At 52.6% G+C, this 114,386-nt stretch overlaps 6 protein-coding genes and 1 non-coding gene across 13 annotated transcripts; 6 read left to right on the top strand and 1 right to left on the bottom strand.

Annotated features, from left to right (window-relative positions):
• The first annotated feature begins 8,682 nt into the window (after window positions 1–8,682).
• On the top strand, window positions 8,683–17,658 carry LOC133773380 (alpha-1,3-mannosyl-glycoprotein 4-beta-N-acetylglucosaminyltransferase C-like). The gene is made up of 3 exons (XM_062210748.1): window positions 8,683–8,787; window positions 10,686–10,842; window positions 16,526–17,658. The coding sequence occupies exons 1-3, from the start codon at window positions 8,683–8,685 to the stop codon at window positions 17,656–17,658; spliced, it is 1,395 nt and encodes a 464-aa protein (XP_062066732.1).
• Window positions 17,659–20,623: 2,965 nt separating this feature from the next.
• LOC133773379 (alpha-1,6-mannosyl-glycoprotein 4-beta-N-acetylglucosaminyltransferase-like) lies at window positions 20,624–24,411 on the top strand. Its single transcript, XM_062210747.1, has 3 exons — window positions 20,624–20,731; window positions 21,563–21,764; window positions 22,407–24,411. Exons 1-3 carry the CDS (start codon window positions 20,624–20,626, stop codon window positions 23,543–23,545), a joined length of 1,449 nt encoding a protein of 482 aa, XP_062066731.1. The 3' UTR covers window positions 23,546–24,411.
• A 16,314-nt stretch (window positions 24,412–40,725) lies between these two features.
• On the top strand, window positions 40,726–46,240 carry LOC133773999 (NADH-cytochrome b5 reductase 1). Its single transcript, XM_062211621.1, has 9 exons — window positions 40,726–40,816; window positions 41,121–41,270; window positions 41,394–41,466; window positions 41,872–41,978; window positions 42,197–42,326; window positions 43,042–43,125; window positions 44,627–44,712; window positions 45,075–45,174; window positions 45,475–46,240. The coding sequence occupies exons 1-9, from the start codon at window positions 40,802–40,804 to the stop codon at window positions 45,645–45,647; spliced, it is 918 nt and encodes a 305-aa protein (XP_062067605.1). The 5' UTR covers window positions 40,726–40,801; the 3' UTR covers window positions 45,648–46,240.
• Window positions 46,241–50,362: 4,122 nt separating this feature from the next.
• Window positions 50,363–66,884, top strand: ADIPOR1 (adiponectin receptor 1). 2 transcript variants are annotated; one of them, XM_062211619.1, is made up of 8 exons: window positions 50,363–50,472; window positions 58,464–58,697; window positions 60,800–60,916; window positions 61,990–62,161; window positions 62,341–62,527; window positions 64,079–64,266; window positions 65,502–65,695; window positions 66,017–66,884. In XM_062211619.1, exons 2-8 carry the CDS (start codon window positions 58,557–58,559, stop codon window positions 66,143–66,145), a joined length of 1,128 nt encoding a protein of 375 aa, XP_062067603.1. In that variant the 5' UTR covers window positions 50,363–50,472; window positions 58,464–58,556; the 3' UTR covers window positions 66,146–66,884. The 2 variants fall into 2 exon arrangements, with proteins under 2 accessions (XP_062067603.1, XP_062067604.1); XM_062211620.1 differs by lacking the exon at window positions 50,363–50,472 and adding an exon at window positions 52,205–52,223.
• A 4,553-nt stretch (window positions 66,885–71,437) lies between these two features.
• Window positions 71,438–103,701, top strand: KLHL12 (kelch like family member 12). Of its 6 annotated transcripts, none has more exons than XM_062211616.1 (12): window positions 71,438–71,534; window positions 73,377–73,615; window positions 79,290–79,443; window positions 80,467–80,684; window positions 88,285–88,434; window positions 91,814–91,928; window positions 98,024–98,130; window positions 99,225–99,420; window positions 99,851–100,009; window positions 100,318–100,416; window positions 101,886–102,005; window positions 102,262–102,384. In XM_062211616.1, exons 2-12 carry the CDS (start codon window positions 73,421–73,423, stop codon window positions 102,282–102,284), a joined length of 1,536 nt encoding a protein of 511 aa, XP_062067600.1. In that variant the 5' UTR covers window positions 71,438–71,534; window positions 73,377–73,420; the 3' UTR covers window positions 102,285–102,384. The 6 variants fall into 6 exon arrangements, with proteins under 6 accessions (XP_062067600.1, XP_062067601.1, XP_062067596.1 ...); XM_062211612.1 differs by having other exon boundaries at window positions 71,439–71,534; window positions 101,886–102,072; window positions 102,262–103,701; XM_062211615.1 differs by lacking the exon at window positions 71,438–71,534 and adding an exon at window positions 71,714–71,790 and having other exon boundaries at window positions 101,886–102,072; window positions 102,262–103,701.
• Window positions 95,583–95,689, bottom strand: LOC133774017 (U6 spliceosomal RNA). The gene has a single exon (XR_009867998.1). It is a non-coding gene; the product is annotated as a U6 spliceosomal RNA (small nuclear RNA).
• A 2,681-nt stretch (window positions 103,702–106,382) lies between the features above and the next one.
• RABIF (RAB interacting factor) lies at window positions 106,383–111,010 on the top strand. Its single transcript, XM_062211611.1, has 2 exons — window positions 106,383–106,556; window positions 109,100–111,010. The coding sequence occupies exons 1-2, from the start codon at window positions 106,431–106,433 to the stop codon at window positions 109,343–109,345; spliced, it is 372 nt and encodes a 123-aa protein (XP_062067595.1). The 5' UTR covers window positions 106,383–106,430; the 3' UTR covers window positions 109,346–111,010.
• The last annotated feature ends 3,376 nt before the right edge of the window (window positions 111,011–114,386 follow it).

Here is a 114,386-nt window from a genome sequence, read left to right as displayed (position 1 = left end):
ATGGGCAGGGCTGGGCCAAGCTGAAGCCAGGAGCCAAGAACTTCCCCCAGGTCTCCCAGGTCCCCACGTGTTGTTCAGACCCTACATATATGGGGTCCCAGAAATGTTATGTGAATATTTGGGCAAAATGTTCATCTTACTTCTGGGAAAGCAGTGGTGACTTCCAGGAATTAGAGATCCAACTCTTTTCTCTCTTTGTGTGGTCACTTCCATAGGTACTCAGGGCCATTTGGAATGTCGCGGTGCCAGGTGGAGAGACTTGTAATGTGCTAACGCATCATAATGAGGACTTTTTTTAAAAGATTTATTTATTTACTTAAGAGGTGGAGTTACAGACAAGAGAGAGAGGGAGGGAGAGAGAGAGAGAGAGAGAGAGAGAAAGGTCTTCCATCCTCTGGTTCACTCCTCAAATTGCTGCAACAGCTAGAGCTGGGCCGATCTGAAGCCAGGAGCCGGGAGTACTTGGGCCATCTTCTGCTGCTTTCCCAGGCCATAGCAGAGAGCTGGATCAGAGGAGGAGCAGCTGGGACATGAACCAGCGCTGATATGGGATGCCGGTGCTGCAAGCGGATGCCCAACCAATTACACCACAGCGCTGGCCGCTAGAGCTGGGGTTTGTCACGTCCTTGGAGGGCGGGCCCATCCGGAAACAGTGAGGAAGCTCCTAGCCCTTCCCACCTGCCTCGCCTCCGCATCTCTTATTCTGTATCCTTTGTGAGATCCTTGATAATAAATGGTAAACAGGGGCAGGTGTTGGGGTGCAGCAGGGTAAGCCCCTGCCTGGGGCACTGCCACCCTCTGTCAGAGCAGAGGTTGGAGTCCTGGCCACTCCGCCTCCCATCCAGCGAGCTCACCTACCACTGCTCTGTCTCACGTGTGAAACTGTTTTCCTACAGAGAGACAAGGACCTCTGTTCTGGCTGTCTCCTGTAACAGACCTAAGAGCCCAATGGGGCAGGGCTGGGATGACTCCCCGGAGGTGTCACAAGGGGCAGAGATGTCCCCAGAGGAGGGCTGGGACCCACCTCCCAGGTTACTGGACTTGGGCAAGATTTGTAATGTGTTGACGCTGGGCTGCTTCCAAGCCTTGCGTCTACATTTCTTCCCTCACTCAACCCCACACACTTCCCGCTTTCTTCTGTCCGCCTATGCTAGTGCCTCCCTTCAGCCTAACAGCTTTAGGCCAACCATTTAGAAACCCAGGTGACACCACCTGGGGCTCCCGACTGGCATCAGAGGCGGGGGCAGCCTGTGGGGAATCTCTGCTGTGGACCATGTGCAGTGTGTCCCGTCTGGAGCACGTCACCTGCAGAAAGAGCGCACAATTTTGGTGACAGAAACAGCATCTGTAAGTGGTTAATCCCGGCTTTACTAGGGAGAGATTGGGTGACAAGCCCAGCGTCTCTCAGCGATCCTGGGAAATGTTCCAAAGGCGGCGGATTCTAGTCAGAACGCCCGGATCACACAGCAAGCTCGCGGGACTTCGCTGGAAAAGGCGGGCTTGGGTGAGGTGGTGGGAGGGGGTGTCCGCCGGCTGGGGAGCGAATACTGCTAAAACAGCAAGACAGACAGATGGCAGCCTGCGTGCCAAAGGGGGCCAAAGAAAATGGGATGTTTTAAAGAAAACAGGGGGCAGACCCTGCCCTGTAGTACAGTAGATTAAACCTCCGCCTATGGTGCAGGCATCCCATATGGGCACAGGTTCAAGTCCCAGCTGCTCCTCTTCCTATCCAGCTCTCTGCTGTGGCCAGGGAAAGCAGTAGAAGATGGCCCAAGTGCTTGGGCCTCTGCACCCTCCTGGGAGACCCGGAAGAAGCTCCTGGCTCCTGGCTTCGGATCAGTACAACTCTGGCCATTTCTGCCGTTTGGGGAGTGAACCAGCAGATGGAAGACCTCTCTCTCTCTCTCTCTCTCTCTCTAACTCTGCCTCTCAAATAAATAAATAAATATCTTTAAAGAACAAAGAAATAAATTTCTGTGCAATGGAACGCAGACACAAGTCCAGAAAGCGGGACCCAGCCTCTGGTCTGTCTCCCTTGGCCCAGGTGTCCCTGCCTGTCCTTTATCAAAAGGAGCTCACTGACGCGGGGGGAGGGAGTGACACGGCTAGTCCAACAGGGTCAGAGTCACGGGGCTGAAGGAGTCACTTGCTTCTCCAATACATAGGAACCCTTGTGGCCAGTGTGGTCCTGAGGGGTTTGCTTAGTGGGATTCCACATCCCAGAATCCTCCCACCCAGACTTTCCCAGCACAGGGAGGAGCAGAGGAGAAACAGGGAACTCATTCTCACACCCATAAAAACTGTCTCACCGGCGCTGTGGTGTAGTGGGCTAAGCCTCCTCCTGTGGCACTGGCATCCCATATGAGCGCTGGTTCAAGTCCCGGCTGCTCCTCTTCCGATCCAGCTCTGTGCTATGACCTGGGAAAGCAGTAGAAGATGGCCTAAGTCCTTGGGCCCCTGCACCCGCGTGGGAGACCCGGAAGAAGCTCCTGGCTTCGGATCGGCTCAGCAGTGGCCATTGTGACCATCTGGGGAGTGAACCAGCAAATGGAATACCTTTCTGTCTGTCTCTCCCTCTGTCTGTAACTCTACTTCTCAAATAAATAAATAAAATATTTTAAAAATAAAAACAAAATCTAACCGCAGACTGGACTCTCAGTCCTTTGCTGAGACACCGCCTGCTCTGTCAGGGCAGGAATTGCTGTCCCTTCACTTTTTCCAGTAAGTTATGTTAAAACCACCTTCTCATTGCTCATTCGCCGGCCACATTCTTAGTTGTCAACAGAGCGAGTTCTGGGGTTACAGTACCATTGGCTACAAATTCCTTTGGAGACAGGGAGGGTCTGAAAAAGAAGCCAGTTTTATTTCTTTGAAAGGCAGAAATACGGGGGGGGGGGGGGAATCTTCCATCTGCTGCTTTACTCCAAATGGCCACAACAGCCAGGTCTAGGCCTGGCTGATACCAGGATCCAGGAGCTCCATGCAGATCTCCCACATGGGTGCAGGGGCCCAAGCCCTTGGCCATCTTCGCTGCCTTCCCAGGTGCATTGGCAGGGAGCTAGATGGGAAGTGGAGCAGCCGGACAGCCGGTGCTCTGATGCTCTGATGCTCTGACACAGGATGCCGGCATCACAGGTGGCAGTTTAACACCTGCACCACAACGCCAGACCCTGAAAATGGGCTATTGTGTAGATAAGGAGAAAAGGGTTGCTCATGGTTGTTCCAGGGGATGAAGACAAAATAGACCCTTTGTCCACAGCACTAGGTCCAATTGACCTGACAGATAAACTATTCACTCTGTCCTGGCCCTCCTCAGATAAACCCCAATAAGTGTTTCTCTCTCTCTCTCTCTCTCTCTCTCTCTCTCTCTCTCTCTCTCAAGATTAACTGAAAGAGTTGCAGAGAGAGAGAGAGATCCTCCACCTGCTGGTTCACTCCCCGGATGGCCACAAGAGCCACGACTGGGCCAGGCTGAAGCCAGGAGTCAGGAGCTTCATCTGGGCCATCTTATGCTGCTTTCCCAGGTGCATTAGCAGGGAGCAGCTGGGACTTGAACGGGTGCCCATATAGAAGGCCAGCATCGCAGGCAGTGTCTTTTACCCACTACACCACAACGTCGGCCCGGGTGTTCTCTTGAATGCCTTGGCCTCGTGGGCTTCTTGTGGACAATTTGTTCTCAGTGTGCTATAATGAGGATGGTAATGCCCAGAAGTCACATCAAAACCGATGGGGTGGGTGCTGTCATTGTCATCTCACTTTACAAACGTTCCACTTCCACATCTCTTATTTGTCCATCAGACTGGAAACTGAAATCAAAATCATGTTGGAGCTTGTGCTGCTAAGAAATCTGAAAAATGTGCATTTGGTTGACTGGTCTCTGCCGGATGCAGAGCATATTAGCAAGAGGTTGAAGGGGCCGGCGCCGTCATAGCAGGTTAAGCCTCCAGCTACGATGCCAGCATCCCGTGTGGGTGCCAGTTCGCATCCTGGCTGCTCTTCTTCCAATCCAGCTCCCTGCTAATGTGCCTGGAAAGCAGCAGAGGGTGGCCCAGGTTCTTGGGCACCCACGCGGGAGACCTGGAATAAGCTTGAGCTCTGGCTTCAGGCTGGCCCAGCCCCAACCATTGCGGCCATTTGGGGATAGAAGATTTTCTCTCTCTCTCTCTCTCCTTCTCCCTCTCTCTCCTCATCTCTCTGTAACTCTGCCTTTTGGATGAATAAAATAATAAATAAATCTTTTTAAAAAAAAAGGAAGAAAGAGATTGAAATAGATGGGGAGCCAGCAAACCCATGATGTTTGCCAAGTAACGTGAAAGCTGGGATTTAGCGCTTCCTTCCTTTCTTCAAGTAACCCCCACCCTTGGGATAGTGTGAAGGTTCTCCCCCCACCACCTGGCCCAGCCCTCAGCCCCAGTGAGGCCAACGATTGTCAGGAGGATGCACCCTGGAGGCGGGCAGCAACTCTCCCGGATTTGGGGAGGCACCTGTTGGGAAAGCTTGGCGTCTGTCTTCTCCAGCCTGGTCCAGGAGGGAAGATCTCCACGTACACAGTGGCACCTATGATTGCATCCCACCTCTAGGCCCCTCTGGGAGTTGTTTTCACTTGGAAAACACCTCTGTTGTGAACGCCTACGCTACCTACCACAATCGCCTAAGGGAGACACGGTTCTCCAATGTAATGCTCCAGACCAGGATACCCCACTTATTCTCCATGGCTCAGTAACGTGATGGAGGGTAAAGGGCGGAGACTGACTCTGCCGGCTGGAGTGTGAGCTCTGTCATGCACACCCCAGGACCTCCATCTGTGATCCAGGAAGCACAGGGCTTCCTCCTGAGCTCACTCCCTTACCCAGCGCCACACCGAGTGTTCCCACGGGACTTTACAGCCAGAACGCGTCTCTCCCATCCTTTTTCTCTGCACCTACTTCCCATCCTTCAAGTAGTCCAAAGGCTTTCTATAGCACTGCGTCCAGAGGAGCACATACAGACTGAAATAAATAGGGAAAATTAAATTCTGTGACATATACTGCCTGCAGACACATCTACAGACAGTCCCTGACTTAACAATGGTTCAGTCCCAATTTGTCAAATTACAGTGGCTTTGCTGTGGCAGGGAGTCAGGGAGGGCCGAGGGGCCAAGGGCTACCAACACCCAAGACATGTGTGCTGCCAGACCCCGTCACCCTCGGGTGGCTCAGCAGCACACCCGCTCCTCACCGTGCAGCTCCGCCTCACTTACCCCAGGCCCCAACACGGCGACACCTTCCTGGGCTCACACCTGCACTGCAGCCCCACCTTTCATCCTAGGAAAAGTGGACCCAGCCCGGGTGGCAGCAATGCTCTCTCTCGAGGTCGCCTGCACTCACACCTGAGTGTGTGCTATCATTTTGCCTTTTAATAAATTCTGCTCTCCTGTTCACTTCCTTATTTTTTTTAAAGTCCTTTTTTCTTCTTTTTTTATTTGACAGAGTTAGACAGCGAGAGAGAAAGAGACAGAGAGAAAGGTCTTCCTTCTATTGGTTCACTCCCCAAATGGACGCCATGACAGGTAGAGTTAAACAGTGAGAGAGAGAGACAGAGAGAAAGGTCTTCCTTCCGTTGGTTCACCCCCCAAATGGCCGCTAGGGCTGGAGCTGCGCCGATCCAAAGCCAGGAGCCAGGTGCTTCTCCTGGTCTCCCATGCGGGTGCAGGGACCCAAGGACCTGGGCCATCCTCCACTGCACTCCCGGGCCACAGCAGAGAGCTGGCCTGGAAGAGGAGCAAGCGGGACTAGAACCCGGCACCCATATGGGATGCTGGCGCCACAGGCGGAGGATTAGCCAAGTGAGCCACAGTGCCGGCCCCCCACTTCCTTATTTTTTAAGATTTACTTATTTGACAGGCGGAGTTACAGAAAGAGAGAGGGAGAGATACTGAGAAAGAGAGAGAGAGGGGCTGACGCTGTGGCTCAGCAGGTTAACGCCCTGGCCTGAAGCGCCGGCATCCTATATGTGTGCCGGTTCTATCTTGGTTGCTCCTCTTCCGATCCAGCTCTCTGCTGTGGCCAGGGAAAGCAGTAGAAGATGGCCCAAGTCCTGGGGTCCCTGCACCCACATGGGAGACGCAGAAGAAGCTTCTGGCTCCTGGCTTCGGATCGGCACAGCTCCGGCCGTTGCAGCCATCTTGGGGAGTGAACCAGCAGATGGAAGACCTCTCTCTCTGTCTACCTCTCTCTGTAACTCTGCCTATCAAATAAATAAAATAAATCTTAAAAAAAGAGAGAGAGAGAGATCTTTCATTTCCTGGTTTACTCCCCAAATGGCCATAACGGCCATGGCTGGGCCAGGCAGAAGCCAAGGAGCCAGGATCAGAAACAGAGTAGCCTGGACTCCAACTGGCACTTGATACGGGATGCCGGCATCACAAGCAGTGACGTAACCTGCTGTGCCACAGCACCGGCCCTGGAAGACCTTCTTCAGAGTGGACACTGCAGTACTGGGCTTATAATAGTATTTTTCAAAAGATGTATTTATTTATTTATTTGAAACTCAGAGTTACAGAGAAGGAGGGAGAGACAAAGGAAAAATCTGCTGGTTTACTCCTCAAATGGCTACAACAACCAGGGCTGGGCCAGGTCGAATCCAGGAGCTTCATCCAAGTCTCCCACATGGGTGGCAGGGGCCCAAGCACATTCCCTGGCCATCAGTAGGGAGCTGGATCAGAAGTGGAGTGGCCGGGACTCAAGCTGGCAACCACATGGGATGCTGGAGCTGCAGGCGGCGGCCAGCCCCTTACAGTGGTATTACATTGCCAGCATTTTTTCCTTAGATAGTGACTGAGTGTGTTATTCAGAGCAGTGAGAGAGAGGCAGGAGGAGAGTGAGCGTGGGAAAGGCAGACTTAGAACATCAATTATTAAGGAAAATAAGAATGACGACAAGATAGAGAGGCGTGGTGGCGATCTGTAGGGGAAAGAACAGCATGTGTGGGATAACATGGAACCTGGAAGCCGCCCGCGGACACTGCACCTGCCCATGGACATTGCACCTGCCCACAGACGCTGCACCTGCCCATGAACGCTGGCCTGTTTCCTGGACCCTGGGGAATCCCCACACCTGTGAGTCCTGTTGCTCACATGACACAGGGCAGGAGCTCCTGAGTGACTTGGCCTCTGTCAGCAAGAGGTCGGGTGCCATTTTCTGTTCGGTTTGGCATCAGACACTAAGTGGTCCTTCTCGTTTTGCATCACAATGTTCACCAGGTGTTAGCAAGAAGTGATTTCTGGCCGCTGGGATTTTGAGTCATCTTTACTGTTTGTTCTTGTACGGTTAACATTGAACATGCATCATGCTTCTCTGGGGAAAAGCACCAAGGAAGCTATTTTTATTTGGTGAATAATGTGGCCTGGTTACGGTCTCCCTTCCTGGGCCTGGGCCAGAACCCCGGGCAGCTGACAGCGCAGCTTCCTGGCCCTGCACTCAGCAGGGCACTGGTGCCTGGTGCGGGGCTGGAGGGGTAAGCAGCGCCCATTCAGGGAGCACAATGGTCACCGGGGCTGTCCTGTGACAGCAGGGGCCACCTGGTCCTGCCTCCGGGGAGGCACAGTCTGCTGCCACCCCAGCTCCAGACAGTGCATTTTCTTCTTTATAACTTTGCAGGAAACTGAACACTCAAGTGGTGTGGAGCTCAGTTCCCGTGCACGCAGGAAGGCTGTCTCGGGTAGAACCACAGCTCAGCCATGGTGAGGACTTCTACCTGTCGCAGTTGGAGCTTTATTTACTTTTTAAAAAAAAAGATTTGCTTATTTGAAAGGCAGAATGACAGAGAGAGAGAGAGAGAGAGAGAGCGAGAGCGAGAGAGAGAGAGAGAGAGAGAGAGAGTGCTTCCATCTGCTGGTTTACACCCCAAATGGCCACATGACCTGGGCTGAGCCAGGCTGGAGCCAGGAACCAGGAACTCCATCCAGGTCTCCCACGTGGGTGGCAGGGGCCCGAGCACTTGGCCCATCTTCCCCTGCCTTCCCAGGAGCATTAGCAGGGAGGTGTATTGGAACCAGAGCAGCTGGGACTTGAACTGAAACTTGGATATGGGATGCTGGCATGCCAGGTGGTATCTGTGGTTGGAACTTAAAAAAAAAAAAATAGACTGACTTCCTGCCCCTCAGAAGCCCTGGGGACTGGAGGGCTCCTGTGTTCAAGGGAGCTTGCCTCTCGCACTCCGGACTTGTTCACCAGCAGCCTGAGATCCTTACTCTGTATCTCCAGTGAGTATCCACGTCCAGGTCTTCATCATGGCAGCCAGGACTGATGAGGCCACAGCCAACCACGGCTCCAGACTTCAGGCCCCAGGGGCGAGAGTGCCCCTTACAGAACTTAACGTTGCCCCCAAAGCCTTGACCAAGAAACTAGAGGTGCAGGGCGGGGCCAGACTCTAGAATCAGGAAGAAGACCCGTGGGGAAGCCATGGCCATCACACTTGAACCTGGAGCAACAGCTGGCTTGAGCTCAGGTTCTCGTGGACACAAGGGCCCACTGGCTTATCTTCCTGCAGGGGTGGCCTTTTTGGGTGACTTGAATTGGGGTCTTTTTCTGTACTATCATTGGATGGAAACTTTTCTCAATAGTGTATGGATTGCAGGTGTCTGAGTGCCCACCCAAGGGTTAGAGAGTGAGAACCCGCTCTCCACGCCCCCAGCCCGGCACCATGAAAGCTCTCCTGTGGAGACTCACTCTGGCCACAGCACTGGTGTTCCCGGTCGTGTACTTCATTAAAGAAAACCCCTTGGATGCTACCAGTTTCCTGTCTTGGGTGAGTAATATGGGTGGGGCAAATCTGAAATTCCTGGACCAAAAGTAAAAAGACATTATGTAAGCATACTCTCATGTGGAACTGTCACAAGTACTGTAGACATTCCCAGAGGAAAGTGTGAGGGATGCGTGTACCATTTTCTCCCTGATGAAGACAGTAAGGGAAGCTGACACTCGGGATGGCAGGGAACCAGGGTTGGAAAGAATTAACACTTATTTAATGCTTAAGCAGAATCGTCCCTTTTCTTTTCTTTTCCTTTTTTTTTTTTTTTTTTTTTTTTTTTTTTTTTTTTTTTGACAGGCAGAGTGGATAGTGAGAGAGAGAGAGACAGAGAGAAAGGTCTTCCTTTTTGCCGTTGGTTCACCCTCCAATGGCCGCTGCGGCCGGCGCATTGCGCTGTTCCGAAGCTTGGAGCCAGGTGCTTCTCCTGGTCTCCCATGTGGGTGCAGGGCCCAAGCACCTGGGCCATCCTCCACTGCTTTCCCGGGCCACAGCAGAGAGCTGGCCTGGAAGAGGGGCAACCGGGACAGAATCCAGTGCCCCAACCGGGACTAGAACCTGGTGTGCCGGCGCCGCTAGGCGGAGGATTAGCCTGTTGAGCCACGGCGCCGGCCTCGTCCCTTTTCTTTATTCCATTTCTTTTTCTTTTTCTTTTTTAAAAAGATTTATTTATTTGAAAGGCAGAGAGTTACAGAGAGGCAGAGGAAGGGAGGGAGGGAGAGAGAGAGAGAGAGGTCTTCTATCTGCTGGTTCACTCCCTAATTGGCCGCAATGGCCAGAGCTGGGCAGATCCAAAGCCAGGAGCCAGGAGCTTCTTCTGGGTCTCCCATGTGGGTGCAGGGGCCCAAGGACTTAGGCCATCTTCTACTGCTATCCCAGGCCCAAGCACGAGGGCCATCTTCCACTGCTTTCCCAGGCCATCGCAGAGAGCTGGAACAGAAGTGGAGCTGCTGGGACTCAAGCCGGCACCCTTATGGGATGTGGGCACTTCAGGCGGCAGCTTTACCCGCTACACTGCAGCTCCGGCCCCCTCTTTCTATTTCTTTCTGAGGCAGAGAGGCACAGGCAGGCAGACAGAGTTCCCATCCACTGGTCATTCCCCCAGCACCTGCAGTAGCCGGGGACAGGCCCGCCTGAAGCTGGGAGCCAGGAAGTCAGGCCAGGCCTCCCACACGGGTGGCAGGGCCACAGCGACTTGAGCCTCCCGGGCTGTGCGACTGCATGGCACTGTCATCAGGAACAGAGTGGGCACTCACACGCAGGGACCCCATTAAGGGGAGCAGGCGCTCCAGGCAAGGTCTTGGCTGCTGCACCAAACACCCACGCCGACTTCTCCCTTGTCTTACAGCAGCTGCTGAGGTAGCCATTTTTCTTCATTTTCGAATCTTTATATCTTTGAAAATTTCCCTTGGCTCTCAAACTTAAACATTTTCTTCCATTTTACGCGTGGGTCCTGCCCCTCGGAGTAGCTGACTCAGTTCCCCAGCCGAGCGGAATCCTGGGCATTAGGGAAGACGTCAGAGGAGAGGGCTGGTGCCCAGTGGGAAGCGTTGCCTGGCCCTGCGTCTCACACCTAACACAGGCCATGCCCTTGGTGGGGTTGGGTGACCCACGTCACATCAGACTGGAGTCGTGGGGATAGTGAGGGGTGACCATGGCGTGCTTTCATTCCCTGCATAGGACCCGGGGAAAGCCAGAGAAACCCCAACCCCTGTCCCCAGACCCGTAGCCTGCACCAGAGCCCCTCGGGAGAACTCGCTCAGTAGACAAGGAAGGAACTTGAACTAAACCTGAGCCCCACCCTGTGTCCTGGAGACTACTGCATTACCCTCCGGGGGGCCCTCAGCCACTACTCCCGGAGAGAGGGACCCTGGAGCTGACGCAGGCCTCTGCTTCAGGAGGAGAAGGAGGTGGTCGCTTGGCAGAGGGTCCGCATGCAGGTCAATCCCGGCAGAAAATCGCACCTGGAAGCCTTCAAAGCTATGCAGAGGAGCTCGGAACCCACCAGACACGTGAAGTCCCGTGTCTTGCTGGGAGCCCTTCCCGTGGAAAAGAGTGAGTGCTCACGAGGGAAGGGAGCGGATGCTGGGGAGACGCAGGGAGGAGGATCAGACCTGAGGAACTGACGCTCCCGCCCTCCTACCGTGAAACCAGGAAGTCAGCAGGGGAGCCCAGGACCCGGTCTGGGAGGGGAAGGAAGGTGGGGGGTGGGCAGTGTGGAGTCTTGAGGGGTGGTCTCTTTGGGTTCCCCAGGCTGTAGACAACATCTAGGGCTTTGGGACTCAAGGTGTGGTCCACCGACAATGGATGGTGGTGGCAGCAGCTAGGAGCTTCTAGAAATGCAGGATCCCAGGCTACCCCAGACCTACAGCATCAGAACCTCCGTTTTAAAAAATATATATTTATTTATTTACTTGAAAGTCAGAGGTAAGGGGTGGGTGGAGATCTTCCGTCTGCTGGTTCACTCCCCAGGTGGCTACAATAGTGGGGCTGTGCTAGGCTAAAGCCAGGAACCAGGAGCTTCAATCTGGTCTCTCACGAGGGTGCAGGGACCCTAACACTTGGGCCATCCTCCTCTGCTTTCTCAGGTGCATTAGCAGGGAGTTGAATCAGAAGTGGAGCAGCCAGGACTCGAACTGGTGCCCATAAGGGAGATAGCTGCTTTACCCGCTATTCCACAGCAGGAACTGGTTTGGAAACTGAATAGCTCGGACTTGAACCAGCACTCTGAGGGACATGGGCATCCCAAGCAGCAGCTTAACCCACTGTGCCACAGCACCCATGCAATGAGTTTATTTTCTTGAAACCATTTTGTTCCGTGAACTTTTTAAATGTTCCTGTGACCATTCCATGTGATTTGAGCTACTAACTTATTGTATATGTTGTTAAACTAAATCTTTCCTCCTACTACTTATTTTTGTATTCTTTCAAATTTTTTTAAGGATTTATTTATTTTTTTGAAAGGCAGAGTTACACAGAACCACAGACAAGGACAGAGGGAGAGAGAGAGAGAGGTCTTCCATCTGCTGGTTCACTCCCCAACTGGCCGCAATGGCTGGAGCTGTGCCGATCCGAAGCCAGGGCTTAGGAGCTTCTTCTGGGTCTTCCAAATGGGTGCAGGGGCCCAAGGACTTGAGCCATCTTCTACTGCTTTCCCCGGCCATAGCAGAGAGCTGGATGGGAAGTGGAGTAGCCGGGACTCTTACCAGTGGCTATATGGGGTGCTGGCATTGCAGGCAGTGGCTTTACCCGCTAAGCCACAGCGCCAGCCTCTTTCAAATTTTAATTGTCAATTCTTTATCTTTTCTTTTCCAGATGAATGTTTTTTAAAAGATTTATTTTATTTATTTGAAAGGCAGAGTGGCAGAGAGACAGAGAGAGATCTTCCATCCACTGGTGTCCTCTCCAAAGGCCACAATGGACAGGGCAGGTCTAGGCCAAAGCCAGGAGCCCAGAACTCCATCTGAGTCTCCCATGTGGGCAGCAGGCTCCCCAAAACTTGGACCATCTTCCACTGCCTTTCCATGCACATTAGCAGGAAGCCAGTTTGGAAGCAGAGTACCCTGGACTCAAACCGATGCTCCATCATGGTATACAAGAGTGGCAAACAGTGGTTCAATCTACTGGTGCCACAACACTTGCCCCCCGAGGTGACTTATAATTTTTAATGATTTATTTATTTGAAAAGCAGTGTGACAGAGAGGGAGATATCTTTCATCCACTGGTCCCCTTCTCAAATGCCCATAACCACTGGGGCTGGACAACACCAAAAGCAGGAGCCAGGAACTCCAGCTGGGCCTCCCACATGGGTGGCAGGAAGCCAAGCACTTGGACCATGATGCACTGCTCGCAGGTGCGTTAGCAGGAAGCTGTATAGAAGCGTGGAGTAGCTGGGATTCAGAGGCACTCTGACATGGGACACGGGGTCCCAAACAGCAGCTTAACCTCCTTTGCCACAACGCCTGCCCCTGGTGCTGTCTCCCAGTGAACGCAGTGGAAACTAGACTTTCTCTCCTAATGCCCACTTGAACACTGTGTCACAGGCTGTGGTCTGTGGTGATCTTTTCCCCATTCGCTTCCGAGTAGCTGGTAGTTTCCATTCGGATTTCCTCTTTAATCCAAGAGGTGTTTGGAGCCACGATTTTCCATATCCAGAGGGATGCCTTTGGTTAGGCATTAGTTACCTTGCTCCATCATCAAAGGGTAGAGTCTAGAAGATGGCCATCTCAGGACAATTAAAATCGAAGTCTTCACGGTCTAAGGTATGACCCGCATGTTCTATGGATATTTGAAAGGAATGTGCATTCTCTGATGAGCGTTAAACACACACACACACACACAGAGTTAAGAACGAGTTTCTTCGTGTGTTGTTCAAGACTGTTCATGCTTACCTAAACTGATTTCTGAAACAGGTTAAATGTCTCAGTGTGGTCATGAACCTTACGTACTTCTGCTCTCATTCCTAAAGTTCCATTTCATCTATGGCTTTGAAATAGGTGAATTCTATCTGACAACACTTATGCTTTTTTAAAAGTCCTGTGTGTCCTCTGTGTGTGTTTTCACGGGACTTACAGAGCCAGATGTCACTTACCGTGCTGAAGGGTGCTCCTTTTCCCAGCTGGCCTCGGACTAATTCAGACACACCCAGGGGTAGAGGAGGGGTTGACTGAACCCCCCTGCCTCCTGCTTCGTTCACCTCCAGTTGGACTGGAGAAATGCAGTTTGGGCCCCACAACACAACCTGCTTCCCTGTACATCACTCCACACCTGTTCCCATGACCCCAGCTCCCAAGTCCAAGGAAAAGAATTTGCAGCAAAAGAAACAGGGCTGTCGGAAAGGCTTACGCGTTCAGATGAAGAGGAGGAAAATGTTTGCCTCTCACTCCAGTGAGTGCAAAAGCCAGAGGTGCTGGGAATGAGGCTGGTTGTGCCTGTCACCCAGCCCTGAAAGAAAATGCGCTCCAGGGGGCGTCAGATTTGCCCCTCCCTCAGCAGTCAGGGCGAGGGATTCAGGAATGAGATTCAAGATTTCCGCAAGAGCGGAGGGACAGTCCTGTCTTAGGAAAAGCATATTCAGAGCAGCAGAGCATGGCCCAAGTGCTTGGGCCCCTGCCACCCACGGAGGAGACCCAGATGAAGCTCCTGGCTCCAGCCTGGCTCAGCCTCAGCTGTTGTGGCCATCTGGGGAGTGAACCAGTGGATGCAAGATCTGTGTGTGTGTGTGTCTGTAACTCTGACTTTCAAATAAAAGTAAACAGGTATTTTTAAAAAAGAACAAAAAGAAGAGTGCTTTCAGGTCCCTGCCTTCCCAGGATCTGCACCAGCAGGAGTCTGCAGTCGGAGCTGGAGCTGGGTGTCAAGCCTGGGCACCCAACGTGGGACACGGGCGTTCTCACTGGCCTCCTAACTGCAGGGCCAGATGCTCGCCCTGAGGTTTCGTTCTTATTTATGTACAACATGTCTTAAATGTAGCCACTTGCTTCTTGGAGTAAGATCCTGAGCTCCTGTCCCTTTAAAAAATATTCACTTATTATGTATTTATGTATGTATGTATGTATGTATGTGAATGGAAGAGTGAGAGGGAGAGAATCTTCCATCTGCTGGTTTACTCCTCTGGATTGAGTCACCTGTTCCTGCCTTCAGTGGTGTGACCATCTACCCCCACCCCCACCAGCAGATGGAAGGGTCCCCTCAAATAAATAAATATTTTAGAAAGAATAAAATTTCAGTGGTTGGAAACATGTAAAATCCATGAGTTCACATGGATGAGAAAAAACTGATAAATTCTGTCACCATTTGAGAACATTAGGGCACCGATCCATTATTCTGAAAGCCGATACAGGGAGGCAACCAAGCATTCCTCTGCTGTGCTGTGGGAACCAGGGAGTTCTCTCTTCATAGGAGCATTCTGGATAATAAATGAAGACACGTTGGCTTCGAATGACACCTTCTTGGGGCAGGCCTTATGGTGCAGCAGGCTACGGAGGAGTGCCAGTTCCAGCTCTGCTCGGCTTCTGATCCACCTTCCTGCTAAAAAGCCTAAGAAGGCAGCAGGTGATGGCCCTAGTACTAGGGCCCCTGCCACCCACATGCGAGACCTGGATGGAGTTCCTGGCTCCTGGCTTCATCCTGGCCCAGAAATGGCTAATGTGGCAAACTGGGGAGTGAACCACCGGATGGAAGATCTCTCTCCCTCTCTTTCTTGCTGCCTTTCGAATAACTATTTTTAGAAAAGGAGAGAACACTACCCTATTGCAACCTCTAAAATATTAATGCACATAAGCGCTGAGCACCAAAGGCTGCTAACACCTTAGACACAGGGACACCCTGCCATCATGTGCCTTCAGATGGAAGGTCACGTCGTCACCTACTCACGGTTTCTAAAAAGCCTAACCTGAACCCGATCCATCCCCATGTGCCTATTTTCCACAGACTTTCTGGTTGGTAGGGGCCCCTTCTCGGGCGGAGGCGGGACCTCCTCTCCGGCATGAGCACTGGTAGAACACGGGTGAGGTTCTCAGACGTCTCCTCCACCAGCATCTGTCTCATAGCACTTGTGATGCTTCTCACAGACTTATCTCTGAGGATCCTCACCCGGGGCCTCTGCGAATGCGGGCGGTGGGGTGGTCAGCCTGCTCCTAGCCTCTGGGGGAGGAGCCCCCGCGGAGCTGGTTGTCGCGGTAAGGCGTCAGTCACCCTGTCTCTCCCCTGGAGCCCCGCACACCTGGACGTCTCCCCATTTATCTTCCTTGCACGCCCTCTTCATTTCCGAGCTCTACACAGGGATGTAGCAGAACTTTCTCCCAGAGGAATGCCACGGTCACTGGGTCATCTCCATTCCCCCGCTGTGCCAAGCATGGTTGGCTTCAGCTCAAACATTCTTTCCAGCCCCGGGAACTCACACCATGAGCTTCCCTGGCTGGACTTCCACCTTTTTACAACAACAAATCCTTGAGTCGGGCATTGTGGCAAAGCTGGTAAAGCCTCCACCTGTGGTGCCGGCATCCAGTATGGGCACCCGTTAACGTCCCAGCTGCTCCACTTCTGATCCAGATCCCTGCTAATGGCCTGGGGAAAGCAGCGGAAGGTAGCCCAAGTATTTAGGCCCCTGCCACCCACGTGGGAGACTTAGAAGAAGCTCCTGGCTGCTGGCTTCAACCTGGCCCAGCACTGGCCATTGTCGCTGTCTGGGGAGTGAACCAGAGAATGGAAGACTCTTTCTATCTCTCATAGCATCTTTTCTTCTCTGTCTATAACTCTGATTTTCAAAATAAATAAATAAATCTTTAAAAACAAATGCTTAGGCCTCAGCCTGAGGATGGATGCTGCCACCCTCAGCCCCGTGGTGCTCCCGGCCCAGTGGCTCTGGAAATTGTTCTAGAAGGAATCATGTCATCATGTCCCAGACAGGCATCCCAGGGTCCGACTCCTCCTCTTTGTCTTTGGTGGCTCTGAGCTTGGAATGGCCCGGAGAGTTCTGTAGGAAGCTGCGCCCGTGCATTGGTTTTCTCGTGTGTCTTTGGTGTAGGGAGTCCCTGCTCAGACATCTCCATGGACCCTGTCCCAGGGACTCATAATACAGCCCCGTGGCCAGTGTTGGGGAGACAACCGTAATGTAACCCTATAGAGGCGTGGAGTTGGCCCACAGAAAGACCCTACAGTGTCACAAGCTCACCCACAGCAGTGGTCGCCTCGTTTCTCTGAGCTGACAAAGCCTCTCCCTTCTCCCCACCCCTAGAGCTGCTGACCATAGGGATCTCCTCCGGGCGCCGGCCCCGCGGGAGCGCCCTCGTCCACACCCTGCAGCGGCTCTTCCTGGCTTCCTCCCCGGCCGAGCAGAGGTGCTTCACGGTGGTGGTGCAGCTAGCGGACCCAGACCCCAAGTGGCAGGACCAAACGCTCTCCAGCCTCTCGGCCCTCTTCCAGCCGCACGTGCAGGCCGGGCGGCTCCTGGTGATCACGACTCCTCCCCAGAGCTATCGGCCTTTGAAAAACCGGAAGAAAACCTTCAGCCACAGCCCCGCGCGCGGGGCCTTCCGCCCAGAGCAGAACCTGGATTACGCCTTCCTCATGAACTTCGCTGTCAACTGCTCTGACTACTTCCTGGTGATGGACGACGACGTGCAGTGTGCACCGGGCTTCATCACGCACATCGCGGCCACCCTGGCCACCTGGGAGTGGACGTCCTGGGTGACGCTGGAGTTCTCGCAGCTGGGCCTCACTGGAAAGCTCTTCCGCACCCGCGACCTCCCCGGCTTTGTTTGCTTCCTTCTCCTCTTCCACCAAACCATGCCCTGTCGCTACCTTCTCTCCCACTTCCAAGACGTCCTGCAGCAAAAACCGATCCAGTTCTTGCCCTCCCTCTTCCGGCGCGTGGGCAATGCCTCCTCTGCGCAGGGTAGGCTCACCAGCCTCAGGGAGACCGAGCCGGAGGAAAGTGACGCTGGCTCGCCCAGCAACCCTGCAGCCACCATCTATACCAACCTCAATGTAACCAATGGCTCCACGCTCATGAACGCCTACAGCCTGGACAGGACCGTCTTCTCTACCAGGGAGGCTAAGGCTGGCAGCCATCTGACCGTGATTCTGGACACACCTGCCAGAGTCTCCCGAGTTCAAGTGCTGACCGGCTCCGAGCTGGACGAAGAGAACCGGGTGAAGGAGGGGCAGGTGGAACTGGGCTACGACACCACGAACCTGATTGATGACTGTGACGACTACGTGCTCCTGGGGCTCCTTGTCAATGGCATCTTGAACAAGCAGGTGCTGTCGGAAAAGTCTGGAAAGAAGGTGAAGTGTGTGAGATTGCTGGTGACAGCCACTCTGCCCTCGGGATTCACACTCAGACACATCAACCTCTGGATCCGGTGAATCCGACACATGGAGCAGACACTGGACGTTGTGCGAGTGGTCAGGCTAGAACTCTACAGAGGTAACAAAGCATTAAAGTCTTGACATTGGTTCAGCGAAGCTGGTTCTTTTCAGTATTCCTTGAATTTTATTGATTTCATTTTATTTGAAAATCAGAGAGACAGAGAGTTCTTCCATGTGCTTGTTCATTCCCTAAATGCCAGGACTGGACCAGGCTGAAGCCAGGAGCCCAGCATTCAGTCCACATCTCCCACAGGAGGGACAGGGACTCAAGTGCTTAAGGCGTCACCTGCTGACTCCCAGGGTATGCACTAGGGGAGAGAGAGAGAGAGAGAGAGAGAGAGACCTTATTTATTATAGAAGTGGCACTGCTGATAAGGGAACAGACATTTCTTCAGAGAAGGCATGAAAATGGCCAGCAGAGGTATAGACAAGTGCTCCACATCATTAATCATCACGAAATGCAAATGAAAACCATTCTGAGATACCACCTCTCACACCTACGCACAGGTGTTCCCAGACAGCCAAGATCTAAACGTTGGCAGGGCTGTGGAGAGAAGGGAATGCTTGCACACAGTTGCTGGGAACGTAGATTGTGCAGCCATTACGGGAAATAGTGTGGAAGTTTCTAACGTTAAACACAGAACCCCCATTTGACCCAGCAATCTTTCCCCAAAGGAAATGACGTCAGCACCTCATAAATACATCCATTGCAGCGTTACCCCTGACAGCCAAGACACGGAAGCAACCCAGGCATCCACTGACAGATGAATGGATAAAGACACTCCAGCACACATGTACACATGAGACTTAGAGTGGAACGGTACCCAGCCCGCAGAAAGCCTGACCCTGCCATCCCTACAACACGGATGAACCCAGAGCACACCACGGCAAGTGAGATAGGCCATCCACGGAAAGACAACTGTCGCATGATCTCACTTACGTGTGGACTCCAATAAAATAAAATAGTTTATTCTAATCCAAATGAGATGAGGGTGACAACGTGGTGCAGCAGGTGAAGCCAGCACATGAGACGCCCACAGCCCACGTCAGGGTTCCTGGGTTCCAGTCCCATCTCTGCTTCTGACCCAGGATTCTGCCGATGCACACCCTGGGAGGCAGCAGATGACGGCTCAAGTACGTGGGTCCCTGCCACCCACCGTGGAGTCTGGACAGAGTGCCCGGCTCCCGGCGTTGGCCTGCCCCAGCCCTAGTTGTGATGAGCATTTGGGGAATAAACCAGGGAATAGTAGATCTCTGTCTCTCTGTTGCTTTGTCTTTCAATAAGTAATATTTTTGATTGACCTGGTTTAGGCACATGGGTCGAAAATCATCCCCAAGAACTAGGGGTACACAGAAACTTGACTTATAATAGAGATGACACTGAAAATGAATGGGGAAAGAATGTTTTTTAATGCACAGTACAAGGTTAAGCAAGCATCCACATGGGAAAAATACTGCAGAAACTCTAACACAGACTCCACATAAAAACCCACCCTATGGGGGCCAGCACTGTGGCTCACTTGGTTAATCCTCCCGCTGTGGTGCCGGCATCTCATATGGGCGCTGGGTTCTAGTTCCGGTTGCTCCTCTTCCAGTCCAGCTCTCTGCTGTGGCCTGGGAGGGCAGTGGAGGATGGCCCAAGTGCTTGGGCCCCTGCACCCGCATGGGAGACCAGGAAGAAGCACCTGGCTCCTGGCTTTGGATCGGCGCAGCTCCAGTGGTAGCGGCCATTTGGGGGGTGAACCAACGGAAGGAAGACCTTTCTCTCTGTCTCTCTCTCTCACTGTCTAACTCTACCTGTCAAAAAAAAAAAAAAAAAATCCTATGTAAGTGCACGGGGGGGCCGTCATTGTGACCTCAGAGTAGGGGAAAGAGAAAGAGAGCGTGAGCTCACTGAGCACCAGCGGGAAAGTGCACAGGCCCGCTGGGCGTCACTCCTGGGCCCAAGAGAGAACCGGAGATTGCAGGTGGGACTGGGAGACCCGCCAGGAGCACAGCGTGACAGCAGCGGGGAGGGAGGCGTGGCAGGGCACCGCCGCCTGGGGGAAGGGGTAGCTCAAACCTACTCTGGATTCGACTCAAACTGACCGTGCATTTTCAAAGTTCACGTGACAAGACTGGCAAGCTGCTCTTCATGCAGTATCCCCACCTCACTCAGAAACAGGTGTTTTCCTCAAGTCACCCCGTCCACTCGGTGACAATGGCTGGCAGGGTCTCCCGGGACAGGTGACTGATCTCAGCAACCTCAGAGGGGTCGCCCTGGGACCCCCTCTTCAACCCTGAATCCTTTTCTCCTCGATTTCAGAGAATTCCCTGCACTCTTTAGAGACCCCCAAGCTGGTTTCTGTTAGACAAAAAAAAAAAAAAAAACCTTCCACGTGATTAGAAATTGCTGGCCACTTTCAGCCTTCTGTCCTGCTGACCAGCCGAGGGTAGGGGAGAGCAACCAACAAGCACGTCCCTTGTCCCTCCGACTTGATTCAGAACCTCTGCCTGACAACCCTGGGACGGATCAGGCACAGAAGGAAGTGGGGAACAAATAGGCAAGACCCAACTAATTGGTCAGTGAAGCCCAAGAGGGGACTGTGGCTTCACTCTGAGGCTGGGGAAGAAGGTACTTCACACCGAGCCCTGTATTCCCTCTTCCCTCTTCTCTGGCTGGGTCTCCACCCGCAGAGGATCTGATAGCACCAGGGAGGAGGTGGCAAAGGCAGAACCTGCATAGAACCCAACCCTTGACCGTTGCCTTCCTTAGACGGCTACCCGCAGCAGGAAGAGTGGACCTGGGCAGGGAAAGGTTAAAGCCACCACCAGGCAGTGGTGTCCAGCAGGAGGGTGGGGAGAGGAGGTGGAGGACCCCTACGGGGGAGGGAGATGTGAGCTCTGGGCAGGAGCCAGTCGGGATCCGACTCCTACCCACTTGTTGCCGTAGAGCGGCTCCCGGGCTCCCGGGCCCAGCACCATGCGCTCCTGCCTGCGGAGATATATCTTCATCGCTGCCTTCTTCATTGTCCTGGGGTTCTTCCTTCAAGAGGATGAAGAAGAGAACACAGAGGGCCGTGTGTCCGTGGTGAGTACCGCAGATGGAGGCCGGCCCCTTGCCAACCCTCAAGGAGGGAGTGGTTCCCAATTGTCTTAAACATTCCAGTCTCATCGCGAAAGTTCTAGAAAGAGAGCATGTGAGGAATTGTGAGCGTCCGAGAAGAGATCAGCTTTAAACCAGCCTGGGATTTAGGCAGAACGTGATGAGGTGCAGGGCAGAGGAGAGGTCATTGTAAGTGTGGTCAGGACGGGACGGGGCACAGGCGGCTCTCGAGGACCCCGCAGCCTGGAAGGGCCAGCAGGTGTTGGGGAGCAGCTGGGCGTGGGCCACCTCCCTCCCCAGGGTCCTCATGTTCTAGTTTCTCACATCAAGTGGAGTCTCCCCCCTCGGTTACAACATCCACAAGTGGCAGGAGCAAACTCCAGCCCATGGGCTGAGACTGGGACTCCACGTTTGCCCTGGGGCACAGCTCGGGGAGCAGGCTGTGAGCAGAGTGCTGGCCCACATGCAAGGACTGCAGAGCCCAGGCACCGTGGGAGAGTTCCTGAAGGGTGCGGCTGGGAGGGGCTTCAGCAGGTCCTGCAGAACCTACACAGCCCACAGCTGGTGACACTGACCTTGGCCAGCCTGGTGAGGGGAGGCAAATTAGAGGAGGGCGTGGCAGGAGCAGGCTCGGGCTGACTCAGCCAATGTCCAGGGCATTCCACGTGACCCTGGGGGCTCCACCTCCCGGCTCGAGGCCCCTACGTCTGCGGGAAAGCCCTTGTCGGGAGCGACATTAACTGCGCCCTGACACACAGCCACCCTGGGCATCCCCAGCCTGTCCTACAAGGGGGACCTGTCCCCAGCTGACTCCAGGAGATCTGGACATCAGCCTCAGCCCTGACCCCCGTCTGTCCTCAAAAGCACAAGAAGACTGTGGTTCGGCAGATGGTTCGGGAGCAATTCAACTCTGAAGTCAAGAACCATCTGGAAGCCTTCAAGGAGATGCAGAAAACCCCCCCTGGGCTCCAGCAGGCCAGCTACAAGCTCCTGGCTGGAGCTCCTCCCCCAGAAAAGAGTGAGTAGGCAGGGGAGGGGCAGTCGGGCTGGGAGGAGGCCAGACAGGAATTTCACCAGAAATGGGAAGGTGGGGGAGGGGAGATGAGGAAGGCAGGGCTGGGAGCCAGGGCCGCGCCATGGGCCCTAGTACTGGTCAGGGTCCTGAGTGCGTTTCCCTCCTGCCTGCCCACCCCTCGAGGGACCAACAGGAGAATGGCCCCCAGGCCACAGTGACCCTGCAGAGCCACATCATAGTGAAGCTCGCTCGTGGCAGACCCCGGAGGGAGGGGGAGAAGGATGGGAGAGGAGCCGGTGGGAGCCTGGGAGAAGGCAGTGGGTAGAGGGGAGATGCAGACCTCAGGTTGCAGAGCATGGGTGGCCACGCCCTGGGGTTTCCCTGCACAGCCTGCATCCTCATAGCTGAGGTGACTCGAGGTCAAGGCCAGGCTGGGATGATTGCCACACCAGCAAATGGACCTTTGGCACATGGCAGCCTTCCCCACACAGCTGCCTTTCAAAGGATGGATCAGATCCTAGAGCTCTGACCAGGACGGACCGGCTGAGGGCAAACCGGCGGGTGTGGCGGTGCGGGCGGGACCTGGGAGGGAGGCCTGGGGCCCCGTCCCGTCCTGTGGTGCTGAAGGTCCCGTGTCTCCCCCAGAACTGCTGACCGTGGGCATTTCCTCGATACAGCATCCTCACAGGAGCCACCTCCTGGACACCTTGCACTCCCTCTTCCAAGCTACCTCCGACCCTGAGCTGGCTCATATCATAGTGCTGGTCCACCTGTCAGACCCTGACCCCGAGCGGCTCCACAGAGCAGCTGCCAATATTTCCGGCCCCTTTGCACCGCACCTAGAGTCCCGGAGGCTGCTTGTGGTCAGCGGTCTTCTCGGCGACTCCCCTCTCCCGCGACCCCTGACGCCCAGTCAGTCCTCGCCCTGTGAGGCTCTGCGCTCCCGGCAGAGAGAAGGTCAGGCCCTGCTCATGAACTTCGCCAGCGAGCTCTCGGAGTACTTCCTGCTGCTGGAAGACAACACGCGGTGCGCCCCCAGGTTTGTTTCTGCCATCTACTGGACGCTGGCGGCCTGGAGGGAGCTGCGCTGGGTGGTCCTGGAGTTCTCCAGCCTGGGCTCCGGGCAGGTTCTGCACAGCCGTGACCTCTCCCGCTTCACCTCTTTCTGCCTCCTCTTCCCCGAGGACGCTCCTACTCACTTGCTGCTCTCTAAATTCCGTCTTCTCTTGGCTCAAACCGTTCCTATTCGTTTCGGCGTCTCCCTCTTCCACCACATGGGCAACAGGTCCCAGCTGGAGGACGCCTGCTTTCCTGTGGAGGAGGACAGGGTGTTTGGGGAGGCGGACAACCCCGCCGCGGTGGTTCGCACCGACATGCTGTCCCTGCTGCACATCGGCCCCCAGTACGCCTACGTTCTCAACGAGGAGTACTACTCCACCCTGGACCCCGTGGAAGGCAACCACCTGACTGTCATCCTGGACAGCCCGCAGAGAGTCATCCGGGTCGCGGTGCTGACAGGCACTTTGGAGCAAGGGCTGTACCGGCTCCACCAGGGGCAAGTTCTGCTGGGCTCTGAGCCCTTAGGGGATTCCTGGGGCTGTGCTCGCTACACCCTGCTGGGGCCGCTGGTGGGAGGGAATCTGGACCAGAGGGTGTTTTACGAAGAAGGTGCGGTGGAGCAGCTGAGTTGTATACAACTGCTGGTGTTAGAATCTCAAGAGTCTTGGCTTCTGATTAAGCAGATCAAAGTCTGGACGGAGTCTGAGGAAGAGGAGGAGAGTTAGGGGGTACAACGGGGACGCGGAAAGAATCAGGCTTGGGAATGGGATCTGCATGGTTGGAAAGAAATAAATCTAGAACTTAATCAAAGGATGCTCATTCCAAGTAGGGTGACTATGAAATTTATTGTCCATACTGGGAGCCTCTGGAGAGGGAAAGGACGTGCTGTGAAAAATGACACAGAGCAAGAGATGGGAAACCAGGGCTGTCCCGGGTACCAAGCGGTGGTGGCACCCCGATTCTGAGTTCTCTAGGCTACTCTGGGTAGATGACACTGTCTGATGGGAGACGGACACAAGACAGAAGACTTTTGTCTTCCAAGGGAGAGAGAGAGAGAGAGAGAGAAGAAGGAGGAAGAGGGGTGGGGGATCGTGGACCGACTTGGTTCTTGGCCATACAGGTGCTTCCCAGGATCTCTCCTTGAGTCTAGAGTTGGCAGTAGTCTTAACAGCACCGCGACCACTGACTTGGCCATACCGGTGGATCCAGATGTCTTCACACTGAGACCCTGTTGAACCTGTTTGCTGGGCTGGGATTTGGGAATGGGTGTTTCAAGTATGCACGACCCTGCTAGAGTGAGGGCAGAAGCTGGTGTAGGCTCACGTGTTTCAGTTTGAGGAGAGAACACTTCGCTTTCATCCGAGCATTGATTTGTCCCCCGTCTCCCTCAACATTTCAGAATAGCTAAACCAGCAGGCGCACCCTCTTGAGGAAAGACATGGTACATTTCTTATTGCAGAAATCTTTCTATTTTCATTGCAAAATAAGTAGTTAGACTCATATCCTCCTCCGTGTATCTGTTCAGCACATACCTGGGTGCGTACTGCATGCTGGGTGCTGTTCAAGACAGCATGAATAAGACGAACCAAAGATAACATCAGGGCTGGCGCTGTGGCACAGCAGGTTAACGCCCCAGCATGCAGCACCCACATCCCATATGGGCGCCGGTTCAAAACCTGGCTGCTCCACTTCCGATCCAGCTCCCCACTATGGCCTGGGAAAGCAGTAGAAGATGGTCCAAGTCCTTGGGCCCCTGCACCCGCGTGGGAGACCCAGAAGAAGCTTCTGGTTCCTGGCTTCAGATCGGCACAGCTCTGGCCATTGTGGCCAATTGGGGAGTGAACCAGCGGATGGAAGACCTCTCTCTCTCTCTCTCTCTCTCTCTCTCTCTCTCTCTCTCTGCCTCTCCTCTCTCTGTGTAACTCTGACTTTCAAATAAATAAATAAATCTTTAAAACAAAAAGATAACATCAGCAAGGGACTTGACAGCAAAAAGAAATAATTAAAATGAAATGTGGCAGAGATGTCAATCTTCAAGTTGATGAACCCTAATAAACACACAAATGCCGTTTTTTTGCAGTTTCTTATTTTTGAGAAGTTTCCTTTCACTAGAATACTTATTCATCCATTAGAAACACATGGAAGACCATATGCACATCTCGCGAAGAACAAAATTCCCTTGTCTCTTGCCATTAAGGTTGCCCAGCAGTCGAAAACAAAATCTCTGAGTGGGATTTCCATGAAAAAATCTGAGAGCAGCTGAGTCAGCTGACAGGAATCTTTAGTGCATCGCCTGAGAATCCTCTCTACCTTGCTACTTCCCTCTTGCTTTAAATCAAATACTTTTTATGTTTATGCAACCTCTGGAGTTGTCTCCAATGAGAGGTCTGGTTCCAATAACCTACTCTTCTATTTTTAAAAAAAAAAGTTTACCTGTGACCTAAAAAGATCTCCAAGATTCACCATTTAAATGAAAAAAAAAAATCATTATTCATTCTACACCTATATTCAGGGTAATAATGAGAAGAAACTTTAGGCAATCCTGTGCCCAGTAGGTTTTTCTGACTACGAACCCCGTGAAACCCTCTTGATGGAAACAGCTACACATACATCAGGGATGAAATCAAGGCACGCGAGTCGACCTCCAAAAGATCATGGAAACGTATATCATGAGATGCATTGCTTTCAAAACATTTTGCACCAAAATAAACATCTTTTCATTCCATTTTTCCACAAACTTTTGGAGGTAACCTTGGACTGAAGTTGTTTTTAGGAGCCAGCTCTGTGGCACAGCAGGTTAAGCCACGGGCTGCAGCTCCAGCATCCCATACAGGCACCAGTTCATGTCCTGGTTGCTCCACTTCCAATCCAGCTCCCTGCTAATGCACCTAGGAAAGCATGAGAAGATGGCCCAAGTCCTTAGGACCCTGCACCCTCGTGGGAAACCCAGAAGAACTTCCTGGCTCCTGGCTTTGGCCTGACCCAGTCCTGGCTGTTGTGGCCATTTGGAGTGTGAAACAGCAGATGGAAGATCTTTCTATTTTTCTTTCTTTCTCTCTCTTTCTCTCTCTGTAACTCTGCTTTCAAATAAATATTTTTTAAAAAGTTTTTAAGTTTATTAGTGAAATGAAAGGAGAAACTCACAGAAACCAAAAACTTTAAACAAAATAGGAACTCAAATGGGTAAATGAAGACTTCAGCTAGTTTTTGCCCTAATGAAGCGAGTCTAATACAGGACACCAAGCTCCTTTTTTAACAGCTGTGCAAGAAGCATGGGACAAGAGAAAAGGTCAGAGGTTATTCCACAGTGTCAAGTGTAATGGGAGACCGCCAGGTAAAGCTACTCCCACAAGAGACTACCTAGCAGCCGATTCACTCTCCAAACACCTGCAGTGGCTGGGGCTGAGGCTGGGCACCAAGAACCCAATCCATGTCCCCCACGTGGGTGGCAGGAACCCGTCAGCACTGTTTTCCAGGGTCTGTGTTCACAGGAGCTGGGGTCAGAAGCCAGAACCAGGTGGTGTAGCCAGACATACCTGACACACCTGCCCCCCAAGATTACATTTTAAATGGGTCCTAACCCAAGCTCATAGTGCCACCCACCGTGATGCCTGAAAAGAGCAAATAAAAATATTTTGGTATAATCTAGGACTCAGAGAATCCCTACAAAATTCCAGGAAACATGGGCTCAGAGGAAAAATAAATATCACAAATGCACAAGGTAATTAAACCCCATACTGAGACCCACAAGCAAATTAATTCAATCAAATCAGAGCAGAAAGACGTCAAATACCCAAACCAACAGATACATCACAAAAAGTAATTTCATGGGGCCAGCACTGTGGCATAGCAGGTAAAGCTGCCACCTGCAGTGCCGGCATCCCATATAGGCGCCAGATAAAGTCCCGGCTGCCCAACTTCCAATCCAGCTCTCTGCTATGGCCTGGGAAAGCAGTAGAAGATGGCCCAAGTGCTTGGGTCCCTGCACCCATGTGGGAGACCCAGAAGAAGCTCCTAGCTCCTGGCTTTGGATCCTGGCACAGCTCTGGCTGTTTCAGCCAACTGGGGAGTGAGCCAGCAGATGGAAGATAACTCTCTCTCTGCCTCTCCTTCTCTCTTTGTGTAACTCTGACTTTCAAGTAAAATAAATGAATCTTTAAAAAAAAAAAAAGGATTTTCACATTATTAAGGCAAATGTCAGCATTGGAAATATGAGTAAACAATAAGCTACTTGGGGCCAGCTATGTGGTGTTGCCAGTAAAAATACTGCCTGCGACCCCAGCATCACATACGAGCACCAGTTCATGTCCCAGCTGCTCCACTTCCGATCCAGCTCCCTGTTAATGGCCCGGGAAAAGAAGCAGAAGAAGGCCCAAGTGGTTGGGCCCCTGACACTTATGTGGGAGACCCAGATGTGATACTGCTGGCTCCTGGCTTCAGCCTGGTCCAGCCCTGGCAGTTGTGGCCATGTGAGGTGTGAACCAGTGGATGGAAAATCTCTTTGCTTCTCTCATCTCTGTAACTCTGATTTTCAAATAAATTAACAAATATTAAAAAACAACAATAAGTGACTAACAAGAAAATTTTGAAAATGTACAGTTAAGTAAAATTGCTTTCATTTATATGGAAATAATTTCTCATCTGTGGAACATGGAATGAAAAGAGCCATTGCGTGGGACACCCATATCGCATTTGGAGTGCTTGCTCCAGTCCCGGCTACTCCGCACTCCCAGTGTAGCTTCCTAATGTGCTAGGGAGGTAGCAGATGACGGCTCAAGTACCTGGGTTCCTGCCACTCACAGGGAAACCTGGATAGAGTCCCTGGCTCCTGGCCCAGCCCCAGCTTGTGTGTGTGTGCGTGTGTGTGTGTGTGTGGTTCCATGATGTCTTTTTTTTCCTTTTTTTATTTATACAAAGAGAACAAATTTCATGTATTTCCTATACACAGTTTTAAAAGCATAATGATACTTCCCACCACTCTCTCCCTCAATCCCATCCTCCCTCCTACTTTTCTTATTTTTCTTTTAATTTTTACAATGACAGGCTTATAATTTATTTTTAAATGATTTATTTATTTGTTTGAAAAGCAGGGTTACAGAGAGGAGATGCGGGGGGAGGGAGAGCTTCCATCCACTGGTTCACTCCCCAGATGGCTGCAGTGCCCGGAGCTGGGCCGATCGGAAGCTAGGAGCCTTCGAAGGCCTCTGCTCTGGTCTATGATACTCCTGTTATCTAGAACCACCCACGTCCTCAAGGGACACCCTGTGTGCCGCACCTGCTATACTTCTTGGGCTTCTTTATTGGAATGGCAGAGTCTGGGTCTCCGGGTCTCCCACGTGGGCACAGGGGCCCAAGCATTTGGGCCATCTTCTATTGCCTTCCCAGGCCATAGCAGAGAGCTGGATCAGAAGTGGAGCAGCCAGGACTTGAACCAGTGCCCATATGGGATGCCGGCACTGCAAGCTGCGGCTTTTACCTGCTACGCCACAGTGCCGGCCCTGCTTATAATTTACTTTATATTCACAAGCTTAACCCTCCAGTAAATAAAGAACTCAACAAATAGTAACTAGAAAAACCACTGTTCCTCAAGAATATGAACAAGGGCTATAAACAATAGTCAAATCTCAAAATGTCAATCTCACTCACATACATTACATTTTTTTCTACTCTGTAATTAGTTATCACAGATCAGGGAAAACATGCTGCTTGTCTTTTGGGGACTGATTTTTGCACTAATGGTCTCCAGTCGCATCCATGTCGCTACAAAAGGCAGCCCAGCTTGTGCAGGCATTGGAAGAGTGAGTCAGCAGATGGAAGTGGCTCTCTCTGTCTCTGCTTTTCATATAAATCAGTAAATTAATTTAAACGTTTTCTTTAAAACCTGGAGCAGGCATCTAAGGACCGTTATCATTATTTAAAGAATTGCCTCCTGCTTCTCTCGCAAGAAGACCGTCCAGCCAGCCCTCGGAGCCGCCAGCTCCCTCGCTTCCCGCCGTCCTGCATCCCAAGCCCTGTCTGAAGCCCCATCAGTCCTTTATTCTCTGACAAATTGCAGTGGTCAAAGGGGCATGAAGAACGTGCACTTCGTTCAGGCCGTCATCCTTAGCAAAGACTAACCAAGGGGTGCGCGAATTACAGTGAGGAGTAGTGGGCAGGAAAACAAAGATGAAAGAAGCCATTAAAATAAGAAAAGAAGCAGCAACTGATCTCAGTAATTTCCAGGGTTCTTGCTGTGCCCATGAGAAGATGAAATCTCTCCAGATATGGGCTCCTCACCCCCAGACTATGCCACCCCAAGAAATACAGCAGGTACAGAACACACAGTGTCCCTTGAGGACGTGGGGACGTGGGTGTTCTAAATAGCAAGTGTGTCAGAGACCAAAGCAGGGGCCCGCGTGGCCCAGAGGATTGCGCTACAGCTTGCAATGCCCACAACAGAGAACCAGGTACGGTCCTAGCTGCTCCACTTCCGACCCAGTTCTCTCTATTTATTTATTTATTTATTAAAGATTTATTTATTTACTTTGAAAGTCAGTTACACAGAGAGAGAAGGAGAGGAAGAGGGAGGGAGAGGTCTTCCATCCATTGGTTCACTCTCCAATTGGCCGCAGTGGCCGGAGCTGCGCCAATCCGGAACCAGGATCCAGGAGTTTCTTCCAGGTCTCCCATGTGGGTGCAGGGGCCCAAGGGCTTGTGCCATCTTCTACTGCTCTCCCAGGCCATAGCAGAGAGCTGGATGGGATGTGGAACAACCAGGACTAGAACCGGCACCCATATGGGATGCTGGCACCGCAGGCGGTGGCTTTACCCACTATGCCACAGCGCTGATCCAGTTCTCTAACAATGTACCTGGGAAGATGGCCCATGTGCTTGGGCTCCTGCAACCCACACAGGAGACCCAGATGGAGTTTTTGGATCCTGGCTTCAGCCTGGCCCAGCCCCAGCCATTGCATCCATTTGGGGAATGAACCAACAGGTGAACAATCTCTCTCTCTCTCTCTCTCTCTCTCTCTCTCTCTCTCTCTCTCTCTCCTCCACCCCCATCCTCTTGCTCTTGCTTTGTCTTTCAAATACATCTTTAAAAAAAAAAAAAGGCCAGAACAAAGGTAATTATAAAGTGAGACAACAGATAAATGTTTGGTTTTGCTTCCCCAGGTCTACTCTATGCTCACCCCACGCACGCCTTCTTCGGAGTCTCCCTCCATTCCATCGTCCCCGATTTCCTTCTCATCAATAGTGGTTTCCTAGCAGGAATGATTGTTCCTCCAGGAGACGGTCAGCGAAGTCTGGAGAGCTTTTCGGCTGTCGGAACTGGGCAAGGCTCCTAACCTCTGGTGCAAAGAGGCTGGGGATGCTCTAAACAAACAATGGACAGAGCAGCCCCCCGGAGGTAATGTGCCCCACTCAAATGTCAGCGGGGTCAAGGTGGAGAAGGCCCCGCCCTGAGGAACTGGCAGTGTGTTAGGGACAGACGGGACTACTTTTAAACAACTGCACTAAACACAGAACATTCCAAAATCGTGTAAAAAAATTCTACACTGTGGCGTAGTGGGCTAAGCCTACACTTGTGGCATTGACATGCCATGTGGGCGCAGGTTCATGTCCCAGCTGCTCCACTTCTGATCCAGCTCTCTTCTATTACCTGGGAAAGCAGTAGTGCTTGTGTCCCTGCACCTGCTTGGGAAACAGAGAAGCTCCTGGCTTTGGATCAGCTCAGCTCCAGCCTTTGCGGCCATCTGGGGAGTGAACCAGAAGATGGAAGACCTTTCTCTCTGTCTCTTCCTTTCTCTGTAACTCTACCTCTCAAATAAATAAATAAAATCTTTAAAAATAAATCTCCATCCTTGAAAGGATTATATCTATACTTTGTAAATTTATGAAGTTCTCTCTTAAACCCTCTCCAATCAAGATTTCACCCTTAGTATTCAAACAAAATAGCTCTTATTGAGATTTCTAATGATGCAGAGGCAGGAGGAAAACCAAGTGAGTGTGATGTGAAGACAGTGTGATGTGAAGACAGTGTGTCAAGGAGGATGAAATAATACGCGAGGTCAAAGACCACTGGTAGGCCACGTCCACTGCCAGTCCTAGGACTTAGCAAGGTGGAGCTCAAGCACACCAGCCTCAGAGGGGTTCCCCAAACTTAACTACTTCCAGGTCTATCAGTTGTTTCTTCTGGTATTGCATCTATATTTCTAAATGATTTGCTTACATTATCATTTTTAATTCAACAAGCAGGGAGAGAGAGAGAGAGAGGGCCCCCATCCACTGGCTCTCTCCCCAAATGCCCACAATGGGCAGGACTAGGCCAGGCTGTAGCTGGGAGCTAAGAATTCAGTCCAGGGTTGCAGGGACCCAACGACTTGAGCCATAACGTTGCCTCTCAGAGTCTCCATTGGCAGAAAGCTGGAATTGGGAGCAGGAGCCAGGAATCTAAACTTCGTACTCCAACATGGTACCCAGGGGTTTTAACCACTAGGCCAACTACACTACCACTTTTTAAATTATTTGTTTATTCCTTATTTGAAAGGCAGAGCCAAAGAGAGAGAGAGAGGCAGAGAGAATTTTTCATCCTCTGGTTCATTTCCCAAATGGCTCCAGCAGCCAGGTCTGGGGCAGGCTAAAGCCAGGAGGTTGAACTCCATCTGAGTCTCCCACGTGGGTGATAGGGCCAAGACACTTGGGCCATCAGCTGCTGCCTTCCCAGGCACATTAGCAGAAGCTGAATCAGAAGCAGAGCAGCCAGGACTCAAATCCACACGTTGATACGAGATGCCACGTCACAAGCAGCAGCTTAACAAGCTGTGCCTCAGCACCAGCCCCTACACCACCATTCTTAAATGCATTTGCTTTGCACACGATTCCTTGTTAAGTTAGATACAGGTCCAAGCCCTTTTTTGCTGCCCCACAAACATTCAGTTATTATTCTTCCATTCCTTCATGATGGTCTCATCGGTGGCTGCATTACGATGCTTTTTTTTTTTTTTAATCAATCACTGTTGAAAGGTCGTTTTGGGGGCCGGCACTGTGGTGTGGCAGGTAAAGCCACAGCCTGCAGTGCCAGCATCCCATATGGGTTCCAGTTTGAGTTCCAGCTGCTATACTTCCTATCCAGCTCTCTGCTGTGGCCTGGGAAAGCAGTAGAAGATGGTCCAAGTCCTTGGGCCCCTGCACCCATGTGGGAGACCTGGAAGAAGCTCCTGGCTCCTGGCTTTGGATCAGCACAGCTCCGGCCATTGCAGACAACTGGAGAGTGAACCAGCGGATGGAAGACCTCTCTCTCTCTCTCTCTCTCTCTCTCTGTGTGTGTGTGTGTGTGTCTCTTTCTCTCTCTGTGTAACTCGTTCAAATAAATAAATCTTTTAAAGAAAAAAAGGTAGTTTTTTGGGTGCACTTTTCCAGGGCATTCCCATGGCTTGGACTCTTGCTGTGGATTTGTTCTGAGAGGAGGAGTGCAGTGGGGGCTAGAGGCACAGAGTCACCACACAGACCCCGGGAATCCGGTGAAAGAAGGCAAGACACAAGCAGCCCGCAGACTCGTTTATTTCAGTTGGTACAGCAGCTTATATAGTCAAAGCAGCCAATCCGGTCAAGGGGTGGTCTATGCCCTAACCAATCACAGCCTGTTGCCAGGCAGGCTCCATTGCCAGCGGCCATCGTGGCATGGCCTTATTCCACTGCATTGGACATCATTTTCCAGGATGTGTGGACAGCAACCAGCCTTCGATGCCAGAGCAGTGTCTTCCCCTGGGGAGGGAGCAGATTTACCTATCAAGACAGGGACTCCCTGTGGAGTGATTCAGAGGCTATTTTAGGTTAAGGAGATCTCCCTTCTCTCCCAGACAGGATTAGCTTTATACTGTCTCCGTGTGACGCAAAGACTGGGCAGGTTTGGTAGTGGTCCCCTTCATAACTCAGGGGGTTTGCTAGGCTTAGCGTGTGTCAGCTGTGACAGGGACCCACCATCAGCCTGCTCCACACTGCCCTGTCCCCACCAAACTGCCCGCTGCCTGCTTGGGCCCACTGCTTCCTTGCCAGCCGGATTTCCGGAAGTGGGGTGAGTCCACCCGGGAGCCACACGGTGTTTAGGGCTTGCCTGACCTCTTGCTTTGACAGTGAAACCTGTGTTTCTGTTTTCCTCCATGTGTAGTTTCTTCCTAGAAAATAAAAGTGCTGGCTGGTGCCGTGGCTCAATAGGCTAATCCTCTGCCTGCGGCGCCGGCATCCCAGGTTCTAGTCCCGGTCGGGGCGCTGGATTCTATCCCGGTTGCCCCTCTTCCAAGCCAGCTCTCTGCTGTGGCCCGGGAGTGCAGTGGAGGATGGCCCAAGTGCTTGGGCCCTGCACCGCATGGGAGACCAGGAGAAGCACCTGGCTCCTGGCTTCGGATCAGTGCGGCACGCAGGCCGCAGCAGCCATTGGAGGGTGAACCAACGGCAAAGGAAGACCTTTCTCTCTGTCTCTCTCTCTCACTGTCCACTCTGCCTGTCAAAGAGAAAAAAAAAAAGAAAGAAAGAAAGAAAAGAAAAGTGCCTGTTTTGTGATTTCCAGTGTTGTGGGTGCTTGGGATGCATCAGGAAACACAAGATCGCTGCTGTCAGGGAGCTCCCGCACTAAAGGGGCAGGAGAGGCAGGGACGTGGCCATCGGTGTGATGCGGAGGCACTGCAGGGTGCTGTGTCATCGGTGTGATGCAGAGGACTGCAGGGTGCTGAGTCATCGGTGTGATGCAGAGGACTGCAGGGTGCTGAGTCATCGGTGTGATGCGGAGGACTGCAGGGTGCTGAGTCATCGGTGTGATGCGGAGGACTGCAGGGTGCTGAGTCATCGGTGTGATGCAGAGGACTGCAGGGTGCTGAGTCATCGGTGTGATGCGGAGGACTGCAGGGTGCTGAGTCATCGGTGTGATGCAGAGGCACTGCAGGGTGCTGAGTCATCGGTGTGATGCGGAGGACTGCAGGGTGCTGAGTCATCGGTGTGATGCGGAGGCACTGCAGGGTGCTGTGTCATCGGTGTGATGCGGAGGACTGCAGGGTGCTGAGTCATCGGTGTGATGCGGAGGCACTGCAGGGTGCTGAGTCATCGGTGTGATGCGGAGGACTGCAGGGTGCTGAGTCATCGGTGTGATGCGGAGGCACTGCAGGGTGCTGAGTCATCGGTGTGATGCGGAGGCACTGCAGGGTGCTGTGTCATCGGTGTGATGCGGAGGACTGCAGGGTGCTGAGTCATCGGTGTGATGCGGAGGCACTGCAGGGTGCTGAGTCATCGGTGTGATGCGGAGGACTGCAGGGTGCTGAGTCATCGGTGTGATGCGGAGGCACTGCAGGGTGCTGTGTCATCGGTGTGATGCGGAGGACTGCAGGGTGCTGAGTCATCGGTGTGATGCGGAGGCACTGCAGGGTGCTGAGTCATCGGTGTGATGCGGAGGCACTGCAGGGTGCTGTGTCATCGGTGTGATGCGGAGGACTGCAGGGTGCTGAGTCATCGGTGTGATGCGGAGGCACTGCAGGGTGCTGAGTCATCGGTGTGATGCGGAGGACTGCAGGGTGCTGAGTCATCGGTGTGATGCGGAGGCACTGCAGGGTGCTGAGTCATCGGTGTGATGCGGAGGCACTGCAGGGTGCTGTGTCATCGGTGTGATGCGGAGGACTGCAGGGTGCTGAGTCATCGGTGTGATGCGGAGGCACTGCAGGGTGCTGAGTCATCGGTGTGATGCGGAGGCACTGCAGGGTGCTGAGTCATCGGTGTGATGCGGAGGACTGCAGGGTGCTGAGTCATCGGTGTGATGCGGAGGCACTGCAGGGTGCTGAGTCATCGGTGTGATGCGGAGGACTGCAGGGTGCTGAGTCATCGGTGTGATGCGGAGGACTGCAGGGTGCTGAGTCATCGGTGTGATGCGGAGGCACTGCAGGGTGCTGTGTCATCGGTGTGATGCGGAGGACTGCAGGGTGCTGAGTCATCGGTGTGATGCGGAGGCACTGCAGGGTGCTGTGTCATCGGTGTGATGCGGAGGACTGCAGGGTGCTGAGTCATCGGTGTGATGCGGAGGCACTGCAGGGTGCTGAGTCATCGGTGTGATGCGGAGGCACTGCAGGGTGCTGTGTCATCGGTGTGATGCGGAGGACTGCAGGGTGCTGAGTCATCGGTGTGATGCGGAGGCACTGCAGGGTGCTGAGTCATCGGTGTGATGCGGAGGACTGCAGGGTGCTGAGTCATCGGTGTGATGCGGAGGCACTGCAGGGTGCTGTGTCATCGGTGTGATGCAGAGGACTGCAGGGTGCTGAGTCATCGGTGTGATGCGGAGGCACTGCAGGGTGCTGAGTCATGGGGGACGAGACGTGGCTTGAAGCTGTAAAAGTACTCAGCCTGTAAAAACAGCCTCATAGACCACAGGTCTTCAAAAAAGGTCATGGAAAACACATATTATGAAAAGACTATGCATGGGTTTTAGAATTGTTTTGCACCAAAGGAAGCTCTTTGGGGCCAGCATTGTAACACAGTGGCCTAAACCTCCACCTGCAAGTGCTGGCATCCCATACGGGCGCCAGTTCAAGTCCTGGCTGCTCCTCTTCCCATCCAGCTCTCTGCTATGGCCTGGGAAAGCAGCAGAGGATGGTCCAAGTCCTCGGGCCCCTGCACCCACATGGGAGACCCAGAGGAAGCTCCTGGCTCCTGGCTTCAGATGGGCCCAGCTCCATTTGGAGTGTGAACCAGCAGATGGAAGACCTTTCTCCCCATTATGCCACAGCGCCTGCCCAGTAAGGAAGACCTTTCTTTATGCCTCTCCCTCTATCTGCTTGTAACTCTAGCTCTCAGATAAATAAGTAAATCTTTAAAAGAAAAAAAAAAGAAACTCTAATTCCATTTCCACTCACATTTTGAAGCTGCCTCGCCCTGTCATTAACCATAGGCCACCTAGTGCCCAACGGATCTGCTGAAGGTGCTTGTCCTTTTGCACCATGGTTTTTTGTGCTTTGGCCAACGCCTCCCCAGCCTGCCCTGGTAACCACCACTCTCCTCCGAGCCCTAGGGAATCTACATTTCTAATTGCACACTTGGAGATCATGATGCATTTCCTTTTCTGGGCCTGGCTTATTTCACTCAGTGGACTGTCCTGCAGGTCCATCCGGGTCCTCACTGGTGACAGGATTCCCTTCTTCTCCCCAGGCTGAGCAGTATCCACTGTGTAGAGACCACATTTTCTTCATCCATTCGTCCACTGACAGACACTTAGGTGGATTCCGTATCTTCACTATTTTTTTTTTAAACAGGCAGAGTGGATAGTGAGAAAGAGAGAGACAGAGAGAAAGGTCTTCCTTTTTGCCATTGGTTCACCCCCCAATGGCCGCTGCAGCCGGCGCATCTCGCTGATCCCAAGCCAGGAGCCAGGTGCTTCCCCTGGTCTCCCATGCGGGTGCAGGACCCAAGCACTTGGGCCATCCTCCACTGCACTCCCGGGCCACAGCAGAGAGCTGGCCTGGAAGAGGGGCAACCGGGATAGAATCCGGCGCCCCAACCGGGACTAGAACCCAGTGTGCTGGCGCCGCAAGGGGGAGGATTAGCCTGTTAAGCCACGGCACCAGCCCCGTATCTTCACTATTTTTAAATATATTTTTATTTATTTAATTTTTAATTATTTTTTTCAAAAGACCTATTTTTTAATTTATTTGAAAGGCAGAGTTACAGTGAGAGAAGGAGAGAGAGAGAGGTCTTCCATCCACTGGTTCACTCCTCAAGTGGCCACAACGACTGGGGCTGGCAGAGTCCAAAGCCAGGAGCCAGGAGCTTCTTCCAGGTCTCCCATGTGGTGCAGGGGCCCAAGGACTTGGGTCATCTTCCACTGCCTTCCCAGGCCATTAGCAGGGAGCTGGAGCAGAAGTAGAGCAGCCAGGACTTGAACATGCACCATATGAGATGCCTGCACTACAGGCCAAGGCGTTACCTGCTAAGGCACAGCGCCAGCCCCATCTCACACCTTCTATGGGTAGGAGTTCAGGCACAGATTAGCTGTGTCCTCTGTTCAGGGTCTCCCCAGGCTGAAATCAAGATGACAGTGGGGGCTGCAATCTACGAGGCTGTTGGCAAGTTCAGTCCCCCCGGGACTGTAGGATTGAAGTCCCAGTTTTGTTGTTGGTTATCATCCAGGCTCCCCAGGGCCACCCTCAGGAACTAGGCATAACCCCTCTCACAGCATGACAATCTGGTTCCTCAAATGCAGCCGGAGAATCTCGGCTGTCCACTAAAACAAAGCTTTACATCACATGACCTAGCCCATGAGCATCCCATCCCAGTGGAAAGCCCAGCCCACAGGAAGTTATACAGGACATGCACGATACGGGGCAGGAATCTGGGGGCTGCTGTGGAATTCTGCCGACAAGCTGAGACTAATAGAGCAGACCAGCCTCGGCAAAGGGTGGATGAAAGGCTGGGAGACAGCCATTTCAGGCAGAAGGAACGGCGTTCTCAAAGGCCACAAAGGGCCAGGTGGCAAGACTGTCCAAGACACTGGGAGATGGTGGCTGAAGGGCAGCCCGCAGATGGAACCTACTCCATGTGAGGAAGACAATAGGTGGGGACCCCTTCCTGGGGGCGGGGTCTGGAGCCTACACCTGATGTTATTCTCAGAACAGTTGGGAGTCAAAACACAGTCTCTGCCGGCACCGTGGCTCCACAGGCTAATCCTCCGCCTTGCGGCGCCGGCACACGGGGTTCTAGTCCCGGTCGGGGCACCAGATACTGTCCCAGTTGCCCCTCTTCCAGGCCAGCTCTCTGCTGTGGCCCAGGAGTGCAGTGGAGGATGGCCCAAGTGCTTGGGCCCTGCACCTGCATGGGAGACCAGGATAAGTACCTGGCTCCTGGCTTCCCATCAGCGTGGTGCGCCGGCTGCGGGGCCATTGGAAGGTGAACCAACAGCAAAGGAAGACCTTTCTCTCTGTCTCTCTCACTGTCCACTCTGCCTGTCAAAAAAAATAAAAAATAAAAAATAAAAAAAAATAAGGCCATCTTTATATTATTACATAGACTTAAGAAAACGTTGAGTCCATGTTGCTTTCCTGGGATAGATCCCACTTGATTGTGATTTATTATTCATTTTTCTGGATTTGATTTGCTAATATCTATGTGTATGATAGATACTGGTCTGCAGTCTTCTACGTTTTGTACCATTGTCATATGATTTTTATTGAAGTGTTGTTTGAATCAAGATCAAGTTAAGGTCCATGCATGGAAATTTCTTGATATGTTGTTTAGATTCTTTTCCTCTTTCTTCCCCACCCCTGGTTTGTTTGTTTGTTTGTTTTTCCTTAAGAATTTGTTTATGGGAGAAACAGAAGCCTGTGCTCCTAACCATTGTAATTTGCTGTCTGAGCTGGTACTGGGCTCAAAGGGCACCGCTGTCTGCAGTACGAGCCTGCAGAGTTGGGGGAAGCCAAGTAATTTATGGGAAGCTGGGGTGTTGTTATCCTGGGGCTCCAGTGCTCCTGCTGGGGTGGGTCACCTGGGAGGAGGAGGGGCCCCTTCTCACTTGGAGCTCTCCCTGAGCGTCCGCTGTGGGAGCTGAGCTGAGGGGCCAGAGAGAGGGTCCCACACAGCAGGGCTAATGAAGCAGTGCAAGGCAGGTAGGAGAAGGTAGATTATAAAGTTATGGGAGTTGAAAACAGCAACTCAGGGAGATGAGCCGGAAAGCCATCACAGGACACACTTGCTGAGCACCTGTCCCTGGAGGTACCACACAAGCAGAGCTCTGCAAGACACAGATCCCCCTTCATGGATTATGTAGTGTGCGGGTCCCATGTCTAAGATAGAGACCCTCAAAGGAATACCTGCACCACCATGTTTATAGCAGCACTGTTCACAATAACCAAACTTGGGAACCAACCAAACTGTGCATCATCAGATGAATGGATAAAGAGATGTGGATAAAGATATATATATATATATATATATATATATATATATACCACATCTCTTTATATATATAATTATACATACATAATGTGTGTATATATAATATACATTATTCAGGTATAAAAAGGGTGAAATTCTACCATTTGTAGCAAAATGGATGCAACTGGAAGACATGTTAAGTGAAATAAGCCAGACCCAGATAGACAAATATCACATGTTCTCCTTTATATGTGGGAGCTAAATTTTTTTAAAAAAGAAACCAAACCCCTCCCAAAACAAAAAAGAAAGAAATGCCTGCATATATCAGTACTGCAGCAAATGTTGTTTTGTAAATCTTTGTTTTGCACCCTTGTCAAACCAGTGGTTAAGGATGGTATGTTACTGTAGTATTAATGCTCCGTGGTTACTTTAAAATTTACCCTGTATGGTGGGGAAAAAAAAAAAGAACAGAAACTGTGGGTTTTTTGTTTTTTTAATTTTTTTTTTTCCGACAGGCAGAGTGGACAGTGAGAGAGAGAGAGAGAGAAAGGTCTTCCTTTTCCGTTGGTTCACCCTCCAATGGCTGCTGCGGCCGGCGCACCGCGCTGTTCCGAAGGCAGGAGCCAGGTGCTTCTCCTGGTCTCCAATGCGGGACTAGAACCTGGTGTGCCGGCGCCGCATATTGAGCTGCGGCACCGGCCTAAGATGGCCTTATTAAGGTAGAATAAAACATTTGACAATGTTTGGCATCCACTCAGGATAAAAGCTCTTAGAAAACTTGGAATAGAAAGGATCTTTCTCGACCTGACAAAGGACGGACACCGGGGGCCGGGGGGAACCCAGAGCTAACGTTGTACTTAACGGGAAAAGACTGAATGGTGGAGCCTGAGCCACGGTATAGCGTTCCGATCCCGGCTGCTCCACTTCCGATCAGGCTCCCAGCTAATGAGCCTGGGAAAGCAGTAGAAGATGGCCCAAGTGCTTGGGCTCCTGCACCCGCGTGGGAGACCTGGAGGAGGCTCCTGGCTCCTGGCTTCAGAGGGCCCAGCTTTGGCCGTTGCAGCCACTTGGGGAATGAACCAGTGGATGGAGGATCTCTGTCTCTCCTTCTCTCTGCAGTTCTTTTAAATAAATAAATAAGCCAGCGCTGCAGCTCACTAGGCTAATCCTCTGCCTGCGGCACCGGCACACGGGGTTCTAGTCCCGGTCGGGGCACCGGATTCTGTCCCGGTTGCCCCTCTTCCAGGCCAGCTCTCTGCTGTGGCCCGGGAGTGCAGTGGAGGATGGCCCAAGTGCTTGGGCCCTGCACCCGCATGGGAGACCAGGATAAGTACCTGGCTCCTGGCTTCGGATCAGCATGGTGCGCAGGCCGCGGGGCCATTGGAGGGTGAACCAACGGAAAAGGAAGACCTTTCTCTCTGTCTCTCTCTCTCTCACTGTCCACTCTGCCTGTCAAAATAAATAAATAAATATTTTTAGAAGTTAAAGGTTCATAAGAATGTGCATCGCCTGCTGGAAAAAAAATTACAAAATTATAAAAAAATTTAAAAATTACAAATTCGGGCAAGCTAAGGTCTCCCAGGCCTGAAAGTGCCTGTGGCGACAGGAGCCCAAGCCGGAACGCGAAGCCTGTCTGGGACCCGGCACGCTCGCTCCCGGTGCAGGGCTGCGAAAGGACGGGGCCGCGCGGCTGCGCGCTCCCGCCGGCGAAGGGCTGCTGGAGAGTCACCCTGCGCCCGCCGGCTCCACCTGCCGCAGCTCCGACCTCACACCACGCACTCTGCGTCCGGCTTGCGCGAACCAGAGACTGCCAATCACCCACCGCTCGGGCAGAACCGCGTCGAGGTGGCAGGGACCCCCGGGCTTCCACGGAGGGGCTGCAGCCGCGCTCTTAAAAGACTGGAGCAGCGGGGAGAAGGGGCGGGGCGCAGGCCGGCCTCCGGCGAGCCCCGCCTCCGATAGGCCCCGCCTCCGGCAGCCCCACCCACAGGCGGGCCCCGCCTCCCGCGGCTCCGCCCGCGGGCCCCGACCCCGCCCCGCCCTGCGGCGCATTGTGGGATCCGTGAGCCTGCGGGTGGCGGTGGACCAGGCGCTCGGTCATGGGAATCCCGCAGGTGAGCCCCTCCGTCCATCCCCTGTCCCCGGGGACCCCGCCGCGTCTGGTTCTGGGCACTGGGCTCCGGACCTGCGGCCGCCACCGCCGAGCCCGGCCCCCGGTGCTCTGGGGCCGCCATGCATGCTGGGGTCCTGGTACCGCATCTCCGGGCGCCGGACCCCGCCAGGTGACTCCTCTCGGAGCTGGCAGGCTTCTGCGCTGGGCCCGGGACGCCACCCCGGAGCGTCTGGTTATGCGCCCGCACCACCCCCGCCCTGGGCCCTGGCCCTGCGCGGCGGTCACGCTCTCCCGTCTCCCCGCAGAGCCCGGTGCTGCTTGCCTCCCTGGGGGTGGGGCTGCTCACTCTGCTCGGCCTGGCCGTGGGTGCCTTCGTGGTTCGGAGGTCCCGGCGGCCGCAGATCACTCTCCTGGACCCCAACGAGAAGTACCTGCTCCGGCTGCTGGACAAGACGGTAGGTGGTCAGGGCAGGGGGGTGCTCCAGGGCAGAGGAGGGTACGGCCTCCGCAGTGGTTGGCGGCCCGAGGGGCTTGATGAGGTGGACCCTGGGTGAAACCCTTGTGTACCCGCCCTGCAGACGGTGAGCCACAACACCAAGAGGTTCCGCTTTGCCCTGCCCACCGCCCACCACGTCCTGGGGCTGCCTGTGGGTAAGGAAAGCATGGCGCGGGCTCCCTGTGAGGGTGATTGCACTGCGGGGGTCACCTGCTGCACCTGCTCCATCGTTCTCCTCCACACACCGTCCCCTCCTGCTTGGCTCTGGATTCTCCAGGCTGTGAGGTGCCCCTGGACCCCTGCAGGGCGTGGCGTCTGGGCCTCCAGCACCTGCTACATTCAACAGCCTCCCTCTTTCCACCCTCACCCCCTACCCTCCCCCAGCAAACACTTATTTCCCCACGGCCCAGACCCCTGACTCCCCTGCTGCTGCCCAGGTCCTGCAGTGATGTTAAGGCAGCAAGACCCCTGTTCTCTCAAATCTCTCTGAGCCTTTCAAAAGGTAATGGGTGCAGCACATCCCAGCTGCCCTTATACGTACCTCTGCACATGGTCCCCAGGCAAACACGTCTACCTCTCTGCCCGAATCGATGGCAGTCTGGTCATCAGACCGTACACGCCTGTCACCAGTGATGAAGACCAAGGCTACGTGGATCTTGTCATCAAGGTAAGTGCCTGGGGCTCCTTACCCCACTCTCTCTTCCTGGTATTTGTAGAATCTTCCAGTATTTGTTTCATAGCAGAAGAGGGAGTACTTTTTGCGGATATGGGGAAAGACTGTGTGCACACCCACGTGAGTGTGTGCACCTTCGTGCCTTGCCCTGGCCCGGGGAGGGTCAGAAACCAGTGACGGTCCAAATCAGGTATTTTCCTTCATCTTACCAGGTCTATTTGAAGGGGGTGCACCCCAAATTTCCTGAAGGAGGGAAGATGTCTCAGTACCTGAACAGCCTGAAGATTGGGGACGTGGTGGAGTTTCGGGGGCCGAGCGGGTTGCTCACCTACACCGGGAAGGGTAATAGCCTGTCTTCTCCTTGTAGGTTGCTCACCTACACCAGGAAGGGTAATAGCCAGTGGCCTGGCTGCCCCTTCTCCAGAGCCCACAGTGCTCCTGGTGTGTGTGTGTGTGTATGTGTGTGTACATACAGTGTAAGGGCCAGGTGTGTGTATGTGTGTGTGTACATATGTACAGTGTAAGGGCCAGGCTCTCCCTTCCTTCTGAACACAGCTAATCCTACAGGAAGGCAAACTTCTCAGCCCCATTTGCCACAGGACGCTGTTCCCTGTCCACTGGAGTTCGCCAGCCAGGAGAGCTATGGAGATGAGTCATACAAACATGCTCTTTCCACCCCTCCCCCTCAAAGATCTGTCCCCCAGGCTGCGCTAGGAGGAGAGCCAGGGCCAGCTTTCAGTCTTCCCCCAGGACAGCTGGGTACATTAGCAGCCCCTCGGGAAAGGCGCTCCTGGCCCCCTGCCCGTCGCCCTCACCAGGAGCAGCCCATGCTCGCCTGTGGCCTGCACTCCCTGGTGGACAGACAGTCCTGGCCCCATTGTCCCTCAAGTGTATTATTGTCAGAGCTGGCTCAACTCAAACCTCCACCCAAGTTCCAGGATCAGATTTCAAGGTAGCTGCTAATCTGGCCTGGGGCATATGTTCAATTCTATTGTTGTTTCCTTGGTTCCCTGTTTTGACTTTGTCCCTCTACTTCTCTCTTCTCTCGACTTCCTAGGGAATTTTAACATTCAGCCCAACAAGAAATCACCACCAGAACCCCGAGTGGCCAAGAAACTGGGGATGATCGCTGGAGGCACAGGTGCCTGTCGCTTGGGGGCCGCTCTCTCCTGCCTTTCTTGATTGTGCCCAGGCAGAGTCCCAGTTGACCCTCTGAAGATTTGGTAATCGTAGCCAACCTCCTAACCAGGGGAATCCCAGCAATGCCTAGACTTCTGAAAAAACAAGGCGTAAGCAGATAGAAACCTAGAACGTTTCAACCGGTAGAATAACAGGTGGGCTCTCTTCACACTTAGTAGAGCTACCAATTTTTAGGTGAGTGTTAAGAGAAGCAACTGACGATGGCTAGTCAGGAAGAAAGCAAGTCGCCCTTGGACACTTCCAGGGAGTGGGGAGTCTGATTAAATTCTGTGCATTTTAGGCCGGCACCGTGGCTTAACAGGCTAATCCTCCCCCTTGCGGCAACGGCACACCGGGTTCTAGTCCCGGTTGGGGCGCCGGACTCTATCCCGGTTGCCCCTCTTCCAGGCCAACTCTCTGCTATGGCCCGGGAAGGCAGTGGAGGATGGCCCAAGTGCTTGGGCTCTGCACCCGCAAGGGAGACCAGGAGAAGCACCTGGCTCCTGGCTTGGGATCAGCGAGATGCGCCGGCTGCAGCAGGCATTGGAGGGTGAACCAACAGCAAAAAGGAAGACCTTTCTCTCTCTCTCTCACTATCCCCTCTGCCTGTCAAAAAAAAAAAAAAAAATTCTGTGCATTTTAGCCACTTGTAGACCCTTACATAAGGATCTGTGAAGTAGGTATTAGCCTTTCCCATTTTTTTTTTAAATATTTTATTTATTCATCTGAAAGGCAGAGGCAGAGAGAGAGAGAGAGAGAGGTCTTCCATCTGCTGATTCACTCCCCAAGTGGCCACAACAGCCAGAGCTGGTCTGATCCGAAGCCAGGAGCCAGGAGCTTCTTCCAGGTCTCCCATGTGTGTGCAGGGATCCTAGGACTTGGGCCATCTTCAACTGCTTTCCCAAGCTATAGCAGAGAGCTGGATGGAAAGTGGAGCAGCTGAGACGAGAACCAGTGCCCGTATGGGATGCCAGCATCACAGGTGGCAGCTTTACCCTCTATACCACAGCACTGCCCCCTAGCCTTTTCAATTTACAGATGAGAAACTGGAGGTTCGGAGAGGTTAAATGGTTTCCATTGGGTTGTTTCATTAGATGCAGGATTGGTATGTGGCTCTGCCTGACTCCAAAGTACATGTGTTTAACCTCTGCCAAGTCCAGTGTTCCAGAACCCTCATCCCTGAATCAACAGATCCTTGTAATCACCGATGACATTTGAGTCCTAGCCCCTAAGGGACTTTCAGAGGAAGACTCTTAGATTGGTTTTTTAGCAGCGTCTCCACAATGTGAACTTCATGTGAATATTGAAGGTGTCTAGAAATACGAGGGCTGGAGAACCTGCAGGAGGGGGTTGGAGGGTTTACCAGAGGGAGATGGAGTAAGTGAGTGGGATTAAGGTGGAAGCAGCCGGGCCAGGGCCGAGGGTGCGGCCACCGCATCTCACCACGGGGCATCTGTGTGCAGGAATCACCCCGATGCTGCAGCTGATCCGGGCCATCCTGAAGGACCCTGCAGATCCAACCCAGTGCTTTCTACTTTTTGCCAACCAGGTTGGTTTGCACTTCTCAGTCCAGGGACTTCAAGGTTGCTGTGGGGACCAGACGGACAGATGGGTGGAACTGGCCAGATTCCTCCCCTGGCCTGGACGAAAGAAAACAGTGAAGGTGTCCAGGGCCGATTAGACTCTAGGGCCCTGGATAAACATCCTATCTGTATTGCTTCATGATGCGTCCATGGAGGCTGCTCCCTGTCCTTGCCCTCAGCGGAACGCCCTTAAGTCCACGTCTCGCTTGGTCCCGCAACATTAGCATCCCTGCAGCCGCCTTTTCTGTCTTCACTGAGGAGTTGTCGCTGCAGAGGACTTTCTGCTGTGGGCCAAGAAGCCTCCTAAGGCCTCGCCTTTGCATTGCAGACGGAAAAGGACATCATCTTGCGGGAGGACCTGGAGGAACTGCAGGCCCGACACCCCAATCGCTTCAAGCTCTGGCTCACTCTGGATCAGCCCCCGGAAGGTACCCGCTCCCCCACTCCTTGCCATCTCAAAATGCCCGCATCATCCCAACTGAGGCCTTGCCCCTCGCTGAGTCCCTAGGCCAGTGAAGCCGCCCCGCCCTGACACTGCCACACTGCCAAGTCTCAGTGCCCAGGCGCAGTGGCCTCCTGGTTGCTTTCTCCCTATTCCTGTCCACTGGGTCAGTGGCAGGGGTGGCTGTTGCTAACCTTCCCAGTGGTCTTTCAGGGCCCTCCCCGATGGCCCAAGCCTGCCAGTGTGGGTTGCCAGCTCCAGTCCTTTCCTCTCCCCTGCGCTTCAGGTTGGGCCTACGGCAAGGGCTTCGTGACTGCCGACATGATCCGGGAACACCTGCCCGCCCCGGGGACCGACGTGCTGCTGCTGCTGTGTGGGCCGCCGCCAATGGTGCAGCTGGCCTGCCATCCCAACTTGGACAAACTGGGCTACTCGCAGAAGATGCGGTTCACCTACTGAGCACCCTCAGCTTGCCTGCGAGTGTCCCCACTCGGTGCTTGAGCACTGCAAGCCCTAGATGCCTTTTCTGAGACCATCAGCCTGTGTGTGTCACTCGGGAGCTGAAATCCAGATGGTGCCTGCAGGAACAGCATTCCTGCAGCCAGGGGGATGGGCCAGGGCTGAGTCCTTCCCTCCCTGTGATAAAAAAGCCAGGTGAGGCCCATGGAGTCAGAAAGAAGGGAGCCTGAACGTTTCTTCCAGGATGGCCTCGTTCCTGGATGGCATCGCTCTCTCGCCTGCTCTGTGCCTGTGATGTGCGTGTGATGTGTTTTACTTCACAGCCAGTACTCTTAGCCTCAAGGGCAAAGTCTGTAAATGAGCTTAGGAGTGCAAGTTCAGTGGCCTGCGGACATTGTCTTAGGGAGATGGCAGGGCAGGAGGCAATGGTTTCTCCAAGCCGCTAGACCTTAGGCAGAGGAGCCGTGGAATGCGTGTGTGTGTGTGTGTGTGTCCATCTCGGCCCCTGCCCGGGCAAAAGGGAAATGGCTGCTTGTGGCAGGAACTTCTGGCTATGCAAATAAATGGGGCTAAGGCCCCGGCGTGATACCCAAGGTGTAATTGTGTTGGGAGTCCTTTTCCAAATGCTCCAGGGCCTGGGAAGAAGGGTTCCCAGCATGGAATTCTCCCGAGCTTCCAGAGAGCAGCTGTGCCCTCTGCTGAAACATGAGCTACCCCACACTCGCGACCTGCGAGCAGCTACTCCACCTCTCCCTGGAAGACCCTGAGTGGGGAAGGAGTGCACGCACAGGGGACACCTCTGAGCCCAGCGCTCCTCTCGGCGCTCGCTTGCTTCAGCCACGCCCCTCCTCCTCCTCTTCCTCCTCCGGACTTGTCTTTACCACATTCATTCCTCAGGGCAGCTGGCAGACAAATCCAAATGCTGCCCTTCTGTCTGGCACAGGATCCTCTGCTTTAAAAAGTAACTTGACATCACTGGCCCCGGCCAGGCCTGGTGACGCCTGGACAAGGCAGCCTCCCCAGCCCCTCTGGCCTCAAAGTGTGACCCAAGCCACTTCCTCCAGGTCAGCAGCTTCAGATTCTTCTTGCTGGTCTACCAAGGCAAAACAATGCCCCAGGCTCAGGCAGAGGCCACGTGGTTTTTCTGCCTGGCGCTGTATGTTGCTGTCTCCCAGACCCCTGAGAGAAAGCTGCGGGACCTCAGAACTCAGCCCTCCACAGAGCAGTGTTCAGGGATCCGTTTGGCAGGATTCCAGCAAACATGTCCTGATTAGTGAGTGTGGCTTTGCTTTCTTAAGACAATCCCAGGGGGCGGCGCTGTGGCACAGCGGGTTAAAGCTCTAGGCTGCAGTTCCGGTATCCCATATGGGTGCTGGTTCTAGTCCTGGCTGCTCCACTTCCGATCCAGCTCTCTGCTATGGCCTGGGATAGCAGTAGAAAATGGCCCAAGTGCTGGGGCCTTTGCACCTGCGTGGGAGACCCGGAAGAAGCTCCTGGCTCCTGGCTTCAGATCGGCTCAGCTCTGGCCATTATGGTCATTTGGGGAGTGAACCAGCAGATGGAAGACCTCTCTCTTTACTCTACCTATCTCTGGAACTCTATCTTTCAAATAAATAAAATAAATCTTTAAAAAAAAAAAAAGTCCCATGGGGCCAGCGCTGTGGTTCAGCAGGTTAAAGCCCTGGGCTGAAGCGCCAGCATCCCATATAGGCACTGGTTCTAGTCCCAGCTGCTCCACTTCCAATCCAGCTCTCTGCTATGGCCTGGGATAGCAGTAGAAGATGGCCTAAGTCCTTGGGCCCCTGCACCCATGTGGGAGACCCGGAAGAAGCTCCTGGCTCCTGGCTTCAGATCAGCGCAGTTCCAGCCATTGCAGCCAATTGGGGAGTGAACCAATGGATGGAAGACCCCGCTCTCTCTCTCGCTCTCTCTCTGTCTCTTTCTCTCTCTGTGCTTCTCCTCTCTCTGTGTAACTCTGACTTTCAAATAAATAAATAAATCTTTAAAAAGAAAAAAGTCCCAGACACATCACCTCCAGAAAGGCAAATCTTTATTATTATTATTTACTTATTTGAAAGGGAGAGAGAGATCTCTTTCATCCACTGATATATACTCTGCAACTTGCCAAGGGTCCAGACCAAAGCCAGGAAGGAGCCCAGAACTCCATCTGGGTCTCCCATGTGGGTGCAGGGGCCCAAGGACTTGAGCCATCTTCTGCTGCTTTCCCAGGCACTCAGCAGTTCAGAAGCAGAGCAGCCAGGATTAGAATCAGTGTTCTGATGTGGGATGCTGGCATCACAGGTGGGGGCTTAGCACAGTGCACCACAATGCCGGCCCCCAGAAAGGCCGATCTTAGGATTGTTGAGTTCAGTTGGGGAAGCAGCTGAGCAGAGAATTTCCACCATGGAAGCGCACCATTCCTTGACTTGCAAGGGTTTCTGCCTTATCCACTTTAAAATCAGCATTTAAGGACTTGTGTGCCTAGCGCTGCGCTAGGCCTTGAGGGTACAACAGTGACCAAGACTAGTCTTAGACCCCCAGAGAGCTCATTCTTAGACAAGTGAGACACCAGGCCCAGGAGGGGAGGAGTTGAGAATAATTCAGAGAAGGAAGAGGAGAAACAGACTCAGCGTATTTTGGTTAACAGCCACGTACTAGGCACTATGCTAAGAATTCGGCATTGTTTGATTGTTACGATAGTCTTGTGAGTCAAAGATTAAGCATTTACCAAAGGCCATCCAGCTGGCCAGTGCCTGGCAGAGCCTGGATCTGAATACGGGATCGGCTGAGGCAACGCCACATTTACAGCCAGGCGCCGTGAAGTGCTTGGATTTTCGGCAGACCATGAGGGAGGGCAGCCCAACCAAAGGAGCCACATTTGCAAAAGCCTGGAGGAGTGAAGGAAGTTTCTGGAGAGCCAGCAGTACTTTTTTTTTTTAAGACTTATTTATTTGAAAGTCAGAGTTACACAGACAGAGAGGCAGAGGCAGAGAGAGAGAGAGAGAGAGAGAGAGGTCTTCCATATGTTGGTTCACTCCCCAGACAGCCACAACGGCTGGAGCTGCGCCGATCTGAAGCCAGGAGCCAGGAGTTTCTTCCTAGTCTCCCATGCAGGTGCAGGGACCCAGGCACTTGAGCCATCTTCTACTGCTATCCCAGGCCATAGCAGAGAGCTGGATCAGAAGTGGAGCAGCTGGGACTCGAACTGGCGCCCATATGGGATGTCAGCACTGCAGGCAGCAGCTTTAGGCACAGTGCCGGCCCCAGAGCCAGTAGTTCTTGAGGCCCAACAAGCACAAGGGAAATGGGGAAAGATGAGGCCTGGGATGGGTGAGAGGCAGTTTGTGAACTCCTGCAGAAGTGGAGCAGCTCTGAGGTTCCTGCAGCGGGAAACACAGTCACAACTAATGCTTACAAAATGCTGATGTTAAAACCTGCATGTAGGGGCCGATGCTGTGGCATAGCCGGTAAAGCCGCTGTCCGTGGAGCCAGCATCCCATATGGGTGCCGGTTCAAGACCCAGCTGCTCCACTTCCGATCCAGCTCTCTGCTATGGCCTGGGAAGGCAGTAGAAGATGGCCCAAGTCCTTGGGCCCCTGCACCCACGTGGGAGACCCGAAAGAAGCTCCTGGCTCCTGGCTTCAGATTGGTGGAGCACTGACTCTTGTGGCCATCTGGGGAGTGAACTAGCCGATGAAGACCTTTCTTCCTCTCTCTCTTTCTCTCTGTAACTCTGCCTTTTAAATAAATAAATATTTTTTTTTTTAAAGACGAAGCACCTGCATGCATTATCTCACTCAATCCTGAGCCAGCACTAGTCTCCCATTTGGAGGGGTTCCCTGATGTGCATCAGATCACAGGCTGACCAGGGGCAGAGCCTGGGTCTGCGTGGCTCCGCAGCCCGAGGAAGATCGTGGGTTCCTGGGTCCGCAAAGGCCTTGCGTGCGCCACCCCAAAGAACTGAAGAAGCGCCCGGTCCCCCGAAGGCCGCACCGCCCTGTCTCCCAGGTGAGCACTCCAGGTGCACGTGGAGCCGGGCCCTGGAACCTAGCTCTGGCCCGAAAGCCAGGCCAGGAGGCGGGGAACACGGGGTTGAAGAGGAGGGACCGAGCGTTGGGGGAGGGGGACTCGGCATTCCTTCCCGGGGCTCGGTCTAATTCTCTGCAATCCCTTCTCCATCACGCGCTCCAGCGCGGCTTTGGAGGGGTTTGGCACCGGAGCTGCCAGGCAGAGTGTGAGCGAAGCAGAAGCGGGGAAGGAGGACTTGCGGCGTGCCCGGGTGCGGGGGCTGGGCCGAGGGCCCGCGGGGCCTCCGGGGCGGGGCCGGGGCGGGCCGGGCAAGAGAGGCGGGGCCAGGGGGCGGACCAGGAGGATGGGGCGGGGCCCAGGGGGCGGGCCGGGAGGATGGGGCGGGGCCCAAGGGGGCGGGCCGGGAGGATGGGCGGGACCCGGGGGCGGGGGGCGGGATGGTGGGCGGAGCCTGGTCCGGGCCTAGTGTCCGAGGCGGGGCCCAATGGGCGGGCCGGGAAGGTGGGGCGGGGCCCAGGGGCGGGGCGGGGGTAGGGGCGGGCCGGGCCTCCGGGGCGGGACCGAAGGGAGCAGCGCTGTGATTGGGAGTCCGGGCGGGACGTCTGGGATTGGAGGCGGCGAGGAGGGGCCCGCGAGGAGGTGACGCGGCTGCGGAGGTGACGCGGTGCGGTCGCGCGCCCCTTCCGGCGCGGGGAGGGCGCTGAGGATCCGGGGCTGCTCGGCCGCAGGCGGCCTCCAGCGCCGCGGGATGTAGCGCCCGGGACCGCGGCCCCCAGCAGAGCCTGCCCGCCCTGCCGTAAGTGTCCCCGGGGCCGGCCGGCGGGGCGGGAACTCGGCCTGAGCGCGGGCGCCCGAGCCCGGCCAGCCCCGCGGAGGGGGCAGCCGCGGAGCACCCCGCCCCACGTCCCGAGGGTCCCAGGCGGCGGCCCCCGGAGCCGGGCGCGCCTCCGGCTTCCCGGCGGTCGGCTTGTAAACATTGCGGCCCCCGGGCCGCGCTGGGCGAGTGGGCTCTGGGTCTCCCTCCGGCCGAGCCTCGCTCCCGGCCGTCCCGGGGTGTGCGCGGGGCCGACCCCGACGGCGCCCGGGCCTGGGTCCGGCCCGACCGCCGAAGCCGAGCCTCGGCCAGGCCGCGCGCGTGGGCGGCGGGGTGCGGGCCTGGGTCGCAGAATCGCCTCTCTGCGCGGTCGCCGGACCGTGGAGGTTCCTCGGCCCGGGCTTGGCAGGTCCGAGCAGGTGGTGCCCTCGCCCTGCCGGGGTCGGAGGGCAGGCAGGTGGGCAGACTCCGAGTTTACGGCAGCCCTAAAAGCCGAAATGTGAACCACTGTGGGGGAAAACGGAATTCCGCGCCCTGAGGTTGGTGGGCTCGGAGGATGCTGTGTTAGTGTGGGGACTCGGGGCTGCACGGCTTGGGTTTTTTTAAGGTGGTGACTAAGGAGGCGCGCTCCCCCCGGCTGACGCTTCGGGGCAGGATGAGAAGCTGGCCAGCGGGATTTCGGCTCTCACGATCTGGGGCGTCGGCGGGGCGGGGGGTGCAGGTCCCCCTCGTCTTGGCCTCGAGTCCCGGCTAGGAAGCCGCGGGGCTTCAGCGCCTGCTCCAGTCGAGTGAGGCCCGTGCTGGCCAGGACTTCTCAGCCAGGCACAGTGGGGTCTGTTTACTGCTTTTTGCTGTGATGGCGCAAGCGCCGATGCTGAGGTGTTGTGGCATCCGCACCCTGCCAGGAATCTAGACGGGGCGGCGCTGGGCGTGCTGCAGCGTCAGGGTCGCCGGCTCGCAGCCACCGCTGTCCCAGGGGGAAGTTTACTGTGCCCAAGTGTGGGTGGCCCCTGGGGAATCTGCCTGGAATGCTGCTCTTAGGTCCTTTTTAGGATAGATCTCAGCAGCTGTACCTACTTGCTAAGCGCGGTTCGCAGGGGTCAGGAAATTAACGTGATTTCGAAGGAAACCGATTGGCCAGCAGGTGGGGGAGAGTGGGAAGGCTAAGAGGGGGCCGCTTAGGCTCCCGCTGCCGGCGCCGACGGACGGAGTTCGCCACCTTAAGTAGGTTTTCAGGCGACCTTTAGTTTCTTCCCTCTGGCCTCATTTTACCTTTCCAAGGCTCTTTATGAAAAAGTGGCTTATTCACCGCCCTGGGGCTGTGTCCTTTCACGCTCCGCATTTGTTCTGTCCTGTACCCTTCGGGAACACCCTGCTCCTGTCTACCAATCAAGGTCTTTTCTCCCACAAAATCCTTCTTCTTTTCTTGGTCACTTCAACTGAAAGTCAAATTGAGCTTTTCTGAATTCCTCCAGCACTTAGCCTTGCAGTGATACTAAAAAGTTCTTTCCCCCTCTTAAAATCGAGGCCAGTAGCAGTGTCACACCTCTTTTGGCCTTGTCTCTGTAGCCACAGCACCATGCATATTGTAAGCAATCAGTGGGTGTCTTCGGATTCACAAATAGAATTTGCCCTTCTTTCTAGGCCAGTAAATCTGTTCTCTGTTTCCCTGGGAGATTTCCCTCGACTCCAGACGGAAACCCTGACACTCCTGCTGCGTTACCCTGGCCCAGGTACTTGTGGACCAGCTTGGTTAATTATGGTGCCCCGCCCCCCAGTGCTGCTGTTCTGCACAGAAGCCCCTGAGAGTGCCCTCCAGCCAAACCAGTTCCAAGTGATTGCCTCTTAGGCCCCCACTGGTCTGCTTGTTCCACTGGGGCTGCTGGGGTACACAGCCCCAAGTGGGTGCCATACTGGGCACTCGTGCATCTGTAGTATATCTGAAAGATGGGTATTGAAAGCAGACTGGCATGAAGACCCCTCATTTGTTCGGGTCTGTTTTTTGCATCATGACATTAGGGAAGTTGGCCTGTCTGTTAGGGACAAAAGACCTCTGGTGTTGGGAGAGCTGTAACTGGGGAAGAGCTGCAGAGGCAGGGAGGCCCTGCATCAGCGACCCCAGGCGTCAGCGGAGGGCTCTAACACGGAGCGATCTCAGTGCGGGCTTTGCCGTGAGCCCCGTTTCCCCCGCAGTGAAGCTGCTCTGTGTTGTGAGGACGGCCACGTTCTCTGTACTGCGAGACAAGTTCAGATTTAGAGCAGTGACATCCAAGCGGGGCCTGCGTGGATAGAACCTGCCGCAGCACCGCTGAGCGTCTAGGGAGCTCAGATGAAAAACTGGAAGCAGCTTGGTGTGCCGTTGTCTGCAGCGAAGGCGTGTGCTAGTACCTGGACAACGGGAGAAGGAGTGTCTCCAACAAGCTGTAAGGGAATCTCTCCAGCCAACCGCTAGAGATGCAGAGTCAGTCTCTCCCCCAAGTTTAACCCAGGATTATCTTATTCATAGGAGCACAGCCACCTCCCCGGCTCCTCGGCTTTACTCTCTAAGGTCCTAGATTTAGGCAGTTGGAAAGCCCACTGGCCGGGAGTTATTAGCTTGAGTTGAGGAAATCCCATCAAAAATGCGCTCCGATGGAGTTCAGCTCAATTATGATTTGCTATGTTGGGTGTGGCAAGTTTGAGGGGAAAAATATTTCCTCTAAAATCTGTGAGCAACAGAAAGCTGGCAGAAAGCTGAAGTGTATTTTGGCTCTGGGTCTGAATCTCCCAGAATCCATCTGTATCGTAGGGGAATCTCCTGGGATCCATCTACACCATAGGGGGGAATCTCCTGGAACCCACCTGTACCATGCGGGGAATCTCCCGGAATCTGTCTACACCATGGGGGGAATCTCCCGGAATCCACCTGTACTATGTGGGGAATCTCCCGGAATCTGTCTACACAGTAGGGGGGAATGTCCTGGAATCCGTCTACACCATAGGGGGGAATGTCCTGGAATCTGTCTACACCGTGGGGAGAATCTCCTGGAATCCACCTGTACCATGGGGAGAATCTTCTGGGATCCACCTGTACCATGCGGGGAATCTCCCGGAATCTGCCTGTACTGTGGGGGGAATCTCCCGGGATCCCTCTGTACCGTAGGGGGAATCTCCCGGAATCTGCCTGTACCGTAGGGGGAATCTCCCAGGATCCCTCTGTACCGTAGGGAGAATCTCCCGGGATCCCTCTGTACCGTAGGGGGAATCTCCCGGGATCCCTCTGTACCGTGGGGGGAATCTCCCGGAATCTGCCTGTACCGTGGGGGGAATCTCCCGGGATCCGTCTGTACCGTGGGGGGAATCTCCCGGGATCCCTCTGTACCGTGGGAGGGAATCTCCCAGGATCCCTCTGTACCGTGGGGGGAATCTCCCGGAATCTGCCTGTACCGTGGGGGGAATCTCCCGGGATCCGTCTGTACCGTGGGGGGAATCTCCCAGGATCCCTCTGTACCATGGGGAGAATCTCCCAGAATCCGCCTGTAGCGTGGGGGGGAATCTCCCGGGATCCATCTGTACCGTGGGGGGAATCTCCCAGGATCCGTCTGTACTGTGGGGGGAATCTCCCAGGATCCGTCTACACCGTGAGGAGAATCTCCCAGGATCCGCTTGTACCGTAGGGGGAATCTCCCGGGATCTGTCTATACCGTGGGGGGAATCTCCCAGGATCCGCCTGTACCGTAGGGGGAATCTCCCGGGATCTGTCTATACCGTGGGGGGAATCTCCCAGGATCCGCCTGTACCGTAGGGGGAATCTCCCGGGATCTGTCTATACCGTGGGGGGAATCTCCCAGGATCCATCTACACCGTGGGGGGAATCTCCCGGGATGCGTCTGTACCGTAGGGGTTGTGCTGACTGTAACAACTAAGACAGTGGTCGTGAGCCTGGCTGGAAGGTTCCCAGGGCCCGGTCGTGCCTGCTGCTCCTCCTGCCACCTCCCCCCCCCTCCTGTCTCTGTGTTGCTGCAGTTTACAAGCCCACACCGGACAGTGGACGTTCCTCGTGATGGCATGCTCTCCAGGACGTGCTTCAAGGTGTGAGGATGTATTCTGTGTGCTGAGGTGTAGCTGATGGCTGCTCTGTGATGTCACTGGCCTGTCCATCAGGTTTGGTGGCTCTGGATTTGGAAGATGTGGAGGGGGTGGAAGCTCCTGAGAGCCAAGCTGGCTCAGGAGCTAGGAGAACGTCTGTGATGGCCAGGAGCCTTGAGGGCGTAGACGCTTTCTAGACCAAATGAAGGAAAGAGTAAGAATAGCAAATTGGATTCTGCATTTGATTTTTGCACCCTAATTGCCCAACTTGGAGTTAAGTGAACATAATGTGTGATTGGTGATCATTAGTTGAAGGTGCCCCTCTCCCCTCTGCCTGTCCGGAGCAGTGAGATTGGATTACTTACGTTGTATGTGTAACAGGTCGCCCTTATGCCATCTGGTCTTAGCTCTTTGGAGACAGTGACATCATTTGTCCAACTTTGTATTCTGTACAATACCTTAAGATTCTTTAGGGGGGCTGGCACTGTGGCATAGCAGGTAAAGCCACTATCTACCGTGCCAACATCCCATATGGGCGCTGGTTCAAGACCCAGCTGCTCCACTGCCAATCCAGCTCTCTGCTATGGCCTGGGAAAGCAGTAGAAGATGGCCCAAGTGCTTGGGCCTCTGCACCCACGTAGGAGACCTGGAAGAAGCTCCTGGCTTCAGACTGGCCCAGCTGCAGCTATTGTGGCCATTTGGGGAGTGAACCAGTGGATGGAAGACCTCTAACTCTGCCTTTGCCTCTCTGTGACTCTGTCTTTCAAATAAATAAATAAATCTTAAAAAACAATTCTTTAGGGTGCTAGTGCTAAACACATCTGTTAAATGTGCAGTGAATGTGTTGGCTTGCTCTGGGGGAGGGGATACAAGAGCCCCACAGTACAAGGAAAAGTGCAAGAACTCAGCTGGTGGCAAGAAGCTAAGTCATGCTCATTGTGTGCAGTCTACCCTGTTCAGTCAATTTTTGTTTTCTTTTTTAAGATTTATTTCTTTGAAAGGCAGAGTTAGAGATCTTCTATCTACTGGTTTACTCCCCAAATGGCCATAACAGCCAGGGCTGGGCCAACCAAGAGCCAGGAGCTTCCTCCAGGTCTCCCATGTGGGTGCAGCGGTTCAAGCACTTGGTCCATTCCCCTGCTGCTTTCCCAGGCGTATTAGCAGGGAGCTGGATCAGAAGTAGAGCAGCTGGGACTCAAACTGGTGCCCATAAAAGATGCCAGAGCTGCGGGCAGAGGCTTCTTTGGCTGCGCCACGGCGCTGGCCCCCTCTTTCAATCATCTTTTTTTTTTTATTTTTATTTGACAGGTAGAGTTATAGACAGTGAGAGAGAGAGAGAGAGAAAGGTCTTCCTTCCGTTGGTTCACTCCCCAAATGGCCACTACGGCCGGCGCTGCACTGATCTGAAGCCAGGAGCCAGGTGCTTCCTCCTGGTCTCCCATGCAGATGCAGGGGCCCAAGCACTTGGGCCATCCTCCACTGCCCTCCTGGGCCACAGCAGAGAGCTGGACTGGAAGAGGAGCAGCCAGGACTAGAACCCGGCCCATATGGGATGCGGGCGCCGCAGGCAGAGGATTAACCAAGTGAGCCACAGCGGTGGCCCCTTCAATCATCTGGAAATACGAGGTCTGACCCAAATCAGAGCTCTGTATCTTGACCTGTGTGGTATTGCATCCAGAATGCGAGGCTGTTTGTTTAGTTGTGTTTCTGCCTTGGGTCTGCTCCGTGCTTCTCAGACTTCTCCAAGATGCCCAAATCCAGTTACATTTTTTGCTCGTGGTATAGATTATTTCTTCGGGAAGCTGTTTGTTCAGCAGCCTGTCGTTTTAAGGAAGTGTGTTTCGAGGTCAGCCTATTGAGAAACGGTTCCTAATGTTTCTTCTGGGGGGGGCTGCGGATCTCCCGAGGTTCTCAGGGGCCTCCGGTTTCCTGTTCTCCTTGAGCTCAGCTGTTGACTGTGCGCTGGCATCTGCCTTGTCAGAGGCTTGCACATTTAGGGGAAGAGGAACTGAGCGCGTTGTCACCGCGTAAACTCTGCCTGCTGTGCAGTGAGCTGTTGTCTGTCTCTCTCGGGCTAGGTTTGCCTGTTGCTTTCAGCTCCGGTTCTGGGTTGAGCATGCAGCATGAGGCATGACTGTTCTGAAACTTGACGGCAAATTAAAGTATTAGTCAGTGTTCCCCAGCCGGAACCAACAGGGTGGATGGGTGGAAGAGAAGGGATTTGTTCGAGCAGCTGGCTCACATGCGGACGAGGACTAAGTCCCATGACAGGCCATCTGCAAGCCGGAGGACAAGGAAAGCCGAAAGAGCGGCCTCGTGCACACCCGGGATGCCAACAGCGTAGCTCAGTCACACGTGGGGCTGCTGGTGCAAGGCCCAGAGCCCAGAGGCTGGAGAATCTAGAGTTTTAGATGTCCAAGGGTGGACGCACGTCTGGCTGCGAGAGAGAGGGGGAGGGGAGAGGAAGAAATGAATTCTGTCTTTCCTCTGCCTCTCTGTTCTGTCCGGGCCCTCAGCCCATTAGACGGTGCTGCCCACAGTGAGTGAGGACACAGCTTCCTTACGCGATGCACTGATTCAAATGCCAGTCTCTTCTAGAAACAACCTCACAGGTACACCCAGAAATAATGCCTTATTAGCTATGTCGGTGTCCTGCAATTTGTTCAAGTTAACACAAAAAATTAGCCATCCCACCTGATTGCATATATCCAGTGTAGTCCCTTAGAAGAAACTGTGATTACTCTTGGATAGAAACTAGTACAGGATGCCAAAGATGTTTGCATTCCTGGCAAACAGCCATCCACAAGAGAGTGTCTTGTACGGGAGCAAAGTCGCGTCTCCTGTGACCAACTCAGTCCACGTGCAGGTGTGACTTGGCCCTCTTTGCAGTGGCCTGTGGTTATTAGGGCTTGGGTAACCACCGCAGGAAAATTCTAACATCTGGCTACAGCTTCCCTGTGAGTAATAAAGCCCCTTGTCCGGAGTGGGGGAGGGGAGCAGAACAGTAATTTGCAGCACAAGTAAACATCTTTGGGACCAGCTCCCTCCTGCTGGTGTTATTGGCATCTCCCTGAGGTCTGATGAGAGATTGCGACCCAAAGTCCAGCCCAGGAGAACCAAGTGTTTCTATGCCTTTTCCTAGAAAACCAAATCCTGGGTTTCTTCAGTTTTCCTAAAGGGTCTGTGTGCCTTTTTCTAGTTTCTGAAAACCTAAACTGAGTGGGGCTTAGCTTATGTCTGTGGTGGTTGGGACAGGCTCTTGTGCAGCCGGTTATTAGGTGTGAGTGTATGTGTGTGTTGTCTGTGTGGCAGAGGGCAAGCCTGGGGCTGCCTTCTTGCTTTCTACTTCCTGCTGCCAGGTAATGTTGCTTGCTTCAAGGGGAGATTGTGATGAAATCTTATTATCCAAGGAGAACCCAGCCTGTAATCCCATAATGCCTGTAGAATTAGCAGATCCTACAGAGAAATTTCCTGCTGGTCATCCCTCGCACAGGCAAGTGACTTTTGTATGCAAAACACATTTGTCAGAGCATCTGTAGCTAAAGCACAACTGAGCCAGTAGGCGTTTAACTCATTTCTGAGCCTGGGTGATCGGGTAGCAGCTGCAGCCCAGTGTTGGGGTGATTGTCCCAGACTGTCCTCCTGCAGGGACTCCACACCTAGAGAAGGAGTGGGGGTGGGGCAGCTTGTGTCTCAGTGACTGTTTGCAGCCATGTCGGCAGGATCAGCAGGTTCTTAATACAGAATGCTATTAAAGACAGGACAGGAATAGAATTCATCTAAGCAATTCGTTGGCCTTCAGAATTGAAGACATGGTATGTGTGGATTAGCTGTGTCTTAGTATTAAATGATGGAGGTGAAACTATAAGAGGAGTAAATCAACAACCTTCACATTTTGATTTCAGCGTCAACCATCACAGGGAGATCTCTGCCTCCTGGGGCTGAGAGCCCCCGAGCTCCCGCAAGCGGAAGCTGCAGGGTACCGCGGTGCCAGCCTGATGTCTTCCCACAAAGGATCCGCGGCGGCACAGGGCAACGGGGCACCTGCCAGTAACAGGGACACAGACTCGGTGGAGCTGACCGAACTGGGACCCCTCTTAGAAGAGAAGGGCAAGCGAGCAGTCACCAACCCAACCAAAGTAAGTCGCTCCTGGAGCCGGTCCCCAGCCAGGTGCGCTCCCTGGCCCTCTGTCGGCCTCTGTGCCTTAGGATCCACGCCCTTCAGGAACATCTCTGTCCAAGGTCTCGTTGGTATCTTTTTGCCTGTTTTTTCCACTCTGAGTTTTTGGGAGTTCACTCCTCTTTGTAATCCCAGCATTTAGCACAAGGCCTGAAAGTCAGTAAGGGGAGGGAGGGAAGGAGCAGTCGGTTAGGAGCGGGCTTGACGGCCTATAGCAGCACGACTTCTGCAGCTTTGACAAGACAGTGTCTCACATGAAAAGTTCTGGAAGTAGCTGGCACGTGGCTGATAGGCAGGTGGCACTCCTGTCAAACCCTGTCTTGCTCCTCAGTCATTCTCCGCGTTGCCCGTCACACGCACTACCCCCTGGGGATGAGGACACTTCCTTCCCTTTGGAAGACACTCCAGGACGCTCGGGCCGGAAGGGAATGACACCGTTGCATTCAGCCACAATGGAGGCTCCAAAGTGGAGTCTTTTCCTTGGGCCTGAGTAGCATTGCCACCCTGAAGAACACAAGGACTTACCTAGGAAGAGAGAGACGATGGATGTTGGGATAGGCAAGCAGAATCTGCATCGCAGGATCTAAGAGGGACTGTGTGTTTTAACAAGAGGGCGCGGGAGCAGCCCAGAGAAAGGACAGGACTGCCACAGTGTCCATCTCTGTGTCTGGAGCCCTGGGACGGAGAGAACGGTCTCTCTCCTGCGTGGGTAAGGGCTCTTGCTGCTGCTGCCGTCTGGGGAACCAGTTCTGAGCACCGACCCTCCTGGGAGTCTCCGTGGATACAAAGTTGCGGTCAAATAGCATCCCCAGAGTCCGCTCACAGAACTATGAACAGAATTATGAAGGCAGTCTGAGACTCTGTGCCTACTTGACAAGCTGAAAATTTAGTGATCTGAAAGCACTGTTTTGGAAATTGGGGGAAGTTGAGATTTACCAGCCTTAAGAAAAGGATGGGCTGTTGTCTTTTTTTTTTTAAGACTTATTTATTTGAAAGGTGGCGTTACTAGAGAGCTAGCTTCCATCCATTAGTTCACTCGCCAGATGGCTGCAACGGCCAGGGCTGGGCCAGACTGAAGCCAGGAGTTTCACCTGGGTCTCCCATGTGGATACAGGGCTCCAAACACTTGGGCCATCTTCCACTGCTTTCCCAGGCACATTAGTAGGAAACTGGATCAGAAGTGGGGCGGCCAGGACTTGTACTGGTGCCCATATGGGATGCCAGCACTGCAGGCAGTGGCTTAACCTGCTTTGCCATAGCACCAGCTCCATCATCAAGTCATTTGTTTTTGTTTTTAAAAATTTATTTATTTATTTGAAAGGCAGAGTCAGGTCTTCCATCCACTGGTTCACTCCCTAATTGGCTGCAACGGCCAGAGCTGGGCCGATCCAAAGCCAGGAGCCTCTTCCAGGTCTCCCAGGCAGGTACAACGGTCCAAGGACTTGGGCCATCTTCCACTGCTTTTCCAGGCCATCGCAGAGAGCTGGATCAGAAGAGGAGCAGCCGGGATTCGAACCGGTGCCCATATGGGATGCCGGCACTGCAGGTGGCGGCTTTACCTGCTACACCACAGCGCCGGCCCCGCCATCCAGTCTTAAAGAACACCTGGGGCTGGAGTGCTCGTCCCCTGTCCCTTGGCTGTCATCTCTGCCAGGACCTGTCTCCTGGTGCCAAGTGGAACTTCCACTCCCGCATTGACAAAGTGTTCATAATTTCAGACCGCAGTGTTGTGGACCAGTAACTATGAGGGTGCTTTAAAAGTTTGTAGAAAACTGGGGTGTAAAGATGAGTTTATTTTGGTGTGAAAAAATTGAAATCTGTGCATGCAGTTTTTTCTAATATACATTTTCCATGAGCTTTTTGAGTATCATGTATGTAAATTTCAAATCTTCTTGCACCAAAATAAATGCAACTTTTACTTGCGTTGCCCATGAACTTCCCCTCGCATCCTCCTGTCGTGCTCTGGCCCTGTATAGGAGAGAGGCCGGCAGAAAGCACTGAGTTGCTCTCTGGGCCTGGGGCGGCACAGCGGGTGAGGGGACTCCCTGTGTTTTCCCACAGGCTGAAGAAGAGCAAACATGCCCGGTGCCCCAGGAAGAAGAGGAGGAGGTGCGGGTGCTGACGCTGCCCCTGCAGGCCCACCACGCCATGGAGAAGATGGAGGAGTTCGTGTACAAGGTGCAGCTTGGGAGCCTGTCCTGGGAGGGCGAGGGCGGCCAGCTTACCTGGGATGTTCCTGCTGGCGAGCTGCCGTGGGCCCAGGAGCTTTCCCGCTGCGGGTGGGTTTGTCTGTTGGTTAAGGTGAAGTCGAGGTGATGCAGCCTGGGCAGATGTTTAGTGCCTGCTGTACCCGGCATTGTTCACAACAGTCTAAGCAGGGGTTCTCTGCTGTTTTATGCTAGGAAGTCTATGCCAGTGCACTGCCGTGCTGTAGGTTCCTTTATGACATGCCACATAAGCAGTATTGATGAACTCGAGTAGAATTGTACCTTCTGAGTAGTGGTGAGCATTCTGAAATATCTGCAGAAGCAGTGCGTGAGAAATCTGAGGTTTCTGTTGGTGACAAAGCTATATGTTCTAATACTCGGGTCCGTTGCCTACATCTGTAATTGAGGGAAATCCTAAATGCAGTTAGAGGTAAATGAAAACCAAGGTCCTTTTATCCATCCAAGTTTTCATCCACTCCCTGGATTTTGTCCATGATGCACGGACCCTAGACTCAGACCCCTGCTCTAGACTGTAGAAGTCGAGGCCAGAAAGAACTGAGAGTGTGACCGCGGGGAGGGATGGAGCGGGGGCAGGCTGTCTCCTGGAAGAGACGGACGGAGAAGGGCTCGTGTGTTTATAAAACCTGATGTGCAATTTGTCTTCATTCACTAGTTCAGTTTTGAAATTTCAAGTGGCCTAAAGGGGGTGTGGCAGATTTGTTTTAAAAGCTGAGAAATGCATACGTAAGCATATCCAGATACACAAACGTGAGACAAGGACGTCGCAGTTTTTAGAAAGCGGCCAGAGTCTGAATCAGCGCCCTGGTAGCCCACGCACGCTGTGACTCGTCTCGGCTGGTCCACGCTCTTCCCTGCTCGTCCCGGGGAGCGGAAGCTTGCCCGACAGCTTCCCAGATGGGGTCTCAGGGTCCCTGCTTGTCCCGGGGAGCGGAAGCTTGCCCGACAGCTTCCCAGATGGGGTCTCGGGGTCCCTGCTTGTCCCAGGGAGCCAGTGTTTGCCTAGCGCGAGCATGCCTGTTGCAGGTGTGGGAGGGCCGCTGGCGGGTCATCCCATACGACGTGCTGCCCGACTGGCTGAAGGACAATGACTACCTGCTCCACGGCCACCGGCCGCCCATGCCCTCCTTCCGGGCCTGCTTCAGAAGCATCTTCCGCATCCACACGGAGACTGGCAACATCTGGACCCACCTGCTTGGTGAGTGGCTTGGGTCGGAGGGGAATCTGACTTTGTTTCCTTAACTACCAAGGGATTGTGTAGCCTTTGTCCGTGGAAAGGAAGGCCAGTATAGTTGCTCTGGTTAATGGATAGCTGGAGTTGCACCTTTTTTTTTTTTTTTTTTTTTTTTTTTAAGATTTACTTTTTCCTCCCTACAGGTTTCGTGCTGTTTCTCTTTTTGGGAATCTTGACCATGCTCAGACCAAATATGTACTTCATGGCCCCCCTCCAGGAGAAGGTGGTGTTCGGGATGTTCTTCCTGGGCGCAGTGCTCTGCCTCAGCTTCTCCTGGCTCTTCCACACCGTCTACTGTCATTCAGAGAAAGTCTCTCGGACTTTTTCCAAGTGAGTTGAGGGCACAGCTGCAGAAGTCCGAGCACTGTGCCCGCACTGTGTGATGCTGGTGTGGACAGGGTGCTGGGAATGCCTGTACCTCCTAACGAGCCCTGGAGATCCGCAAGTGCCAGACGAACAGAGTTTTTCTTTTCTTTTGGTGAGAGACAGGGAGCTCCCGTCTGCCAGTTCACTCTCCAAATGCCAACAGTGGCTGAGATGGGGCTGGGTTGCAGCCGGGAGCCAGGAACTCAGTGCAGGTCTCCCACATGGGTGGCAGGAGCTGTAACCACTGGCTTCCAGAGTCTGTGCTGGTGGGCAGCTGGAATCAGAGCCCAGAGCTGAGAGTTGAGCTCCAGCGTTGCTCTGTGGGACGCAGGCCTCAGCCCTGGACTGAATGCCTGCCCCGACAGGAAGGCTCTCTGTTGTGTGGCTCGAGTCAGGTGACAACTTTTCTCTTAAACGCTTCGTGAAAAAACCTGCTGCAGCCTCCTTAGCAGGTGGAAACCAGTGTGGAATGCATTTTCTGGCTGAGCAGTCCTGTCTTTTGTGAAACCTGGGGTGCTGTGGACTGCTTCCTGTGACCTGGTGCCCAGTACCAGCTGACCCCCCGTGGGCCCAGCCACAGCGGGGCATGGTGAATAGCGCGTGCTTCGTCTGCCACGGCCCCTCCCACCAGTGAGGGAGCGCTTATCTCTGCTGCCCATGCGCTGCTGGAAGCCCCAGATGTCCATCATCTACGCCTTCCCTGTCCCCCGGCTCCAGGCCTGAGCTGTTTGTGTGCTTGTTTTGTTGTTTTTGGTTTTGGTGGTGAATTACTTTGTTTTTCCCAATATCACCAGTCAGAAGAACACACTTGCATCATTTAAAAAGTCAGCTAAGACAGAACGAGCTGAAGTAGCCCTCAGTGCTCCCAGAGTCAGGAGTGTGGTTTTAGTGCACATCTTTCAGAACAGGGCAGTATTCGGAGCCCACCTTGCACGTGATCCGGGGATGGAGCTTCTCAATTCCAGTACCCGCCACGGGGAGAGGGCCATTCATGGCTGAGGCAGAGGGACAGTGGTCTGCACGCAGGGAGTCTCAGAGCCTTTTCCATTTTAACTTATTTGAAAGAGATTTTTTTCATCCACGGGTTCATTCCCCAAATAGCTGCAACAAGCAGGGCTGGACCAAGCCAAAGTCAGGACCATGCAGGCTTCCCTCACGGGGTTCTGGGACCCGAGTACTTGAGCTGTGTCACCTGCTGCCTTCCAGGGTGCACATTAGCAAGAAGCTGGATCGGGAGCAGAGTGGGGGGCTTGAACCCAGGCACTCCCGTGTGAGATGTGGGTGTCCCCATGTCCCCAGCCGTGTTAGCCACTGTGCCACAATACCGGACCCCTTGCCACTAAAATGGTGGTGCTGCTTGACATTGGATTTTAATGGAGAATATGGGATGGAGGGCAGGGGAAGTGAAGACAAAGATGATTAAATTTGAGAGCGGAGGAGCAGAGAAAGAATCCGGGAAATGAGCCATATTTCATTTCTCCCGTTGATATGTTTTGTTTTTGTGGTTTTTTTTAGACTGGATTATTCAGGGATTGCTCTGCTGATTATGGGGAGCTTCGTCCCCTGGCTCTATTACTCCTTCTACTGCTCCCCACAGCCCCGGCTCATCTACCTCTCCATCGTCTGTGTCCTGGGCATTTCTGCCATCATCGTGGCACAGTGGGACCGTTTCGCCACCCCTAAGCACCGGCAGACAAGAGCAGGTGGGTAGGCAGACCTGGGGTAAGCTTCCGAGGTACTTGGATCTTGGGTCTGATGGGCTCCATCTTGGGCCCTAAGGTTTGCAGTTTGGGGACCCCACCTACACCCTGATTATTAGAACTTTCAATTTAGTTCAGATTCTTAAGGCTGAGTTTTCTCCGCAAGTCTTGTGCTGTTTCAGTGGGCTGTTAACTAGGACAGATCATGACCCTGCTGGTCAGTTGGCTGCAGGTAGAAATGGCTGCTCTTATACTTGGTTTAGAACAGTCAGGAACAGCTGGTAAAGCCACAGGCCGGGGCCAGGTTTGTCTCAGCTGGATTCTAATTTCACACTTTGATTACTTGTGGCAATACTACCAATACCACTAATCTTTAGCCCCTGTAGATTTCTTAAATCTACAGTGTTTTAACCTTTATTTAAAATTTGTAAATTATATAATATTTAATATCAAATGTTAAGAAATTGAAGACTTGGCCGGCGCCGTGGCTCAATAGGCTAATCCTCCGCCTGCAGCAACGGCACCCCGGGTTCTAGTCCTGGTCGGGGCGCCGGATTCTATCCCTGTTGCCCCTCTTCCAGGCCAGCTCTCTACTATGGCCCGGGAGTGCAGTGGAGGATGGCCCAAGTGCTTGGGCCCTGCACCCCATGGGAGACCAGGAGAAGCACCTGGCTCCTGGCTTCGGATCAGCGCGGTGCGCCGGCCGCAGCAGCCATTGGAGGGTGAACCAACAGTAAAGGAAGACCTTTCTCTCTGTCTCTCTCACTGTCCACTCTGCCTGTCAAAAAAAAAGAAAAAAAATTGAAGACTTATCAAGTGCCAGCCATCAGCCAGGCACTGTGCTGTAGACAAGGCTGTCTACAGGATGGAAAGGTAGTCCTGTCTCTGGTCAGGTCCAGGGTGGGCTCTCGCCTTGTGTGTTCGCTGCTAATCTGGGAAGTTAGGGCTCTGGTTGTGACCCTGAAGGGGAGCCCGTCTTCCTCTTCTCTGGCTTGGGAAGCACGGAGAGCTTGCCGCCCGGCTGGCAGGCCATGCTTGCCCGGGCTCCTGAACAGGAGTGGACAGGAGGGATCTGTGCCTGTGAGAGGCCGTGGCACAGAAGCCGCACACGGCCGCCTCCCGTCCTCATGCAGAGGGGACAGCGGGCTGTCACGAGTGCTGGGATCGCAGAGTGGGACAGCAAGCCTCCCCGGTGTGGCCGTTCACCAGCGTGCTGAGCTGACGTCCGCTGCTTTCAGGTGTGTTCCTGGGGCTTGGCTTGAGCGGCGTCGTGCCCACCATGCACTTTACCATCGCCGAGGGCTTTGTCAAGGCCACCACGGTGGGCCAGATGGGCTGGTTCTTCCTCATGGCTGTCATGTACATCACCGGAGCCGGCCTTTACGCTGCGCGCATTCCTGAGCGCTTCTTTCCGGGAAAATTTGACATTTGGGTAAGGAGTGACACCTGCAGCAGGGCCTGTCCTGGTGAGTGACCGGCCCAGGGTGAAAGGGCCGAGTGGAAGGTGCGGAGAGACTCGGTAGTGTTTGTGGGTACGTACGAGTACACGTACACTGGGGGAAAGCAGCCAGTATGCACATAGCGCTGTATTTATGACAAGGATTGTGTTTTGAAATTTTTCTGCAACAAATACTAATCGCTTCTACCATGTGAAGGAAGGTTTTCGAAGGGAGTGTGGACGAGGCGGATGCTCTGTCCTCTCAGGTCCTCCCGTGCCGTCGCCCTGAGGCCTCTTCTCTCCCTGTCCCCGCAGTTCCAGTCTCATCAGATCTTCCACGTCCTGGTGGTGGCAGCAGCCTTTGTCCACTTCTACGGGGTCTCCAACCTCCAGGAGTTCCGTTACGGCCTGGAAGGCGGCTGCACTGACGACTCCCTTCTCTGAGCCTTCCCACCTGAGCGGTGAGGAGGAACTTCCCAAGTGCTTTTAAAAATAACTTCTTTGCTGAAGTGAGAGGAAGAGTGTGAGTTGTCTGTTTCTAGAAGAAACCTCTTAGAGAATTCAGTATCAGCCGAGCTGCAGCCCATGGTCACCCCACTGGGCAGTACACTTGCATGTCCTTCCTGCCAGCCGGGCAGGGTGGCGACGGGCCCACCTGGCCATCCCCTCCTTGGCACGGCAGCTGCTGGCCCCTCACAGAGACGGAACTTTGAAGCTCATGTTGAGATTTTACCCCTTCCTCTAACCATTTTGGGGAAAAAATACGGACTGGGACTCTTCAGAAATTCTGGTTTTTTTCTGGAAGAAAACGTCCCTCCCTTACCCCGTCCTTACTTTGTAACCTGGCTTATGACAGGCCATCGTTTTTGTAGCACACTTTTCACAAACAAGTATAACCTGGCCCCATCCTTCTAGGGCCCGGGTCTGCTTACACAGCAGGAAGCATAAAGCCACCAACTGGTTCCGAGCCCGGCTAATCATGGAGGTGTGTCCAGGCTTCAGATAACTTGAGTTTTAATTTTTTTTCTTGGCAGAGTAATGTAAGATTAAAATGGGGAAAGATATTTAATATTTAATACTAAGCTTTAAAAAGAAACCTGCTATCATTGCTATGTATCTTGATGCAAAGAGTATGATGATAATAAAAGAACATACAGAAGACACTTGGCATTCAAAGATTCAACATGCGTGGTCTCAACTGTTTGCACACAGCTCCAAGGGATTAAGACTAACATCAGATCCTGCTGCGGTGAGAATGAGCCGTAGGCATCGCAGGCTGGTGGCATCTGTGGGCCGGTGTCTGAACCTAGTTGAGTTGTTAGCACCGGTTTCTCAACCAAGCTTTATTTTTCTCTGCTTCCTTCACAAATCATCTTACCAGAGAAGTTAGTGTGCTGTGATAGTGTTTAATAATGAAGATTCTCAAAGGTGCTGGGAGATACGCCAGAGGTCAGTTACATTGAAACCACCTTGCCTGGGACTGTCTGATCAAGGGGTTATTCCAGGCCTTTCTGTGTCTTTGTGAATTGTAGTCAGCCTGACCTGAGTTCTGTTCACTGCGTAGACCGCGTAAGCTGGTGGGACTCACTTCTCAGCTAGAGAGTCTTCTGGAGTTACAAAGAGGAGTTCACTACCAGAGACAAGCCTGTACAGTTGGGACAATTGATCCTTTTTGGAAGTGATCCAGGCAGGCCAAGAAATAGGAACAATTTCTCAGCCTCAAGTGGTAGCAGGGGAATGTAAATCAAAGCCAAGGTGATAAATCATTTCATCACCAGCCTGTCACAAATTTAAAACCCTAATCCTGAGTGAGTGTTGGCGCGATGTGAACAGAGCAGAAGCTGCGGGGGGGCATGCGCATGGGCAGGACCACGTGGTGTGGACACACGTGGCGCATACACACATGACAACACTCAAACATTCATGAAACAGTGCTTGACAGCGGGAGATGCAGCTGACATCCCTCCAGGCTGGCTTACTTCATAACTAACCAAAGGGTCTTCACTTTGCAATGCCTAGTACAGAACAGGTCCTCAACAAGGATGCAGAGTGAGTAAACTAGAAGTATAGGAAGAAGAAGGTAATAGTTACTTGCCACTTGTTGGCAGTTCCAATAAAAGCAGAGGAAGATAATGAAACCAGGAGCAAAAGGAATTTTTAAGTTCTGAGACTTGAGACTTCAGTCAGAATGACCTGGATTCATATACTGGCCTCAGACCTATCCTCTTAGGGAAGATTATGAATTCCCCGCAGACATCTGAGTTTGCAGCCATTAGTATAGACCTGCAAGGCATCTCAGGGTTCTCTCTGATCCAGCTGCATCCATTGTCCGGAGGAGGAAGACAGGAGACCCAGAGCAGCTATGAAACCAAGCACAGTACAGGCTCAGGGTAAGTAAATGAGGACAGAACACAAACTGGTTCAGGAGGGGCCATGGAGCAGTGTTGGGACAGCGGATCAGGCCGCCACTTAGGACGCTCAACTCGGAGTGCTAATTCAAGTTCTGACTTCTGCTTCCCAGCCCCCTGCTAATGCATCCTGGGAAGCAGCACAGGATGGCCCAAGTACTTGGGCCCCTGCCATCCACCTGGGAGATCCGGAAGGAGCTCCTGGTTCCTGGCTGTTGCAGGTATTTGAGGAATGAACCAGTGGATGGCAGATCTTTTTCTTTCTTGGTCTGTCACTCTGCCTTTCAAGTAGATGAAAACATAAGCGTTGGGCCAGCTCCGTGGCGGAGTAGGTTAATCCTCCACCTGTGGTGCCAGCATCCCATGTGGGCGCCAGTTCTAGTCCCAGTTGCTCCTCTTCCAATCCAGCTCTCTGCTGTGGCCTGGGAAAGCAGTAGAAGATGGCCCAAGTCCTTGGGCCACTGCACCTGCATGGGAGACAGGGAAGAAGCTCCTGGGTCCTGGATCGGTGCAGCTCTGGCCATTGCAGCCATCTGGGGAATAAACCAACAGAAGGAAGACCTTTCTCTCTGTCTCTCACTCTCACTGTCTGTAACTCTACCTCTCAAATAAATAAATAAAATCTTTTAAAAATCAAGTATTAAGAAAGAAAGGGCCAAGAATCTGATTCTGTCCCTTTTGTATCAGTAAATCAAAAATTAGGGGGGGCTGGCCCTGTTGCGAAGCATGAAAAGCCACTGCCTGCAGCACTAGCATCCCATATGGGTGCCAGTTCAAGTCCTGGCTGCTCCACTTCTGATCCAGCTCCCTGCTAATGCGCCTGAGAAAGCAGCAGAAGATGGCCCAATTGTTTGGGCCCCCGCACCCAAAGAAGCTCCAGCTCTGGCTGTTGCAGCCATTTGGGGAGTGAACCAGCGGATGGAAGAGCTCTGTCTCTAACTCTGCCTTTCAAGTAAATATTAAAAAAAAAAAAAAAAGGAAGGAGCCTTATCTCTATAGACTATCAATTTGCAATTAGAAAAAAAATAGAACTTTTTAAACTCAGGTAAGACCCCAAGAAATTCCTGAATGCCCTTTGTATTTGTCCTGTCCTCAAGAAAGCATTTGCCAAATGGAATTAAGTGTGAAGGATTTTATTGGGGCAAATGTTTTCCTGTCAATGAAGCAAGCTGGATGCAGGTGTGACCCCAAGAAGGAAGGGGAAGGCCCCAGGAGGGGGAAAACGTCCTAGGCTGCCTTGCGATCCGAGGAGGCCTCAGCAGAGCCCTTTTGGGGGAACTCTGGTCCTCTGACAGTCCCATCTCCCCTCGGAAGTCTGCCCATGAAGCCCAGCTGCCTCCAGCGAGGCAGGACTCAGCCTCCAAGAAGCCAGGGAGCAAAGCTGGGCAGTGAGGCTCAGCAGTGGCCTGGGCTCTGCTTGGGTTGCTCCTGGGGTGGGGGGGTCCCTGACAGTTGCATCCCTGTGCTGCCACAGCCTGGCAGTGCAGAATGCCACGTGTCTTGCCTGGCTGATTGCTCGATTCGACGTCCACTCTGTGCACCTGGATCCAGAATTCCAGGGCAGCTTCCCTGTCTTCCCTGAAATTCCTTGGTAACTATGTACACCGAGGATCAGGACCAAACTGATGGACTGACCTGTTTCAGACCTGGTCTTCCAGAATAGGTTGTAGGATGTCGGCTCAAGTACCCGAATGGCTGGAGGTACTGTGTGGAAGCGTCGTGTCCCCATGAGCACACGTGCTGGGACTGTGCCCCGGAAGAACAGGGCAGCCTGAGTTAGAACCCCCCCTCCCCGGGGTGATCTTTTTGCTAGCTGCACCTCTTTCAATCTCGGGTTAAACAGTGGGTATATTGGCAGGGGTGGGGCTCAGTCATTTAAGGGCCCCCAAATCACTGGATCTGGTCCTGCCGAGGTGGGATTCAAAATTCACTGAATCTACAGCAGGCTAATTTTTAAGTTGATTTTGTTTGGCCTGTGAATGATGTTATAAATTACCCACATGGCCCTTGGCAGAAGAAAGATCCCCCACCCTTGCAACGCAGTGTCTTTTTATTAAGTTCCCTCTCATATTTGGAAAAATTCCTAAGGTATCTGCCAGAAATTGGGTAGTCTCACTAAAGGGATATTTTGCATCGAGAAAACAAGGAATTGTTTTTATTTAAATTGTACATATTTTAAGTCACATGCAAAGTTCAAAAGGCACAAAAAGAGAAACCTTTCCACCCTGTGTCATGACCAACCAGACCCTTCCCCCAAAAAAACCAATGTTACCATTTTGTTTTGTACTTTGTTTCTTTTATACACATACGATCGAATATAATTGAATATATCTTCTCACGTTTTGATACAAATAGTAGCAAGACGACACCTGCTGCTCACAACAGCACGGTACAGGGTTGAATGCACACCTTACTGAATCAGCCCTCCCAATGCACGTTGAGGGTGTTTAATCTACACACAACACTGCCGCATACAGTATACATGGCGGATACGTTGACAAATTGCGCAGCCAAAGGGTACCTGTGATGACTTCCAAAACTCCCCGCAGAACTTGCCCCAGCCTTGCACTTCCACCCACAATGTGTAAACCAGGGAGTCTCCGGGTGGGAAGATTGCTTATGGAAGAGAGACACCAAGCAAAATAGCAGCCGCCCACCGTGCTGGGGTATCGCCAGCCTTAGGCATCAGAGGCCGCGCCCAGGAAAGCAGTGTGGGCACTGACTTAGGTGGCACTGAAGCCCCGGCCCCTAACAATGCGTCCAAGAAGGAGCGGAAGGCCTAGCCGCCCCCTCCCTGCACCCCCGAGGCCAGCAGACAGGGCCGGCAGGGCTGCTCCCAGACCCTCGCAAGCCCCACTGTGACGCAGAGAACGCCCGAGGTCTCGGGGTTCCCGCCACAGCTCTAGTCGGCGCGGCCGCCATTGTGGACCGTGGGTGTTGAGACAGCTGAAGTCTCTGTGGGTTTCCTGGATGACAGGCAGTACCCGAGTCCCTGGCAGGTAAAACACGGCCCCCGCAGGCGGCGCCTTCGCCTAGAAGCCCTGGGAACGCTCCCCGTGGGGCCTGCCTGGCGGGCTGCAGGCAGAAAGAAACCGGGGTTCAGCCTGTGCAACCCCCTCCCCGGGCGCCCCTCTCCTGCTGCCGGCCGAAGCCAGCCCCGGGCACATGCGGGTCAGGTGACGGCGACGCCTCACGTGATGCCGACCCAGGGGAGGAGGGGGGCGGGCCTCGCTTGGCATTACGTCATCACGTCGCGCGGCCGCGGGGAGCGGAGCCGGGACGCCCACCGTGACGGCTCCGGAGCCTCCGAGCGGGGGCGGCGGCGGCGCTCCGGCTCCTGCTGAGCCGCCGGCTCGCCCCGCTCCCCGCCCCTTCCCCACGGACCGTGGCCGGGCTCGGCGCGGCCGGTGGGCCCGGGAGCCGAGGTGAGTTGCCCGGAGGTGGCGGCAGGCAGCCCCTGCCTTCCTCAGGTGGTGGCCCTTCCCCCATTGCTGGGGCTCCCTCCGAGGAGGCGGGGGCTTCTGGCCTGCGGCGCCCGGCGACCCGCGCCCCTCCGGTGCCAGCCCAGCGCCCGGCGTGGCCCGCGGCGAGGACCTTCCCTCCTTCTCGGGAACTGACCCTAACCAGGAGTGGACACCCCGGCCCAGCCCCAATCTCCCGTGGTGGAACCCCCGTGTTCAGGTGTGATCGGAGGTTCTAGAGTGGGGCCCTTCCGAAAGGGAAGGGTGAGGCCGTGCCGAGGCTGCCCGGTGGGGCCGGCGTCCCCGCGCGAGGTCCCTTCAGACCCTGCATCCCAGGGTGGCCCTCGGTGGAGCGGAGGAAGACCTTCGAGCAGGACGCTCGCTTTGATGAATCACCGCCGGGTGTGCTACATGGCTGTGGCACCGTCGCTGGGTGGATCATGTACAGTGATGTGCTGACCATGGACAGAAGTAGATGAGGGTTTGGGGTCTTGTTTTTGCTACTCAAACATCCTGACCGTGGGTTGTGAAGTTGTTGTTTTTTTTTTTTTTTTTAATTTCTTGGATCATTCGGAAAGTTTTAGATTCCCAGTAAGATGTACTCTCTTAATGACCACCCCCCATTTCACTCCCAGAAATTGTGCCTGAAGCCAAAGGAGAAAAGAGGCTGTGAACTAGCACCTGTTCCTTAAGTTGCTGTTAAGTAGGCAATCATTGAGCTGATGCACACCAGTGAACTTTGGGGCACAGCCGTCCTCTGAAGTCTGCAGCGCACTGGTGCCAGGAGCTGCCACAGATGCCAGATAGGCAGGCACTCAGGTCTCCTGTAGAACGCTGTATTCGCATACAGCCTACCTAATGCATTGTAACTGCTGTGTGAGTGGTTTTGATACTCTACTTAGGCAATAATGTCAAGGGGGAAGCCGTGTGCATGTACAATACCCATGAATTTTTTTCTCGAATATTTCTATCTGCAGTTGGTTGACGGTGTGGGTGGGGAGCCATGGGACAGAGGGCTGACTTGTAACAGGCCACGGCAGTGAAGGCGTTGAAGTTGGCAGTGGAGGGATTTTAGGTTTATATCCTAACAAGTTCTCTGAGTGTAGAAGTGCTGTAAATATTGATGTGTTAGCGTTTATGGACGTTCCCAATCGTGTAGAACAGGAAGACTCCTACTGAGGAGTTTTGATGACTCTGGGGAGACCACAGATGGCTTGCGTGGTCTCTGCTATTCAAAGCAGGTCCCAGGTTGTGGTTTGAAATTTCATTTTCAGAAGAAATGTAGTTATATTTGGAAATCCTCATACATAATTCTTTGCATACTTGTATTTCTTTGGAAACCAGTTCATTTTCACCAATAATAGCTTTTCTTGTTCTAAGTTGAATACACTGTGTTTCTTATATTTAATTGTTAAACTTTAATTGTGTACCTGTTAGGGTCCATATGAACCAAGAACCTACCCTCTGAATACTTATTCTCTTATGAATATTAAATAGCCATGATGTCACACCTTTAAGGGATTTTACCTTTTTTATCACTTGAGACAATCCCATGAAGATACATAGGTCCTCTCTGTTTAGAATACAGTTGAGCACTGATTATATTAAATTGCAGGTGGCAGGGACAATCATGACAGAGGACTTGAGAGGAACAGGTCTGCTCCTCAAGTTAGAAGAGTTAGCGGCCAGATGGCGGTGAGCCCAGAGGGTGCAGGGACTGTCCCTGTGGGCGTCTGTGCCTGCGGAGGTCTCAGCCCCAGTCTGGGAAGCTGATGGCCTGTGTGCCTTCGTTGCCTTCTCTTGCAGTTCCAGGACCCAGGGCCCCCTCTGTTCTTTCTCCATATTGCTTGATGGGAGGCAGGATGGCCCCCAAAGACATAATGACCAACACGCATGCTAAATCCATCCTCAACTCGATGAACGCCCTCAGGAAGAGCAGCACCCTCTGCGATGTGACGCTGAGAGTGGAGCAGAAAGACTTCCCTGCCCACCGGATCGTGCTGGCTGCCTGCAGCGACTACTTCTGCGCCATGTTCACCAGCGAGGTAAGCGGGCCGCACCCGTGCAGCCCACACCTGTAAGCTCCTCGCCTCGCTTCACCGAGGGAAACAACCCAAGCTTCATACGGTAGTGCATTCTTATAAGACGCTGTGTAAGCAGGCAGGCTTATTCACAGTAAGATCCACCACGTGGCTGTGCCTTCATTTTCTCATCTCTGTGTTAGAGGTAATAGTGCTGCCCAGTGCATCACACATGGCTATGGTGAAGACAAAATTATGTATGAAGTGCTTAGGACAGCTTAGTGGGTAATAAGACGGCTTTCAGTTATTGGCTTTGTGTTAGTTTGTTTTTAAAGATTGACTTATTTATTTTTTTGAAAGTCAGAGTTACACAGAGAGAGAAGGAAAGGCAGAGACAAAGAGAGAGGTCTTCCCTCTGCTGGTTCACTCCCCAGATGGCCACAATGGCTGGAGCTGCACCGATCCGAAGTCGATAGCTTCCCCCAGGTCTCCCATGTGGGTGCAGGGGCCCAAGGACTTGGGCCATCTTCCACTGCTTTCCCAGGCCATAGCAGAGAGCTGGATCGAAAGTGGAGCAGCCGGGTCTCGAACTGGTGCCTGGATAGGAAGTCAGCACTGCAGGCGGCAGCTCTACCTGCTGCACCACAGCACTGGCCCCAACTATTGGTTCTTATTTATTTGTTTCTAAAATTTGCCTTCACATTTTTCTAAGCTTTAAATTTTTTTTTTTAAAGATTATTTGAGAGGCAAAGTTACAGAGAGAGAGAGGGAGAGACAGAGAGAGGTTTTCCATCTGCTGTTTCACTCCCCAAACTTGGCCACAACTGCTGGAGCTGGGCTGATCTGAAGCAAGTAGCTTCTTCCAGGTCTCCCATGTGGATACAGGGACCCCAGCACTTGGGCTATCTTCTACTGCCTTCCCAGATGACTAAGAGGGAGCTGGATTGGAAGTGGAGCAGCTGAGATTCCGAACCAGCATCCATATGGGATGCTGGCATTGCAGGCAGAGGCCTAACTTACTATGCCACAGCTCGGGCCCCTCCCCAAACATTTTTGACTACTATGCCTCCCCAGCTTCTGATATATAAGTTTATAATCTACTTTCATTTATTTTTAAATGTTTATTTTCATCCACATGAAAGGTAGAGCGAGAGAGAGAGGGGGAGAGAAGGAGAAAGAGAACCATCCACTGGTTCATTCCCCAAATGCCAGGCCAAAGCCAGAAACTCCACCCTGGTCCTCCTACGTGGGTGGCATGAACACAAGTACTTGGGTCATCATCTGCTGCCTTCCGAGGCTCGTTAGCAGGCAGCTGGTCAGAGCAGAGCACCCGGGACCTGATACAGGATGACATGGCAGGCAGTGGCTCAGCCTGTGGCCCCACGGCACCATCCCCTATAATCTAATTTTAAAACCAGCGCAGTTTATGATGCTGTGAGCCGGCACTCAGTCACACTGCTGGTAGGAAACACGCAGAAAGCTAACAGGTCATTCCAGCTCCTCCAGGCTGATGTTAAAATGACCTCATGTAATGCAGCATTATAGATCACCATGCTATGTGGTTCTAAGTGATACCTGCCCGACAGCGTCAGAAGCCATGGGCCTTTCACGGGGAGGGGAGTGTCACCCAGCAGCTGCAGCCCATGGAATGGACCCAGGCTGCTGACTGCTAATTGCATGGTGCGCATCCTGTTTGGTGTCAGCTTGAAGAAAACCTGTCTGCACTCTTTTAACCCATTCAGAAGTTAGTATAGAGTTCTGTACAAATTCTTTTTTTTTTTTTTTCCTCATTCTTTCTTTAAAAATTGACATCCGGCAAAAAAATACCAGATGATTTTGTCTTTACTTTTAAGAGTAATTGGTTTAAGGGAAAGAGTCCCAAGGCCCACTTAGTCCTTTTTTTTTTTTTTAAGATTTATTTTATTTATTTGAAAGACAGAATTACAGAGAGAGGTAGAGACAGAGAGAGAGAGGTCTTCCATCCGCTGATTCACTCCCTAGATGGCTGCAATGGCCGGAGCTGTGCTGACCCGAAGCCAGGAACCAGGAGCTTCTTCCGGGTCTCCCATACGGGTGCAGGGGCCCAAGAACTTGGCCCATCTTCTACTGATATCCCAGGCTGTAGCAGAGAGCTGGACTGGAAGAGGAGCAGCAAGGACTGGAACCGGCGCCCATGTGGAATGCTGGTGCTTCAGGCCAGGGTTTAACCCACTGTGCCACAGCGCCGGCCCCAAGGCCCACTTAGTTCTCTTAGCGATTATGTATTAGCCCTGGCAACCATCTGATTTCACTGGGTTGATCTGTAAAATACGGTGGTTGGACTAGATGGTTTCCTTGTTCTCTTCCAGCCCTGCAGTCTCCTCAGTTGTTCAGTCAAAAGATCATAGACTGAGGCCAGGATACCTGAGTTTTATCTGTCGCTTTTAGTTAAGTGGCCCTGATCAAGTCACATAACTTTTTTGGACCTTAGATCCTTTCTGTCATAAGTGGAAATAATATCATATCAGACCAGATAGCCTTACCAGTTTGCTGTGAATATTAAATCATGGGGGCCAGTGTTGTAGGGTAACAAGTAAAGCTGCCACCCACGATGCCAACATCCCTATGGGCACCGGTTCTAGTCCCAGCTGCTCCTCTTCCAATCCAGCTCTCTGCTATGTCCTGGGAAAGCAATGGAAGATGGCCCAGGTCCTTGGGCCCCTGCACCCATGTGGGAGACCTGGAAGAAGCTCCAGGCTCCTGGCTTCAGCCTGGCCCAGCCCTGGCCTTCAGGGCCATTTGGAGAGTGAATCAGTAGATGGAAGATTGTGGGCTGTGCGTTCTCCCTCTGTAGTTCTGCCTTTAAAATAAATAATACATCTTTTTAAAAAAAAAAAAAATCCTAGTAAATTCAGAAGTACACTGAAAAATTGTGAAGCAAAATATAAAGGTGAAGGGCTGGTGTTGCAGCCTAGTGGGTCCAGCCACTGCTGCTGATGCTGGCATCCCATGGTGAGTCCTGGCTGCTCCTTTTCCAATCCAGCTTCTTGCTAATGGGCCTTGGAATGCACTGGACAGTGGTCCAAGTACGTGGGCCCCGCCACCCATGTGGGAGACCAGGATGGAGTTCCAGGCTCCTAGCTTTGGCCTGGCCCAGACCTGGCTGTTGTGGCCATTCAGGGAGTGAACCAGTAGATGGAAGATCTGTGTCACTCTGCCTTTCAAATAAACAAATAAATCATTAAAATATGTATCTACATATGAAATATGTAATTGCTCTAAATTCATGTGTGGTAAAATAATATTTAAACTGACTCATGGGAATATGGTTTATTGAATGAGAAACTTCTGGAATACATGTATTTATATATTTTAGTATCATTAGCATTGACTATATTTAGTATATTTAGACAGTAATTGTTTGCCAATTTGTACTGTGTTAAATGTTAAAACCAAGGCTGGCACTGTGGTGCAGTAGGTTAATCCTCCACCTGTGGCACCAGCATCCCATATGGGCACTGGTTCTAGTGCCAGCTGCTCCTCTTCCAATCCAGCTCTCTGCTGTGGCCTGCGAAAGCAGTAAGAGATTGCCCAAGTGCTTGGGCCCTTGCACCCACGTGTGAGGCCAGGAGGAGGCTCCTGGTTCCTGGCTTCAGATTGGCCCAGCTCCAGCCATTGCAGCCATTTGGGAAGTAAACCAACGGAAGAAAAACCTTTCTCTCTGTCTCTCTCTCTCTCACTGTCTGTAACTCTACCTCTCAAATAAATAAATAAAACCTTTAAAAAAGTAAAACCCATTTCCAAAATAATGTACAGTGAGGTTTTTTTTTTAAAGATTTATTTATTTATTTGAAAGGCAGAGTTACAGAGAGGCAGAGGCAGAGAGAGTGAGAGATAAAGGTCTTCCATCTGCTGGTTAACTCTCCAGTTTGGCCACAGTGGCCAGGGCTGTGCTGATCTGAAGCCAGGAGCCAGGAGCTTCTTGCGGGTCTCCCACGTGGATGCAGAGGCCCAAGGACTTGGACCATATTTTACTGCTTTCCCAGGCCATAGTAGAGAGCTGGATCAGAAGTAGAACAGCTGGGACTCGAACTGGTGCCCATATGGGATGCCTCTGCTGGCAGAGGCTTTAACTTGCTGTGCCACAGTGCCAGCCCCTGGTGAGGTTTTGTAATGTTAGAGGTTGGTTTTGTTCTTGGCTTCAGTAGAAAATGCTTTGTTATTCTCTGGGCTAATGGAGAAGTCAAAGGTAACAAAGCAATTTAATTTGTAATGGGGTGCCCTGGAATTTTGTAATATAAATTTCTAAATTAAGGTTAAGATGTAGCAAAATTATCATAGGTAATCAGTTTTTGAAGTTTCCTATCCTATCCTGTAAACTCAGAGATTTCCATTCTTAAACAGTTTTTATGAACCTGGCCCCTTCAGCTCTCATGATTTCAAGATCTTCTAGACTAGATACACTACCAGTAACTAAGTAACCTGAAGACAGAACAAGCTCCATCTTTTGAAGAAGTGTTGAACAGTGCAGTTGTATTTCGTGTTACAGAAGGGCTCCGGGTGATCTGTGTGTCCCTGTTCCACATTACCAAATGTAGTCTGAGGACAGATGACACAGCCAGGAAATCCTGGGAGGCGTGGAGCCATAGCCCCACAGGGTTCTCTGCAAGCATGAAATTGTGTTTTTTTGTTTGTTTGTTTGTTTGTTTAAGATTTATTTATTTATTTGAAAGTCAGAGTTACACAGAGAGAGAGGGAGAGGCAGAGATAGAGGTCTTCCATCTGCTAATCCACTCCCCAACTGGCTGCAATGGCGGAGCTTCACTGATCCGAAGCCAGGAGCCAGGAGCTTCTTCCAGGTCTCCACGTAGGTGCAGAGGCCCAAAGACATGGGCCATCTTCCACTGCTTTTCCAGGTCATAGCAGAGAGCTGGATCGGACATGGAGCAGCTGGGACTTGAATCAGCGCCCATATGGGATGTCAGCACTGCAGGTGGCGGCTTTACCCGCCACATCACAGCACCTACTCCACTATTGTGTCTTAAAAGTTCATTAGCAGGGCCCAGTGCTGTGGCATAGCAGGTAAAACTGCAGCCTGCAGTGCTGGCATCCCATATGGGTGCCAGTTCAAGTCCCAGCTGCTCCACTTCCGATCCAGCTCTCTGCTATGGCCTGGGGAAGCAGTGGAAGATGGCCCAAGTCCTTAGACCCCTGCACCAGCGTGGGAGACCCAGAGGAAGCTCCTGGCTCCTGGCTTTGGATCAGCGCAGCTCCAGCCATTGTGGCCAATTGGGGAGTGAACCAGCAGATAGAAGTCCTCTCTCTCTCTCTCTGTAACTCTTTAAAATAAGTAAATAAATAAATCTTTTTTTAAAAAAAGTTCGTGAGCACTAGTGGTATGTTCATGGAACTTTTGCATTCTATTCGACAATAAACCTTGTTTTAGTATGAAGTCAGTGTTTTCAGTTATTCATTAATAAATTTGATATTCCAGGAAGGTGCCACCTACTGTGTATATCTGGGGTGCAGGTAATTGCCCACCCCATTCAAAAAGCTACAAATACATGTCCTGCTGCTTTATACAAATCCAGTGACATGTAGTGTTTTATTTTTGAATGTGTGTTCAGTTCATACTGCCATCAGCCTTTAAGCTCTCGCATTGGAGATGCTGCGTGTGCCTTGTGCGATTCTGAGCATCGTTCTTACTCGGAATTTGTAGCTTTCAGAGAAGGGGAAGCCTTATGTTGACATCCAGGGTTTGACTGCGTCCACCATGGAGATCCTGCTGGACTTCGTGTACACAGAGACAGTGCACGTGACGGTGGAGAACGTGCAGGAGTTGCTGCCCGCAGCCTGCCTGCTGCAGCTGAAAGGTACGCACGTCCCGGGTGGCTGCCGCGCCGCGTGTCCCCGGAAGTGTTTGAATGAGCGCTGCAGACTCATTGTGAGATTGATGGAGACAGACTTGGGACATTTGCCTTTTCTGCCCTTGGCTTTTGTGTGGGCGGCAGAATATCAGGTGTCAATAGCCATGTAAAGGGAGCTCTCCAGATATGAGCACTTGTTTGAGGAGAACAGTTCCACCTGTTCTGCTCCTAACGACCTGGAGGAGAGCATGGTATATGCATTTCCTTATGTTTGTGTACCTGGTACTCCTCCCTGTAAGGAAATTAAAGAAACTGATACTGTGTGGCCTGCATGGATACTGTTCCTCTTCTAGGGAGGCTGGAGTGGGGGAGGGCTTTTCATAGTCAACCCTTTTGTTGCTTTAAGTTTTTGAACCATGTAAAATATCTATTAGAAAATAAAAGCTAAATCAGCACTCAAAAGTGAAAGTAGGTTTTCACAGGAATGGGCTGCCTTCCAGCTCCCAGTCGGCCTTTTTTAATTTCCAGTTGCTTTCATTATATTCAGTCTTGATAGACACATAATTTAAACATTTTCAGTTTGAATGCATGATTTTGGGAGTGTGAAACTTTTGCATTAGTGCACAGTTACAAAATTCAGTTTATACTCAGAACTTTGCCGTTAGAGAAGTACAAGATTGTTCTGAGAGGCCTTTAGTAAGTTTTGATGTTAAGCAGAAAACAGGTGCATTGTGCTGAGTTAGTACTTGCTTTTAAAGCTTGGTTCCCAACAGTGTTAGAAGGGTTTTTGTTTTGTTGTGCCAGTGTCCCTGCTATCCTGATTTTAAAGATGAGGTGGAGACAAGTGTGAGGTTCTTGCTTGAAGCCACAGAGCACATAATACAGAGTGAGACTGGAATTTGTGTGCATAAAATTTTTTTACCTGTTTCTTAGATGTTGAGCCAGGGTTCCTCTGATAGAAAAGATACCGAGATCCTAGAAGATATACTGGCCAAGTGTACTGAAGTGTTCCCCACCTGTTTGTCCTAGGTGTGAAGCAAGCCTGCTGTGAGTTCTTGGAAAGTCAGCTGGACCCTTCTAACTGCCTGGGTATCCGGGATTTTGCTGAAACGCACAATTGCGTTGACCTGATGCAAGCAGCTGAGGTCTTTAGCCAGAAGCACTTTCCTGAAGTGGTGCAGCATGAAGAGTTCATCCTTCTAAGTCAGGGAGAGGTGGAAAAGCTCATCAAGTGCGATGAAATTCAGGTACAGGTTTGGTGTGGTGTTTGCCGCCTTCAAAACTGGGCCGTTAGGAAACTCCCACAGCAGAGTGAAGTTGCCGTGTTTCTGTAGCAGAGCTTCATAAGTAGGCATGCGTATTGGCCAAGGGTTTATTTAACTCCCCACAATTATATATATCAAAGTTCTTTGCATGTTGATAGAGAGCCCATCACTTTCCTCCATTAAATGTATGATGCCAGTGGTGAGACTCTCTGTCAGGCAGAATGCAGAGTAAACGGGAACCACAAGTGGAGGGGTGTCTGTTGGCCCCTTCTCTGTTACCCTTCACTCCTTTAGAGACGTTTATTGAGCATCCTGCTGGGTAGCGATCACTGTGCCAGGATATGGAGTCCTGGTTCCAGGGAATGCACAGCGCAGTAATAGGAGCAGCTAGGCGAACAAAGGAGAGTAGTGAGTCCATGCCAGGTAAGGAGGTCACGTGAAGGAGAGTAAACCTTTGCTCGGGTGTGGAGCAAAGTGAGGATGTGCATAAGCTGGAACCAGCTCCTGACTGCGTTGTGGGGATGGTGGGACAGGAGGAGGGGACAGGTCAACCGGGTGTCAGAAGAATAGCGCTTGCCTGGCAGAGGGGATAGGTGCCGCCTGTGCCGGGCAGGCCTTCAGTGTCTTAACCCAGCAGGAGGAGTCTGAGCAGTTCTCACGCCAAACCGCAATACCAGCAGCTTGGCACAGTTTTTTATTGCATAGAGGTCTGCAGTGAGGCGAAGAACTAGAGTTAGAAGTCCACACATGGTGCTGTTAAATGTCTTTGAACTCATAGGATTCATCTCCAGTGGCACAATTCTTCAGTTAGTAATTTCTAGAAAACATCTAGGGTCAAGTCTACCTGTTGAGTTTGTTTTACCCAGGTAGGAGAAATTTGATTCTTCGGAAGACTAAGAAATCATTTTTGCCCCTCTCTGATAATAATAAGAGGTGTGATTTTTGGAACTGGCATTTGGCACAGAGATTAAAATTTACGGAGCCTACCTCCTGTATTCAAGCGCCTTGGTTTTGAGTCCCGGCTCTGCTTCTGATTCCAGCCTGTTGCTAACGCACACCCTGGGAGGCAGCAGTGACAGCTCCAGGATCTGGGTCTTTGTCACCCACAACAGAGACCTGGATTGAGTTCCTAACTCCTGACGGTGCAGGCTGTGGTTTAGATGGTGAACCAGCAGATGTCTCTCTGTGTCTATTTCTCTCTCTCCTCTCTGCCTTTCAAATAAAAAGTGAAAATAATTTTTAAATATCATGTTTTTCCTTTTTTAAAAAGATTTTACTGTGTTTATTTGAAAGGCAGAGTTACAGAGAGGGAGACATGGAGAGTGAGATATCTTCCATCCGCTGCTTCACTCCTCAAATTGTCATGATGGCCAGGGCTGCCGAAGCCAGGAGCTTCATCCAGGTCTCCCACGCAGGTGCGGGGGCCCAAGTACTTGGGCTGTTTTCTCCTGCTTTCCCAGACAATAGCAGAGAGCTGGATCAGAAGAGGAACAGCTGGGATTTGAACTGGCACCCTATGGGATGCTAGCACCACAGGCAGAAGCTTAACCTGTGCCACAGCGCCGGCCCCTACTCCGCTTCTGATCAAGCTTCCGGCTAATATTCCTGGGAAGCGGTGAAGGGTGGCCCAAACCCCTGCCACCCATTTGGGGAGACCTAAATGGAGTTCCTAGCTCCTGGCTTCGGCCTTGCTTAGCTCTGGCTTTTTTTGGAATTTTGGGAGTGAACAAGTAGATGGAAGATTTTGTTCTTCTTTTCTTTCTCTCTCTCTCACTCTCTCTCTCTTTGTCCCTAAGCAGGCTACTACCTTTCAAATATGTAAATCTTTTTAAAACAGAATTAAACTTTGATTAATATTCTAAGTGCTGGGGGCTGGGGTTGTGGCATAGCAGGTAAAGTCACCACTTGGAATGCAGACATCCCACGTGGGTGCCAGTTTGTGTCTCGGCTGCCGCACTTCCAATCCTGCTCCCTGCTAATGGCCTGAGAAAAGCAGCAGAAGGTGACTCAAATGCTTGGGCCTCTGCTACCCACATGGGAGACCCAGATGAAGCTCCAGGCTCCTGGTTTCCATCTGGCTTAGCCCTGGCCCTTGCAGCCATTTGCGGAGTGAATCAGTGGATGGAAGACCTCTTCCCCCAAACTCTTGACTTTTGAAATAAATAAACAAATCTTTTTTAAAAATACTCTAAAGGCTATAGAAGGAATTTGCTACTTAAAGAAATACTGTAATATATTTTTGTAAACCAAATGATTACTCCCTGATTTATTTTGTTAAAGCTAGGATTTTTATGTAATTTAATAACAGATCTTAAATATATTTTCACCAAATTTTAGTCAACTTTATCTTTACACCTTTCCTTAGTGACTTTTCTGAGGGAAAACTGAGTGGGGCACAATGGTGAAATTACTTCCAAACAAAGGAGGATGATTTTATCTTCCCGCACGGCGCTTCACAGCAGCCTAGGGAAGCCACTGTTTCAGATGCTGCAGAGTTGGGCCGGCACTGTGGTGTAGCGGATGAAGCCGCCGCCTGCAGTGCCAGCATCCCATATGCGATTCTCTGCTGCTCCTCTTCCAATCCAGCCCTCTGCTGTGGCCTGGGAAAGCAGTAGAAGATGGCCCGAGTGCTTGGACCCCTGCACCCCCGTGGGAGACCAGAAGAAGTTCCTGGCTCCTGGATTCAGATCAGCCCAGTTCCAACTGTTGCAGCCATTTGGGGAGTGAACCAGCGGATGGAAGACCTCTGTCTCTGTCTCTGTCTCTCTCTCTCTCTCTCTGCCTCTCCTTCTCTGTGTAACTCTGACTTTCAAATAAATAAATAAATCTTTTTTTTTTTTTTTGACAGGCAGAGTGGACAGTGAGAGAGAGAGACAGAAAGAAAGGTCTTCCTTTTTGCCGTTGGTTCACCCTCCAATGGCCGCCGCAGTTGGCGGGCCCAAGCACTTGCATGGGGTGCAGGGCCCAAGCACTTGGGCCATCCTCCACTGCACTCCCTGGCCACAGCAGAGAGCTGGCCTGGAAGAAGGGCAACCGGGACAGGATCGGTGCCCCGACCGGGACTAGAACCCGGTGTGCCGGCGCCGCAAGGTGGAGGATTAGCCTATTGAGCCGCGGCGCTGGCCCAAATAAATCTTTTTTTTAAAAAAATGGTGCAGAGTGAGGAATTTGCCAAAACCTTAGTTCTCACTCTCACGGTGTAGGATAAGATATCCTTCTTCCCCCCCCCCCCCCCCCTTAGATTTATTTGTTTATTTGAAAGAGCTACAGAGAGAAAGGAAGAGACAGAAATCTTCCCTTTTGCTGGTTCAATCCCTGGTGGCAGCAACAGCCAAGATTGGATCAGGTCAAAGCCAAGAGCTTCATCCCGGGGGTCTCCCATGAGGGTGGCAGGGGCCCAAGCACTTGGTCCATCTTTTGCTGCTTTCCCAGTCTGTTAGCAGGGAGACAGGGAGACAGGGAGCTGGATCAGAAGTGGAGCAGCCAGGACATAAACTGGTGCCCAAATGGGATGCCGGTGTGGCAGGCGGTGGCTTTATGTGCTATACCAGCCCTGGTACTTTACATCCTTGTGCTGCCATGCCAGGATAACCAAAAATAATGTTCTTCACACTTGGAAACTGGTAATTTGCTAGAATATTACCAGAGTAAGCACTATGGATTTGAAGTTTATTGCTTATTATAATAGAATAACTAATCCTGGGGTGAGCATTAAGCCACTGCTTAGGATGCCCTGATCCCATGTGGGAGCGCCAGTTCAAGACTCAGCTCCTCCACTTCCAGTCCAGCCTCGTGCTGATGCCTCCTGGGAGGCAAGAGATGATGGCCCACATGCTTGGGCCCCTGCCACCGCTCTGGGAGACCCAGGTAGAGTTTCTGACTCCTGGTTCAGCCTGGCCTAGCCCTTGTTACTGCATGCATTTGGGGAGTGAACCAACAGATAGAAGATTGATCAGTCTCTCTCTCTCTCTCTCTCTCTCTCTCTCTTGCTCTCCCTCTGTTAGTCTTCCTTTCAAATAAATAATTTTTTTTTAAAAAAAGCCAATTCTCAGTATCTACTGTTGGTTCATTTAGCCTAGAACAGTTCCATGTGTGGAGAATCCAATTATGAGCAAAACAAAAATTCTGTCCCCTCTATTCCGATTGCACCATCATTGTCTATATTCTCACATCTCCATTTTCAGAGGTTACTTAGAGGTTAGTGATCATGCCACAGCCAGGAACTGCTAGAGCCAGGATTCAAATCATGCTTCTTTTCTTTTTTTTTTTGGACAGAGTTAGACAGTGAGAGAGAGAAAGAGAGAGAAAGGTCTTCCTTTTTCCATTGGTTCACCCCCCAAATGGCCGCTACGGCCAGCACACTGCACCGATCCGAAGGCAGGAGCCAGGTGCTTCTCCTGATCTCCCATGCGGGTACAGGGCCCAAGGACTTGGGCCATCCTCCACTGCCTTCCTGGGCCACAGCAGAGAGCTGGACTGAAAGAGGAGCAACCGGGACAGAATCCGGCGCCCCAACCGGGACTAGAACCCAGGGTGCCGGTGCCGCAGGCGGAAGATTAGCCAAGTGAGCCGCAGTGCCAGCCATGCTTATTTTCTTAACCACTAAACTATGAGTTGATCGTGCAGTCATTTTGTTTCCAATTATCCAAATGAGGAAGCAAGCACAGAAGTAGCTAATTTTCTAGTTGCTTTTCTTTTCTTTTCTAAGATCATTTGAATGGCAGAGCAAGAGCAAAAGAATGAGAGTCGATCTTCCATCTGCTGGTTCACTCTCCAGATGGCACAACATTCAGGGCTGGCCAGGCTGAAGCCAGGAGCCAGATCTTTCCTGGTCTTCCCTGTGGGTGGCAGGGGCCCAAGTACTTGGGCCGTCGTTTGCCGCCTTCCCAGGAGCAGTAGCAGGGACTGGAGCTGGCACTCTGCTATGGGATGCAGGCATCACAAGCAGCGGCTTAACCCACTGTCCCACAACACTGGCCCCATTTTCTAGTGTTTTGAAACGGTATAGATTTTAGAATAAACTAGAGAGCAAACAACAAACCTTATTTAGGAGCTGTGACAAAAAGTTTGAAGACTCTGTGTATAATTTCCCTTTACTGAGTTTTGAGACTGCCTTTGCGTGTTCTCTGAAAATACAGCAGATGGCATATTGGTTTTCTGTTCATGTGCCAGCCTGAATAGGAACCAGTCTGACTCTCTCAGTTGCTAATCCTTCCTCTTAGGAAATAAAGCAGCAGTGCTTAAAGCAGTGGGGAGCAGTGCATGCTATTGGTGAGGAGAACACGGGCAGGAGAGCCGGCCGGAGTTCAGCCTCTGCCGTTTGGCACTTGGTACCAGCTGCTCGTCTGCAGTTGCCCCTCCCATAAGTACATGGGCTGTTCTGAACATTGACTAAGGATGGCAGTCCCCATATGGTAAAGAATTCTCTGTGAAAATTTATTACGGAGAATGCAGCATTAGCACTGGAGAGTTTCTCTCCCAGTGTAGCAGTTTCTCTGTAAGTCTAATCCATGGTTATCCAGTAGAACATTCCGTCTTCAGTAAAACCAAGAATCTCAGATCATGAATGAAAAAATCTTATTCTTACAACTGCCTGGGCTGGGCTAAAGCTGGGAACCAGAAGCTCAATCCAGGTCTGCCGTGTGGGAGGCAGGAACCCAGCTGTTGAGCCATCAGCGCTGCCTCCTAGGGTCTGTATTAGCAGGAAGCTGGAGCCAGGAGCTGGAGCTGGAAGTTGGACCTAGATATTCTGATGTGGGGCACGGTGTCCTACTGCTAGGCCAAACACCTACCCCATTTTTTTTTTTCTTTTTGATGAAACCCATAAAGAATTTCTTTGTTTTCTTGTTTTTATTTGAGAAGCAGAAAGAGAGAGTGCTGTGTCATATGCTGATTCATTCCCCAGATTCCTGCAGTGGCGCTGTCTGGATGGCAGGGACCCGTCTACTTGGGCCTAACTGCTCCGTCTCCCAGATTTTGCATTAGGAGGAAGCTGGATTCAGGAACTGGAGCCTGCACTGGAGTCCAGGAGCTCCAGTGTGAGATGCGTGTGTCCTAACCAGTGGTTCAGTCACGGGGCCAAAGCCCGCCCCTAGTCTTAGTTAATTTAAATGTAAATAGCCACACACGGCTAGTGGCTACTGGATGGGCCAGGCAGTGCTCTTCTGTCTGCCTGAGAGCCCCCTCTTAACTCCCTGCCTCACTGCCTCTCGACCAGCAGATTTCAGGGGACCGTTCTCGGAAAACCCGTCCCTGACGCATCCATCTACAGGAGGAAACCTCAGCTCTTCAGTCTGGCCCCTTTCCTGTATAGTTCAGGGGGACCCTGGGGTGGCTTGTTCTGATTGAGCAGTCTTCCCTCTTAAGAACAAAGATCACGTCTGGTTTGCTCACCGCTGTATTACCAGCTTCCAGAGAATGCCTGGCACTTAGCTGGGGTTCAGTGAGTCCATAAAACAAATGAACTTTCTGGAACATTTCCGCATCTCCAAAGTTCCACAGTTCCTGGAAGAGGTTTGCAGGGTGGATTTTAGTCCAGTCACGGTGACACTGAAAGGTCTGCCCAGCACACGTGCTGTAGGAGTTGGTGGGAGGGAAACAGGACCTGTACTTGAGTGTTTGTCTTTGTGGGATCCTGCTGTTACCATATACCCAGTGGCATGTCGTAGGCTTCCTAGGGTGTCTTACCCTATCCAGATCATCACAAGTTAGGCTGAGACCTAAGTTTCCCAAATGACCAGTCATATATATCATCTCCAGAGCACGGAGCCTAGTACACAGTGGTTGCTCCAGTACTAATGAACGGTGCGTTGGCATCTGCAACGTTCCATGTGAGGGTGACAGAGAAACTCCTACGCCAGAGGCTTGGGTGGCCTGGAGTTCCTACAGTTAGGAATAAAAATTATGTCAAGAGCTAGTTTTGGGCGCCACGGCTCAATAGGCTAATCCTCCACCTGTGGCACCGGTACCCCAGGTTCTAATCCCGGTTGGGGCGCCAGATTCTGTCCTAGTTGCCCCTCTTCCAGTCCAGCTCTCTGCTGTGGCCCAGGAGTGCAGTGGAGGATGGCCCAGGTCCTTGGGCCCTGCACCCACATGGGAGACCAGGAGAAAACACCTGGCTCCTGGCTTCGATCGGTGCAGTGCACCAGCTGCAACGCACCAGCCATAGCAGCCACTTAGGGAGTGAACCAACAAGAAAAAAAGGAAGACCTTTCTCTCTGTCTCTTTCTCTCACTGTCTAATTCTGCCTGTCAAGAAAAAAACAAAAGAGCTAGTTTTGAACAGAGCAATAGGTTGCCCATGTGTTCTCTCTAAAGTTGCTGAAATGACCCAAAAGAATTCAGAAGTGGGAAAAATTCCGACATGAAGGCCAACTTGTGACTGACAATTTATTAGATACTAGCTTGGACTTTTTTTTTTTTTTTTTAAACCAAATTGACTTGCATCCATTTCCTGCTCTGAAAAGATTGCTGTTTCCAGAGATAGGAAGTAATAGTGCTGGGCAGTGGAGAGGAGAGCGTGCGTTTTAGGCTGTGAGTTACTTGGAAGAGCAGAGTTCGTGATGTGTGATTTTACCTTGCAGGTGGATTCTGAAGAGCCAGTCTTTGAGGCTGTCATCAACTGGGTGAAGCATGCCAAGAAAGAGCGAGAGGAGTCCTTGCCCGACCTGCTACAGTATGTGCGGATGCCCCTGCTAACCCCTAGGTACATCACAGATGTCATAGATGCCGAGGTAAGTCTTGGCAGACACTCAGGATCAAATCCTGGACCAGCAATGATAGCTTAGGATGGTGTCATGGGGATTGATTTCATTCTGATTTTTTAATTTGAGGGAGAGAATTCCCATTCACTGGTTCACTCCTCCACATACCTTCAATAACCAGATCCAGGCCAAGCTGACACTGGCAGCCAGGAACTCGATCCAGGTCTACCCATGTGCGTGGCAGGGACTCAACCATTCCTTGAGCCTCCCAGGGTGTGTGTGAGCAGAAAGCGAATCAGGAGTGGAGGCAGGACTTGAACCTAGCCACTCCGACATGGGGTGTGCACACCCCAGCTGGCAGCCTCGTTGCCCCTGGTGGTTTTAATGTGGGCACACTGCCTCCTGGCTGTCTCTCGGCATACCCGAGAGGTGGTGCGGGAGGCCGGAAGCATGCTTCTGGGAAAAGTTCATTGCTGGGCAAATCAGGCTGGTGACACTGAAAATCTAGGTTTGATGGTGTGTTTCCTCCTCTTTTCCTTAAGTGCCCCTTGGTGCTTTATTCACATAAGGAACATCGGGGATGAATTTTGTTCCCTTCTCTATTAAACATAAATTATTCACAATTGCTCTAAAAAACAGGGCAACGATGCCTTGCTTAGCAGGCACCCCCCCCCCCCTTTTAAGATTTATTTATTTAAGAGGCAGGCTTAGAGAGAGAGAGAGACAGAGATCTTCCATCACTGGTTCACTCCCCAGATGGCTGGAACAGCCAGAGCTGGGCCCATCTGAAGCCAGGAACCAGGAGTTTCTTCTAGGTCTCCCACATGGGTGCAGGGCCCATCTTCTGCTGCTTCCCCAGGCCATTAGCAGGGAGCTAAGATCAGAAGTAGAGCAGCCGGGACTTGAACCAGCACCCATATGGGATGTCAGCCTCACAAGCATTTGCTTTATCCACTATGCCACTGCGCCAGCCCCTCGGCTTTCTTATCTACAAAATGGAGGTGGGAATAGAACATACCTCCGTAAGTTGTTATTAGTATTAAATAAGTTAATATGTAAAAAAAATTTTTTTAAATTTTTTTTTTTTTGACAGGCAGAGTGGATAGTGAAAGAGAGAGACAGAGAGAAAGGTCTTCCTTTGCCGTTGGTTTACCCTCCAATGGCCGCTGCGGCCGGCGCATCGCGCTGATCCGAAGCCAGGAGCCAGGTGCTTCTCCTGGTCTCCCATACGGGTGCAGGGCCCAAGGACTTGGGCCATCCTCTACTGCCTTCCCGGGCCACAGCAGAGAGCTGGCCTGGAAGAGGGGCAACCGGGATAGAATCCGGTGCCCCGACCGGGACTAGAACCCGGTGTGCCGGCGCCGCAAGGCGGAGGATTAGCCTGTTAAGCCACGGCGCCGGCCAATATGTAAAAAATTTTAGAACCATATCTTGAACATGAGTGTTTGCTACTTTTCTTTCTTTCTTTCTTTTATTTTTTTTTTAAGATTTTATTTATTTATTTCAGAGGTAGAGTTACAGACAATGAAAGGGAGAGACAGAGAGAAAGGTCTTCCGTCCGTTAGTTTACTCTCAAAATGGCTGCAATGGCCGAAGCTGTGCCAATCCGAAGCCAGGAGCCAGGAGCTTCTTCCCAGTCTCCCATGCAGGTGCAGGGGCCCAAGGACTTGGGCCATCTTCTACTGCTTTCCCAGGCCATTGCAGAGAGCTGGATCGGAAGTCGAGCAGCTGGGACTGGAACTGACGCCCATATGGGATGCCAGCGCCACAGGTGGAGGATTAATCTACTGCACCACGGTGCCAGCCCTACTACTTTTCTTTATCTAACTTTCCAATTCATACCAAAGACTTACTGGGTCAGATTAATACATGTGCTGTGTAATTAGAGCTTGTATCATTCAGGGGCTCCCAGTAGGAAATAGTGGAATGCTCAAAATAGGCAAGTGTAAGGCCATTTTATTTATACACATGTACACACAAAGGTGTGAGTACAGAGAAACAACAAAAGACAGTGAAATCAGCCGTATGTGGCTGTTAACCCCTGAGTGTGCAGGGACAGAGTGGAGGAGTGACTGCTGGACCCAGGAAGAGTTGTGTAGAATCCATACCATCAGAAGAACCATGACCTTTGGTTGAGCCTGTCCAAACCTGAAGCTCAGGGCATGGGAGCCCGTTGAGATAGTTCACATAGGCCAGACTTCTGAACCAGATCAGAGTAGAGGAGGTACAGAGTGAATCTGGGGAGGCAAATAAAAGATGTCCAGTACCCAGCTCTATTGGAAATAGACATGGGGGTTATGATCATGCCGTGAACCTTGGGGAAGTTATTTCAGGCAAGATAGACTTCTCCCCATAAAAATAGAAAATAGGCCGGCGCCGTGGCTCAACAGGCTAATCCTCCGCCTTGCGGCGCCGGCACACCGGGTTCTAGTCCCGGTCGGGGCACCGATCCTGTCCCGGTTGCCCCTCTTCCAGGCCAGCTCTCTGCTGTGGCCAGGGAGTGCAGTGGAGGATGGCCCAAGTGTTTGGGCTCTGCACCCCATGGGAGACCAGGAGAAGCACCTGGCTCCTGCCATCGGAACAGCGCGCTGCGCCGGCCGCAGCGCGCTACCGCGGCGGCCATTGGAGGGTGAACCAACGGCAAAAGGAAGACCTTTCTCTCTGTCTCTCTCTCACTGTCCACTCTGCCTGTCAAAAAAAAAAAAAAAAAAATAGAAAATAACAGATGCTTTTTGGTTTTCCCTTACAGTTCTCATTACTATATTCTTAGATTTGCATAATCCCTGGAAGGACATACAAACTCCTAAAAGTAGTTAAGCGCCAGAGTAGACAGGGAGTATGTCTCAGTAGATCCTTTTTGTTGTTTGTTGTTGATTCATGTACTATATTATCAAAAAATAAAAATAAGGGCAGGCATTTGGTGCAGTGGTTAAAATGCTGCTTGGGATGCATCCACATCAAGAGGGCTGAGTTCAAGTCCTGGCTCCACTTCCCATTCCAGCTTCCTGCTAATGTGCACCCAGGGAGGCATAAGTTAGTGGCTCAAGTGCTTGGGTCCCTTCACCCACTTGGGAGACCTAGGCTGTGTTCCTGACTCCTGGCCTCAGCCTGGCACTTTTCAGGCTATTGTGGGCATTTGGGGAGTGAACTAGCAGGTGGGAGCTCTCTGTCCCTCTTTGTGTGTCTCTCTGCCTCTCACATAAATAAATTAAAATGGAAACAAACAAATTTGATAAATAAATTTTTAAGTCATATCTAGAAACCCACAGCATAGTTGTCTGGAACCACAAGGCTTTGGAAACTCATTTCTGTATTGAAATTGAGAAATTAATCTCTTAGGCCAGTTGCCCCCCTAGGCCATGCGAGGTGGGCCCTGTGCTGACTCACTCTGCTGTCTGCTCTCTTTCAGCCTTTCATCCGCTGTAGTTTGCAGTGCAGGGATCTAGTTGATGAAGCCAAGAAGTTTCATCTGAGGCCTGAGCTGCGCAGTCAGATGCAAGGGCCCAGGACAAGGGCTCGTCTGGGTAAGCTGGCTGCTTGGCAGGCTGAAGGGCTGTCTCTCAGTGACTTCTTGCAGGGAGAGTGATCTCAGCATACTTGATAGAACGGAGACCTTCTTTCAGATCTGTTTAATCTTTTACTTTGTCTTTTCAGACCAGTCCCTTTCTCACTCTACACTTTCCTAGAAATTGAGGATGTTTTCCCTATTTTGCCTGACTGCTTAGAGAGTGAGATAAAGGATAGAAGCACGTTGTAAATTGCACGTGTTGTGTAATATGCTGTCACTTTATTTCAGTATATTTTGATGACTGTGAATTAGAGATTATTTTGGGTGCTGTATAATAGGTAGTACACTTCTACCCACCTCTTTCCTTCTCCTTATGTGTGTTTTCCATTCTGAAATGGAAAGAGGAGGAGAAGGAGCCCAGTGCGGTTGAAAGTGTTCTGTCCCACATATACGTATGTGTGTATGTTATATATATATATAATATATATTATATATAATATAAAGTATATATATAAAGATTTATTTGAAAGGCAGATTTACAGAGAGAGGGGAAGAGACAGAGAGTCTTCCATCTGCTGGTTCACTCCCCAAATGGACCAGGCCATAGCCAAGAGCCTGGAACTCCATCTGGGTCTCCCATGGGGGTGCAGGGTCGCAGGCACCTGGACCATTTTCTGCTGTCATCTCAGGGCAGCTGGATCAGAAGTGGATCATCCAGGACTCAAACCAGCCCTCAAATAGGATGCCAGTGTTGCAGGCAGCAGTTTAGCCTGCTGTGCCACAGTGCCAGCTCTCCCCCTATAGTTTCTTAATGGCATAAGCACTGCATGTTCAATGGAGAAATTGTAGAACTACAGAAAAGCAAAAAATAAAAATCTTCGATAATCCCACCACCACCCAAAGACCTCTTTTGTTTTGTTTTTTCCAAGATATATTTATTTACTTGAAAGGCAAGTGACAAGGAAGAGATACAGAAAAAGACATTTTCCATGTTCTGGTCACTACCCAAGTGGCCACAGCAACCAGGTATGGGCCAGGCCAAAGCCAGGATCCAGAAACTCTGTCTTGGACACCCACATGGGTGGCAGAGGCCCAAGGACTTGGGCCATCTTCTGCTGCCTTCTCAGGCACATTAGCAGGGAGCTGAATCAGAAGCAGAGCAGCTGGGACTCAGAATGGGGGGTGTGTCCTCCAACCCTCTGGGCCATAACCCTATCCTCCCAGATACTGCATTGTTTGAGAGGAAACTCTTAGAGAAGTTGTTGCAGGGGCCAGTGCTGTGGTGTAGTGGGTAAAGCCCCCTGGCCTGCAATGCCGGCATCCTATATGGGCACCTGTTCTAGTCCTGGCTGCTCCTCTTCCGATCCAGCTCTCTGCTATGGCCTGGGAAAGCAGTAGAAGATGGCCCAAGTGCTTGGGCCCTTGCACCCACGTGGGAGACCCGGAAGAAGCTCCTGGCTTCAGATCGGCGCAGCTCCAGCTGTTGCAGCCAGTTGGGGAGTGAACCAGCAGATGGAAGACCTCTCTCTCTGCCTCTACCTCTTGCTGTAACTCTGTATTTCAAATAAATAAAATAAATTTTTTTTTAAATAAGAAATTATTGCAGATGGTTCTGTTCTGTTCACCCCTGCTGGATGACAACATGTGTCTCTCATACTATATACAAAGATATTTATATCAACACAAGATAGACTATAGGATTAAATGTGAACGCCTGGAAGAAACTATAGGAAAATATTTGTATAAATGTTGGATGGAATACTTTTAAAAAAAATTTTTTTAATTGTATGTATTTTTGCTTATTTAGAGGATAGAGACAGGGATTATCTGCTAGTCCACTCACCATATGTCCACAACAGATAGGGCTGGGCCATCCCGAATCCAGAACTCAACCCAGGTCTCCCATGTGGGTGTCAGGAACCCAAGCGCTTGATCTGTCTCCCACCACCCCTTAAAGTGCTCATTAGAAGGAAGCTAGAGGGGGCCAGTGCTGTGGCTCAGTGGGTTAACACCCTGGCCTGAAGCGCTGGCATCCCATATGGGCGCCGGTTCTGGTCCCAGCTGCTCCTCTTTCAATGCAGCTCTCTGCGATGGCCTGGGAAAGCAGTAGAAGATGGCCCAAGTCCTTGGGCCCCTGCACCTGCATGGGAGCCCTGGAGGAAGCTCCTGGCTCCTGGCTTCAGATCAGTGCAGCTCCAGCCGTTGTGGCCATCTGGGGAGTAAACCAGTGGACAGAAGTCCTCTCTCTCTCTCTCTCTCTCTGCCTCTCCTCTCTCTGTATAACTGAATTTGGAATAAATAAATAAATAAGTAAATCTTAAAAAAAAAAAAAAAGAAAAAGAAGGAAGCTAGAATCAGAAGTGGGGCTGGGACTCAAACCCAGGCACTCCACTGTGGGATGTGGGTGTGTCAATTGGTGTCCTAACCGCTTATGCCAAACTTCTACCCCTTTTTTCTTTCATTAATTTTAAGATACATGCAACGTAAAATTTATGATTTTAATTTGTAAGTGTAGGGTTGCAGAGTGTTAAATACATTCCATTGTTGTACAGTCAATGTCTAAGACACTTTTCGTCTCGCAGAACTGAAAGCTGTGTACCCATTAAACAACAACCGCCGTCTTCCCCTTCTCTCCCTGGTTCAGAACCTCCAAAGGAGAAAAACGTAGAATCCTTCGAGGTTACTTGACTAGCTCAAAATTTTAAAAACTGCTGGGTGGGCTGGCATTATGGCAAAGCAAGTTAAGCCACCACCTGCAGCGCGAGCATCCCATATGGGTGCCATTTCAAGTCCCGGCTGCTCCACTGCTGATACAGCTCCCTGCTAATGTACCCGGGAAAGCCATGGAAGATGGCCCAAGTCCCTGGGCCCCTGCTACCCACATGGGAGCTCCTGGCCCCAGCCTGGCCCAGCCTTGGCTGTTGCAAGGATTTGAGGAGTAAACCAGCAGGTGGAGAAGCTCTATTTCTGTCCAACTTTTCTTTTTCTCTCTGTCATTCTGCCTTTCAAATTAATAAGTAAATAAATCTTTTTAAAAGACCAAATAGGGGCCGGCACTGTGGGTAAAGCTGCAGCCTGCAGTGCCGGCATCCCATATGGGCACCGGTTCGAGTCCCAGCTGCTCCTCTTCCAATCCAGCTCTCTGCGGTGGCCTGGGAAAGCAGTGGAAGATGGCCCAGGTTCTTGGGCTCCTGCACCCACGTGGGAGACCTGGAAAAAGCTCCTGGCTCCTGGCTTCAGATCAGCTCAGCTCTGGCTGTTGCAGCCATTTGGGGAGTAAACCAGCAGAATGGAAGACCTCTCCCTCTCTCGCTCCACCTCTCTCTGTAACCTGTAACTCTGTCTTTTTTTTTTTTAGCTTTTGTACACAAATGTTTATTTCTCAATTAAACATTCCCTTTAAACACAAGGAATTAATTCTAAATCTTTATAAAGATGAATTAAAAATGAAATCCCTCCAGTATAGTACACGTAATTAGTGTGTTCTTGGTCACTACTGGCATTTACTGTTTAACATCAAAAACAAAGACAGGTTATTTAAAAATCATGCTACTGGATTTCTAGCTCTTCTATGACCAGTTCTATACTGATCTGCAATGTTTAAAAGTTTATATCACCAAACTGAAGCAAGTTTAAGGTGTGAAACAGCTGTGCATTAAACACAAAATAAAAAAATATGGAATGCTTCACGAATTTGCGTGTCATCCTTGCGCAGGGGCCATGCTAATCTTCTCTGTATCGTTCCAATTTTAGTATATGTGCTGCCGAAGTGAGCACTGTCTTTCAAATAAATAAAATAATTATTAAAAAAAAACAAAGTTTCATCTTCAAGGATATTCATTGCAAGGTATATAACCCAAAATTATGAACATCTTAAATGCCTAAGAATATTGTAACAATGTATTTAAAAATGTTGTTAATATCCTTGGAAAAAATATAAAAGTAGCAAGATACAATAAAATATAGTCCCAATTACATTTTAAAATACATATATTTAGAAATAAGACTAGAAGGAAATAATTACTATTTGATGTGTACTTGTTATATAAATATGAGTAACTTATTTTATATTTGTCTATGTGGTCCAAGTTTTTTGTTTTGTTTTGATTTATTTGAGAAATATATCTACACAGAGAGAGAGAGAGATCTTCCATCTCCTGGTTCACTCCCCAAATGGCTGTGCCAGGCTGAAGCCAGGAGCCTGGAGCTCCATCCAGGTCTCCCATGTGGGCGGCAGGGACCCAGGCATTTAGGCCATCTTCTGCTGCTTCCCCCGGTGCATTAACAGGGAGCTCAAGAAGTGGAGCAGCCAGGACTCGAACCAGGGCTCATATAGGATGCTGGCTTTACAAGTGGTGACTTAACTGGTTACATTGTGCCACAACACCAGCCCCTGCTGCTGGCATTTTTATTTTATGTCATTTAACATATTCTTCCATCCCCTGTATTTCTTGCAAGCCAATGATTAGATCAGAAGCTGGGTGAGAGTTGGGTTCATTTTTTTAGGAAAAAAACGAGGTGCTATTCATCACATGAGGACACACGCAGTGTCTGATGGCGACATTGGCTTCTTACCTGATAGTCCAGCAGCCATTGATAACAGTTGTCAGATTCATGGCTTCCGTAGGGGTTTATCTGTGTTTCTTCTCAGCCCTAGTATACTACATTTGCTCTTTTAAGTCCAGGTTATTTAAAAGGCCCAGGTCACTGGGTCTCCTGCACGTCTCCTGAGCACTGAGTTGTCCAAACCCCCGGTAAACTGCTCCGCCTTGAGTTCCGGAAGAGCCAGTGCACAGGTAGGAAGTATCTCATCAGAATAGCCCTCCAGGGGAAGCGGAGGCTGACGGCTCCTCCACAGAATGGAGAAAGACTTTCCAGGAAGTCTTCGTCTGTGGCTACGTGGCAGTTTGGATGAATTGGCAAGGAATGTGATCGTACAGTCGACTCATTGGAAAAGTAAATGATCATGGAAAAGAGATTCTAAAAACCTGCTCCTTGGTTCCTAAGCCTCAACCTTCAACTTTTTTGTGACAAAGTTAGAATGTTCTTTCTCTGTTATTTAAAAAAAAAAAAAGTCCTGCACCGACATTGTGGTACAGCAGGTGAGGCTGGCACTTGCAATGCCATCATCCCATATCAGAGTGCCAGTTCCAGTCCCGGCTGCTCCGCTTCCAATCCACCTTCCTGCTAATGAACTGAAGAAGGCAGCAAGGGTCAGCGCTGTGGCGTAGTGGGTAAAGCCGCCGCCTGCAGTGCCAGCATCCCATATGAGTGCCGGTTAGGGTCCCAGCTGCTCCACTTCTGATCCAGCTCTCTGCTGTGGCCTAGAAAGGCAATAGAAGATGGCCCAGATACTTGGGCCCCTGCACCCACATGGGAGACCTGGAAGAGACTCCTGGCTCCTGGCTTCAGATCAGTGCAGCTCCGGCTGTTGTGACCATCTAGGGAGTGAACCAGCGGATGGAAGACCTCTCTCTCTCTGTAACTGTGCCTTTCAACTAAATAAAATAAACCTTTAAAAAAGAAAAAACATGGCCCAAGTGTTTGGGTCCTGCCACCCATGTGGGAGACCCAGATGGAGTTCCAGGCTTTTGGCTTTAGCTTGGCCCAGCCCCAGCCATGGACATCATTTGGGAGATGAACCAGTGGATGGAAGATCTTTGTCTCTCTCCCTCCATCTCTTCCTCTGTCACCCTGCCTTTTAGATAAAACTAAATACATAGATATTAAAAAGAAAAATCCCCCCGTGTGAGTGCCCATCCAGCCTGGCATGAGCCTGGAGTGCCTGTACCTCCCACCCACAGGTGAGACCTCAGTTATGGCGGCAGCGCCACCCGGGTAGGTCAGGATGCTGTGGTGATGTGTTCAACCTGGCCTTCCAGAGTTTTAGTGTTGGCCACAGGTAGGCTTCAGAGCTGCAGTCCTCAAGAGCTAGAGCCTCAGACAACAATGATCTCTTCCTAGGCAGTCTTGTATGGAATTCCTGTTTGCAATTGCTTCTCTCAGCCACATCAGACAGGGCGTCCTGGAACTGCTGCGTGCACTTCCCTGGGGGTGGGGACCCAGGCCGGGGTGATGAGGTCACCTGTCTTTTTCTGCCTTTGTCCTTAGGAGCCAATGAGGTGCTTCTGGTGGTTGGGGGCTTCGGAAGCCAGCAGTCTCCCATCGACGTGGTAGAAAAGTATGACCCCAAGACTCAGGAGTGGAGCTTTTTGCCCGTAAGTGAGGGGGTGGTTTGTGGGAAGAGAGCTTCAGCGTGCTCAAACGCTGACCCTGGGTTGTAACGAGTCCAGCTGGAAGAGCAGAAAGGCCCACAGGCAGCGTGATGTTCTTACCATCACGGCGTTGTCTGTGCACGGAAGATACTCAGGGAGCCGAGGTCCTGACTTTAGAGTTAGGCTTTAGAAATAAATGTCTGTGGCCCTGTGTCAAATGAAATTCAGCTCGTCCCACTGGTCAAGTGCCTGTGTAGGTGCCTGCATGACTCCCAGCATGCTTCATTGTCATGCTGTGTTCTACTGAACTCAGTGTTAAATGGGGTGGGCATTTGGTGCACTGGTTAAGATGCCACTTGGGACACCCACATCCTCTGGCAGTGCCTGGTTCACATCTCAGCGCTGCTCTGTATTCCAGCATTCTGCCCAAGTGCACCCTGGGACGAAACAGTTGATGACTCAAGTCCTTGGGTCCTTGCCACCCATATGGGAGGCCTGGGTTGAGTTCCTGGCTGCTGATTTCTGGCTTTTGGCCTGGCCCAGCCCCAGTTACTGCAGGCATTTGGGGAATGAATCAGTAGATGGGAGGTGTCTCTCTGTCAGCCTTTCATATAAATTAAACAAATAAATGAAACTGTTGAAGATTATTAAATTGAACTCGTGTTTATTGAACTCAGAAATAAGTTCATATTGTTGAATGCAGGATAATTTCTGAAAAAACATGGAACTTTTTTGATCGATCCTCCTCCTACTCTTTAGGGCCTGTGAATTCTGGCCCTTTGATTAGCAACATGGGAGAACTTTACCAGTCAGTTAGCCCAGGGCCTCTGGAAAGGAAAGAGACAAAGTCATTAAGTCTTGAGGCAGCTCGGGAAGAGGCAGCTGTGCCGCGGGCCTGCGTCTCCAAGCATAGCGCAGCAAGCCTTGCATTCAGTGGACAGTGGAGGCCACGTGCACAGGAACCAGTGCCTCAGGGAAGACTGGTGGTGGCAGGTGAAGTGACAGAGATGTGCGTGGATACGCACAGCGGCTGCCGAGAGCTGCAGCCCCAGACTCACCTGCCGGAAATGCTGTGCACCTCTTCTCCCAACCCGTAGAGCATCACGCGGAAGAGACGCTACGTGGCCTCAGTGTCCCTCCACGACCGGATCTACGTGGTCGGGGGCTATGACGGCCGCTCCCGCCTCAGTTCGGTGGAGTGTCTGGACTACACGGCGGACGAGGACGGGGTCTGGTACTCGGTGGCTCCTATGAACGTCCGCCGAGGCCTCGCGGGAGCTACCACCCTGGGAGGTAGGTAGGTTGGGTGCGCAGGGCTGTACGTGCCGGATCAGGGTTAGGAACATGAAACGTGGAGGAAAAATTGGTAAGGCCACATGGTCCTTTTTGCCCTAGAAATATCAGTGTTACAGAAGCTGTCAATATTTGTGGATATTTCAACACTGACTGCAAAGTTGGTAAATTCCAGTACGCTGGCTGGGGAACTGGTAGTGGGCGTCTTCCTACAGGCTCCCATGTTGGCCTCAGACACTCTGAAGGATTTCATCATATTCTGTTCCTTTTACATGTCTTGACCATGCTGCCTTCCTTGTCCAGAAGACATAATTAAACATTTTGCTTTTTGCTCCCAGGCATTTGAAGAACCTGTGGAGAGTTTGTAGAGGAAAGAGTCCTTGGAAATCTGTCGCTCTCTCAAAGTCTACGATGTGTTCATTCTGAGCAGATATGATCTATGTCTCCGGGGGCTTTGATGGAAGCAGGCGTCACACCAGTATGGAGCGATACGACCCAAACATTGACCAGTGGAGCATGCTGGGAGACATGCAGACAGCCCGGGAGGGTGCCGGCCTGGTAGTGGCCAGCGGAGTGATCTACTGTCTAGGTACGCAGCCTGGGGTGCAGGAGCGGGAGGGAGCTCCTGCTGCAGCCTCTGGCTGCGAGTTCCTTTTGGCCAGAATGAAGTTCATAGACTTCCTGCAGTGAAACCCTGGTCTGTGTCGGAATGCGTCCCCTCGGCTGGGCTTCTCTTTGCTTGTGAGCGGCAGTCCAGCTCTGTGTGTGTGCAGTGTATTAGAACTGTGGGAGTGCTGGAACCGTGAAAGAGCCGGCTGAAGCGCTCGAGAAAGGCCGGCTGGGAGAGGCTGCAGCACTTACAGTTCTTTCCGGAATGGTCTCCACTCTGTCTTCCAGGAGGATATGATGGCTTGAATATCTTAAATTCAGTTGAGAAATACGACCCTCATACAGGACACTGGACTAATGTCACACCAATGGCCACCAAGCGTTCTGGTAAGACCAGTGAGATCTGAGGACGGGTAGATGGTGCGCATGCAGTGGTGGTGTGGTCCCAGCACAGGGGGCAGCAAGGCAGGTTTCACCGCTGACCCCATGTACCTGACCCCGTGTAACAGTCAGCCGCCGGCTCCCTCTTGTCTCTGCTCTCTGGAGACCAGGACACCAGTGACTCTCACTTTCAACTAGATGATAAACTTGAGGGCAGCACCCCTCTTGTTTTATTCATCTTTTTTTTTTTTCCTTTATTCCTTCCCTGAACTACCAAGTACAGTTTTGTTTGTAACATGTGTTAAATACTATGTGCGAATTGCCTTCTCGGGGCCAGCGCTGTGGTGTAACGGGTAAAGCCGTCGCCGTGGTGCCAGCATCCCATATGGGTGCCAGTTCAAGCTCAGTTGCTCCACTTCCTATCCAGCTCTCTGCTATGGCCTGGGAAAGCAGTGGAAGATGGCCCAAGTCCTTGGGCCCCTGCACCTGCATGGGAGACCCGGAAGAAGCTCCTGGCCCCTGGCTTCGGATCGGTGCAGCTGTAGCCATTGCAGCCAATTGGGGAGTGAACCAGCTGATAGATCTCTCTCTCTCTCTCTCTCTCTCTCTCTCTCTTTCTCTCTCTCTCTCTCTCTGCCTCTCCTTCTCTCTGTGTAACTCTTTCAAATAAATAAATAAATCTTTAAAAAAAAAAAAAAAGAAATGCAGTCGCTAGTGCATAGGAACAGAAGAGTAGCTCTTCACCGAGAGCTTCTTGTTTGTTTATTTGAAAAGCAGGGTTATAGAGAGAGAGGGAGAGACAGACAGACAGAGCTCTTTCTTCTGCTGGTTCACTCCCCGAATGGCTGTAATGGCCAGTACTGGGCCAGACCAAAGCTGGGAGCTAAGAACTCCATCCAGGACTCCCATGTGGGTGGCAGGGGCCCGTGTTCTTGGGCCATCTGCTGCTGCTTTCCCAGGCACATTAGTAGGAAGCTGGATCAGAAGGGGGACAGCCAGGACGTGAACCGTTGTTCGTAGTGGATGCCGGCTTCACAGGTGGCAGCCTAACCTGCCGCACCGCCCCGCCGAGAGTTTGTTGGAGTGGAGGGCAGAGCTGCAGGAGGCACAGAACACTGAGCAGATCCTTGGTTCACTTCCGGGTAAAACGTGCTCCGCGGCCATTGTCACCGCTCCTTTGCCCCTGTCACCTCACTGCCTCCTTTTCCTGTCCCTTTCTCCGAATGAAGAGTGGGGTCCGACTTAATGCGAGTGAAGAAGGGGACCATTGCAGTTTCATCACTTCAGGTCCTGGCTGCAGAGTTTGCACACGGGATAACCTGTGCTGGACCAGATTATTCTAGGCCTGGCCGAACCTCCTCCGTGTCCCTCATCTACCCTAAAATTCACCCAGCCATGAGTGACCACGTTTTGTTTCTGAACCTCAGAGCCGAGGCTTCGTACCATTCATTTGCTAATACCGTCTTTTCCCCCAGGTGCTGGAGTAGCCCTGCTGAATGACCATATTTATGTGGTGGGGGGATTTGATGGTACAGCCCACCTTTCTTCTGTCGAAGCGTACAACATTCGTACGGATTCCTGGACAACTGTCACTAGTATGACCACCCCACGATGCTATGTAGGGGCCACGGTGCTTCGGGGGAGGCTCTATGCAATCGCAGGGTGAGGATTTAGAAAGCAGGCCAGAGTCGTCATCCATCCAGGGCAAGTCTGGGGGACCCGGTCATCAGTCGTTGGTGGATGGAGACAGGGTTTGGGCTGGGGGAGACAGCTCCAGTGACAACCTTTAAGGAACCATTTGCGTGGGGAGAGACAGAGAGTTCATTTCTTTCTCTCCTTTGTCCTCCTTAGATACGATGGGAATTCCCTGCTGAGCAGCATTGAGTGCTATGACCCCATCATCGACAGCTGGGAAGTCGTGACGTCCATGGGAACCCAGCGCTGTGACGCTGGTGTGTGTGTCCTCCGAGAGAAGTGACCACTGTTGGTGCTCCAGCCAGAGCCAGTGACTGGTCCGAGGGACAGTTGCGGAGAGTCAAGGATCCTTTCCAGAATGTCTGGTTCTCACTGTGTGAACAGGGTGACTACAGGCACCAGTGCCATGATGGTTGTGCTTATTTGACACACACTCCCCCTCGTGCTGGTAGTGGACCCTCAGCAGGTGGGTGACGGATAGTCAAGGGAAGACCACGCACAGTGTGTGGCTGTGAGACCAGATCACCTGCCCCTCTGGTCTGAGGAGCGCTTTCTTGTCGCTTCTAACTTACCGTGTGCTTGGGAGAATATATATATGTTTTGCCTCGGATATTGCAGAGTTGAGGTGCCTGTGGCCACCTAGACATGGACCGTATCCAGCCTGGGTGGTGGGAAGGATACGGGCTTTCTTCCTCCAGAAGCAGGTATCTTTGTAACCTACCGGTAGCTAGGGACAACGGAGCTCCATCCTGGAGGGAAGCAAAGGAGAGAACCCTGGCCAAACTGGGGGCCCCAGGAGAGAGGGATCTGACACGCTCTTAGCGCAGCAGGGTTGCTGTTTGAGAACCGAGTCAGAGACAGGGAGGCAGCAGAGCTCAGTGGACTGGGTGTGAGCCCAGGACACCGCTGAGGAAGGGCCGGGAAGCCTGGCAGGACGGATTGTCCTAGAAGGACCTTTTTGCTTGCCCAGGGTTTTTGTAGTGTTGTGCATCTCAGCACTGGAAACAGTAGCAGAGTGAACGCCTTGCTGGGCTGAGAGGAGCTGGCATCGATGTGGGAGTTTGGTGTACCCGGGGACCACTAGAGGTACCTGTGATTTCACAGTCTTCCTGCCGGGCGCACCTGGCCGCACCTGGCCGCGTTTGTCTTGAATGGGTGGAGTCAGGCCCTGCCACACTCTTACACTTCCACACTATTTATTTGGGGAGGGGCAGTCGCCTCGTCGTCCAGCAGCCGATCACTGCCCCGTTCTTTTAAGGGCACACTTCTCCCAGGGAGTGGACTTCACTGCTGTGTTGGGTACATTTACCTCTCCCTAGAGTGGACTTTATTCATCCCGGGACAAGGACAAGTTCTTTTCTTCGTTTCGGTACCTCTGTGGTCACCATCTCAGAGCCGCCTTCCAAGGCTCGCTGCGTCGTGCGGTGAAATTCTTGCTTTATGTATTGTGAGTGTGGGAACGTGAAAACCTAAGCCAGGGGGCCCTTGCCCTCCGCTTTGCAGCTCCATTTCCCCCCTCTTTTCCTGAGCTGTATTGACCTACAGAGTTTATTTCCTTTGTATTTTTTTAAGAAAACATTAAAAAGCAACTGTGTCAAATGACTTCACGAGAGTTCGTGGCTTATCAGCTGTGCCTTCAGCAGGCATTTTGGGGGACCGGGGGTAGGGATCAGCTGCAGGTCCCATCTCAGCGTGTTCACCTGGTGTGTTTGCCACCAGCTCTGCTGCTAGTCCCGGGTAAGAGGTAGCCACTGCCCCGGCAGGAGGTTCTCACCACATTTATCTGGATGTGCCGAATTCACTGGCTGCTCTCGCACGTGAAGTGGACTGGGAAACCAAAGGAAGTAAACAAGATGCAATCTTGAGCTCGTTTAGCGCCCACCTGAACTGCAGGGTTCCCATCGGCCTGGTCATTTTTCTGTGCCTCGATTTATGGCGTGTGATACACGCAGCTGTACGGGACAAGGCCCACAGAATCGCAAAACTGATGTTCCCAGGGCGGAAAGGAGGAAGGGCCCCAGAGGCGGTGATTTTCCCGGAAGAGGCCGCCGGCCTCAGCTGCCCCGAGAACCAGTGCCTGCACAGTGCGGCTCATTCCATCTCAAGAGGAGGGCCAGGGCCAGGCAGGGGAGGGGGAGGCAGTGAGGTGGAGATGGGAGGACTGACGGCGAGTTTCAGGCCACACTGAGAGGTGGTTCATAAACTGCAGCCGCAGGATTCTACAGCAAAGTCAGCATAGGAAGCTCACTGCCGCTGTCCACTCCTCCCTCTTGCTCACCTTCGTGTGTGTGTGCACACCCCTGGTTTGGTGCTTCCTCCTGTTTTCCCAGCTCCATAACAGGCAACCAGCCACTTAGTTACCTAACCTAGGAAAGCTGTCACTGTCTCGTGTCGTCCCTGTGACAGTACAGACATCCAGTCAGTTCCTGAGTTCCACGTGGTTTTCTCTCTATTTGTTCCGGTCCATTGGTATGCCTGCCTTCCCTCTGCTGGAGCCCTGTATCTGTCGGCTGGACTCACGAGAGCCTCCTATGCCTTACCTCCGCCCTTCTCCCCTCTTCCACTCTACCCTCCATTTTGTCATCAGTTACCCTCCTCAGGCAGATAGGACCATCGTGGTACTGAACGGCAGCAGGGGGGCAGGCACAGTGGGTTAAGCCCCTGCTTGGCCACCCACACCCCTTACCGGTGCCTGGAGTTAATTCCTGCCCCTGCTTCTAACGTGCACCCTGGGAGCTAGCAGGTGATGTTCAGTACTTGGGTCCCTGCCATGCACACGGGAGACCTGCACGGAGACCCAGGCGCCTGCCTTTGCCCTGGCTGAGCCCTGGCTCTGGAGCCATATGCACCATGGGTAAGCGGGGAGTGAATCAGTGGGCGGAAGATATTCTCATTCACTGTCACTTTGCCTTTCAAATAAACTTTTCAAAAAAGATTCTTTTGGGGCAGGTGGCATCATGACACAGCAAGCTAAACTGCCACCTGCCATGCCAGCATCCCAGGTTAGAGCACCAATTTGAGCCCTGGTTTCCAATTCAAGTCCCTGCTACTGTGCCTGGGAAAGCGGCGGAGGGCGGCCTGAGTGCCTGGGGCCCTGCCGTGCACAGAGGAGACCTGAGTGGAGCGCTGGGCCCCTGGCTTTGCTCTGGACCAGCCCTGGCTGTTGTGGGCGTTTGGGGAGTGCAGCAGCAGATGGAAGATAACCATATTTCTTTCTCTGTATTATCCCCCCCTTTCGAATGCTTATTCTTTTAGAAAAGTGCAATTTTCAGTAAAAATGAACAGTTACTTTTAGCCCGAAATTCCATGGATCTTCACTGCCCACATTATAAAGTTCAAACTAGCAAGACGTTGGCCCCACGGTGAGCTAAGCCCTTTCCACCTTTCTGGTCCTCACTCCTCCTGTACTTCCCCTTCGTTCGTGCATAGACTGCGCTTTCCTGACGGTCCTAGCCTTTTAAACCCTGCCCGATGGCACCTAGGTAAAGCGCTGCTTAGTTCCGCAGACAGAATTACTCGCGCGCTGGTTCTCTCACGTGGGCTGTGTCCTCAGGTACAAAGTGCCAGCCCTATCCTCCGTGCCTAGCGGGCTGCTAGCCATGGGAGTAACGAAGAGGCTGGAGGAGAAACATGCACATGGGGGTGACGGACCCATCAGACGTGGACCCTCGTAGTCGGCTTCCTCTGCCCCCTTGAGGAAACCCCCGGCGTGCTGCCGTGCAAGCCGGAGCGGGCAGACTGACCCGGAGGAACGAGAAAGCGTGGGGTCCTGACGTGACAGCACCTAGGGCCGTGGGCCTTCACCGCGTGCGCTGGGGACGGAAGAGGGCGGATGACTCGGCAAGCTCCTGACCACTTCAGCTCTGCGGCGCAGTCAGCGGCCACTATGACCGCCACAGACGCCAATCAAACCCCACGCCATCCTTCCCGTCCCGGAAAGGCACACGCCCCTCCAGTGGTTTGCTAACGCGGCTAAAACCTGCTGTTGACAGTGTCCCCATTCACTCCTGGACCCAAAGAACTCAGGAGTGAAGGGCATCCCGAACGCTTTCTCTAGGTCTTAAGGGAAGCCCACTGATCAGCTGGGCAGGGAGGGAGGACTTGTCGCTGGCCCCTGTCACAAAGCCAAGCCGACCCTCGGGCCCGACCGTGAATGAGCGCGCCTGCGCAGTAGCGTCCAGGGCGGCGCAGGGGACGCCGGCGCAGGGGGCGTGGCCGTCCGCTCCTCGCCCCGCCTCTACCCAGCCGCGCCCGCGCAGTCCGGAAAAGCGAGCGGAGACAGCGCCTGCGCAATCGTGGCCGAGGAGGCTGTGGCGGCAGCGGCAATGGAACCCGCGGAGCAGCTGAGCGAGTTAGTGTCAGCCGAGGGCCGAAACCGGAAGGCGGTGCTGTGCCAGCGTTGCGGCTCCCGGGTGCTGCAGCCAGGAACCGCTCTCTTCTCCCGCCGACAGGTAGGGAGGCACGTTAGAGGCGCCGACGCCCGCACCCTTTCCCACAGGGGCCGAAGCCGCCGGCGGCTTAGTCCCGGCTCTCCGACTTCCGGAGACCGCGCCCCTCCTCGCGCTGCCCTTAGGCCCCGCCCCCAGGCTCGAGGCCCCGCCTCTCGCAGAGGCTCCGCCCCTGGGTTGCCGCCGCGCGCTGGCTGCAGAGCGCACGTTCCTGTGCGCTGCCCCCTGCCCAGCGGTGGCCATCGCAGCCCTCCGTCCGAGCCTTGACCCCGGGTCTGCTGCCCCGGTCCTGCCTGGCCCTGGTGCGTGGCCCGCAGGGGCCCCGCTGCAGCCGCGACGGTGCCATGCGGTTCCATCCCGCGTCAGCGCCACCCGCCGGACCTTACCGCCCGGTCCCCTTCCTGACCGGCGACTGCCGGCTCCGCAGCTGCCCGAGAAGGTGACGGAGCCGCCGCTGCGGCCGAACGCCTTCCACGGCCAGGAGCAAGCGCGTCCCGCGGGCCCTGCGTCCGTGGGGTGCGGGCTGGCATCCTGGCGCGTCCGTGGGGTGCCGGGCTGCCGAACTGGAAGTGGGTCTCGAAGACGGACTTGTTTTTCATTCCACCACCATCACCCCAAGGGAGGAAAATGGGAAAAGATAACTAAGGTAGATTTTTTTTATTGAAGACCAGCATAGTCGCAGGAAAGTGCAAAGGGTAGTCTAAGTGAGCCATGTGCATGTCTTGTCCCTTAGAATGATCTTTTGTGAGATCTGTTTATTCGAAAGACAGGGTGATGGAGATCTTCCATCCTGTTCACTCCCCAGACGGCCGCCATGCCGGGGCTGGGCCGGGCCACAGCCAGAAGCCTGGAACTCCACCCGGGTCTCCCACGTGGGAGGCAGGGCCCGAGCCCTTGAGTTGTCACCTGCTGCGGCCTCCCAGGAGCAGTGACTCCCCTTAGGCTGTCAGTCCAGTTTGAAAATTATTTTTGAAATTGTGCCTCATCCGGATTGCCAGACTAGCACACTGAGCCCTGGAGATGATTCCATTAGCATTTGGGAGGCACAGAAGGGGGGGTGGGCAGGGACAGCAGCGGCCAGGTGAGGAGCGAGGCAATGACACCCGGGGCAGCTGTGCGTGTCCCCTGCCCCTGTGGGGACAAAGCTGTTGTGTGTGACAGAGGCTTTCTCCTGATGATTGGGAAGATGTAGATGGAGGGCGGGGCCAGGATCCTGGGGCTAACTCTCCACATTCCGGACAGAGGTGTTCTGTATTCCTTAGGAATGTGATGAACTAGATCAAAGTTAGGGGCCTGCACTTGTTCTCTCGACAGATATTTGAATTTCTGCCAATGGGTTCAGACCCAGGTTCGTTCTTATTTATTATTTATTTACTTATTGGATTTATTTACTTCTTTGAAAAACGGAGTTACAGAGACAGAGAGAAAGGTCTTCCATCTGCTGGTTCACTCCCCAAAAGGCCACAATGGCTGGAGCTGGGCGGATCTGAAGCCAGGAGCTTCTTCCAGGTCTCCCACGCAGTGCAGGGGCCCAAGGACTAAGGCCATCTTCTGCTGCTTTTCCAGTCCATAGCAGAGAGCTGGATCGGACGCGGAGCAGCTGGGACTCAAATCGACGCCCATATGGGATGCCGGCACTGCGGGTGGCGGCTTTACCTGCTTCGCCACAGCGCCAGCCCTGACCCAGGTTCTAGTCTGAGCCCTGGTGATGCGGGAATGAGCCGGGAAGGGAAGCTCCCTGCCTCCGGAAGCTGAGGTTCCAGTGGAGGGAGACCCCTGGCGGGGAAGCCGGGTCACTGAGGTCATTTCAGACAGTACTAAACGTCAGGGGCTGCGGGAAGAACCTGTTAGGGGAGCACTGTGTGCGCTCCCCGATGGGTGCTGGTTTCAGCAGTGTACACATGAGCCGCCATGGACCAGGCTGCGCAGCTTAAACAGCAGGAAAGCCCTTTAGGGGGCGGACATGCAGTGTGAAAAGTTTACCCCAACGCTTCGGTTAGAGAAGCCCTCTGATAACCCAGGAGTTGGTCGTGCCAAGAGCTGAGGCAGGGACTGTAACCGTAGTGGAGTGGGTTAACTGCTGCTTGTGACCCCAGCATCCCACATTAGAGTGCCAGTTTGAGCCCTGGATGCTCCACTTCTGATCCAGCTCCCTGCTAATGCACCTGGGAAAGCAGTGGAGGATGGCCCAAGTGCTTGGGCCCCTGCCACCCCCATGGGAGACCCAGATGGAGTTCCTGGCTGCTGGTGCTGGCCTGGCTCAGCCCCGGCTGTTACAGCTATTTGGGGAGTGAGCCAGCAGATGGAAGACCTCTTTCTGAAGGCCAAGTGGACTTGTGCTGATGGAGGAAGAAAAGGTGGTGTGGTTGATGCATAATGGGTCGGGGGACACCAGAACCAGTGAGGGCAGCCGGGAGCCACTCACCCTGCAGGTTTGTAACTTAGTAAGAGGGCCCCTCTCCCTGCCCCCTTGCAGATGGCCGCTAGGGGGCAGCGCAGCAGCGAGGGGCCAGCCCAGCTCTGTTCTCCTCGTTCTCTGCCTGCAGCTCTTCCTACCCTCCATGAGAAAGAAGCCGGCGCTGGCGGACGGCAGCAGCCCCGAGGGCGACCTCCTACAGGAGCACTGGCTGGTCGAGGACATGTTCATCTTTGAGAACGTGGGCTTCACCAAGGACGTGGGCAACATCAAGTTTCTGGTCTGCGCAGACTGTGAAATTGGACCAATTGGCTGGCACTGCCTAGATGACAAGAACAGCTTCTATGTGGCCTTGGAACGGGTTTCCCATGAGTGATGGCGGGGCGGGGCCTCAGCCCCACCCCGGCTATAAAAGCTGCTCCCCACAAGAACTGGCGGTTGACCCGTGCGTCGTCTGCCGCCTTCTGGGTAGGGGTCCCCGCTTCCCCAGGCCTCAGGTGCATGCCTCCTGCTTCCTGTCCCCTCCCCCGCCCGTCCTGACGCTGTCCCGCCCCCTGCTTTCTCCTCGGCTCTGCTTTACCCTGGGCTGCCTGCTTGCTGTCGAAGAGCAGCCTTCAACCCACGCGACAAAAGGTGCTCAGGGGCCGGTGGTCTGAGCTCCACCTTTCTCTGCTCATTCAGGAAGCCCCGCCCACACGGGCCCCAGAGTGACTTTGTCGGATGCCTGACTGTGTCGCTAGGGCAGCTCTCTAGGGCATTCACAGACTTGTGCATTGAAGCCTCTGACAGGCAGACATGGCTGCTTCCCTTCAGCTCTTGGGCTTCTCAGCCTGGCAGGCACCCTCAGGAGAGCTCGGCCCTGCAGTTGGCTCAGTGTCTGGGCGTGGGGTTGGGGGTGGGGTGGAGGACTTGAAAGGAGCAGGCCTGTGCCAACGCCGTGGGCTGTGTCATCCGCAGAGGCGCCGCCCTTGTGCGCTCCTCATTTACTGAGCCCACGGGGCACCATACTCAGACTTTGAGGGCCGCTGACTGCCGGCCCAGGATCCACGCTCGCCGTCAGCCTGCCCCTGCTGGCGCAGCCATGGGGCTCCTCCCTTCACCCCGGAGCTGCCTCCGCTCCCCACGGGAGGCAGAGCCTGGGCAGGGGGCAGCCAGCCCGCTCCCCTGGAGCCGGAGTGAGCTGAGATGCCCGTTCCAGCAGCTGCAGGGAGCGGCCCCTCGGGGCACAGAACCAAGCAGCAAAACCCAGTCGGTGCTTCCTGTGCCCCCGCCTCACAAGCCGAGCGTTTCTTAACTGTAGGCTTTAGCTTTTCTTTTATAGTCACAGGAGTGGCACCGGTTCATTGAGGTGACATTTAGAACCGGTGTGCAGTTTCGCCTGCAGTTCCGCCACGCCGCGGCGGCCGCGTCCTTCCCCGGGCTTTTCTCTGTGTGCGTGTACAGGAACGTGTCCAGTGTTTCTGAAAGCAGACAGGAAACCAGGCTGTAGTCTTCTGTAACTTGCCTTTAATAGCAGAGGGCGGAACTCTCCCCATGTCAGCAGGCAGTCGCCGTGTACCCCAGCGCTGCTGGTGTTCCTGTGAGCTCTGTCATGTATGTAGACAACCCGCCAGGTTGATTTCACGTGCGGCCTTGTAGCTGGATCTGCCCCCGCCCTGGGCTGCTCCCCGCGTGTGTGTGCGGTGGGAGGTGGAGCTGCAGGGCTCCCTGTTGGTGGCTGCGCCCTGGCTGGCACACGGTCCTCGGCGGGCCTGTGCCCACCTCCAGCAGCGTCGATGAGCTCTCGTTTCTCTGAACCCCTTACTAACATGGGGTATTTATTATCCTTAGAATACTTGGCCACTTTACCCAGAGGGAAGAAATGGTAACTCATTATTTTAATTTGCATTTATTTTCTTTCTAATGAAGTTTTATATACACTTAATCAGTTTGTATTTCCTTTTTTGAGAATTGCCAAACATGTTGTCTCAGTACCCAAAAACACCGAGTGGCTCTTCTGCCACTTTGGTTGGATTTGAGGGCAAATAAAGGGGTTGCAGCAGCGGAGAATCGCCCTGCGCGTCTTTGGGAAGAAAGCGGAGCCTTGGGCTCTGGGTCTGTGGGCTAGGAACAGTGACAGCGCGCTGAGGACAGTGTCAGCTCTTCACTCTTCCCCGTGCAGGCCTCGGCGATGTGCGTGCGTTTGCTCCCTGTGCCACGGTGGGCACGGATCCCTCAGGCTTGCTGCTCTGAGCATGGAAACCTGCAGTTGCTATCAAGGAGAGCAACTGATTTTAGCCAAGGCCAACTCTACAAAACTGACTTGGCTTAACACAAAAGCAGAGGTGGCCAGGGGTGTGCAGACGTCTCTCATATCATTAGCACATCGTGTGTGAGGCTGCTCCCAGAAATGGGGGGGTGGGTAATTGGCACTGACCATCCCACTGAGGACAGAGAGAAAGGCTGGACAAAATATGTTAAAAATCTGTTTGGGAAACTGGCACTGTGGCTCACTTGGCTAATCTTCCGCCTGTTGTGGCTGCACTCGGGGTTCTAGTCCTGGTTGGGGCACCGGTTCTGTCCCGGTTGCTCCTCTCCCAGTCCAGCTCTCTACTGTGGCCCGGGAAGGCAGTGGAGGATGCCCCAAGTGCTTGGGCCCTGCACCTGCGTGGGAGACCAGGAGGAAGCACCTGGCTCCTGGCTTCAGATCGGCCATAGCAGCCATTTGGGGAGTGAACCAACAGAGGGAAGACCTTTCTTTCTGTCTCTCTCACTGTCTAACTCTGCTTGTCAAAAAAAAAAAAATCTGGTGCCTGGTGTTGGGGCATAGTAGGTAGTAAAGTCACTGCTGACAACACTGGCATCCCGTTTGGGCACCAGTTCTAGTCCCGGCTGCACCACTTCAATCCAGCTCCCTGCTAATGGCCTGGGAAAGCAGTGGAAGATGGCCCAAGCATTTAGGTTCTTACTACCAGCGTGGGAGATCCAGATGAAGCTCCTGGCTCCTGGCTCCTGGCTTCGGCCTGGCTCGGCCTTGGCTGTTGCAGCCACTTGGAAAGTGAGCCAGCAATGGAAAATCTCTCTCTCCCCCCTTCTCTGTAACTCTGCCTTTCAAATAAATAAATAAATCTTTAAAATAAAAAGATCTGTTGGAAGGCATCAGAAAACTGATGTGATATTAGGGATTCCTAGGCCAGGATCCTGAAGAGATGGAGGCCCTGGGAGGTGGGCCCAGCGTGGGGCCCCCTGTGCTTCTGGGGGCACTTGCAGCCGGGGAACCGGTTCAGGGGCTCAGGAGTGACTTAGCAGCCTCCCACGTGGGCAGAATGTCAGGTCAAAGGTTAGCCCTGACCTTGGCTGCAGCCCTTGGTCCTTTGCACCCCAGGGACAGGGTGGCTGAGAAGGTGGAAATAGGTTCTTACAGGGAACTACAGCTCAGCTTCCCGGTACCTCACTCACTGAAGTCAGATTAAGGGGACCCCAGAGCAGTAGCTGCCCCAAACCCTTGGCATAAGGAAGCATAAACCCATTCTAGAGGAAAATACTGTCCTATTGTGTTATTGCTGCAGACCACTTTGGTAATATGATATCCCATATGCCGTGAAATGTAACCAGCTGTTACATACTGTACACCTGTATCAAATTATGCTCCTCCAGGTGTTCAGTGGTGTATCTATTTAAAACAATCTAGTACCTCCCTTAAAATTTGTAAAAGTGTAACCACACCTATGAGACAGGATAATACGAAAACTAGCAGGGCCGGCCCTGTGGTGTATTAGATTAAGCCTCCACCTGCAGCACCGGCATCCCATCTGGGTGCCCGTTTGAGTCCTGGCTGCTCCACTTCTGATCCAGCTCCCTGCTAATGGCCTGGGAAAGCAGCAGAGGATGGCCCAAGTCCTTGGGTCCCTGCACCCATGTGGGAGACCCAGAGGAAGCTCCTGGTTCCTGGCTTTGGATCAGCCCAGCTCTGGCCATTGAGGCCATTTGAGGAGTGAACCAACAGATGAAAGACCTCTCTTTCTGCCTCTGTCTCTCAAATAAGTAAATAAACCTTTAAAAAAAAAAAAAAAGCTAGTAAAACACACAATAGAGATGTCAGAGTTTTCAAACACAGGTTTCAGAATAACTGCTTTCTCTGTTCAAGGAGAGAGGTAAGTTTGGGAATTACAGCAGATACCTAGACATAAAGAAATAGTGACTTCTCAGGCCAGCATTGTGGCATAGCAGGTTAAGCTGCCACTTGCAGTGTTGGCATCCCAGCTACATTGCTTCTGATCCAGCTCCCTGATAACACAGCTGGGAAAGCAGATGGTGGCCTGAGTACTTGGGCCCATGTCACCCCCCAGGGAGACGGACAGGGAGACGGACATGGAGTTCCGAGTTCCTGGATTCTGGCTGGCTGGGCTCCAGCTGTTGTGGCTTTCTGGGCAGTGAACCTGCACGTGGGCCATTCATTCTCTAGTAAATCCTTTTTTTTTTTTTCTTTTAAAGATTTTATTTTTGAAAGACAGTTACAGAGAGAGGTAGAGACAGAGAGGTCTTCCATCCACCGGTTCACTCCCCAGATGGCTGCAATGGTTGGAGCTGTGCCGATCTGAAGCCAGGAGCCAGGAACTTCTGGGTCTCCCATGTGGGTGCAGGGGCCCAAGGACTCGGGCCATCTTCTGCTGTTTTCCCAGGCTGTAGCAGAGAGCTGGATCGAAGAGAAGCATCCTGGTCTCGAACCAGCGCCCATATGGGATGCTGGCGCCTCAGGCCAGGGCGTTAACTCACTGCGCCACAGTGCCAGCCCCTAATAAATCCTTTAAAAAAAAAAAAAAAAAAAAAAACTTTAAAAAATAGTGAATTTTAGAGTTTAGAAAAATCCCATGACCAAAATGAGTTCAGTGGAAGGCTGTAACAGCAGAGGAGCCACAGGTGAGCAGTAGAGAACCAGGAGCCAGCTGAGCTGGCAGCCTGAAACCTGGACAACACTACTGAGAGAGAGTAAGAGGGAACGGATCTCTGGGGCAGAAAACTGCTGCCCGTGGGCCAGACCCAGTCAGCCAGCACCTGCTTGACCAGGTTCAGGAGCCTGTGGCTAGGACGCTGATAGAAGCATCTGTATATTTTCAATTCTATCGAACCCCACAAAGCCTAAAGTACCTGCTATTGAGAAGTTTTTTTGGAAAGTGAGAGAGTGAGCACCCACTCCCTTTTTCACTCCCCGCAAATGCCTGCAACGGCAAGCAGGGACCCCACAGCTCAATCCAGGTCTCCCTCGCAGCTGGCAGAGACCGGAGCCATCGCCTGCTGCCTCCCAGGGTCCGCACTAGCAGGAAGCAAGACTCAGGAGCAGTGCTGGCACTCAAACCCAGGGACTGTAATGTGGGATGCAGGTGCCTTAACCAGCGTCTCTAACCACCAGGCCAAACACCCCGGCCCCCTTGGGTAGT

Source organism: Lepus europaeus, chromosome 14 (genome assembly GCF_033115175.1).
Source record: "Lepus europaeus isolate LE1 chromosome 14, mLepTim1.pri, whole genome shotgun sequence".
NCBI classification, from domain to species: domain Eukaryota; kingdom Metazoa; phylum Chordata; class Mammalia; order Lagomorpha; family Leporidae; genus Lepus; species Lepus europaeus.
The sequence above is the reverse complement of the archived record's forward strand: the minus strand, read 5'-3'. Positions and strand labels throughout refer to the sequence as shown.

Coding starts and splice junctions, on each gene's coding strand:
- KLHL12 (XM_062211612.1), top strand. CDS start 73,421: ATGGGAGGCAGGATGGCCCCCAAAGACATAATGACCAACACGCATGCT. Junction 91,929..98,023: donor CAGGACAAGGGCTCGTCTGG/GTAAGCTGGCTG, acceptor CTTTGTCCTTAG/GAGCCAATGAGGTGCTTCTG. Junction 102,073..102,261: donor AGGCTCTATGCAATCGCAGG/GTGAGGATTTAG, acceptor TGTCCTCCTTAG/ATACGATGGGAATTCCCTGC.
- LOC133773380 (XM_062210748.1), top strand. CDS start 8,683: ATGAAAGCTCTCCTGTGGAGACTCACTCTGGCCACAGCACTGGTGTTC. Junction 8,788..10,685: donor CTACCAGTTTCCTGTCTTGG/GTGAGTAATATG, acceptor CCTCTGCTTCAG/GAGGAGAAGGAGGTGGTCGC. Junction 10,843..16,525: donor AGCCCTTCCCGTGGAAAAGA/GTGAGTGCTCAC, acceptor CCCCACCCCTAG/AGCTGCTGACCATAGGGATC.
- RABIF (XM_062211611.1), top strand. CDS start 106,431: ATGGAACCCGCGGAGCAGCTGAGCGAGTTAGTGTCAGCCGAGGGCCGA. Junction 106,557..109,099: donor CTCTCTTCTCCCGCCGACAG/GTAGGGAGGCAC, acceptor CTCTGCCTGCAG/CTCTTCCTACCCTCCATGAG.
- LOC133773999 (XM_062211621.1), top strand. Junction 41,467..41,871: donor CGTCCTGGGGCTGCCTGTGG/GTAAGGAAAGCA, acceptor CATGGTCCCCAG/GCAAACACGTCTACCTCTCT. Junction 42,327..43,041: donor GCTCACCTACACCGGGAAGG/GTAATAGCCTGT, acceptor TCGACTTCCTAG/GGAATTTTAACATTCAGCCC.
- ADIPOR1 (XM_062211619.1), top strand. CDS start 58,557: ATGTCTTCCCACAAAGGATCCGCGGCGGCACAGGGCAACGGGGCACCT. Junction 62,528..64,078: donor GTCTCTCGGACTTTTTCCAA/GTGAGTTGAGGG, acceptor GGTTTTTTTTAG/ACTGGATTATTCAGGGATTG. Junction 65,696..66,016: donor CGGGAAAATTTGACATTTGG/GTAAGGAGTGAC, acceptor CTGTCCCCGCAG/TTCCAGTCTCATCAGATCTT.
- LOC133773379 (XM_062210747.1), top strand. CDS start 20,624: ATGCGCTCCTGCCTGCGGAGATATATCTTCATCGCTGCCTTCTTCATT. Junction 20,732..21,562: donor CAGAGGGCCGTGTGTCCGTG/GTGAGTACCGCA, acceptor AGCTGACTCCAG/GAGATCTGGACATCAGCCTC. Junction 21,765..22,406: donor AGCTCCTCCCCCAGAAAAGA/GTGAGTAGGCAG, acceptor TGTCTCCCCCAG/AACTGCTGACCGTGGGCATT.